This window comes from Lupinus angustifolius, chromosome LG12 (genome assembly GCF_001865875.1).
Source record: "Lupinus angustifolius cultivar Tanjil chromosome LG12, LupAngTanjil_v1.0, whole genome shotgun sequence".
Classification (NCBI taxonomy): domain Eukaryota; kingdom Viridiplantae; phylum Streptophyta; class Magnoliopsida; order Fabales; family Fabaceae; genus Lupinus; species Lupinus angustifolius.
The window spans coordinates 14,474,825-14,605,759 of NC_032020.1; the positions used below are offsets into that span (position 1 = coordinate 14,474,825).

The 130,935-nt window shown below is 33.1% G+C and overlaps 12 protein-coding genes, 1 long non-coding RNA gene, 2 other non-coding genes and 1 pseudogene across 25 annotated transcripts; 4 read left to right on the plus strand and 12 right to left on the minus strand.

Annotated features, from left to right (window-relative positions):
• LOC109362776 (VQ motif-containing protein 31-like) lies at nucleotides 12,952–15,517 on the minus strand. Of its 2 annotated transcripts, none has more exons than XM_019608797.1 (3): nucleotides 15,078–15,517; nucleotides 14,717–14,988; nucleotides 12,952–13,643 (listed from the first exon to the last, which is right to left on the minus strand). In XM_019608797.1, exon 3 carries the CDS (start codon nucleotides 13,625–13,627, stop codon nucleotides 13,055–13,057), a length of 573 nt encoding a protein of 190 aa, XP_019464342.1. In that variant the 5' UTR covers nucleotides 13,628–13,643; nucleotides 14,717–14,988; nucleotides 15,078–15,517; the 3' UTR covers nucleotides 12,952–13,054. The 2 variants fall into 2 exon arrangements, with proteins under 2 accessions (XP_019464342.1, XP_019464341.1); XM_019608796.1 differs by having other exon boundaries at nucleotides 14,717–14,994.
• LOC109362775 lies at nucleotides 16,125–23,432 on the minus strand. Its single transcript, XM_019608794.1, has 12 exons — nucleotides 21,938–23,432; nucleotides 21,694–21,828; nucleotides 21,440–21,584; nucleotides 20,277–20,576; nucleotides 19,685–19,910; nucleotides 19,322–19,488; nucleotides 19,124–19,234; nucleotides 18,827–18,878; nucleotides 18,581–18,687; nucleotides 18,366–18,494; nucleotides 18,109–18,198; nucleotides 16,125–17,675 (listed from the first exon to the last, which is right to left on the minus strand). Exons 1-12 carry the CDS (start codon nucleotides 23,272–23,274, stop codon nucleotides 17,115–17,117), a joined length of 3,360 nt encoding a protein of 1,119 aa, XP_019464339.1. The 5' UTR covers nucleotides 23,275–23,432; the 3' UTR covers nucleotides 16,125–17,114.
• LOC109362548 (respiratory burst oxidase homolog protein C) lies at nucleotides 33,955–40,126 on the plus strand. Of its 2 annotated transcripts, none has more exons than XM_019608402.1 (12): nucleotides 33,955–34,718; nucleotides 34,820–34,982; nucleotides 35,072–35,120; nucleotides 35,298–35,411; nucleotides 35,535–35,957; nucleotides 36,116–36,499; nucleotides 36,595–36,690; nucleotides 36,860–36,975; nucleotides 37,136–37,238; nucleotides 37,380–37,450; nucleotides 38,788–39,332; nucleotides 39,631–40,126. In XM_019608402.1, exons 1-12 carry the CDS (start codon nucleotides 34,205–34,207, stop codon nucleotides 39,738–39,740), a joined length of 2,688 nt encoding a protein of 895 aa, XP_019463947.1. In that variant the 5' UTR covers nucleotides 33,955–34,204; the 3' UTR covers nucleotides 39,741–40,126. The 2 variants fall into 2 exon arrangements, with proteins under 2 accessions (XP_019463947.1, XP_019463948.1); XM_019608403.1 differs by having other exon boundaries at nucleotides 33,956–34,718; nucleotides 38,791–39,332.
• LOC109361783 lies at nucleotides 41,147–47,304 on the minus strand (annotated as a pseudogene).
• Nucleotides 52,462–57,166, plus strand: LOC109362339 (glutamyl-tRNA(Gln) amidotransferase subunit A). 2 transcript variants are annotated; one of them, XM_019608058.1, is made up of 13 exons: nucleotides 52,462–52,715; nucleotides 53,422–53,469; nucleotides 53,908–54,009; nucleotides 54,077–54,301; nucleotides 54,421–54,503; nucleotides 54,643–54,743; nucleotides 55,060–55,183; nucleotides 55,275–55,429; nucleotides 55,531–55,667; nucleotides 55,751–55,921; nucleotides 56,055–56,279; nucleotides 56,531–56,764; nucleotides 56,851–57,166. In XM_019608058.1, the coding sequence occupies exons 1-13, from the start codon at nucleotides 52,521–52,523 to the stop codon at nucleotides 56,986–56,988; spliced, it is 1,938 nt and encodes a 645-aa protein (XP_019463603.1). In that variant the 5' UTR covers nucleotides 52,462–52,520; the 3' UTR covers nucleotides 56,989–57,166. The 2 variants fall into 2 exon arrangements, with proteins under 2 accessions (XP_019463603.1, XP_019463604.1); XM_019608059.1 differs by lacking the exon at nucleotides 53,422–53,469 and having other exon boundaries at nucleotides 52,463–52,715; nucleotides 56,851–57,165.
• Nucleotides 57,515–60,925, minus strand: LOC109362340 (calnexin homolog). The gene is made up of 6 exons (XM_019608061.1): nucleotides 60,812–60,925; nucleotides 60,572–60,641; nucleotides 58,433–59,559; nucleotides 58,251–58,322; nucleotides 57,891–58,007; nucleotides 57,515–57,781 (listed from the first exon to the last, which is right to left on the minus strand). Exons 1-6 carry the CDS (start codon nucleotides 60,908–60,910, stop codon nucleotides 57,653–57,655), a joined length of 1,614 nt encoding a protein of 537 aa, XP_019463606.1. The 5' UTR covers nucleotides 60,911–60,925; the 3' UTR covers nucleotides 57,515–57,652.
• On the minus strand, nucleotides 61,574–62,969 carry LOC109362344. The gene is made up of 2 exons (XM_019608068.1): nucleotides 62,647–62,969; nucleotides 61,574–62,171 (listed from the first exon to the last, which is right to left on the minus strand). The coding sequence occupies exons 1-2, from the start codon at nucleotides 62,662–62,664 to the stop codon at nucleotides 61,665–61,667; spliced, it is 525 nt and encodes a 174-aa protein (XP_019463613.1). The 5' UTR covers nucleotides 62,665–62,969; the 3' UTR covers nucleotides 61,574–61,664.
• On the minus strand, nucleotides 63,814–65,658 carry LOC109362342 (pentatricopeptide repeat-containing protein At5g61800). Its single transcript, XM_019608065.1, has 2 exons — nucleotides 64,560–65,658; nucleotides 63,814–64,288 (listed from the first exon to the last, which is right to left on the minus strand). Exons 1-2 carry the CDS (start codon nucleotides 65,629–65,631, stop codon nucleotides 63,873–63,875), a joined length of 1,488 nt encoding a protein of 495 aa, XP_019463610.1. The 5' UTR covers nucleotides 65,632–65,658; the 3' UTR covers nucleotides 63,814–63,872.
• On the minus strand, nucleotides 65,741–65,822 carry TRNAS-AGA. The gene has a single exon. It is a non-coding gene; the product is annotated as a tRNA-Ser (tRNA).
• Nucleotides 65,913–65,994, minus strand: TRNAS-AGA. Its single transcript has one exon. It is a non-coding gene; the product is annotated as a tRNA-Ser (tRNA).
• Nucleotides 69,752–88,365, minus strand: LOC109362345. The gene is made up of 3 exons (XR_002109396.1): nucleotides 88,353–88,365; nucleotides 70,823–70,828; nucleotides 69,752–69,842 (listed from the first exon to the last, which is right to left on the minus strand). It is a non-coding gene; the product is annotated as an uncharacterized LOC109362345 (long non-coding RNA).
• Nucleotides 72,769–76,237, minus strand: LOC109362341 (calcium-binding mitochondrial carrier protein SCaMC-1). 3 transcript variants are annotated; one of them, XM_019608064.1, is made up of 6 exons: nucleotides 76,082–76,237; nucleotides 75,400–76,001; nucleotides 73,535–74,317; nucleotides 73,302–73,392; nucleotides 72,984–73,192; nucleotides 72,769–72,945 (listed from the first exon to the last, which is right to left on the minus strand). In XM_019608064.1, the coding sequence occupies exons 2-5, from the start codon at nucleotides 75,836–75,838 to the stop codon at nucleotides 73,000–73,002; spliced, it is 1,506 nt and encodes a 501-aa protein (XP_019463609.1). In that variant the 5' UTR covers nucleotides 75,839–76,001; nucleotides 76,082–76,237; the 3' UTR covers nucleotides 72,769–72,945; nucleotides 72,984–72,999. The 3 variants fall into 3 exon arrangements, with proteins under 3 accessions (XP_019463609.1, XP_019463607.1, XP_019463608.1); XM_019608062.1 differs by having other exon boundaries at nucleotides 72,769–73,192; XM_019608063.1 differs by lacking the exon at nucleotides 76,082–76,237 and having other exon boundaries at nucleotides 72,769–73,192; nucleotides 75,400–76,004.
• LOC109362343 (CRAL-TRIO domain-containing protein YKL091C-like) lies at nucleotides 84,429–86,805 on the plus strand. 2 transcript variants are annotated; one of them, XM_019608067.1, is made up of 6 exons: nucleotides 84,429–84,786; nucleotides 85,327–85,582; nucleotides 85,812–85,848; nucleotides 86,009–86,114; nucleotides 86,252–86,362; nucleotides 86,468–86,805. In XM_019608067.1, the coding sequence occupies exons 1-6, from the start codon at nucleotides 84,562–84,564 to the stop codon at nucleotides 86,582–86,584; spliced, it is 852 nt and encodes a 283-aa protein (XP_019463612.1). In that variant the 5' UTR covers nucleotides 84,429–84,561; the 3' UTR covers nucleotides 86,585–86,805. The 2 variants fall into 2 exon arrangements, with proteins under 2 accessions (XP_019463612.1, XP_019463611.1); XM_019608066.1 differs by having other exon boundaries at nucleotides 84,432–84,786; nucleotides 85,324–85,582.
• LOC109361786 (protein UNIFOLIATA-like) lies at nucleotides 89,691–95,311 on the plus strand. Its single transcript, XM_019607325.1, has 3 exons — nucleotides 89,691–90,201; nucleotides 90,849–91,225; nucleotides 94,438–95,311. The coding sequence occupies exons 1-3, from the start codon at nucleotides 89,766–89,768 to the stop codon at nucleotides 94,801–94,803; spliced, it is 1,179 nt and encodes a 392-aa protein (XP_019462870.1). The 5' UTR covers nucleotides 89,691–89,765; the 3' UTR covers nucleotides 94,804–95,311.
• Nucleotides 95,673–103,041, minus strand: LOC109362816 (protein BONZAI 1-like). Of its 2 annotated transcripts, XM_019608847.1 has the most exons (16): nucleotides 102,780–103,038; nucleotides 102,648–102,695; nucleotides 101,808–101,956; nucleotides 101,662–101,710; nucleotides 100,474–100,530; nucleotides 99,969–100,154; nucleotides 99,753–99,887; nucleotides 99,065–99,126; nucleotides 98,876–98,978; nucleotides 98,462–98,576; nucleotides 97,677–97,753; nucleotides 97,464–97,601; nucleotides 97,218–97,382; nucleotides 96,818–96,931; nucleotides 96,307–96,403; nucleotides 95,673–96,216 (listed from the first exon to the last, which is right to left on the minus strand). In XM_019608847.1, exons 1-16 carry the CDS (start codon nucleotides 102,927–102,929, stop codon nucleotides 96,122–96,124), a joined length of 1,740 nt encoding a protein of 579 aa, XP_019464392.1. In that variant the 5' UTR covers nucleotides 102,930–103,038; the 3' UTR covers nucleotides 95,673–96,121. The 2 variants fall into 2 exon arrangements, with proteins under 2 accessions (XP_019464392.1, XP_019464393.1); XM_019608848.1 differs by lacking the exon at nucleotides 96,818–96,931 and having other exon boundaries at nucleotides 102,780–103,041.
• On the minus strand, nucleotides 113,230–121,611 carry LOC109362575 (protein MEI2-like 1). Of its 4 annotated transcripts, XM_019608441.1 has the most exons (16): nucleotides 121,511–121,611; nucleotides 121,160–121,336; nucleotides 120,366–120,467; nucleotides 119,889–119,940; nucleotides 118,680–119,009; nucleotides 117,940–118,343; nucleotides 117,686–117,844; nucleotides 117,391–117,507; nucleotides 117,160–117,296; nucleotides 116,782–116,864; nucleotides 116,296–116,703; nucleotides 115,471–116,098; nucleotides 114,979–115,063; nucleotides 114,833–114,888; nucleotides 114,603–114,795; nucleotides 113,230–113,889 (listed from the first exon to the last, which is right to left on the minus strand). In XM_019608441.1, the coding sequence occupies exons 3-16, from the start codon at nucleotides 120,441–120,443 to the stop codon at nucleotides 113,740–113,742; spliced, it is 2,880 nt and encodes a 959-aa protein (XP_019463986.1). In that variant the 5' UTR covers nucleotides 120,444–120,467; nucleotides 121,160–121,336; nucleotides 121,511–121,611; the 3' UTR covers nucleotides 113,230–113,739. The 4 variants fall into 4 exon arrangements, 1 of the variants encoding a protein (XP_019463986.1); XR_002109421.1 differs by having other exon boundaries at nucleotides 113,247–113,889; nucleotides 114,603–114,888; nucleotides 116,299–116,703; nucleotides 117,148–117,296; XR_002109419.1 differs by having other exon boundaries at nucleotides 113,247–113,889; nucleotides 114,603–114,888; nucleotides 117,148–117,296.

Below are 130,935 nucleotides of genomic sequence, written 5' to 3' on the forward strand. Positions count from 1 at the left end.
TCTCACTGAACCATAATATCCTCAAGTGATACAATACTCATATGCATAATATACTTATAAAAGATCTTAGATAATAAACCTTTAGTGAGAAGATCTGAAACTTGGAGTTTGTGTCAATATGTTCTATAGATATTTGATCACTTTGAACTATTTCCTTAAACAAGATATAACAATTCTAACCTTTTTTCACAATATAACTTTAATGGTATTTCAATATATCCAAATCAGCAACCAAGTGACGGTTGTATAGTCATATTGTACAATTAGATGCCTCATAATAAGCTATAAAAATCACTACCAAAATAGCTCTTCATCCACCTAATAGGCAGATTTAGGCTTGCATGGATTTTTAATTGTATTGACATCTAACAAGACTGAATAACAATACCTAATGAACTCTAATTGAATCACCTTATGTATGTGAGAACATTATTTCTTTGTTCTTTGTAAATAATATATAACTTAATTGACTGCTTTCCAATAATTTGTAACTGAATTACTTAAATATCTGCATTTTCACCAAGTACATAATATCTTGATTTGCATAACTTTATACACATTAGACTCACTTAGCCAACGCATAAGGAGTCTACTATATACCTTTAACTTTAAAATTCCTTTCTAAAACATTGCACACATGATTGTTCTTGGAATTGCATCCCTAATGAACATAGGACTCATGCTTATTTGAACATTTTCATTCCTTATAGTTCCCTTTATCCTTAAATGGAACTTACTTAAAATTAATGAGTTGTTCCTTTCTAAAGTGCAAGGTCTAGATCCATGCATTCGAGAATAAATACAATATTCTTTCCTTAATTCTTAAAGTTAGTGCAATTTAGGAACTCTCTATAATATATACTTGCAGACATTATAAAAGTAGAGAAATCAATAGAACAAAAAACAAAATATATTGTAATTATTCTTGCAATTAAATTCGCAATCAACTTTAAACCTTAGATTCAAATCATGGTGGGGACACACCACGAGTTACCTAGCACAATATTAATATTTAGTCTTTGGACAAAAATATTAACTTGTATGTCGTACACTCAATGTAGTAATCAAATATTAACAATCAGTCATGTCAAATAATAAGCCTTTATTTGGATTGACTTACTATTCACATGGAAAACCATATGATTATCACATATTTATTACCATAAGCATGTTTTTAATTTTGGCCAAATAGTAATCTTCATTTGGGTCAATTACTATTCGCATAAAATGCAAACATACAATTGGCTTGATATTCCATATCAATTTCCAATTAATGGTACTCTTATTGTAATGGTCAAATATCGATCATAATGCATGTCAAATAATAAATCATTATTTGGACTGATTTATCATTCACACATGCAACCTGATAATTATCACATGTGTACCATCACATGTGTGCATATAATTCGGCCAAATATTAATCTTCGTTTGGGTCGATTAATACTCGCATGAATACATATACACACTAACATTCAACATTTATTAGGAACAATCTACATGATAAAAGTTATTTTGATAACTTCTTACTTTAATTTGTTCACTTGAAAATGTCAATTAGTTTTATACTCCAAAAAAGACCGACAACAAACTTGACTTTGATTAAACACTTAATCCAAAATATGTTATATTTATAGTCAGTATATAAATATATATTTTGGACCCAATTCACTATTTTATAGTAATGGCCAAGTGGTAAAGCTTGAATGACCCATGTACCCAGGTTTGAATCCATTCAATGACTTATTATTTTATTTAATTTTTCAAAAAAAAATGTTAAATTGCAACTTTGGATGGATGGGTACAGTACAACTATAGACCAACCAGTTTTATTTTGGCAACTAATATCTATTTAAACTTGTCAAAACTTCAAATTCCAAAACAGTGCAATGGATGGGTATCAAATAAACAAGCCGTTTTAACTGTTCACAAGGTGACAAAATGCAAAATTGATACTTTTGCCATCAAAGCATGTTGAACCCAAGTCCCTTGCTATAGATTACCGAAGCAAGGCAACTAGTTATCAACTATTACTGTTTAAGAATTAATTTTCTTTATAATTATATCAAGTGCAGGAAGTAGTATAATGTAAAGTTTTTGTATTCTGTGGGTATTGAATATACGACCACATACATTCTAAAAGCCAAATACCAACAAGTGCACCCAATAGTTAACTGTTCTATTGTTTCGATAACCAAAATGTATTTGAACATTTCTATACTTCAAATACTAACACAACCACTACACAGAGAGGTGTGATAGCTAAAGCGTAAAGGCAGGATCTATTTGCAAAATGGCCGTGGGTTGTGCAACTCAACAAAACAACTTGAACTACATAGTGATGCCACATGAAAAATTGCCACAAGAGCAAAAAAAATTATTTTGAATCTACATCTCATTGCAAAATTTCACAATTTCATAATATCTGAATTTAGTTCTTGGAGATTATAATTCAACCCATCACATAAAGAATAACAATTCATACCAAATTCACAAAATGAATACATGATAATTCAAAACTTTATTTCCCAATGACTCGACAACAAAGTGGCACTAATACCAATTGATGGAAAAAATCTCTAATATAGACTTTAATGGTGGTGGGAGACTTTATACTTTAAACATATGTAATACATACTAAAGATGATGAATAATACTATCATCATAGTTAGCTAAGATCTTTCATGTCAAATCATCGAAAATATATGTAGAACTAGAGTGGAAGCGTACCTTAATGTATTCATAGAGAATATGTTGAATGTACTTTATACCATCCCTAGTCATGTATCGACCAACTCCATGTATTTTGTCCTTGTATACAAATGCATGTTCATAGTAGAACATGTAGGTTCTTTGGCCTTCCAAATCATTATTCATAATCTTCTTAAAGACTGAAATACCTCATTTCTAATGATGGGATATTAGATTAAGAAATCCATTGATAGATTAGTGGTGGAAATGACTTGGAGACCATAACCCTTATTTATAAGTAGTGCATAAATGTCCATGAAAGGTGATGTTACTTCATTTTTTTATTCGAATTTTGCTCATCATAAAATAGAGATAAGACTTTTGATATCTACACAATAATTTTCATGACAATTATGTCTATATCCATATACCTTACTTGAATTAGATCACTTCAATTTGGCTACCTAAAATAATGACACTAAACACATTTAAACATTACATGTGTGGCCCAAAATTTATTACAAAGACATGAGAAGGCAAGACATGATAAGACATGATAGGATAATATATGATAGGATAGAAAATGACATGGCATGACAAGAGAGGATATGATAGGATATTACATGACAAGAGAGGATATGATAGGACATGATAGGACATGACATGACAAGAGAGGATAAGATAGGACAGTACAGGAGAGGACATGACAGTACAGGAGAGCACATGAGAGGATTGGATAGGTCAATATAAGAAATGAAATGATAGGATTGGATAGGATTGGATAAGAGAACATAGAATAGGATAGGACATGATAGGATAGGACAAGACGAGACATGACAAGACAAGAATGCACATGACAAGAGATGATAGGACATGACAAGATAAGAGAGGATATGACATGATAGGATATGACAAGACAAGACATGATAGGACAAGACAATATAGGACATCATAGGACATGCCAGGACTTAACAAGAGAAGACATTATATGACATGACAAGATATGATATGATAGGATAAAGTAGGATATGATATGATAGGATAATATAGGATAAGATAGAATTGGATAGGATATGATATGATATGATATGATATGATATGATAGGATATGATAGGATAGAATAGGATATGGTAGGATTGGACAAGACAAGAGAGGGCATGACAAGACATGAGAGGACAAGACATAAAAAGACAAGACATGACATGATAGAATAGTATATGATAGGATAGGACATGACATGACATGAGAGGATAGGATAGGATAGGATAGACATGATAGGACAAGACAACACAATACTGGACAAGACATGAAATGAGATGATAAGAAAGGATATGATTGGATAAGAGAAAATAGAATAGGATAGAACATGGTAGGATAGATAAGATATGATAGGATAGGACGAGACATGACAAGACAGGAAAACATAGGACAAGAGAGAATAAGATAGGAGAGGATATGACATGATAGGATAAGACAGGACAAGACATGAGAGGACATGACAATATAGGACATGAGAGGACATGCCAGGACATGACAGGAGAGCACATGATATGAAATGACAAAATAAGATTGGATAGGATATGATACAATATGATATGATATGATAGGATAGGATATGATAGGAAAAGATAGGATAAGATATGATAGGATAGGATAGGGTAGGGTATGGTAGGATAGTATAGGGTAGGATAGGATATGATAGGATAGGATAGGATATGTTATGATAGAATAAGATATGACATGACATGATAGGATAAGATAAGATAAGATATGATAGGATAGGATAGGATATGATAGGATATGATAAGATAAGATATAAGAGGATATGATAGGATATGATTTTATAGGATAATATAAGAATGGATAAGACGACATGATATGACATGACATGCTAGGATAGGATACGATAGGATAGGATATGGATAGGATAAGATAGGATAGGATAAGATAGGATATGATAGGATAGGATATTATAGGATAGGATAACATAGGATAAGATAAGATAGGATAGTATAGGATAAGATATGATAGGATATGATATGAAATGATAAGATAAGATAGGATATGATATGATAATATAGTATAGGTGATATGAACCTCTTTTGAAGGTTCTTATTTTGTGATCGTTCTTGTTTGGTGTGGACTTAGACTCACTATTTTGTATTTGATTTAAGTAAATAAGTATGCAGCGCAATGATTAAATAAGAATAGAAGAACATGGTTAAGGAATGAGGTGGTGTAGGCGCCACAACACTTGAAGTGTTGATAAGTTGAATGTGAGGTTCGTCACAAGAAACTTGGTTTCTTGATAAGTACTTATTATCTTTGTTCAACCATGAAAATTAGGAGAAGATATGTTCTCACAAAGGATAATATCCAATATTATGCAAATTCAAGGTGTTTATTCCATAGCAAAGCTCGACTTACATATAGTTGAGGGCTGGCCAAACTTGGATCCCAAGGAAAGAAAAGAAATTAAAACATTAATGGCCTAATTCATGGTTATCCAACATTGGATACCTTTGAACTATGAATCTATCCTTATACAAGGGTCAATTCGGCCATACACTTAAACACATCCTAAATTCTTACATTGAAGTAAAGTAGTAAAGAAAGAACATAGGTTTCCTTTGGATGCTCATTGCAATGTTAGAAGAACCACGACTTAATGGTGTCATTGAAGGCTAGAAACTTAGGATTCCATTCTCCATTGAATCCCACAACCATGTGAGTAACTCCTTTAAGTACATGGTTAATATATGGCATAACTTCTTCATAAAGTCTTCACGGTTGCAAATGAATGTTGAGCAACATTGGATTCTTCTTCAAGAGTTGATTCCACACGGCTTTGATGGTCTTCACGAAGGCTAGGCAGATCTGGATTCCTTTGTACTTATTCTCCTTCGAACACATGGTGCATAATGTCTAAGAGCCTAAATAACTCGACTATAATGCATTATACACGTTGCGAACAATGTGTTTACTCTCCTTCACTTTCAAACACACACATAATGCTCTCTTAATGCACGAATCCTCCATAAAGTAATACCATGCCACCTTTTAATTTATGGCAATTACACTTTAATGGCATTTTATACAAGCACTCAAGGCATTTTATTTTGAATTCAAACTAAATAAAATGATGTCTGAATAATAAACACACATGCAATGGGAATTAATGACATGGTCCCACTTGCTTATTGAATGCAAAAGATACCCAAAAAATGTGCACATGGCCCTCTGCTAGATTCTACGTCCAACAGTCACCTTCTCCACGCTAGGCGACCCTTGGCCTATGCTCAACACCTAGTCTGGCCTCTCCATGGCTCAATCGGAATGTTGACGCATGATGCAATTTATGAACTTAGCACCAACTTGGCCTAACTTTGGCTCACCATCTTGGATTATCCGTATGAGTTGTCCTAGGGTATTTTGTATCCTTTTGGTCCATGCCCTTGTCATAGGGCCACCTATCCCTTCTAGTCCATTATGGTCCAACTTTGGCTCACTTGGGTTTGCATCATTCCCTCCTTCTTGGAGTGATGTCGTCATCAAAAAGAAATCTCCATCACTTACATCGAAAGGAGACAAATCAGAAACATTGAAAGTAGGACTTATATTACCATATTCACCTAGAAGCTCAAGCTTGTAGGCATTATCATTAACTTTGGTTACCACACAAAAAGAACCATCTCCGATAGGTAGAAGTTTTGATTTCCTTTGTTCAAGAAACTGTTCCTTTCTCATATGGACCCAAACCCAATCCCCAGGTTCAAATACCACAGGCTTTCTTCCCTTGTTTGCTTTCTTAGTATAAGTCTCATTCTTTTTCTCAATTTGAACCTTGACTTGTTCATGCAACCTTTGGATATATTCGACCTTAGCCTTACCATCCCTATGCTTCAAAATAGAATTCTTAGGAAATGGCAACAAATCAAGAGGTGTTAGTGGGTTAAACCCATAAACAATTTCAAAAGGTGAAAATTGAGTAGCGCCATGAGTTGCTCTGTTGTAGGAAAACTCAACATGGGGTAGACATCCCTCCCATGACTTGGTGTTTCTCTTTATCATGGTCCTAAGGAGAGTGGAGAGTGTCCTATTGAGCATCTCGGTTTTCCCATCCATTTGAGGATGGCAATTGGTTGAAAATAGCAGCTTTTTGCCAAGCTTCCCTCATAAGGTCCTCCAAAAGTGAATAGGGAATTTATTGTCCCTATCACTCACTATGCTACATGGTAGACCGTGGAGTCTAACCACTTCCATAAAAAACAAATCCACAACATGGTTAGCATCATCAAATTTCTTATGCGGAATAAAGTATGTCATTTAAGAAAATCGACCAACTACCACAAAGACTGAATCTTTACCTGTTTTTGTCTTAGGCAGCCCTAAAAAAAATCAAGGACAAGTCCATCCAATGTGAATTCAGAATGGGTAATGGGGTGTAAAGGCCATGACGCATGACCTTTGGTTTAGACTTTTTACATGTTATGCATTTGTCACAAAAGTTTTGCACGTCTTGTTTCATACATGACCAATAAAAATGCTCTCTTAACATGTCCAAAGTCTTTTGAACACTAAAGTGTCTCATTAAGCCCTCTTCATGATATTCTCTTACAAGAATCTCGTTGATGTAGCTTTTAGGCACACAATTGTTTTTCCTTGAATAAAAAGTCATTGTGCCTAAAACGCCCATTATGGGCTGAATGCATAAAACAACATAGATTTGTGAAAAATCTTTGTCATGCTCATATTGTTCCGTGATGCATTCTATACAAAACAACATGGTTTCCAAAGTGGAAAGAAATGTGTGCCTCCTAGAAAGGGCATCAGCCACCACATTGGCTTGGCCTTTCCTGTGTTTTACCATATATGGGAATTGTTCCAAGAACTCAATCCATTTAACATGTCTTTTATTCAGCTTACCTTGACCCTTTAGATATTTCAGTGATTCATGGACTATGGATCACAAACTCCTTTGGTAGAAGGTAGTGCTTCCACGTTTGAAGAACCCTCACCAAGACATACGATTCCTTATCATAAGTAGAGCAATTAAGGGCATGACCACTTAATTTCTCTCTAAGTCCTGATAAGACGCCTTCGGCTGAGCCAACTATTCGGTTAGCTGAACATTGTCCCCCGTATTCGTCTCATCACGCTCGTCGACCAACTGCAGCTTCGTCTCCAAATGACGCTTCTCCCCTTTAGCTCGATCAAGGCGGCCACATAGGGCCCCGATTTCCCATTGGGCAGATCACATATCGGTCTGGGCTTGCAGTGCCGCATCCCGAGCTTCTTGAAGTTGGAGGGTCATCGCCGACAGCTGTTCACCAGCATTCAGGTTCTACTCCTCTTGGACTTTAAGCGCCTCGAGGTATTTTTTCTCCAACTCGTGGAGCTCAGCCAAGTGTTGCTCTTGGAGCTTAGCCAAAGCATCCTCCCCGACCCTGGTAGCCAACACTCCCTCACCCTCGAGATATTTGGCCAAGGAAGCAGCCAAAACCCCAGCCTCCCAAACCCTCCTCAAAAGGTCAAGCACGGGTAGGGAGTCCATCTTCTCCACTACCCCGGGGTTGAGTAGCCTGGTCTCCACCACCTTGGGAACCCGATACAGAAAAGAAGACTTGGCGACAATCTTTCCTTTACCACTACTAGGTGTTTTCCCCTTAGTAGGCCCCTCCGAGCAAGGATCGAGGACCCCCTCAAGCACAAATTCGTCCCTAGTAAGGACAACCGGGTGGACATCAGCCGGAGTCAGCATGACCACCGCTTCAGGCTCAGGAGGAGGAGGCACAAAAATCGCCGATACGGATGACTCCCCATGAGAAGATTGGCGGGCGAGTCAAACCTTGCCTTTTTAGTGACCTCCGCACTCTTCCTCTTTAGGGCAGCCCTCCTCAAAAGACCTGATCGGTCGGATTCATCACCCATAGAAGCTGCTGGAAAGAAGAGAAAAAGATGTCAAAACCGGATAAAAAATTCAAAATATCAGATAATATATGCGCACTACATTCGTAAAACCAGATGCTCACCAACTTCAGCCTAAAAAATATGATCCCCCTGGACCAACTTAGAGGAGATGACAATCCGGCCCTCCTTGACCTAGTTGAGCATCTCATCCACAACTTCCCTTTCCCAGCGGTTTAGCTGGTTATATGAGAAACTAAAGGATTTAGCCGGTTTCTGATGGATTCCCATGTTCCAAGAAAAGGGAAACCGGGTCTGCCCATCTGGCCCATATGCCCACGAGTGTTGTTCACCTACAACTTTTATCCGGAAGAACCCAGATTTCCATCCCTTGACCGATCCCTCGAAGGGCTGGAAGAGAGCACACCTATTTGCAGATTGAAGCAAGGTCCACCCGTGCCGGCTTGCGTCACTCTGATCTTTATTAGAACTGTGCCCCACTCGGAACATCTAGAAGAAAAGATGGAGCGTGCACGGATGCTCCATGACCTCACAAAAAATCCCGAAGGCTCGGATAAACCCCAAGGAGTTGGGATGAAGTTGGGAAAGAGCCACTTGAAGATGTTGCAACACCTGGGCAGACCAGTCATCAAATGGAACCTTCACCCCAATACGACGACATAAATACTCGTACATATAAAAATTGTAGTGATCATTATATTCTAGGAAAATATCCTAGCAAATGCGCTCCTTTTTAGCCGGACTGTGCCATGTGATACCCTCGGTCGGATAGGCCATCAAGTCTACCTAAGGTTTCTTATCCGTCGTATAGAAAGAAGGGCTCCCTATGACCTCTCGGTCAACCCACCAATAAGGAGATTATGAGCCCATCATCTCCAGTGGAAGTGTATATTGGTCAGCACACTCTGCGAAATTCCTTCCCATAGATAAAATGTCATCAGAAGAAGTGTCAGACTCTGAGCTGGATATACCATCCAAGACCGGACCCCACTTCTTTCAAAAGGCTGCCTGATCCAAGTCGATAGCCTCGCTCCTGTTACCTCCCACCCTCACGTCACGCAAGAGGGCGGTTAAAGATAACTGTCGAGGTCGCCCCCATGTAGACCAGTGCCTTTGATGACGGAGACCCGGGGACGTAAAGATTGGGGGGACCAGGCAAGATCTTTAAATCATTGGAGCTAGATTCCCTGCCGGTCATAATTAAAAGAAAAAGGAAGAAGAAGGGAAGAGGAATTACCGATTAAAAAAAGATTGAAAGAAAGAAGACTTTTAGATGGAAAAATACGCCCGAATTCAGTAGATGGTTGAAAGGTCGACAAGAAGAGAATGAAGAATATGGGGAGAAAGAACCCATATTTATAGGAAAGAACCCATATTTATAGGAAAGACCCAACTCCAAATCTTCCTAGAAGCCCCATTCGAAACACAAATCCGCCCGTTCAAGATCACTCAAGAACAATCTAACGGTAGCACAAAAACACAGATGATAGAACTGAAATGAGTAGACGCGTCGATTGAACACCCACGTGTCAGCCTAGAAACAGATAGCCCTCATGAATTATCCTTATATACCTAAACCACGTCCGGCCATAACTGGTATATCTACAACCCACCCTTATAGTCCACTAACCCGGTCATCCCTGTCCGACCTAGTAGACTGGGGGCAATTGTTCTATCCCGGTCATAACCGGGCAATTACCCGTCAGACCCGAGCATGCCATTCACTACCCTGCATAATTCATGTTGCCCGCCTAAATTAGACCTACTAGTAAAGGAAGCCATAAATGCTCCTGACACAATAATGACACATGTGACCCACCATTTAATGCACCTATGATTCACCATTTAATGCGTCTCTGACCCACCATTTAATGCGCCTCTGACTCGCCTCCAATGCCAGATAACAGGCCGCCTGCTACGTCGCCTGCACATTCCACCTGCTACGTCGCCTGCACATTCCACCTGCCCCCGAAAAATCGATAAGGACAGATCCACATGTCAAAGTAAGGACAGCCAGAGTACGTTCTTTGTACCCGTTAGATGTTGGCCAATGACCAGATGTCATCTCAATACTTCTCAAGCTTTATAAATAGAAGAGACCATAGAAGGAGTATAATTAATTCTCATTCCTTCATTTATTTCTCTAACTTCTCTCTTATTTACTCCCTTTCTCTCTCTAAGAATATTGTACTGACTTGATCGTCGGAGAACCTTTTCAGGTACCTCCCCCGACGGGTCCAGACGATCATCCGACCAAGTCATCTGCTCTCCTACACTCTTCCGACCATCCATCCTCAACTCCCGACCAACCACTCTTAACAGCAAAGAAAAGATCTCCTTGCTGCTATCTAGCTAAAGGAAAGTAAGAAAGCAAGTAATCAATTCAAAAGGAAAATTAATTAATAAGAAATATAACACAAAAGTTTATCTTTAAAATACGATAGATTACAATTTTATTTGATAGGATGTAGTATGATTACAGTCCACTAAATTCTTAACTATCATTTTAGAACTAAACTCTCGTGTGTATATATATATATATATATAATAAAATATCTTCTCTCACTAGGAAATAACTTATCTCCTTAAATTCCCTCATTGTTTGATATGTGTCTTATTTCTCTTGTCTGTAAAAGTTTTCATTTGAAAATATATTATAAAAAGTAAAAAGTAAGACACATGTCAAACCTTAAATGAATTTAAGGAGATAAGTTATCTTCTGATATGAGAGGAATTATAAGTACTTGAAAGTGCCTCAAAAGTGAACTCACTAAGTTGCATGATCATGAATTATGTGTGCAAGTTCAATTTCTTGAAGTGCATTCCAACCATTCTAATTCTCTCATCCCACGAGAGAGTACATTTTATGTCCCAAAAAATGTGACACTTCATATACTACTTTCATTGATTGGCCAAAAAATAATTTATTATTAAATTTTGAACTTAAATATATGTTTTCCGACCAATGAGAAGAAGTGTCACATGAAGTGACATACTCATGTGGTACAACAGATGTTAACCCCAAGAGGGAGCACATCTTATGTTCTAAAAAGTGTGTCATTCTATGTGTCACTTTCACTGATTGGTCAGAAAAATATTTTATTATTAAATTTTGAACTTAAATATATGTTTTCCAACCAATCAGAGGAAGTGTCACATGAGTGGTACACTCATGTGGTACAGTAGATGATAACCCCAAGAGGGAACACATCTTTTTTCCCAAAAAGTGTGACACTCCATGTATCACTTTCATTGATATGTCAGAAAATACTTTATTATTAAATTTTGAATTTAAATATATGTTTTCCAACTAATCAGAGGAAATGTCACATGGTGTGACACACTCATGTGGTACATCAAATGTTTACCTAAAGAGGGAGCACATCTTCTCCCCAAAAAGTGTAATACTTCATATGTCACTTTCACTTATTGGTTAAAAAAGTACTTAATTATTAAATTTTAAACTTAAATATATGTTTTCCAACCAATTAGATACTCATGCAAAGGTTGAAAACAGAATATATAGTCCTCACATGCAACAGTGAAGGCCCAAGATTGGCGCTGATTTTAATTTTTATATCGGCAAATTGTCGCGATCAAATTAACAACGGGAGACTGTTTTAGTGTATACAACCTTTGATTTCAAGGTAAATGAATATCTTGTGAACAAGGATAGAATTATATATTTATTATGCCTTATATTTTAGTGTTTTTTGTTGGTTAAACAACATGTATCTTTTTATAGGAGCAAATTTTGTTACAGTGAAATAAATCTTGTGGGAGATAAAGTTTTCCCAACCAATATTTAATACAACTACATTTTTATAAACTTGAACCGAAGATCTTTCATTAAACTAAATTATGTTCATGCTTTGTCGAGAGGTCAATACACATGTTTGACTTGCTATTTACTATATTATAAGTTTTAATTTTTTTAGTATGTTAACACTTAATTTTGTCTAGCAAAAAATAAATAAAAAAGACAAAAAAATAACTTTTTTAAAAGTTTCTCTAATAAAAAAGTTGAAATTTTAGAAGTAAATAATACAAAATAATAATTGATATTGAATAATTACTTTTACCATGGTGTTTTTAAATCCAAAATAACAGGGAAAATTGTTAGTATTTATTTCTTTGATAAATAACTAAAGATAATCTTGTTTGAATTAGAAATAGGAAGGTTTCGGGTTTTTATTTGATTTTTTAATCTGAGATAATAATTCTATCANTTATGTGGTAACTCTATATAAATAATTACTCACTTTCTTATGGAATGATATAAACATAATATTAATGTAAAATGTATATATTTTAACAAAGGTAAATTAGCACTAAATTAAGCAAATGATTAGAAGAAGGAAAACGTTGCAAATGTCATTCAATAAATGAGAGTACATGTATAGTTAAAGATAAGAGTGTAGCAGCTTATGATCTTCAAAATGAAACTTTGTCAATCGTATTTGAAGATGCCATGGGAAACAAAGTTAGCAATTGTGGTTGAGAAAATCCTTGTTTAGACCTTGGTGATGGATGCAAATAAAATCTCCTCTCTCTAATAGCTTTCTCTTCTTCTTCAGTGTTTAGTTCAGGTATTGCTGAATCTTCTATCTTTTCATCTTCCACTAGAAGAGTTAATCTTGAGAAAATAGTTGAAGGAGTAGTTGGACTTTGAAGAAGACTTGAACATCCTGATCCTGGACTTGGAGGAAAGCTAGAGTTTTTTGATCCTCCTGGACTTGATCCTGGTTTATATTGAAAATTGGGTTTTACTATCTCAAGTTTTGGCTTCATGCATTTTCTTCTCTCATGTAGTTTGGTTATTGTTCTCTTCACAGTAGGAGTAGGAACCTTTGTTGTTGTTGCTGCATCTGCTTCTTTTGTTGCTGTGGTTTCTGATGGACTTGTTAATCTTTGTACTACTTCCATGAATGCACTTGAGTTTGTGTGAACAAAGGTTGTTATTGGTTTACAATCAGTTGTTGCACCATGGATTGGTGGCTTCTCCATTTTCACCAGTCTTAACCTGCAGCATTCATGATTATAGTTTAGCAAATTGGAAATCAGACATAAGAATGATCCATAACATACTTAATCTTGATTCCTATATATTTGCAATCTACATGCCTTATATACATACTTTAGCAAAGAAGAAAAACCATTCAAGCTAAGAGTTGTGTCAAAAGAAGATAAACAAAACAAGTTATAGTATTGTGGCTGAGGATTCTAAACAAATCAGACTTAATTAATTACATGATGCATGATCACCCCACAATATCAAATTATTTGCTTTAGAATGAAAATGGATTTGTCTTGTCTGAAGCATGTCATGTATTTATAACTACATTACATGAAATTGTAAAATGTCCCTCAATAATGCTCTGGCCATTTGTTGAACCAACCAGTTAAGAACATTAGTAAAACTATGGTGTTTCTTTTAATAGGATGTGGCTGATATTTTACAGCTCTAGACATGTTATGCCCAATTGGATATTATTACCTGGTTTACCTGTTTTTCTTTGACTATTGAGGTCATGAAACTGGACTTGTGTGGTTGTTATTTTGATCTCTCATTTAACTTAACAGAAATTGATAATCACAATTTTTGCTAGGGATACAGGACCAATTGTCATCCTTTTTCACCTCAAAAAATGTTATTTTTCTGTTTGAAATTTTTTTTATGCATACAATGATATTTTAAGCATGCAACGCTAGTTGAGAACGATACAAAATGAATTTCAATCATGATTAGGGTTTCAAATCTTAAAGTCGTCATGAATTCCTTAAATTGCAAAAGCTCTATGAAATCCTATTACAGTTTGAACAAATTCTAATGATGGATACAGAATTTGACCTGAAAAAAAGTTGGTCCTCCATTTCTCTTAATTTTGATAGCATACTTGATGTAAATTTGAGCATTAAATCACAAGGATGAGTTAAGAAGAAACTAACACAAATATGCAATGAGAACCAATATGTAGTCATTCCTTCTTTCTATTATATGTCATTCAAGGGAAATATAAAGATGCAGTATCTTACAATTCAATATAGCATGAACTGAAACCATATGATATAACAAAAAAAGTTATATTTGCCTACCTAAGGTGGTTTGATGGAACTCAAGCAAATGCTGTTGCTTTTTTTGCACCTCAATATCCAAAGGGAAAGGAAGAAAATAAGTTAAGAAAGAAAAGGAAAGGGGAGAATAAAAAGATAGAAAAGGGAAGTAAGTGTAGTTAAGGATTTTCTGGTACAAGGTTAAAAGCCAGTTAGGACAAAGAATCTGTGACCTCAAAAAGCAGTCCTTCCTTTTAGCTTTGACATATCAACTTTCTGTTGTAAAGGGCAAATGGACCATACCACTTTCCATCCTGTTACTGCCAAAAAAAGAGGATTGGGTTAACTAAGATTTTAAGGAAATAAGCTATTCTAAAGAGAGAGACAAGTTGAGGATTATTACCTTTTTTAAGATAATGGTCTTGACTCTTGACCAAAGACCATGAATGAGAATGTGAAGATAAAAGGCCATGATGTAGAAACAAGTCTCAATTGTGTCTGTTTGAGATTTTGAAGGCACAAAAATAAGCACCATCTCTTTGAAGTTTGAACTATTTATTTGGGATATTCTACACTCCAAAATTTACCTTAAACAGATTACAAGGTAATTCAGAACCACAATTATGTGGTAACTCACCTATAGAAATAGTTCATCTAAGTTTACTAGTTTGTCGTAATAATTTTTCATTTTAAGCCTTTTGAAAGATAAGTCATAAGATTAATAGTTTGTTTGGTAAAAAATAATAAACATTAATTTAATTTTTCAAATAGAAGACAAAAATATCAATTTGTCCGTCAAACTATAAAGAGTTGACATTATTCTAATATATCATTCTCAATCATAATAGAAAACTACACCAATTTAGTCTCTCAATCTCATGATTTGTGAACAAATAGACTGTTAATGTCAGCTATTTTATTTTTGGTAAACAATGTCAGCAATCCTTTTTAAAAATCAAACTAATTTCAACTCTATCCCAAAATAATTTACCCACAGAATTATACTATAGGCAAGCAATATGTCATATCAGACGTTGTATCACGTTTTATTTTCTTCATTACAAAAGCATCCCACTATTGAGGTAAGGCTAAAATATCTTCTGTCTGGTTGCGTGAACATCATATTTCATGTTGCTTCATTCGAGAGGAACTTGGCAGCAAATTAAAAAAAAGAAAAAATGAAGGTATACATCATAAAGTAAAATCAATAACAAGCACACATATTTTATCTCTTTAAAAATAATTATACCATTCAAAATTGATCAATATTATTGAATCACAAAAAAAATAGAAGCAACACAACCAGGATTTCACTGATTATCAGATTCTATCAAATACGTCAGTTTTTATATTATTATTACATGATTTTCTTTGCGACAGACCAGTACATACCCAACACACTGGCTGAACTAGGGAAACATGTATGGATGAATTTGGATCCACTCACTTACCATCTTTTTTGGAGAAAAGTTTGGTAACTACACATAAATGTTAAGGGAAAAAAACAAAATATGACCAAGAGGTGATTAGTTTCCACATAGAACAACAAAATTGTGGGGGTTTCTAGTTGACCAAAATGCAAGTATGATTCAGACTTCATAGAATGTCATACAGTGCTGTCATGAAATGAGTCTCCACCGAATACAGCACCAGTAAAGCTATATAAATCAATACCACCTGCTCTAGGATTTGGCAACACCTATAATGAATAATTTGGCAAACCTGGGAAACCTTCTATATATGTGGACAGCCCATATAAATTAGTTATATACTCGTTGATAAAGATTGCCTTCTCATTACAGGCTGCTTCCTCACATGTACCATGCAATTATCGGGGTTCACGATTGCTATTCAGCATTATTTTGACATTGTCTATTACAATGCCCCCTTGATACCCCGAATATGAGCCGGTTATGGTACATGCAGAAAAACCCATAACACATTTGCCAGTCATGTATATTAGATCACCAACTCCTGTCAACACGGGGTTAACAAAGCCCCTGCCTGTTTAGAGGTGGATACCAGGCGACAAGCCACCGGAAGCAACTAGAATTGAGAGCCAAGCAAGAAAGTGATACCAGTAATCAGCCATGCCTAAAAGAGACTGAAACGGGAAGTCGAAAATTTCACTTTCTGCTTCCAATCTAAATTCAACTTGTCAACTTGCCTCAGTCTCAGGCTGGTGTTCTAGGAATTATTTTCTTTAGACATGAGGCCAACAGCTATGCTCCTGAATCCCAATATCTCAGGATAAGCATTCACTTCCTTCCAAGTTGGATAATTGCCATCATTTATGTGAGTTTGAAAGCCACCACTGCATCAATACAGTCAACATGCCTTTCGTAATCTTCATTTGACGTTAACATTGGTGTTTCAGGGACTCCTGTTTACAGCTCCATCATCACTGTTTCCTGCACCAAGTATTGCTTTTTGCAACAGTTCAGCTGCTCTGGGAAGAATCAACCTGACTCCAAAGCATCTCAGCATATGCCTTCTCATCTTCCTTCTCCTCTCCAACATAATTGGTTGCATCTATTTCTTCATCTTCTTTCTCCTCTCCAACATAATTGGCTGATTCCATTTCTTCCTCTTCCTCAAGAAGGTCTTCCATCAATTCTTCTTCTGCAAGTTTCTCCATCTCTCGCTCAGCAAGCTCAGCTATCACTTCCCTCATAGCCTGCATTGTAGCTGGTCTATCTCTAGATCCATATTTAGGAGCAGGCACAACAAATGGCAGAATTATATCATCTAATTTTGTACTTTTAACTTTAGAACAATCGTTTTCTGTAGGAGGAAAAGTAAAAATAATCCCAAGTTCATAATTGCAAATGTGAAGCCCAGAATTCATAGAAGGGTCGATTTTTTGAGGTCCATCGGCTTTTGTACCAAATGGATTTGAAATTTGTCGCCCCCAGGCAGCTGCACTAAAATTATGAGACCCACAGTATACCCAACCGAAGGAATGTGCATCCCTCCTAGACCAGAAGCGTCTCTGTAACACCTGAGCAAGACAATTTCCATAAAAGCACTCAATAAAAATTTGTGGTGTAGAGGAAAGTTAAACACATGTTTAGTAACTGAGAAGCTAAATCACTCATGCCAATCCAAATAAAAAACAGCAAATGGCACACAGGTTATAAAAGTAACATGTGACAGAACCATATGTATGAACTCATCTTGTTGGCGTAAGTATAAAAAACAAGACAAGTTTTGACAATTTCTCAATAAAAGTTAGAGATAGGAAAAGACAAGACACAAAAAGGAGAGAGACACTGACCCTCTCAAACTCAACGACATTCATCAACACAAGGGACCTTATTCATATAGCATGACAAGAATACACACAGAAACTAGCTTTTATGTGATTATATTTTCCATAAACATTAAATCATCAAAAAATAGGAGCACATAAGCATAAATTAGTATATAATTACCTTGGTATGCATTGGATGCCCTATTCTATCCGGGGGATGAGGGATGGCATCATGAAGTATATCTAATGTTTTCAACCTTTGCCAAGTTCTCTGTTCAAAAGTGGAGAATTAGTTTTACATTACCAAGGTCACCAGCGCCATCATAAAAATAAAGGGTACCAGAGGAATCTCCCTTATAGGAAAAAAAATATAAACATAAGTATTCCAAGACACAATCTCCAACTTTATTCATTCACGGCTGATAAGAAATTCATTACCTCTGAGAAGCAAAGAACATGTCTAGAAGGTAAAATCCCATTATATGCGCTCTTCACTCTTTCAATAGTGGGGAAAATGATCCTAACAGACGGATTCTTCAATTCTTCCCTAGCATTCCAGCAGCCCCACTGTCAAAGCATCATTAAAATACTTAATTCATAACAAACAAAATTTCAATGAATAAATCATGGAAAAGCAAAGGCCTTTAAATTACTTCAGGATCAGACTCTTCTGAATCAAAATGTTGCATTGATTTCTTCCCAGCAGCAACCGAAAATGCAGCAAGAAATTTTGAATTGATAGAACCAATAGAAGATGCACCTGATGGATAGGAAAGGTATCAAACAATATAGTCCAAAAGGATGGAAAAAGAATAAGCACAGCTTGCTGGCATTGACTTGTAACAGAACAGGGTCGGCATTGTACTCCAAAATAAATAATATTCAGAAAGTGTGCTTACCATATATAATGTCAGATGATAATGATTCAGGCCATCTATACTGATTTAGAACCTATTACCAAAACAAAACAACAACAAAATGCTGATAAAAATATGGATCATTAAAAAGTTATTTTAGCAGAAACATCATTCATATGCAAGCATGCTTTTTAATAAAACTACAAAAGAGATCAAATAGAATCCCAGTTCCAACATTATAGTCAGTTAACCTATTTCAATTTAACAGATAAAACGCATTAGGAATAGCTGCTGCTGGATGTCAATGCAAAAAGATCTTCCTGGTTTGATGTCATATACCTCTTGCAACCTCCAAAGGCCATAACATCTTCGGATTGAAGCAATGAGTGAGGAAAACGCAACAATGTGTTCGGATTGCATCATCTTTGATATATCTCGAAATTGTTGCCCCTGGATGTGCATAAAATTGCATAAATATAAGTTACATATATGCATCAAAACTAACAGGTAATTCTATAGAATAGACATCCAACAAACCTTTGACACATTTAGAATAAGTAGTACTTTCGTGCAGTTTTCTCCTAAGGCAACTGCAAGGGCTTCTTTTGGACAAACAAATCCAGAAAACATGAAGAATCCAGCATCCCAAAGAGGAGAAACCCATTTTGCGACATTTCTAGGCAGAAAACCAAGTTGAACATAATCTATAGGAAGGAACAAAAAGAAAGAGATATCATTTAGGTAACTGGCAGGTTGAAAAATCTAACTACTACCCATAATTCAAAAAGCATAAAAAAGCCATGAAAATAGAAATTAAATTTGAAAAAACATAAAAAAAATTAGGGGAGGAACCCAATATACACAATGCAAAAAGAATTCCCAAGCAAATGTAGGTTTTACCTCCCTCTGAAGTTCCATCAGGGTTGTGAACAAGAATGCTAACAGCATTTTCATCAGCAGGCACGTTGAAATTTCTTCGTAACGTAATCTCCAACCTCCCAAAAGAATCCGTACTAGACTTTCCAAGGAAAGAAGCCAGTGCTTTTAGTCTTCCATTGTTTGAGTCTGCTGCAGAGCGGAAAAGATGGCTCAAACCAACCACAGATGTCACAACTGAACCAAGAGACTTCACACCAGATGACCAAAATGAACAGCAATTAACCTCAAAAGGAGTATAACTTTGCAGTCAAAGAATCCAAAATAGAAACAACTTTAGGCAAAAGCCACCAAATATTTACATGGTTGACATTATGATTTGTACTGGAATCCATAGAAAAACACAGATATTCTATAGCGCCGCTTTAGCCACAAACAAGTCAGGTTTTAGGGTAAACCTTTTTACCAAGCAAGGTGTGTGTAGTGTTCAAATATTGAAAAGCACTAAAAATATGAAGTTTATATCCAAAAAGAACACTATGGGGGCAGTGGCTAGGGCAGTCAATGAGCACATAAATTAATTGGCAACAAATGAATGACATGTATGAGTACTTACAGGCAAGGCTTGTACAGACTCTGGCATAACAGTTCCATTAAAGTGAACTCCAGGTACTGATGCAACAAGATGTCCTTCTGCACCTCCAAAGTCATATTTTGTCAACTGAGCTATCCAGTGGGCCTGGCTGGGTACATCAATAATGAGAGATGCCATAAACCCAGCCAACTGAGAAGCAAAATCACATTTTGGGTCTTTACGAAAATCACCATCATCAGTTTTTGGGAAAAGTGATGCAAAGTCAGCTGACGTGACGTTAGGGAAATCTTGCCACCATATAGTATTAGTGACACTGTTCCACTACATAGGCATAAGTCAATAGTTTCTGTATGTTAATAAACATAGATATTAACCTTCTATCAGTGTGATAGTAGTATTAAATGTTGCTACTATAAGCTTCAAATTTGTACTCTGGAAAAAAAGGCAATTGTAGCCTGTGTCTTTTATCTATACATTTATAAGAGAAATGCTAAACCATATAAAGGTTATACATGAAATATCATATGAATAAAAACTTATTAACGTGTAGTGGCTCCAATAACTTTTTTCTCTATCTCACTTGATTGGTTCAGTTAAGTTGCATAATATTTTTGGATATACAATTATTGTCAAATGGCATCTCTCTTTATAAAATCATAAATATATCTATAATTCAAGATGATTAATCAAACAGGCTCAGTCAATGTAATACCCTAAATCATTGGATACATGATTAGGGCATGGCTAACAATGTAGAGGACATACTTGAGATGGATATCGCAAAATTGACATGGTAACGACTAGCAATTAGGGTTTTCTTTATAAAGAGGATTTCCTAGAATGTGAGTACTACCAAGCAACTCTTTTTCTGTCAAGTACTTCAATTCAATTATACCAATGGGTTTCCACCCAAGTATATACAGTAATTAATATGACAGAAAATGTGCAATAAACAATATGATGTCAATAATGAAGTTACAGGACAGTCAGTGTAACAAGAACCGCTTTACTTCACTGGAAGTCCTAAACTAGAAGCAAAATCATACCTATGAATACAATAGGCATTGGATGTCTAAATAAACATTGTAATCAATTGTAAATCACGAAAGCAATATTTTGCTCATTGATTTTTAAGATGATTGTTATCCATTAATATTGATAACTGAGTTTGGCTAATAGAATACCTGTTTTTCCACCAAATTTGCAGATGTAATGATAACTCGAATACTATCTCTTCTTTGCACAACAATCAACTTTGGATGATGGCAAGCAATCCCATGTCTCTTGCGGTTATTACTAAATGCTATAGATTCAGGAAATGGAGGATACCTAATAGCCAATGAAGAAGTACATTAACAAAGAGGAGAAATCAAGTAGCATATGGCGATGGCACAAATTAGGTTTCACATATTTCTCCCTCTTAAAAGAAAATACTCACACTACAACAAGGTTAGGGTAATCCTTGTAAGGCACAAATACCCTATCATCAAGTCTTGAACTCCAACATCTCTGAGTGTTATGACAAGCTATTGTAACTGGCAGATGAAAAGGAATCTTGCAATATGTCAAAAACCTAACAACGCACCTCAGTTAGGATCCGGAAAAAAACGCAAGTAATAAGCCAAAAACAACTAGTATTTCAGAAGGAAATTAATACATTGAAAAGATTTAGGTAATCACACCATTTTATGTCAGTTGTAAATGATGCAATAAACATCCTTGAAATGCTTTCAATAGGATAGAGAAGTTCGGGGAGAGATATGGAAGGACGAAGTCCGGAGGAACCATGGTCCATAAATTCAAGGCGATTCAGATAAAAATTCTTCCCAGGAGATGGGTAAAAATCACCTCCGGACTGTTTTTCCTGCTTGTTCCTACCAAAAGGAAGATCATCCTCCCTTACAGAATCTAACAGCAGCAAATCCGGATTCTCATGAAGAACACCATTTCCTTCTCCGCAAAAAACACCCTTGTCGCATTTTGCCTCCAAAGCCATATCTTTATTTTCACAAAACAAGGTTGAACAAGACTGAACCATACCATTACTTACAACAACATCATTCCCACAAACATCTCCCACATTCCCTTCTCCACAAAAATCGCCCTGAACAGCATATTCGGGCTCCAAAAGCATCACTTTATTTTGATGAAGTATGGCCGAACTAGACTGAACTAGACCAGTACGTTTATCTTCAATCAAAGAGCTCTTAACCCTTCGCGGTAACTTAGACTGCACTTCACCGTCAACACAGAATCTACCAGTTTCTATTTCTGAAACAGCACGCATAACACAAGATATAGGATCATCACTAAGCAAAATCTCACGGCACCTATCCAAAAGAAAATTTGTCCTTCCAAAAATTCTCTCGTATCTTGACACAGCAAAAACCCTTTTGTTCCTTTTCCCTTGGGAATGCCCCGATAATGTTAAATCATTCATTTCAAAATCAAAATCAATTCTTTGAACAACAAACCCAATTTTCCGATCCTGGGCACAACACGAACCATCTTCATTTCCACAAACCAGCGAAACCTTATCACCAATTGACACCTCTGAAGCCATTCCCTTTCTTATTTCAACGCCATTCACAAAAACCCCATTGGAAGATTCTCGAAACGCGACACCATGGCCATAACTGCCACGGTTAAACGGCAACATGACCCTTTTCCTGAACTCATAAACGACGCATTCAGCAGAGTCGTTTTGGGGTAACAAAACACCGTTTAGGATGTAGAGTTTGTTGAGGGAAGCGTCAAGGAGAAGCTGACAGTGACGCTTGCTGACGTGGCGATCGGAGAAGACAAAATCGCAGTGGCGGGTTGAGCGTCCGATCGTGTAGGGGTGGTTGGAGTGGAGGATGATAGAGTGGTGGGTTGAAACGGCGTCGTTGGTTGTGGATGACGGAAACAGAGGCAAATCTAAGGGTTTAAGATCGATGGTAACTGTAGTGGTTTTCCTCTGTCTCTTGTTTGGGGGAAAAGTGGAATCGGGTTCGGAATTGGAAAGAGAATGGATCATGGTGGATTGAATTGGATTGAAGAATAGATGAAAGGGAAAATTGAGAGGGAAAATGTTACAACTATGGCGTCAAAAGTTATGGCCGTAACTGTTTGATAAATTGGAATTCAAAATAGTGTTTTCATTTTGGTGATTTTGAATCAAGTTAGAACATAATTGGTTAAAGATTGGCCGATTATATTTTAAATTCGTCCAAACTCAATAAGTTACTAGATGAAGTCCTAAATCGGGAGTGTGAAAAAAAATGCGGTTGCTTCATCATACAACAAAAATTATGGGTGATAAAGTGTAAGATTAGTCTAATGACAATCTATTTAATTCAACATAAATTAAAAGTTAGAATTTTTAATTCCAAATTTAAAGGCTATGTTGACCATGAAATGTAATATCGACAACCTTAATTTTATTTTAGCATGTATATTGTAATTCAGTGATAACAATGATAATGCGATGATAGTGACAATAATGATGACATATGATTGTGCGAATGATAACAGTACTAAATAGGAATAAGGGTGGTAAAGTATGATGGTAGTAATAAACTAATGATAACTTAAGGATGATAATAATAGCGATGATCAAAAAGTGATTATGTAAGTATGATTATGATAACAATAATCACTTGTCGTAGTGATGTTTGTGACATTTCCTAATTATATCACCTACTCATTTTTTAGACTAATAATAGATAATAACTTAACTATACTATATTGTAATTTATTGAAATTAGTTTTTAAATTTTTAATTCTAAATTCAAAATAATATAATTCTAAGCTTAATTTCAATTTCAATCTCCAATTTCATGAACTAAAAGACTAATATTATTTTGGCCCAAATACCAACTAAAAGTACAGTTCATCTCAATGTGAGATTGCACCTGATGGGCTAGATCCGTCTGTTGGCCCACGTTTTATTTTATTCAATTTTCCAAATCAATTTAAATAGGATATTGTCTTAATCAAGTGTGTATAAATATGTGATATTGCCTTCATATGTATTATATTTTTTATTAACTTTGATATGTATCATATTATATTACTTAAGATTGGATAATTTTTGTGATAATTAGCAAATTTATATTACATGGATTTACAAGTTTAAATGAGTGATGTAATTGACAATGAGCGGAAATAAAAATATTTTTAGAGTGAATTACACTCATATTTTCTGAGTTTTAGTAAAATTACACAAACCACCTATTACTTTTTTACACCTACACAAACCCCTAATTTCTATACTTTCATTATACTGACTACCCTTGCATGAAAATTAAGTGTAATATTTTAAACAATTTTTTTAATAAATACAATTAAGTTAAATAAAACATGATATATTGTAGAGACAAATCCAAATAATATATGAGTTGATATCTCTTTATTATTTTTAGTTCGTTACGATATAATATAAGAGCGATTTAAACAATATATCTTTAGAATTGTTGATGCATTTTGTAACAAAAAATAATAAAGATACATTATTTGTATATTATTTAGATTTTTCTCCACAATATATCATGTTTTGTTTAACTTAATTGTATTAATCACATTTTTTTATTTAAAGATTATATTTATTTCTCATGCAAGAGTGATTAGTATAATGAAAATATAAAAATTAAGAGTTTAAGTAGGTGTAAAAAATGATGGGTGGTTTATGTAATTTTACTAAAATTTAGAAGAGGTAGTTAACTCATATTTTTATAATTACTCATTTGTATTTCCTATATCAGATTATCATATCAATTTATATTCTGATATCTAATTATTGGAAGTGAAAGATTTATAATGACCAAGACAATTATACGGGTTAGACAATTCAAAACCTAAAAGTTTCATCATCATATTTTTTCATGGATATGTACCATATCAATAACCCTAAAGCCCTCAAAACCTAAATCGTCTACATAAATTTCATGTAAGCTTAGTATCTTTTATAAATTTCACACACAATTATACCCTTAGTCGATGGCTACAAGGCTTTCTAGAAATCTTTATAGTGGTAGGGAATGTTAGGTGGACTCGGAACAACATCAATTGCAATTTGATTTCTATCTTATGTTACCCAATAATATTCTTAATGGCTTTATTGTTTTAAATACAAGGGACAAACTCAGTGCAAAAATATTCCTCCATTCACATTTCCTTATTTATACGAGGAAAATGATACATTCTCCTACTATATCCTCCTACTCATACAAGAAGATGACATATGTCATAATAAAATACTTTATCTATTAATGATTGGTTTACAAGTAACAATGTCACTTCTTTATATTAACTAAGAATGCAAAGACCCGGTGGTTGTTGGTCGGATTAGTTTGTCTTATTTTCTTGCTACATGTTTCGAACCACGTGAATTAAGAGCTTATTACTATTTATTTAATGTTCTGCTGTGTTGGTTTTGAGTTTTGTGCCTTGTTTTCACATGCTAATTAAACGATTCGAGGTTGACTTCAACTATGACCATTAAAGAAGGTTGGCATATGTATTCGAAGCAAGGGCCAAATCCCATTCACCATTTGTCATTTGCTTCAGTGCCATTTGCCTATCATGCACCCATTTCCACATTAACTGCATTCTCCATGCACATATTTATCAATGAAGTTGCTGGGGTTGTTCTATATATCCCCATAGGATGGGATGATATAATTTTCAATATATTCTTTTTTAATTGATACTTTTAGAATATGTAAGAATTTTTATACTGGGCATATTATCTATCACTCATGTGTATTATTTTTGTCTAAGAGTGAATGATTAATATTTAAGTATGGATGATGTGTTAACTATATAAAAACTATGTCACCCCTACATACAATGTTTTCTCTACTTTTATGCGAGAAAATAAATAATAAGAGAGAAACGTGTGAGAAAGAAAGTGAAAAGATAAAAACAAATGAGAAATACAGTGATTTTTTGAGTTTTTTTTATTAGAAGAAAGATCATCTGTCCAAAAAACCATGTCTCTACATGTCTCTATCCAGTAAATTTACACCAAATAATATACTTTTGTTTTTATGATTTTTCTATTTAATTGAATGACACACTTTAATTGTCTCAGACATAAACAAGGACATAAAACAAGATAGGAAATCTTCATTGGTTTGATTGCATAGAAAAAGAAGAAAAATGAGTTTTTCACCCTCACTATCTCTCTCTTATTTTCTCTTCACATGAGAAGATTATTGGATAACAAAGTCACTATAGAAACAAGACAACAATTATTGACTAGTAAGTGTCAATCGATTAACATAACTGTTAATCGATTATTTGGTTAGAAAATCAAGTGAAGCATTGGTTGAACAATTATTGTAATTGACACATTTTATACGTTTTACACATTTAACACATGTTCAATTGTTTTACAACATGTGTTTATTAGCTTGTTAGAGAGTTAATTAGGTTAGTTGCATTGCTTCCTTTACAAGATATTGTATATAAACAACACTCTCTTGTATCATTTCAATTAAATGAGAAAATTTTACAATATTAATTTTACGCTTTCGCATTATTTTCGGAACATGGTATCAGAGCATTAATTATGCCTTTAATGGCTTCCACTTATGCTTCTATTCCACCATTTTCATCTATTAGTCCAAACTCTTTCACAAAATGTTTGAACTACTATTACAAAGAAAGGAGAAGAATACATGCTTGCGTGTGGAATTCTTGGGTTGTCACGTATGCAAGAAATTGGATCTTCCAGCCATAATCAAGAAGAGCATGGGCATAATGAGCATGGAATAACCCAAGGTGATACATATTTAGCCACTAAACATAAAGGAACACAAGTTCCAAGGCAATGCTTTACTTAAGTGGCCATACAGTTGGACAAAGTCAAGTTGTTGCCCCTAAATCATAGAGAAGGAGCAGATCAATAGGGTGAAAATGAAGGCAGGGATTAAAGGAAAGTGACTCATACTGATTGTAAAGGAAAGCGTACAGATTGATGCAAAAGGATTTTGCTCAATAATTGCAATTGTATACCACAACAGCAACACTTCCTTATATGATCCTAAATAAGACCTGCAAGAAGTTTTGCAACATTCATTTTGTTTGAAGAAGAAGACTGAATGTATTTCCAAGAACATCCAAGAACTCACCAACTTGCATCATTTCAATCCTACTCTACTTCTTACCTCTCTATCACACACAACATAATCATAGTGTGTATTTTACAACCATGAAGCTTCAACAATGTAGAACCATGAGATTCCATGGAAATATGGTCAAGATTTCTAACCAAGAATATAATCAAGTGATTGAGAATCCAATCACATTAGGATCGAGATTTTGGTCCATCACATTGTTATGGCTTCAAATCAAGATTTCAAGTTGAAGTCATTAACATTTACTCTCCAGCTTGAGGGAGGCTATTGAAAGTTTTTTTTGAGATTGTTAGTTATGTTAGTTTTTTGGTTTTCCATGTTAAGCCCTTTCTTCTTTTGATGTATATATAAATCATTGTATTCATCTTTCAAGATAATCAATAATAAGCATTATTGAGTACAACAAAGATTTGTTCTCATTGTTCATTCTTTTTATTTCTTTCCTTTTTCTTCAAGCATTTCTTTATTATCTTTCTTGGATTCTAGAGCATTGTCATGGTTGCTACCTTATGTAACATGGTATCAGATCCTTCATCCCGAAGGCTTTGGTTACCGCTGCGCATTCTCTAAAATTATTATTTTTCTCTTCCAAGATTCAACAAATGTGGTGGATGAGAAGGAGAAGGGGGACAACGGCTACACTTCCAAGAAAGCTAGAGAATTTGCTGATGTTGCTGCTCAGAAGACCAAAGAGAAGGTCCAAGATGTAGCATATGGGCATGACAATACAGTGCAAAGAATGCCAGAGAAATGAAGGATGCAACTATAGAAAAAGATAGTGACATAGCAAATGCATCCAAGAAGAAAATCAAGAATGTAGTAACTGACACTGAGAAGGTCTAAGATGTTGCATATGGGCAGGACAATACAATGCAGAGAAGGCCAAAGAATTGAAGGATGCAGCTATAGAAAAAGATAGTGACATAGCAAATGCAACCAAGAAGAAAATCAAGAATATAGTAACTGACACTAAGAAGGTCCAAGATGTTGCATCTAGGCGGGACAATACAGTGCAGAAAAGGCCAGAGAAATGAAGGATGCAACTACAGAAAAAGATAGTGACATAGCAAACACATCAGGTTCTGCCAAGGACAAGGCTGGTGATGTTTATATAAAAAAAAGGAAAACATAAGAAAGCATCAAGGATGCAAAGGAAACCATAGCCTCTAATCTTGAAGATGCCAAGCAAAAAAAAGGATGAAGAACATGGCAAATGGACACATATCCCTAGTGATATTATGGAAATGATAATGAAGCATTTGAAACTCATAAATTTCCTTGGAACTAATGCGGTGCGTTCATCTTAGAAGGCTACTTTTACTAAAGTCATTACGAACAAGCATATCAAACCATTACCTGAATTGCCTCTTGTGAAGATAAATTAGGAGGGTAACATGCCAAGGTCATGGTGAAAATGCATTAACTTGATGATGGAGCTAAAAGTCCTCGTGAAATGAAGAAAACATCTTATCCAGATTGCGATGCAAGATTCAAATAAGGTATTAGTGTCATGCAATATTGTGATCATGATTTGAAGATTTTTATAACCCATTTTTAAGACCCTATTTGTAAAGGGAAGATTAAATTGTTGTCAAGAAAATGTATGAAATTCACGCCAAGAAAGTGAATATTATGATCAGGAGCAACCAAGGAAGCTTCAACAATGTAAAACCATGGAAAACCCATGGGAATATGGTCAAGATTTCTGACCAGGAAAATAATCAAGTGATTGAGAAAATCCAATCACATCAGGATTGAGATTTCGAGCCATCACATTGTTATCAAATCAAATTATTAAGTTGGAGTTATTAACATTTACCCTTCAGCTTGAGGGGGCTATTAGAGAACAAAGCCACCATAGAAATAAGACAACAACAATAATAGTTAATCGATTAACTGTATAGTTAATCAGTTAACTGATAAGTGTCAATCGATTAACACAACTGTTAATCGATTATTTGGTTAGAAAATCAAGTGAAGCATTGGTTGAACAATTATTATAATTGACACATTTTATACGTTTTACACATTTAACACATATTCAATTGTTTTATAACATGTGTTTATTAGCTTGTGAGAGAGATAGTAAGGTTAATTACATTGCTTACTTTACAAGACATTGTATATAAACAACACTCTCTTGTATCATTTCAATTCAATGAGAAAAATTTACAATATTCATTTTATGCTTTTACAATAAAGATAACTAAATTTGGTGGTTCATTGCATGTATCATTCTCTCTTTCTAAACTCGCTCTTAAACTAAAGGAGAAAAAATGATTTAAACGTTTCTCCTCTTATTCTCTTTTTCCTCTTTTTCTATTCTACCAAAGATTAAGATCTTGTTCATGCAAATCATTAGAAATATTATACTCTTTAGGTTCTGTATCACTTTCTGAATTTTTTACTATACCAATTAAGTTAATTTTATTATCTTTACTATGGGATAATGTTTTTTTATATTCCTATTTTAGTGATTAGAGTATAAAATTTGGGAGGTCTTTGAAAATATTGTTGTAGAAGTATAATCGTTAATATTACTTTAGAGAACTCAATTTTTTTGAAGAATGTTGTCACTCAACTTACCATAAGTTTATCTGCACAACATTATATGATACTGAATATTAAATGATAAAATATCATATAATATAGATAAGAGTATTATATTGGATAAACGAATACACTAAATAAAATATGATTGAACATAAATGTATTAAAGACAAAATGGAACTAATTCCTATTATAGAAACAATGAAAAATCATGTCTTAAGTGATTTGAAGACATGCATGTGAAACTATTAAAATGTTAAAATAGAGATTTAATCAAATAGAGGTTTATCTAATTTCTATGTCAATTAACAAAAGTCACATATAAATAATGAAGAAAATTTATAAATCAATATTTTGTAAAAAAACATTATGTAACCCGGTGTATATTAACTGCCCCTATGTATAATATTTATATTTACCTGTAGATTTTGTTCATGTTAAGAGATGCATACGTAACTCATTAGTCAATGCCATGCGATTTCCATTTTCTTAAGTTTGAAATTCTGATAATAAAAAATTATAGATATTGTTAGTGCATCAATTATTCATATTTATTTATTTATTAATATTCTAAAAAAATAATATGAATGAATAATAAATAATGTAGTGAAGATAAATTTTTGAATTTAATATGTATATATTGACAGTGTAAGTATTTTTAGTTAATAAATCATCCAATATTGATTTCTTAATCACTATTAACTCTTAAACAAAAAGTAACAAAAACCAATGGTTGATCATGCACTAACAATATAAAAAACATAGATTTTAAACTCTAAATTTTTACAATGATATATTAGACTCTTGAATTATTCCATACAAGGCATGCAACTTTTAGATTTGTCCCAAATTATTTTTATGTATGAGAGAATATAAGTCAATATAGACGAATAGATTTTATCTCATTCGAGTCATTCAACAAATTAATTAGTGTTAAATTATACCTACCTCTTGTTAGATAAAAGAAATTGAGATGAAATAGCAGCGATTTCCAATTCGATACAACGTCACTTGTATCATGTATGTCAGCTAGTTCAAAGTTTCAACCTTCAAATGGGAAAAAAAGAGATGAGAAAAAATAATGGGAAGCATCACATTAAATAAATAAATACTCCACATACAATAATCTCTTCAGCTTCCTTGATTATCCAATTTTCTTATCAACCAATGCATTATTGCCATTGAGAGGATAGTTGATTGGTACTACTAAACAACCCCACCAATTCACACATTATTTTGTCCAAATAATATTTTCCCTTCATTCAATAGTTCTGGTTGAGAAATGAAAATTTGTTATCCCAAATTTTATTTCACATGTTGTCTAGTTACAATAAAAGTATATTTTGTCAATTAAAATTTTATTTTTATTTTTATTTTTTTTTATTATGATTGACACATGCAAGCCTTTAGAACAAAATATGATATTAGGTATCTTTGTTCCTTGTTTAGATCGAAAAATAAAACAAATTCAAATTGGATAATTGCAAAGGACAAGGGACACATCACCTCATCATTCCAATATTTCTTCATTCTCTTTTTCTTTCAAACAAGTATAATAAAAGATAATTTATCCTATGCGAAAAAAATTCATGTAAAAATTTCTGTTTGTAAATGTTCTCAATTAAAGTGAAAAAAAACATAAAAATAAGAGTGTAATCTTTATGCATGATTTATATATAGTTAATGTATCATTTATTCTTCATTTCAATTACTTTTTCTAAAATCAATAATAACTAAAAATAAAAGATAAATGATATAATAATACTACAAAAAACTTTTATATTATTGGTGTATACATTTTTTTCTAACAATAATATCTCTTGAGTTTTGTTATATGGATCTGATCATCTTATTTATATACAACTCTTAATCAAATAAGTAAAACTTACTAATGGGTTATATATGTGACATATAGCACTTGTTCTCCATGATGACTCGTTTATTCTCCAAAAACAATAAGATATTGTTACATAAATAAAAAGATTTAAAAAAAATTATATTATTTGTTTAAATTTGATTTCCGTAGGACATAGAATTAGACACCCTGAAAAAATAAGTGATCTATCGGTTATATATGGTTTTGAATCATTAATTAAGTATGCCAACCAGACATATTAATTATTAAGTCCGGGAGACTATTCAATTATGCAGCTATTGCTTGACTACGCAATTACTGGCACATATCTTAACCCTGATATGCATTTTTGTCTCTCAAACAATCTCTAATGTAATAATTTTACAAAGTTCAATGCTCCCACCAAGGACAAATCTAGGACTCGGTAACAAGAGTACAACATATGTGTTGGGTTATTAGTACAGTAAGTCTTTGGGTTTAAGGTAAAAAAATCCATGCACACCCTCACCCCACCAGTGTGTCATCGCCACCCATCATAGAAATTAAAAAGGACCAATCAAAATTCTAGTGCCACCTTCTTGAATTCAAAGCTTGTGTAGTATTTAGTTGTTAAAGAGCTATGACAATTTAAACTATGCCAAACAATTTCTCCGGTACCAATAAAACGTTGGTCTAATAGTGTAAGGTCAATCCATAAATTTACTAAAAGTTTAACGATTCGATTCATAGAAATGATATTTGTTGAAAGAAACAATCACAAACCCCAAAATATTGAATTCTTTATCATAAAAGGTGAATAGCTTTGTAATACAAAAAAACAATTTCTCACATTATTACCGATTTAGTTATGTTGTTGTAGTATTTTGATCTATGGAGACAGTATTTTAATTTAATAGCGTAGCAGCCGTCACGTCGGTCCAAAAGTGATCAGTGAAAAAAGTATGATATTGCATCAGTGATGACATGCGTTGAGATCAAAGTGGTCAGTAACACATGCTATCTTCCTCTCAGTACAGTGTTTCATGATCTTTTCTACATTTGGTAGAAACCAGGGTTGATCCACTGGGACAAATCGAGTTATTAATTTTTGTTGCAAATTGAAAAATCATTTTGATAGCCAATAATGTTTAAAATTTTACATGTATTATTTTGATACTAAAAAAAGTAAAACAATCAAACTAGTATATGTGAATATGACTCAAGATATTCAGGCCATTAAAAATGTTTAAATAGGCTAATTTAACTTACATTTTGATATGTTTAGAATTATTTTAAGTTTTTCATTTTTTAAGAACCAAATTGATATAAGCAAAAATTTCAAATAACCAATATAGGTTTTAAAGAGTGTTAGAAGTATCTATGTGAAAGTATATGTTGTGTTTTAATACCAAAATTCATTGGCATGTATGTCCATTTTACTTTCTTAAAATAAGGGATGTCTAGACTTTAAGATGAGCCTTGCAGCATTGCTAAATCCCTAGATAGTAAAAATAAGCAATTGCAGTAATGAAAGATTGAAAGTTAATAATAATCTGGACCCCATATTTCAAGATACTTTTCATCGTGAATTATTTTTCATGGGGCAACTGGGGTGGTTTTATCCTTAGAAGAGTTATATAATTCTCGGTTACTATTATTACTCTTATGAGTATCATAGGATTCTTCTAACATTTCTTTCCAATCTTACCTCGTTTGTCTCACAATTAAGTGAGCAAATTTTGTTTTTGATAAGAAATAAGTGAGTTACAGTATCTATAAGAGTAAATTTAGCTTTTCACTGTTTTACATTTAAAATTATACTTTCACTTTTTTATTTGGTATAACTAAGGGTTTCATCAAGCACGACCTTATAATTAAGTTATTAATATTTTCGAAATATTATTTCTAAGATTAAATCTTTAACTTTTTTTTAGATCTAATAGGACTTTATTATTATTATTATTGAATAGTAATCTTAACATTGACTTAATTATTATTATTGAATAAAATTTATTATTTGACTAAAGATTAACAATGTGCATACTAAGCTTGTAAGCTACAATGAGAAACAAACACTATTGTTAATTAATAATTAGCATATTTAGGAAGTCTTCTCTTGAGGATACTGTTTTAGATATTAGATCCATTATTGATTATCTACCTAATCTTTTCATCATTATAAAAATGCTTTTAGAAAACCTTTATCATTAATATATTATTACTAACTTTCCCTTTCACAAATCACAATTCCAACTTGTAGTGTGTCTCATCACTACTACAAATAAAGCTACATTCTACAAAAATAAAATGCATCATACACACACAGTGCAAAGACAGTACTGAACACAGATGATAAAGGAGCAAATGTGTTCAACAAAAGAGACCTAAAAGTGCTTTTTTGTTGCAGATTCTGACAAGAAAACTCAAAACAAAGCAGTACAATGGTAGCAGAAGAGGTAGCAGAAGCTTCTCCAGTTGTTCATTATCATGCATCAGATATAGAACTCATAAGTACTGAAAGAGTACTACCTCACAGTGGTTCACTGAAAGCACCTTTGAACAACCAAAAAGCTGAAGATGAAAAGAACTATGTTGAGGTCACTATGGAAATTGAAGGTGGATCTATTGCATTACATAGTGTTAAAACTGTTGCAGGTGATGAGAAAGTGGGTTTGATAGGGAAGAAGCTGGAGAAAAAAGCTTCTTTTGGTGCAAATGCTATGCAAAATGCTACCATTAGGATGAAGCAGCTGAAGCGTTTAGCTTCATTTTCAAAGCCAGTAAAACGCTATGATAGGAATAAAGCTGCAGCAACACATGCTCTTACAGGACTTAAATTTATCAGCAAAACTGGTGATAGTGGTGCTGGTTGGGCTGAAGTTGAGAAAGAGTTTAACAAGCTTACTGCTTCCACTGATGGCTATCTTTCTAGAGATCTATTTGCCCAATGTATAGGTATTAGATACCCTTATGTTATGCCTCATCATCTTGCTTCAAATGAGAGATGTATGAATAAAGAGTAATTTTTCTATGTATGTAATTGGATTTGATTGTAGGAATGAACAAGGGGTTTGATGCATTTGCTGAAAAGCTGTTTGATACTCTTGCTAGGCAGAGAGGTATTCAAGGGGGTTCTATTAACAAGGTCCAGTTGAGGGACTTCTGGGACAATATTTCTGACCAAAGCTTTGATTCTAGGCTCAAAACATTCTTTGACATGTAATGCTTTGGTTTTGTTAGTATAATCATGAAGTATTTGCTGAATGCCCTGAATTATATCATATCTTCAAGCTTAATTTGGAATGCAGGGTTGATAAAGATGCAGATGGAAGAATCACCGAGGAAGAAATTAAGGAGGTACGGCATCATTATTTCTGGATCCAAATATTATCTGAACAGAACTTTACTTTCAAGTTTCATATGCAGACAAAACTTGTAAAGCAGTTTTACCAGAAATTTTTTCTAGTCTGCATCCCTCTTACCCCCTCATCAAATTAAGATCTTTCTTGATTATGTGTTCAATTCTGCTGTCAGATTATATGCTTGAGTGCAACTGCCAACAAACTCTCGAATATTCAGAAACAAGCAGAGGAATATGCAGCTTTGATCATGGAAGAACTAGACCCTGATGAGACAGGATTTATCAATGTAAATGACACAGCCTACCCTCTGACCTCAAAATTGGAAAAATTCCATATTACAGACTTCTCATCTCAATTCAACCTAACCTGTTTAGCCCTGTTGTAATATTTTTTTGACTTTGAAAAACAGATAGACAATCTGGAGACACTCTTATTGCATGGACCAGACCAAACCACAAGAGGAGACAGTAAGTATCTGAGTCAAATGTTAAGCCAAAAACTTACACCAACATTTGCTGAAAATCCTATTAGGAGGTGGTATAGAGATACCAAGTACTTCTTGCAGGACAATTGGCGGAGAGTTTGGGTGTTGGCACTGTGGATTGGTGTGATGTTTGGTCTATTTGCCTACAAATTTGTGCAATATAGGAGAAAAGCTGCCTATGAAGTGATGGGCCATTGTGTATGCATGGCAAAAGGTGCAGCTGAGACACTTAAATTGAACATGGCTCTTATTTTATTACCGGTTTGCCGAAACACCATCACCTGGCTCAGGAATAAGACCAAGCTAGGGGTTGCAGTTCCTTTTGATGACAACCTCAACTTCCACAAGGTAATTTACCATTTTCTGCTTTTGCTTGTTCTTTCAGGAGTGATAAGAAAGGAAAACATATCTACTCTATCCCTCAGTTCTGATTTGTAGCACTTTTCACAAACCAATAAGGCATATAAAACTATAGCTGTATTAAACAAATGGTAATATTTCTGCAGGTGATAGCTGTGGCAATAGCAATTGGTGTTGGTATACATGGTATTTATCATCTTACTTGTGATTTTCCTCGCCTTCTTCATGCAAGCAATGAAAAGTACAAGCTCATGAAACCTTTCTTTGGAGATAAACCATCAAATTATTGGCATTATGTCATATCATGGGAAGGAGTAACAGGGATTATAATGGTTCTGCTAATGGCAATAGCCTTCACTTTGGCCAACCCTCGGTTAAGGAGAGGCCAAAACAACTTACCCAAATCCCTAAAAAAACTCACAGGTTTCAATGCTTTTTGGTATTCTCACCACCTTCTAGTTATTGTCTATGCCCTGTTGGTTGTGCATGGGATCAAACTTTACTTGACCAAGGAATGGTACAAGAGAACGGTTAGCACCTTCAGTTAACCTTTTGTCTCTATATCTAGCTTTTTAAAGCTCATTTATAATCGATTAACATGCACTTAATGTTATGTGTTTCTTAGACCTGGATGTACTTGGCTATTCCAATCACCATTTATGGATTGGAAAGACTGGTTAGAGCACTCAGATCGAGCACTAAGTCTGTGAAAATATTAAAGGTTGGTATCAAATAATAAAAACCCACTTTTCATTTAATACTTTTATATAAACAGCATATAGTTCGACCAACTTTTCTATCGGCTAACCTTAGAATGCATGGTGAAGTAATAAATATCGATATTATCCATATGCATATGCCTCATCACATTTTTATTTCTAATTTTGAAGGTGGCTGTTTATCCTGGAAATGTGTTAGCACTTAATATGTCAAAGCCTCAGGGGTTTACCTACAAGAGTGGACAATATATGTTTGTCAATTGTGCTGCTGTGTCTCCATTTGAATGGTACACATTTGAAGAAACACAAATCACTCATATATTCTATAAGCAAATGTTGCATATAATACCTTTATATTATAATCTTCAAAGGGGCATCTCCCATTTTCTCTTTTTATTTCTCTATATCTAATTTCTACACTGTTATTCATTGTTTATCCTTCCACAGGCATCCATTTTCTATAACCTCAGCCCCTGATGATGATTATCTTAGCGTCCACATTAAAATCGTTGGTGACTGGACTAGAAATCTGAAAACTAAATTCTCACAGGTGACTTCATCATGATTTTTTTTTCCAATGAAGTTATCGACAACATAAGCTTATCTCTATCATGTGCTGAAATTTTTGACAATTGAAATGACATAAACAATTTATTATCATATCATTGAAAATTGGTTTTGTTCCTTTAAGGCGTGCCGGGCACCCCTAAATGGGCAGAGTGGACTTCTAAGAGCTGAATGCAAAGGAGATAACAGTCCAAGGTAAGTCCAATTTGATGAGAGGATAATATAATTAATGTCACACCTTTGGTCATGGATACCTAACATGCCAAAACAGTAGTAGTTTGGTATTTTACAAAGTTGGAGTGAACAATTGTATCAATACCACCATCAGTCAAATTTAAAGTAAATGTTAAATATAATTTCATTTTCTTAAATTATATACCAACTTAATATAATTAATTAAAGTTTCACAATAATATAGTTGTGTGGATAAGTAAGGATTTGAAGACAATTGGAAACACCTATGGTCAGGACCGAACATGACTGGGAATTAAGCCCTTACTCAAACAGTGAGGATTTGTTGGGGAAAAGTGAATAAATTTGTAGAGTACATATTTTGATCAAAGTATGAGATTCTATGCATACATGGTACAACGTGTATAGAAGAAACTTCAAAATATTTTTTGAGGATTATATTAGGAGTCTCAAATTGAGTAGAATAACAAACTTAATGTGATGTTTAAGTTATGAGGCTCCCCACTTAATAGATTTGGGTTAGACTCTCCTCGTGTTCTTAGGTCCTCACAATTGGTGTCTTTCATCGAGAGTTGTGCCATTAAATGACTACATATGAATTGAATTAAGATACATTACTAAGCACTGATAGGTGAGTGAAGCTATGTGAAGGTCTGGCCCTTAAAAGGGGCAGCGCAATATTAGGATCCAACATGTGCTTAGGTCCTATCAGATTAGGGATCCAATAATTGAACCACTGCATGGATAACCCATTAGCCGATTGGTGCGGAATTATTTAACAGAAGGTCACAACTTAGGCGTAACTTTTTTTGTTCTTTTTAGTTTCGGTGTCAATAATTGCTACCTTAGATTCCCAGCTCACTTTCTCATATCAGTCACATGCTTATGATTTATGATTATCAAATAATAAAGTTTACGTGGGGAGGGAAAGAGTGGTTGTTATTCAGACTTGGGAAAAAAAGATATGAAGGAGATAAGGGCAACTATTGACAATTGCTGTATGCAAAGATAAGTGCGGTCAGCTGAAAGAAATACGTAACCAAAAAGACCTCCTTTGGGAAAGTGAAATAAATTTTACTTTTGATTGGAACCAACCATCAAACTTGTAGTTGCAGATCGTTCTTTTCCTCTTCACTACAGTTTTAGTTTTTTTAGTGAACTTGTATGCTTTAATCTGCGATAAGTTAATACATGTTTTAAGAACAACGGTCTCATTATTAATTTGAAATAAACTCCTTTAATCTTAAATCATAAATATGTCATTGATGATGAAGATTTAGTTGAGACACTGGATCAGTCTATATACAAAAAGAAAACTTTATTGTGATTATGATATGATGCAGTAATCTCCCAAAAGTAATGGTTGATGGTCCATATGGAGCGCCAGCACAAGACTATACACAATACGAGGTGGTTTTGCTTGTGGGGTTGGGAATTGGGGCTACCCCAATGATCAGCATACTAAAAGACATGGTGAATAATTTCAAGGCCATGGAAGAGGATGAGTGGGACACAATAGAGGAAGGAGGTTCACCATTATCATCAACCCATCAAAAGAAAGCCAGGTTCAACGATTTCAAGACAAGGAGGGCCTACTTCTACTGGGTGACTAGAGAGCAAAGTTCATTTGACTGGTTTAAAGGGGTAATGAATGAGGTAGCTGAAGAGGACCAGAGGGGAGTGATTGAACTCCACAGCTATTGCACCAGCGTTTATGAAGAGGGTGATGCTCGTTCTGCTCTTATTGCTATGTTGCAGTCTATAAACCATGCAAAGAATGGCGTGGACATAGTCTCTGGAACACGTGTTATGTCTCACTTTGCCAAACCCGATTGGCGCAGTGTCTACAAACGCATTGCTCTTAATCACCCAGATTCTCAAGTTGGTGAGTACACACTTTTGAACTATTATTGCTTTCTTTTCTTTCTTTCCTTCTTTTTAAGCAACTCAAGGGAAAATCCAAAACACTTTAATAATTGCTAATCAATGCATGCTATTACACTTTTTCCAAAGATGCTTATGTGGTGCATATTTGACTATAAGTACTTTTAATAAAAGCTGTCTGTGGAGGTGTCTATTAATATCAGTCATTTATTATTTTCAGTGTTTCATGCAATTTAAAGCTTATCATCTTAATTACGTAATTGCGATAGATTGAGACAGCGTTGTTTATTGTAATCCAGGTGTATTTTACTGTGGACCAGCTGCACTCACCAAACAGCTTCGTCAGTTTGCTTTAGATTTCTCTCACAACACATCCACAAAATTCGATTTCCATAAAGAAAATTTCTGATAAGATGGAAAATTATGAAGGGAACAGCAGAAGTTGCGGCAAGGAGCTACCTTTACCCCACCATAATACCAGATTATTTACAATATGTACATCTAAAGTCCTATTTTTATAACCTACTTTTATGTCTCTACTAATTCGTCGTTTATAGATTGGAATAAAAGGTTAAGTTGTGAGTTGGTCACCTACTAAAGGATGTATAAAAAAACATGATTACGAAGTGTGTCGTCATGCCTCTGTAAATTCCACAATAAATACTACGGGAATGGTTTTTATTATATTTTTATTTGTAAATTGTAATCTAAGGAGAAGCAGCCTTGGATAGAGTAAAACATGACAGTGAATAATTTGTCCAGTCAGAATGCAATAAGTTTTTATTTTAAACCCCAGTTTCTTTCAATTGATTTATCGCAAAATGGATGAGCATTCCTGTAGGTATAGTATGGTTGATCATACTTTTTGTGATAAGAGGCTTGTCTCTCTTTTTGTGGGTTCCATTGGAAAAATATCAGGGACAAATATTTCCTGATGACAATTGACAATTTGACACCACTACCACTAGAGTTGTCTAAGTAAGTTGTGGCGTGATCCATGTTTCTCCCACAGTAATCTACTATACCTATTATTTTAATCTATTTCTGTTGTTACTAATGAAAAATAAACACTTCATTATAAATTCTGTTAACTTCTACTGTTAATGAAAGTTTATTTATTTTTTAACGAGGTATGTGTTTTTTTATTGGAAATAAAAATAATAACAGAATTTTTTGTTCATGTTTCTTACTGGGCCGCTTACAGTCCACCAGCTGATAAGTGTCCAACACTCAAAAACCAACAGAGGGGTTCCGGATTCTGTTACATGTTCCTTCAGGAGTGGTTGGGTTAACTTGCACAATACGTAGTTTATGAAACGCATATTACATTTTTAAGTTATAATATATTTATTTGTGAACCGGTTGAGATTAGTAAACTTCGTCTTCACACGCTGTTATAATATCATGATTCTTATTTTATTACATGATTATTGTATTGGGTAGACTTGTGTTGTAATAATATACTAATATTTCAAACCTTAAGAAGTGAATGACGTTAATTTAAAACAGTAATACTTGACTTTTTAAAGTCTTGAATGCATCACTTAGTTTGCACAGTTTCTATTTTAAATTCCTTAACAAGTACTCTTAGGTACTTTTTAACATTTCCCTAATTAATATTAGAGGATAGAAACAACTCGTTGCCGTGTTTTGTAGTAAAACTGTTTCAATGCCATTATTTTGGTGCGATGGTTATGAATTAGATAAGTAAAAATGATAAAATCTTTAATCTGCTTTGAAATTAGTATGAAGATACTAACTTTTTTAACAGAGATACTAAAATTTTGTTAGCTATTGCTGATATATTCTCTTTTACCTTCCTATATCTTTCACTCATGTCTTCTTTTCTCTGCTCAGTATCTGTGCTTCTACTGTAAGCCTTGGTAAGGTATGTATACACAAATAGAAAGGAATATTTAAGCATCTTCACACTTCTAGCCCCAGTGAAAACATGTTTCAAGATTAGCTGACTCGTTCTGTGTAGAAAAATCAGACGTGACAAAATATTTGAGATTAAAAGGATGGGGAAGTACACTGACCTTATCAAATTTTGAAGAACCATTTTCTGAAATGTGTGGAATTGCCTTCTTTTCATCTGATTTTCCTTCTCTGCCGGTGGAAAGATGGTTTGATTAGTTGGCTGCCAAGAGAGGATTGTTCTGTACCTTGAGTAGCTTGGAATGGTATAAGAGGCTTCTTTGTGGGTAGACTTGTATTTTTCATGCAACTTTCATTGAAAACAGGAGAGGCAGCCTTTGCTTTCAATGACCTTGGAACCTCTAATCTCTCTAAAATCTTTGAAGTTTCCCTGTCTACCTGCCTATTTTCATTTCGTGGTGATACAATTGAAAGAGTCAAGTTGGGTTTGGACATAGAAGATGGAGAGTTTATCTTGTGGTCTTCATTCACAACCAATTGCTTCCATTCTTCTGTAATACAAGCCATGGTTTTCTCATCTTGATCTGTGATATTCAATGGCATAGTTTCCTCATCCACAACTATGACATCCGTGGCTGATCTTGCTTTCCTGATCACCTTTGGCGAAGGTTTTGGACTTGGGCTTAGTTCAGAAAATTCAGTATTCAATTTAGGAGATATTGACCTACAATATATTATATCATTAAAGAACATAGGGAGAACTTTGAACATTCAATTAAGCAACTCCTTTGCAACAATGATAAATTTAGAACCATGAACCATAAAAAAACAGCCTTTAACTTAGATATAAGCTAATCATTTTCTTCAAAAAGAAGTAAATGTAGGAATTCTTCGATGCCATAATAAATGTTCATCCACAAACAAGTATATTTGGCAGCATCTGCTAAAAAGTCTGCTATTTCATTCTTAATATTTTTATTTTCTTAAAAGAAATCTATTGTTAGGCAAAATTTTAAATTCATGCACTGCCACACGTCCAGCTTGGTGGAGAAACTCACCCCAATTGTAAGCTTTCTTTGACCAGCGAATTTATTTTTTGGTGAAAGCCGCATTCATGCAGCAAAGGATCATAATCTGTCAGGTCAATCTGCAAGCAAATATTGGTTTCACGTTTCAACATTCCAAAATACAAGGAACTTTGTCAAGTTTGTAAATATTTATATCGCTCAATTTCAATATCTATAACTGGATAAATCGTTCGAGGTTGTGCAGAAGTTTGTGAAGGACTCATTTTAAAAACAGGCCACTTATCAACCCCATATTTTGAAAATTTTATATAATGAACAACCAAAGTTTTCTCAGAGAAATTCTGACAGTAGAACTCTCAGCATATTTGAGTAGAAACCTGGCATACCATTTCATGTGTGAGGGACATTTTTATTCTCCACAATTATCCTCACAAAATAATGCCAGCAAAAATTGCATTTGTCTCCATCAAACTGTAATTGGAGGGGAAGAAAAGAAAAATATATATCTTCAGGATAATGTTCAAATCAAACCTTTAACAAGCAGGCTTGGACAGAGTTCTCAATTTCCTTACTAACTGATGAATCAACTAAATGATTGTCAGGAACTCGTAGGACTTCTGCCCCTGCAAGCCGCTGCATGTTTATTGGGTTATTGGCTACAGTTAGAATAGCAGGTGACAAACTATCATCAGGATATAGAAGCCAGAATACACACATTCTAGTATTATACCACACACATTACAAAAAAAAACTGGAATGGCACTGACACGATTTACTGTTTTTCTAACTGTGTTGATTGTGCAGAGATTAAGATAGTTAAAGAGCAAGAAGGGTTTGTTCTTCTCACCTTCAGAAGCATTGGCCCATTATCTGATGACTGAAGAATATAATAGCAACGGTAAAGAGCCTTTGCGATTGTTTCTAAATCACAATTTGAAGAGCATATCAAACCTTGGTCCATTGAATGTAGAAGATTAGAAAGGGCTTGAAAAACTGCCAAACTGTAGCCATGAAAAGAGTAATGATAGAAACTTAAACAATTAAAAATTTGAAGAATTTCTAACCAATGTACACTGAAAGGCAATAATTCATGATAATGATGACACTGCTAAAACAAATTTCAAATTGGGAGAGGGGTTTTCAACGCACGTTGAGAATTCACATCTGACTGGTCAACATCATCTGAAGTGGATTGGATAACATGATTAGGTGAAGGAATCACAATAAAGGGAGCACCCATTATAAGACCTGCATAAAAATTTAAAATGCAGATATTGGATATCTTAAAGGTGTAACCGGAGAGAGGAATTTTGAACAAGATACAATGTACGCCGAAGTTGCTTATTCAGTCACTCTAATGACATAAAAGATTAATAAATTTGGTGTGAAATACACTTTAAAATTAAGTTGAAAGAAGAGAAAGAGGGGATGTGAAAGAACGAAGAAGAATTTTTCTTCCTCTGCGGTAGGTCATTTCTTTAAATGCTAGACTCATCAATTTCATTTTGCAATCACTCAATCAAGCAGGAGTTACTGCAATTTTCATTAAACTCCCTATGTGCATAATTTGAGAAGTGAAAATATATTCAGCACATAAAAAAATACCAAATCTCTCCCCAATAGTGAATGGGATAGAGAACATATGGATAGAGCATTAGCTCTTTGATGGAGTTGGTACTTATACCACTGTAATTACCATCGGTAATGAATACAGATTTCCTTTATTTTGTTCAGTTGTTCTTATTGTTTCTAGATCTTTAACATGGGTTCGTATCAAATTCCAATGTACCTTAAGGTCATTAATAACATTAAAACAGATACTAGCACTATTAAGACTTGAGAAATTACACCGTTCCTAGCTTTCGAAATTGTGTAAACTGTTGCATAGAACTTAGGTCACATTTTGTAGATTGGTTTTGCAATCTAATTAAAATGATAAATAATAATGTTGCTGCGTAATGACATGAAGTGAAGATATAAATGAAATGCCATAAGCAAAATACTTACCTTCATCAAGAGATGCCAAGTTTATCCTTGCAGTAACAGTCATGTCAATTGGTGAAGCAACTTTCAAAGGCTTCAGGGATTTATGGGCTGAGGAAAGAAACAGAACTGTCTTTTCCTCAAGTCTGACAGAATTTTCAATAACATCACGCGCTTCCAGGTTGCAGCCAGTGGCTGGACAAGAAACTCTGTTGAAATTCTTGTCAACATCCCTCAAAGGCATGCCATGACATCTGCATGTCTATATAATCTCAATAATTAATGTTATTCCTTTTATATTGTCTTATTTCTACATTATGAAAGTCATCTGATTTTAAAGCTTGTTTTCATATTTCTAACTTCTAATTTAATTCCTCTATCGAGTCTCCAACTATGATAATATTATAAGCAAAAAGCATACATTATGGCACCAGATTAGATATGCTCATTAAGCGCATCCAATAACAATGTAAATAGGTAGAAACTCAATGTTGACTTTTGGTGTAGTTTTATAGCAATAGGGAAATATTCTGAAACATCATCTTATGTCCCCACACCAGTTTTGACCACATTATACATATTTTTCAATGCTTGAATGTAGGCAATCCGAACTCCTTTCTTCTCTAGAGCTTTCCACACTATCTCTTTACGCAGATTTTCATGTCTTCTCCAAATAAATGAAAACCAAATGTAATTGTGAACCTCTTCTTTACTATTTAGCCTATCTAAATGTAAAGGATCATGTCATCAATGAACAGTTTTAGAAAATAGTTCTCCTATCTTTCTTTGATATTTTTGACAATTACCATAACTTTTCATCTTCGTCTTTAATGCATTTCACTTTGTCCAAGTCTCTTGTCTTTCTTCCCCTACCCTTCGCAAGCCTATAGACGCTTATTTCTCTTCCCACAATACCTAGAGATTTATATAACTCATCTTATTGTCTATCTCTTGTTTTGCTCACCTTTGCATCTTTTTTAGTTATCTTATATTTTTCTACTCTACTATTTGGGCTTCTAACTGTCTTCTCACATGCCTAAACCACTTAAAGTGTATTTCTACCATTTCTCTACAATAGGAGCTATCCAACTTTCTTCCTAATGGATTGATTCCTATTGCTATCTTCTCTAGTGTACTCATTCATCTAACGCAAAATTATCAATTTTGCTATGTTGAGTAATTGAGTTTATTCTCTTGTTAACTTGATGGACGTTATATATAGTATGTCCTAAATCCAAATAAATTGTGATAGTTGATTGTTACCTTCAGCATAAACCTATCAAAATCTCTAAAACTAATTAAATTATTTACATACATAGATAGTGTCCCCACTCCCCAGTTTAGTGCTGGATTTATGGAAGCCAAAATCAAAGTGAAGGAGCTGATTGCTCCAATAATACGTGTAGCTGTGTACAAATGGTTTAGTACAATATAGTGAATGACATGTTATCTTGACTCTGCGTTGTATTGCAACGATGTTACAACCTTAACATTTTTGCTGAATCTAAAAGATCACACGACATTCAAATTTGACATAAAAGCGCGCTCTTTAGAATGTACCCTGTGACTATAATCCTTTTAACATACTAGAATAAGGAGCAATCAACAACCTAGAAGTGATTTCCATGAGCCAACAATAAATTTTCTTATCCTTAGAAAAGGAAATAGGTTAAACTGTTTAAAACGGGAAATCCATTCAGGCTCATTCCTTTAGAGCATATACTAGTTATCTGTGATAATGTTACATAGTTTGGGGCATTTAATAACTTAGTACATGACTGCTTGTGATTCTAGTGTGAACAACTAAGAAACATTTTACTTCTAAATTAAAAAGCAAAATTATACGTCTACCGAAATTGGTTAAGTCATTAGTCAATATGGATTCAGAGTACTTTTACCTGACAATGACTGAAGCTGTTGGTTATTGGATTGACTAATGCAAACAGGTTGCAGAATATATGGTCCACAGAGTCCAAAAGATTGTCCTTCAAAGTGAAACGAGCTAGTAGTGGCTCCTCCATGTCATCTTTCAAAACCTGCAGCCATCTTCTAACCAGGCTGTGGAACACTTTGAAGTTTGCAATTTTTTAGATGCTTTGCCTAAACTCCTTATGTAATTTTGTAAAATCAAAATACTATTCAGCATGAACCACTTTTGTACAAACACACATGAATACAAATGCCACTTTGAATTCTATTATTTTCTTTGTTTGGTGTTTTAAATGTGATGAAGAACTGAGTGGATAAACACATGACACTTCATTCGTGAATATGCTTAGGAAATGAATTTTGTAAGTATAAAATCCATGCCATGAATGCACTACAGACTCACCATGAGGGTTTTTGTCATTATAGAATCTACATCTTCAGGCAAATTCGAAGTTATGAATATTACTCTCTTCTCAATATCTTTACCTTGCCACGAATACAATACCTGATCACTCAAAACATTTGAAATCATCGCATCTGAAGATTATTCATCAAATCAATTAATTAAATAATAGTGTATGTTTTCTAACAGAAAAAAAGAAAATACATATATCTACAGAGAGATTGCACCAGAGCTGTTATCAGTATGAGGCAGAAATGCATCTGAAGGCAAGTTGTTAACAGCGTGATGGAAATCGCGTAGATTGAAGCTTGCGGTGGGAGTGTACGCGATCTTCAACTACATTACAAAAAGATTCAGTACCAAAGTATACCGTGCATTTCTAAGTTTGTCAATTCAATCGGAAATGGTTCGGTGCAGTAAAACAGTTACCTCGTCGGAAGAAGATAACCGATTCTTGAAGATGTAGCACAAACCGATTTTATCAGCGAGAGCGGCGGATTTTCCGTCCGATAAGGTCGAAGTTGAAACGGCGTAGAAATTAGCGAGTTGAAACAGTGACTGATATGGACACGCAAAATTTCAAAAATCATAATTGGAGTTTATTTGAAATGAAAAGTTTGAAGGTCTTTACCTTCTTCAAGTCTCTTAGCAATGGAGGTGCCAAGCTTCGAAGATCAAGAACGAAACACACCTGAACCATTTCGCTTCAGTCACACGCTCCGTCTGTAAGAGGTTTGGCGCCAAATGTGGATTGGAAGCAATGTTATTAAAACCGGACCGGTCATCAAAGTGGTGAGGGTACTGATTTAGTGGTTTAGTGGTTCAACCAGTGGTTCAGTAATTAAACCGCATGGGATTAAACCGGTTAAACCGGACATACATGCTTATATATATATATATATATATCTGTGTAAAGTGTAAACCTGTAACAAAAATTATCTAATATGTAGATACTAAAATTTATAATCCATATTTATAGTCAAAGTAAGAATTCTCATAAACAAACAACTTTAATAAATCGAAAATCTAAATTACAAATCCAAAGTCTATATGCCTTAACTTTGTCATTTCTATATGCCTTAACTTGGCATTTCATCGAGCATAATGTAAGCGTAAAGGAAAAAAGATGATAGCAATATCTACACACCTAACTTAACAAATGTTCCTAACTCACTTTACAACCGCAAAATATAAATAAATGACAGAAGTTCCTAACTCACTTTGTAAAACAAATAAATTTGGAGTTTTAACATTTAATATCAATGAGTCAAAGTTGTCTTATATCGATATTATATTTTTGCACCAAATCTTATCTTCAAACAGTACTTCATGTTAGGAACCAAAATGTGTAATCTAAGTATGCATTGGTAGCATGTGTCTTGAAGTGTTGAAGAAAGATTGAAAAAATGGGTCACCTTGTAATGAGTTTTTAAGTTTTGAAGGTTTTTTTTCAAAAAAAAAAATATATATGTATAAACCGGCCGGTTTCATCAAATACCGGCCGGTTCAACATCTGTACCGTACCGGTTAGGAGACCGGTTCACCGGTTTTCCGGTTGAACCGGCCGGTCCGATCCGATTATTATAACATTGATTGGAAGTTTCTTTAAGGATTTTGAGATTTAAATCAAAATATATTGGTGAAAGTTTCCTTACATTATCTTAATGGTTTATTAATCGTAAGAATGTTATTATCTTAATGGTTTATTAATAGTAAGATTATTATCTATATCTATACTATATATAAAGCTAAAACATAGTATAACCATCACCATGGTATAATTTATATATTCCTATTTTGCCATTCAATTTTTAATTAAAAAAACCATATAATCCTATATAATCACATGAAACATATTAATTATAAGTTGCATATTTTATAATAAAGACAAAAAAATATAATATAAAGTAATACAAAAAAGACATTTTAATTCTACAAAATGAAGTGTATAAAAATTAATTACTTAGTACTTTAAGATAAGAACGTGACCGGCAGACGTTCGACGGACACGAATGTGTCGTACACTAGTTATCTTAATGATAAAACTTAAAATAACCTCTCTCATGCTATAATTTTTATTTCATGTTTTGCTCTTAATATTATTTAATTTTTACAAAAAAAATTATATAACAACCACCACCAACACATTAATTAATCACATGTCTCACCTTAAATTAAATATTATAATTAACACAAAAATATATATAAAGTATAGTCTAAAAATAAAATATATAAAAATTGAATATGTAGTATCATGCAATATTTATTGGCAGACATGAAATGCTTGTACACACTAATATATATAATTTTAATATAAAGATATCTGCACAAAATTAAATTAATGTAAAGGATATATGAAACTAATTAAAAATATATTTGTTAGCTTATTTATATGTTTGTATAATTTAAGACCTTGTAATATAATAAACATTTAAATACTAATAAGTGTTAATTTAGTATCGTAAGGTTTCGCTAGATTTTTATGATGATCAAAATGTCAGGAATTCAATTTTTTGAAACAACACTTATTAGAAGGGACAACCACAAACCGCGATAGAGAATAATTTCATACAAAAGGTAATGAGATACAATTAGTACCCAAAAAATAATAAACCTTTGAATAATCTAACAAGTACCTATGATTTAAAAAAATAAACAGATAAAGAGGTGAGACTCAAACTCATTATGATATATAGACTTCGTTTATTTAAAGTTTTCACTCTTAGTAACTAGTAATTACGACCAGCACTGTCCACAAGTGGGCTTTATTAATTTTGCTCTAATTTATAATTAGGTTTTTTAAATTATATATACCCGATGCCTAAAAAGAATGTGTAAGTTAGAGTGTGTTTTGCAATGTATGTGAGTGGGTTATATAAGGATTTGCAGATTAAAAGTATTTGACTAGTTAGTTTCATTGTTTAACAATGGTGAAGTAGTTATGAAAATACATTCAGCTCATCATATTTCGAACATTCAGCTCATCATATTTCGAACATTCAGCTCAATAGATATATACTCCTATTATATGTCATTGACACTTGGTACAAAACAACAACAACATTAATTTCTTGGTTTATGGCTATAAGGACAAAAATCATCTGTCTTCATGTCCCAAATGAATCTAACTTCGTAAAATAATATTAAAATATTAATTTTTATTTTTTATAATTTTTTTGTTTAAATAAATGAAACTTTCTCATTGTTTTGGACACAAAATGGGACATGTGATCTACATCCCACACCTAGGATGAGGATCATCTGTCCCTAACGGTGTCTCATTCCATATCTCAAGCCAATCAATCATATATTAATGTGGATAAAATCAAAATTTTTAAAAAAGTAATAAAACGAAACATTCTGATTGACTTGAGACATGGAGTATGAGACACCATTTGAGACAGTTGATCTTCATCCCACACCTAAGCCGTATTGTCTTTTAATTAAATATCTACAACTTGGATATCAATGCAGATGGTGCACCTTACAAACCAGTGATGCATGAAAATATTCGTCTATGACTCCTAAACCTCACAAGTTCCTTTTAATAGAGAGAAGCAGCAGGACGGTTTCTCCGCTGAGTCGATGATGAGAACCCCTTAGATAAATCTCCAACGATAATTCGTCGATAACGAATTTTATCAGCATGATAATTAGCCACGTTTTCCGATGAAGAATTCTGATAGCCACGACTCTGAGTTTGAGCTGTAAGAAATGTGTATTGTGACAAAAAAGTTTTCAATGAAATGATAGAACTCTTAGGAAAGACCTGTATATAGTGTTTGATGGAAGTACTACACTAATTAGAAAATGAATTGAAACATTGTCTATATCTGCTTAAAAAGTTTGTCTTTATTAACAATTAATAAAGGAAGAACATAAAAAGGAAGAAAAAGAGATAAACAAATTTATCTATTGACAAAAAAAATACACAATAAAGAAAAAAGGTGTCTCATGGGTAGATATAATCCATAACCATTCTTATATTTTTATCTCAAAACTATGAATTCTTAAAACCCATTTATATATGGTTTCCATCATAAAAGTTTACATCAGTCTCCATCATCTCACCCATGCTCATGTTATAACCTTTTGCAGATTCTGAGGAAAGACACTCATAATTCATGTCAGTTCTGTATTTCTTTATTGCTTTGTCAACCATAGGCAGAAGACCCTCCATTATAATGTTTATTGATTCCTTTGTTCATACAAGTTAGAGAGAAACATGAGAAGGGCCTTAAAATGGAGGAATTTAACCTTGGAGCGAAACTAAACTTTGCTTCAGCTAGCTAATTTAAATATCATGATTTGGATGGGCTTAAGTTAATAAAATAACATCGATTAAACATACGTTACGTTAGTACCGACCTCAAATTAAAAAGATTTAATATGTATATACCAATCGTGTAAATGTTCTTTACATTATTAATATATCATTCATTATTCATTTGTTAATAATTATTCACTCTTAAATACAAATAAAAGTAGTACTAATGATGAATGATATGTTAAATTTTTTACCCTGCATAGATATTAAATTAATTATCTGTCACAATGTCAACACAAGGTTGACATTAATTTATTTGTTTCTGTCATAGCGGAGTTAGGTATGTTTTGATTTTATTATTTTCTAAATTCTAACATGACTAATTTTATTATATATATGACTTGTTCTTCTTCCTAGCAGCACATGCCATATGAAGTGAACCACCCTAGGTAATGTTTGTAACGTCTGGGAAGAAGTATACGCAGTTTGACTTTTTGCACTACATATGTGGAAATGACAAATTAATGATGTGGACATAGGGGTGCTAATGAAAACGGACTACCCATCTCAATCTAACAAGAATTTAATGGAGAAACGTGATGCGACTAGGATTGGATTTAGATTCGAATTTCACCTTCAAGTCAAGTTTAATATAAGTTGATATCCGACCCCAAATCCAATTGATATAAATTAAACTATTAAATTACGGCATAATATCTTTTATTTTGCAAGAGTTATTATTTATTGTATGATTTTCAGTTATTCAAATTTCTAAATATATACAATGATCTTTTAAAGAGATTAAAAGTAATTAATGAAGACTTTGCTCATAAAAAGGAACATAATATTAGTTATGAATAAGTAGTATTGAAAACACATTATGGTTAACATAACTATAGACGTTACTAATGGAGGCAAACACATCATGGTAGTAGGCTATTGCAAGATGGAACTAGTAATATTCCTTTTCTCCAAGATGGAACTATTCATACGATCATCTTATTGCTATAGTTTATTTTTATAATTGCAGAATTGGCTAAGGGAGCAATGCATCATGCTTGGAGCATGAAGTTGAGCAGGAAAGGTGTGCAACAAAACAAGGCATCAACCCGAACAAAAAAGACGTAAATGGTGCACCAACCTCAGTCACCCTTGTATGTGCATCTTGTGGAAGGCTATTGAACAATTCACAATTCAAGTCCCTTAGTTCCATTTTGAATGATGGATATAGTAGAGCTTTTAGTAAGCACAATTAGCAAATACTTATTATTTTTAGCATTTGTCTTTTAGTTTGTTTAAAAGTTAGTTAAGTTACTTACTTTACTTACATTTGCAAGATATTGTGTATATAAGTAACTCTTATTTGTATTCTCAATACACATCAATCAATACAATTTTTCCTTACTTTTCTACATCTCTTATCTTCTCTAAAAACAATATTATAGCTTGCATCTGGTCTAGTTTTGGGTTACCCGAAACCCAACAAATTAAAAATTATAATATTACTTTTATTCCTTGCCGCAAGCAACCAAGGGCAAACCTCCAGCATAGAATCATGTGGGCTCATAAGTCGTTTGAATACCAAAATATTCCTTCCATTAATTATATTTTATTCTCAAACTATAATAATACTAAAGACATCGAGTTGACTTATTAATTGAGGAAAATAAACGAATCCATGTTCCTATATATGGAGAGTGTATGAGAGACCAAGAGAGGATGGAGAAGGCAAAAGAGGAGGCCATGACTAACAACAAGTGCTGTCTACAAGCACTTCTATACTTGACACGTAGTGTTAGCGGTGCCACTCACTTTTCAGCACCTATTATACTAATTTCCTTCCATCTTCTGCTTCTCATTTTTCCTCATTCTTCAAACGGAGACTGCACATACATGGTATCAATATTTTACTCTACTTTTCAATCCAAACATCATAGGAAAATTACTTTAGAACTTTTGCATACTTGCATGGTGAAAAATACTATGATCTGTTTATTTAGTTAGTAAATAAGAGTGTGTTTGTGGTAAATTATATAGTAGTTTGAGATGTCTCTAGATACCAGACTTTATGATATCAACTTGATATAAACTCAGTTGCCCACTTTAAAAATAATCTTGTTTTAAAGGGATCTAAACTTAGATACAGTATCTCATTTATTGAATATTGAGTTATTCACCAGAAATTAATTGAACTCAGTGCAGATTTACAGATTTAGCCCTTCTCTGTTAAGTGCACCATCTTTTTGTAAAACTTATTTCTTTTAATTTTTCTATTATAAAGCTTTTCATTATTAATGTTGATTATTATGATAACATATATCAGCTTTTGTTCATTCAGATGAGATTTTTTTCTTTAAAGTCATTATTCACGTTCTAGGTAGTTGACTTGGTCGGTATTCATAAGTGGAAGTTCATTTTTGTTGTTGAAAATAATTGCACGCTTTTAACTTCTTACATGTTTTATTAGATGATTGTATATATTAATATATGTACAATAGGTGAGTAAAACCCAGATAGAGATAATCTGATTCCAAATCCCTTTATACTTTTGTATGAAAAGAAAGACTATGCATTTTTGTCCTCCTGACAAATGTAACAACAGGCGAGAATCATAAAAAGAATAGGGAAAATCTTCTGTGAGAAATTGCAGGTTAGTTCTGACTTAGATTATAGTCAAGTTTTCCATTTCATTTGTACCGTGCCAAGATTGCATAACAAGTACCAAATCCATGTTACATTTGGTCATGGATGTTAACTAAGGAAGCATGGATACAACACACAAGACATGGATACAATATGATATGAACACGGGGCACGACAAAAAATGTATAAAATGTTTTAGAATAAGTTTGAGTGTCCAAATGTGTATAATACGGATACATGGCTGTTGGAGTGTCGGATACGACAACTATTGTGAAGTGTCTGTGCTTTCAGTGTTAACCAACAATGTTTTTGACTTCTTTAACAATATAATCTTTAGTGTGATAAACTGTAGCATGGGTTTAGTGCACTAGGTTCAGGCACGGGTATTGTAAGCATTCCCTTATAATGTGGTACTTTCATGATTTTGTTTTTGGCAATCAATCAGGGAAGTAAGAACCGATCTCAATTTTCAGAGAAGAATGATGAAATTTCCTGCCAAAGACGTGTGCTACGTTTACTTGATGCCAACTTCTTCAATGATAGCCAGGTAGTTTTATTAACTAGTGATGATTTAGTGTTACTGTGATGGTGGTGACTAATTGTGTTCCACGTAGATCGAGGAGATTGATAAGGGTGCAAGTGAGCTCAATATTCCAATTATAAGAACCAATCGAAAACTTGTAGCTTCTGAGAATGGAGGCTTGCATTATCCGTCTCCTTTAGTTTTCAATGCTAACTGGGACTATCGACTGGATCATACTGCAAACAAAAGGTTCAACTATCCTTCCATCTCTGGGATACAGAGACCTGAATCTGAAGAAGACATTGCCTTTATGAGTGTAGGTGAACCATTGTTGACAGACCACTAATTTGATTTTTATTATATTTGATATACTACATTTTATCATATTTTAGTGTTACTATTTCGTGAACGTCTTTCCCCTTTGTTTCAAACCAGGTTCTTGAATTAGGTGAACTCATCAAAACAAAACAAATTACTTCTCAGGAGCTCACACAGATATTCTTGAGGAGATTAAAAAAGTAGTATTTCAATGTTAATTATGCTAGTGTTTCTTGTAATTTGTATAGTATTTATGTAGTGTGCTTTTTATAAGGAGAACTCCAGTAATATTTGAAATGTATCTTCCTTCCTAACTATGTCATGTGGAATGGACACCAGGTATAATCCGATTCTTGAAGCTGTGATCACTTATACTGATGAGTTGGCACACAAGCAAGCCAAGGAAGCCGATGACTTGCTTAGCCAAGGAGTGTATCTAGGTAGTTTTTGTACTAGCATGAGAACATTCATAAGCGACGATTTATTCTAGTTTATTTACGTGAGACTTAATATACTTCTAGTTTTAGAAAGATCAACATAAAATACCCACGCATCCTTAGCAAAATCACTTAATTACGAGATTGACTAGAATTTAGGTCTATCTATCCCGTAACTCTTAACATAATTATGAGATTGTGGAATATGAAGTTTTTAAGTTTAGAAAGTTCTCACTTTCTACTTAAGAAATGACTATATAAGCACTGAAACATTGGAAGATTTTTTCATTTTTAAATTAAATCCTGGCTTTCGTTGAAGGACCCCTTCATGGAATTCCTTATGGATTGAAGGACATAATAGCAGTGCCTGAATATAAAACAACTTGGGGTTCAAGATCATTCAAAAATCAAGTAATTGATCAGGAAGCTTGGGTCTATAAGAGGTAATGTCTACGTAAACATGTAAATCTGCAGTGAGAAATTATATTCATAGCTAAGATTTTGTGTTAGTTGATGATACTGTGGTGAATACAGGTTGAAGTCTGCAGGGGCTGTTCTTGTTGCAAAGCTTGTTTCTGGATCATTGGCATATGATGATATCTGGTTTGGTGGCAGAACCAGGAATCCATGGAATATAGAGGAATTTTCTACAGGGTCATCTGCTGGACCTGCAGCTAGCACCTCAGCAGGTACTTTTCAAAGGTTCCATTAATGTTTGTACTGTTGTATGCTTATTTCTTCCTTTTTCTTAATCCGCATATGATATGTGATTTTGTGTATTGCATTACAGGTATGGTTCCATTTGCAATTGGTTCAGAAACAGCTGGATCCATAACTTATCCTGCTTCTCGCTGTGGAGTGACAGCACTGCGCCCAACTTTCGGCACTATTGGTCGAACTGGTGTGATGAGCCTATCAGAAAGCTTGGTAAAACTCAAATTGTTATGATTCTATTGTTTTACTTTTAGGATGCTGTAAATGCTGAAACTGACATGTAATCCTTCTACCAGGATAAGCTTGGTCCTTTTTGTAGATCTGCAACTGATTGTGCTGTTGTTCTGGATGCTATTCGGGGAAGAGATCCCGACGACCTCTCTTCTAAAGATAGCTCCATTGATGATCCATTCCAGGTTGACATTACTAAATTGACAGTTGGATATCTTGATGATGCTGAAATGGAGGTTAGTTGTTAAAATGATTTTGCAATGACATATGATTCAACCTGAATGTTTCTATCCCACGAAGAGTCTACATTCGCCGAATTCTGTTGGGATAATACATGAAAGTAAGCATCTTTTGTTATGACAAATTTAGGTTGTTCATGTTCTTGCATCAAAGGGTGTCAAGATGGTCCCTTTCAAACTGAATTACACCGTTGATTCTGTTCAAGGTATCTTAAATTTCACAATGGATGTTGATATGCTGGCTCACTTTGATGAGTGGCAACGCTCAGGCCAGGATAATGTGTATGAAGCTCAAGAGCAGTGGCCCACTGAAGTACGCCGTGCTCGCATAATTCCGGCAGTGGACTATATACAGGTGTTTTATATGCTCCATTAACTCATAGCATTTTTACATATTTATTTGGCTCCATAAAAACTAATGAAATAATGTCGCGAATAGACATAAACTTGAGTGATTGCATATCTTCATATTAAACTTGACGACCTGTAATATTATGTTGCTCAAGGTGACAGAAAAATCAGGTATTCAAGTTAATGTTTGCATATCACAGTCATATATCAATAGCAGTCTCTTATTTTTTTGCTATAATGTGTTGTTGCATGCAGGCACAAAGAGCACGTGGAAGGTTAATAAAAGAAATAAGAGAGAGTTTCACTGTTGATGCATTCATTGGCAATGCAACTGACTGGGAAAAAGTTTGCATTGGTAACCTTGTTGGTTTACCAATCATAGTAGTTCCAGCAGGGTTTACCAATATCACCAACCCACCACCTGGTGGCACCAGAAGAAGAACCACTGTACCCGCCGGCATTTATGCTCCTCCTAACCGTGATCACATTGTATGCTTGTGACTGCATTCTATGTTTAGTAGCATAATCTACAACTTTATTCTTATTTGCCTTTCTTTTCTCTCCTTTGTTTCCAGGCTTTGGCATTGGCAATGGCTTACCAAGAAGTCACTGATCACCACAAAAAGCGCCCACCTATCAATGATACTGGTCCAAATGATAAGATTCCTGATCCACATACTGTTATTTACCCTCCCAGGGTTTTGCATCTTTGAGCAACTGGAAGACAGGTTCCAGACATCAAACCGGAAGAGTTCAGGGTTTAATCACAAGCCGGAATATAATTGATAATTATATATAAATGTAAAATTATATATTAAAAATTGTTACTTCATTAATGTTGTGTATTTGTGTCACTTGGGGTCAATTTGGTGAACCATTGTGAAAGGAGTTCTGTTGGCTGGGGAGTCATTTTAAAAAAATACAAAAATGGGCATTATGTGACTTTTACGTAATCATATCCAAATTTATCACAAGATAATCCAAGACATTGAGATAAGGAAACAACATAAAAGAATTTGTCCCGCAATTGGTTTAGTTCAAAATTGATTGGTCAACATTATTGAAAATTGATCAATTGGAAAAAAAGATTGTTTAATGGTGGTGAATAATTTGTTTCATGATTGATCATCTGGGCACAATATTTGCATTGCAAGCAAAATCCATTACTAAGAGAAAATAATTGTACAAACTCAATTAGCTTAGAATATTAAGTCTCCAAAATGTCAAGCACCAGCAATATCTGGTTTACACTCCTCATTTCAGAAGGAGGTGAAAGAGAATAATGAAACAAAGTGCTATATCACCTATAATCCAACTAAGCTCAAAATTTATCTGTGGTAATGATGTTCTTGTTCGGCCACCCCTTCAAGTTTCAATTCAATTCTCTGGCCTTGTCCTCCGTCGTGCAGGGCCGGATGTTTCCTCCTTCTCTTTGTTTTCTTCATTCTCTCCGCCTTGGTTAGTGGAAGTTTCTGCAGGTTCTGTTTTTGTCTTCTCCACTCGTGCCTGTAAAACAAGATACATGACCCACAGATGAATATACATTCTCAAACAAAAACTCCAGAAAAGAAAGTGTGCTAAAGTTTACAGGGGAAATAAGAGTTTCACTACTCACCGGCTTCTTCTTGCTCCCAAATATGATCCTGAAGAAAATTGAAAATAAGACAACCACAACGGCTACAAGAATTCCAATAGTCAGATTTGGTTGCTTCTCACCCTTTTCAATGACATCCTGCAGAGAAGCAGAGTTAATTTCAGTCAATAATAAGAGAAACATGACATGTGGTAAGGTTGTTACTACAAAGGTTTTAAATAGCAGTTGAGAGTCACGGTTTTGGAAACTCTAAAAACCTTACGTTTCGGCCACAATTGCAGCCCTGGTATAGTTTTGGCAAGTCCTAAAAACCTGAATGGTCGCAAACTAAAATTTAAAACATTGGTTACTACAATAGAAGACATTAGTTTGGCTACTTACAAGTATTTTTAGCTTGTACGCACTCAGGAAGGGCATATCTGCGATCTGGTATAATAAACCAAATATCTTCTTCTGCAAAGTCAAGAAGTAAAATCATATGCATAAGAAGGAGAAGGTGGGTGAGTTAAAAGCTCTTAGAGAAGGGAGGTAAGAGAAAGAAAGGAACTGCAAAACCAGCTTACCTGGAAGCCTGCAAGACCAACTGAACCAGTTTCCAATTCTTCTTCCTTCTGTTTCTCTTTCTCAATGGTAAATTTGGGTTTCCAGGTAGTCTCCCGGTAAGACGCTGCAATCTTGTCATCTTTAGCTATCAAAATGTTGTCAAACAATATGCCATTCTGCATTGTCCAAATCTCGATACCGATAGCAGCTATAGGCTCAAAATTAGGTTTTTCAAGTTCAAAGTAGTCAGGGTTTGCAATTTCCTGAGGCTTCCAGATACCCTTATAGTCAGGGTTATCAATAAGCGGGGTATGCCATTTTCCCTTATAAGCAGGATTCTTCTTCATTGGCCTCTTCCACTCCCCGCAACCAGGGGCTGCTTCACACTTCGGGTTATCAATCTTTGGGGCTTCCCATTCACCATCCTCCTCATCATCCCAATCTTCTGGTTTTGTTGCATCTGGGTCATCTATCTCCTCAGGCTCGTCATCTAACCATCCTTCAGGTTTCTCAGCTTCTTCGTCAACAATTTCCAAGGGTGCATCCTCGTCCCAGTCTTCTGGTTTTGTTGCAGATGGGTCTGGAATTTTTGCCCTTTCATCCCAGTCTTCAGGTTTCTTATCCTCAGGGTCTGGGATTGTCTTGGGAGGGATAAGAGCTGGCTCAAAATCCTCAGAAGTTAAGAAATTTGCCTTTTTCCTCTCTTCACCATCAATCAAAATTTGCAACTCATTGTCAGGCTTCAAAATAGCAGTGTACACATGAGATAGTTTGTCAGATGGGGCAACTGGGGGAAACTTGAGATGGTGTTCAACATACTCCCCACTCTTTGGATTCTTATGCTTGAAAATGAAGTGCACCTTGTTTATAGCCCCACACTTGTCAGGCCCGAACATGATAGAATATGGAGATTCATTATCAAACTCCTTAGGTTTCCATCCAGCCTCTTGTGGTCTAAGATATTTAAGATATGCACCACCACACTCAAGGCCTTCCTGAAGGCGAGTCTCAAACTGAAGAACAACTGATTCGTCCCTAAGAATCACAGGCTCATCAAGTACTTTCACAATAGCATATTTCCTTGCCTTCTCGCTGACAAGAAGTCCATAATCATCATGACCCTCACTCTTAGCATGCTTCCAGACACCTAGAATTTAATGGGCTAATCAAATGCCATACTAAATTTTGGAAGAAGAGAATACAATCTAGCCACTATGAACAGAGTGGGATTTAGATAGTATGCAAAAGGTAATAAAATACAAAACTGTATAAAAGTGCATGTACTTCACTCGATTGCTTCATATACGCACCCATCCAGGGAACAAATGAACTGAAGTATAAAGGGGAAATTTATCAAAACGCAGATTATAGTACTATCTAATCACTAATCATATAAGCACATAGAATAATAGTAAGTGAAGCACATTCTGACATACCTTATTTATAGAAGTACTAGACACTTTTCAATTTTCATGATTTATCATTATCCCTTCCTCAGTTCCTCTATATTGGACTGTCACATTAGGTTGTGTGGAGTCAATTCTTATTTTTTATAAGCAATAAACAACTCATTCAACTACTGTTTGCATAACAGATTTGATTATTATTTGTAAAAGCTTCAGAATGGACTCAACAACTTTCCCTATACAATCTCATTGTTTTAATTAGAGGCAGCAGAGGGGAGCCTTAACACAACTATAAGGTTACTTGCTTCTAACATAAAGGACATAGGTAGGTTCAAATCTTAGAAACAACCTCTTCACTTACGAAAATAATGTTGCATACTTCTAACCCTCCCCGAGCTCCATTACGTGCAAACCCTCGTGCACACTGTGAGTCTGGCACAACATCTTTTTAAGCTAACATCCATTATGGTCACCCATAAATACAAGTGTTGTACATGGTCTCAAAAAATGACATCCAAGGAAGGATAGTACTTTTATTATCTTTGGAGAGCAATTATTCACTATTATATCCACCACCAGTGTAAAATTACAAATTAAGAAAGCTTATTATTCTATTTCGTCCAATTATGTATGAAATTCGTTTAAAAGCATTTTCACACACACTTCAACAAACAAACAATTTGTAAACAAACAGCATCTAACATTAGAGACAAAAGCATAACAAACACGTTTAAAATTAAAGAATTTAGTTACCATTGTACTCTTCCTTCTGTGATACGATCCAACGGCCTTCAAAACTCTCATCAAATGACTCATAGAAGATCTGCACAACAATTCCTCAACCAATCAGATACAGATCCAACACAAAAATACCATAAAAGTAGCATGAATGGTAAATTATGAAGTGACAATATATACAATTCATATACTATACGATGCATACATTTTTTCTCTCTAATAAAATAGAAATTTAGAAAGAATGAACAGAATTACCGCATGATCATGAGAAGCGTGGAGAAATTGAAAGGAAGATGCGGAAATCAAAAGGAACACCGCTAAGATCCCCACAGAGATCCGCTTTCTCTCCCCCATACCTCTCTCTATATATATATGTGTATTTTACAGTCACAGTGAAAAGCTTAACTTAGAATGGTGTGAAGAAATTTGAAATTTTGATCTGAAGTTGTAAATGAATCTCACTCTTTTTATGAGGTGACTACACTCGCGGTTTGTTCTACTTCACTCCATGTGACATTTTCGCATCCACCTCTTTCAACAAATGATTTTATGCGTCACGTGATTCTACACATTTATATCTTACCACGTTGCACCCCTACACCATTCCATTACCAAATTTAAATGCACATTGAAGGTTTTTTTACACCTGATATACATTTTTACACAGTTTTAGTCCAATGGAGCCCAATATGTGCTATACAAAATTCCTACCAGATTAAGTGCTGAAGTAATATGCTAAGTATTGCACTTCTGTTTTTGACATATATATCATCAAATCCTGAAAATAAAATGTTTATTCAGAGATCGAAGTTGTTTTTCAAAATGGTGTTGTCCTTTTCAGTCGTTCTACTGGTTCTGTTGCATTGCAACATAGTGAAATTAGATTCATTATGTGACATTAAACACTTTTTGGTCTAGTAATATACACGTTCACATTTGTTTGCATCCTTTATGCACCAAAGTCACAGATATATATATATATATACATAAAGCATTAAATTTTAAATGAATCTATAATAAAAGTCACAAGCAAGTTATACTCATTTTATTTTCCCACTAACACAAAAGCAGTAGTAGCTAGTAATTAAAAAAAAAGAAGCTAAAATTACTAATCATGATCTAGAGTTGCAGGATCAACACCAACAGACTTAAGAGTCTCGACACGAGGTTGATGAGCATAAACATCTTTACGAATAGGATCTGGAATAATATCCTTATCAGGGTAGCTCTGATCCTGAACATGTGCCACTTTTCTGAAAAACGATTTATTAATGAAATTCTCAGCTTCCTCAGCCACATGTTCAGGTTCAACAACCTCAGGAAGTGTCTCCCTTTTCTCCTTCTTAACTCTCACAGTTGGAGAGTTTCTGAGTTGCTGCCATGCAGTGTGGAGGCCTAGCCCTGTGGCCATGGCTATCATACCAATGGCTACATAGATTGGTACGAAGTTTGCTGGCTTTGCATTATTTCGTTGTTGGTATTGGTTGTGACTATGGTTGTAATCACCTGTAGCAGTAGGTGATGCTTTCATCTTTGGTGCTGTTGAGGTTGTCAATGTACAAGTGTTGCTTCCACCTTTGAATCCTTTGTTTAGGAGTGCTACCCATTGACCCATCTGTAACAATTACCAAGTATTCAACAACATTAGTTGAAGGTAATATCAATTATGAAATATATCATATTTGAGATCTATCTGTATATATATACATGCATCTAAACATAGATTACAAAGACCATAGTAACAACAATATTGTCTTATATTTGATGTTCAAGACCATCATGTTTCAATTATTTAATTTTTAAAAAATACCATATTTGATCTCTTTGAACATCCATACTTCAAGAATACAAGATCATCCATATCTACCTATTTCATTCCATATTCTAATAAATATTATCCTACTTCAGTATAAAAACAAAAAAACTCGTATTATGTACTTATATTATTTCATATTTCAGTATAAAAATGTAAACATAGACTAATGTTATGGTGCACATACATTTTTTCAAGCCTAAAATATTCTTAGAAAACAGAAAGTAAAATTGAAGGCTTATGAATCTCGTAGAAGAGACATAAAAGAAAACCGTACCGTTGGCCTGAAAGCCATAATTGCGAGCAAATAACTCAAAGGAGGAATAGGTTTGTGTGTAAAAATGTAGAGTAGTTAAAGAAACTATTGCAAAAGCAAATAATAGTTCGTTGCTTGGTGCAGATGCTATTCCAGGTTGTCTAATACTGCGCTTATATGTAGTTTAATGGTTAAGTCTTTTGTACTTGTGTTACTGAAAGCGAAGTTAGTCTCAACACAGAGAAAGTTCTGGAGACACGTAGCAGAATGCTGAAGACTTGTGACACTTGTCTCTGTATTCGTCCGACACGACAACAAGAGAAGCCTCTGGAATTGCCACGACTTGTTTGTGTTTTTTACAAAGGCAGTAACTAAGGGAAAGGTTAAGAAATGTCATAAAAGGCATTAACGATTCACAATTACATCGTAAAGTTATATTTTTTTTTGTTTTCCACTAGTATTCTCACACCGTAGGCAATTATTTCCGAGCTAAAAATATACAGAGATTAACTTTTCTAGCAGATATTTTTTCATCTACAAGACTTAAACCTAAGACCTTGTTTAAGGTATATTTAAGATGAGAGAACATTTTTATGTTTGTATTTTATACTTTTATTAGTAACTATAACAGCAACAACGTGTTTCATGTTTTTAAATAGCTGTAGTGAAAATAATTTTTTATTATTTTCACTATTTCTTGTAAAAAATCATCGAAAACATAAAAAGAAATAAAAACTTAGAATCATAATCATATTAATTTATTTGTGACTTTAATCATCGAAAACAAACTCAAAATAAAAACAAATGATAATGTGACTTAATCTAGTTTCTTTGTTTCCTTCCCGAAAAAACAAAATATATTTATTTATTTAGCCTTATCCTATCCCTCATGGGTTACCTTAGAATTTGTAGACATATCAATGCAGGAAGAATTGGCGCTGCCTAAAACACCAGGACTAGTGAGGGAGGAAAACTCGTTGGCTTGTAGTAGTTTTATTTTATATTATATAGTTATAATGGTGATAATGAAATTTGAACCTATAGCATGCAAATCACCTAAACACCTTTCTATAAACTCAATCCTAATAGCTTTTGTTGGCATGTAATTGTGGGATTATCCTCTCATACGCGTAACACCTCAAGTATTTAGAAAATTAATCTCTTATAGTGTAAGAATAATATTTGTAATAGTATAACAAATGAAATTGCAGAATTGAATAACAAGGAGAATTCAATTGTAGTTTACCCTAACAAGTTCTCATGTGATTCGATCTAATTAAACTACGTCCAGTAATCTTGTTAGCTCTCTTATTAGCACTCAAAGATCTTCTGACCTTAACTAAATCATCCCATTGCTCATTGTGAGCATAAATATTAGCCATGACAGAATAAACCCCACCATCCTCAGGCTTTATCTGCATCACTTGCTCTGCAGCTTTCTTTGCAATTGCAACATTCCCATGTATCCTACAACCACCTAATAACCCACCCCAAGCACCCACATTACCCCCACTTGGCATCCCTCTTATCATTTCAACTGCTTCTTCAATCAACCCAGCCCTCCCCAACATATCTGCCATGCACCCATAATGCTTGCTCTCCTTAGGAACCCCATATAATGTTTCCATCTCGTTGAAAAACTTTCGTGCCTCGTGAACTAGACCTGCATGTAGGAATGGATTCAGAAAACATCAGATGCATTGGCTTGTGTACACATGTAACAAATAATTTTACTTGACTATTGTTTTATAAAAGTATATATATGTATACATGATCAAGGTTTTAAATCATGGTCGTCATCGCAACAATGTAGTTTTGATAGTTTCTGTAACCGCAATGAGGCTGCAATTGTGATCAAATTGTCCACAATCACAGTAAATATTACAATCAAAACGGCGATCTCGAACCTTAGGGAGGGGTCAGAGCGTCCTTACCTGCATGACTACACCCTGCCAGAACTCCCAAGAAGGTGATTCCGTCAGGTTGAACTCCCTCTTGAATCATTCTAGAGAAATATTCTACCAAAACTGAACCTTTCCCATGAATTGCAAGAGCAACAAGCATGGCATTCCACGTAAACACATTCTTGTCTTTGCATGATTCAAAAACATCTCTTGCAGTCTCCAAATAACCACACTTTGCATACAAGTCCACCAACCCAGTAGCCAAATACGAATCAACTCTAATACCATTCCGTCTAATATAATCATGAACAACGAAACCTTGCTCTACTTCCCCCAACTTAGCACAGGCAGAAAGAACAGACACCAGCGCTATGTTATCAGGCTTAACCATTTCTAACCCAAGCATCTCGTTAAATAGCTGAATTGCTTCACTACACAGATTGGCTTGGCTATACCCAGCTATCATGGTGCCCCACGATACAGAATCTCGTTCAGGCATTTCATCGAACAGTTTACGTGCAAGACAAATCTGACTTGTTTTAACAAACCCATCAACCATAGCGTTGTAGGAAACAACATCCTTATGGGGAGACTCAGAAAAAAGCTTATGGGCATGATGGGTATTTCGGTGAAAGGAGTAAACGCGTATGAAAGAGTTGAGAGTAAAGAAATGAGATAAGAAACCAAACTTGAAGGCTTGGGAATGAAGAGAGAGAGTTAAAGAGAGAGGGAATTGGGGACATGCTTTGAGGATGAAAGGGAAGGTGTGGAAGTCAGGGGGGAGAGAGTGGCGGCGGAGGGAGGAGAAGAGGTGAAGAGCAGAGAGAGGTGAAAAGAGGAAGGTGTGGATTCGGATGAGATTGTTGTAAGAGAATGTGGTTGGGTTATGGATAGAGTGGAAGAGGGAGAGTGAGTAGGATAATAATGAAGTTGAAGAAGTTACATTAGAATTGGAATGGTGTGAGGTGAGTAAGTTGGTGAATGTGGAGAGAATGTTGTTTAAGATAGGGAAGGTGTGGTGTCCTATGGTAATGGTGTGGGCATGAATTTGGTGTAGTTGTGTGATGGATTTGCACTGTTTTATTAGATATAAGGTACACATGCATGCAATGAGATTTGTGTTGTGCACAAACCTGCTTGGTAATCGTGGTTCTATATGATTGATTTGATTTGAAGGAAGTTTGAAGGAAGAAAGAATAAAAACAAAAAAACGTGGACGGCAGGATTCGAACCTGCGCGGGCAGAGCCCACATGATTTCTAGTCATGCCCGATAACCACTCCGGCACGTCCACATTGATGTGATAAAAGCTTATGACTTTTTGGCTTAATAACGTTGCAATATTGATAGTAAGGCAGAACATTGTAGAATGAAAAAACAAAAACGTGGACGGCAGGATTCGAACCTGCGCGGGCAAAGCCCACATGATTTCTAGTCATGCCCGATAACCACTCCGGCACGTCCACCATTTGTTGTTCTTTTCGTAATAACATTTGTATTTGACATTAAATTATGTATACAATAGAGCATAAAATGAGTGAAAATTAAAAGTTAGTTAAATCACTAGAAAATTTTATCCATATGTATCTTGTACTCTTGATCATTCATATAAGGTATGATATTTTATATTAATTATTTTTGTTTCTTTGCTATTGAGTCACTTCCTATGCAATAGTTGATGTATATAAATAAGTGCATCAAAATCTTTCTGTAACTTTCTTAAGCTTTTAAGTTGCTTATTTTTTTTTTTACATAACATTTCTTTAGTATAATCATTACATTCAATTTGTTCTCTCACGTTTTTTTGGCACCACTCTTGAGAGCACCATTTTAGTTAACGAATTTGTATAAATAATTTTTCTTAGCCGCAAATTGGTTCCTGAAACCCATTTGACCCATGATTGCAACAACAAACTAGTTTCAGCTGAACTTGAACATGCACTGGAGATTGTAGTAGAATGGAACAAAAACGTAATAAAAAGGCAGTTTCTATGGCTTTCTCAAGGAATTAAACTTTTGGTGATGTTGGTGGATGGATGTGAAAAGTATTAGCAAAGGTAGGGGAAGACTTAGATAATGTTGATTAGAGGGTAGAATGAAAAGTGTATTAGAGGATCACTGGTTTAACTAAGAAGTAGTGTCTCAACCTAACTTGCAAATAATTTGTTATTGGTTTCCTGTAATATAATGAAGATCACATGTTTTAAAAACATGTTGTCAATCAATTCAATAAAATTTTGACATATAATAAAGATTAACATGTATATTTCCTACTGTTGAATTTTTTTAATATATATCACAATTTTATTAGATTAAAACATGGTTTGGGACAAGGTATCTGTGCCAAAAAATAATGCATTATTTATCATCATCAAAAGGCAACAAGTTTTTATTAATTCTTTTGTCAGATTCTTTTAAACGATAATGTTGTTGCTATTCAAAATTATAGAAGTGTAGTGGAGGAAGTTATACCAAAGAGGCAATGACCAGGCGAGTAAGCCTGATTTTTGCAAGGCAAAGTGCCAATGATTTCATTATTCTTTGGTTCAAACTAGCAAAACCATGTAGTTTCTTAAAGGCACTTTATAAAAGCTTGCCTCATTTGTGATAATATAATCATAAATGCAAACTAAATGCTCAAGGCTCAATCATATGATATAGAATGTACCCAAAAAAATCACATGATATAATGTACCAAACAAAGTAAACTTTCCAAGCAGAAGGTGACGAACTAAGGTGAATCATTTTATTACGAGGAGCACAAATAATTGCTCTTCCTCTTAGTATGGAAAGGAAATGATTCCCGGACACAGTTACTATTAGGGGTGGCAATGTGGGCCCAGCCCGGCCCGCCATTGGCCCGCCAAAATAAGGGCTGCCCGGCCCGGCCCGTATTGTTAAAAAGGCTCAAAATGCCAGCCCGGCCCATATTTTGCAGGGCTGACGGTCTGGCCCGTTTTCCATCCAAAATATACATAATTAAAACTTTTAGACAAAAAATAATCAACAAACTTGATAGATGTCTTTTAAAACAAAAAATCACAAACATAAGTCTACAATATTACCTATGAAGCACGGATTCGCCAAATACCCTCACGTATCGGTGTCCGACACGTATCCGACACGGATACGCTCAGATTCGCGAAGGATACGTGTCCAAAGAGTATCCAAAAATAAAAAAAATAAAAAAATAAAAATAAATATCAAGACACGTATTGGATTCGTTTTCAATAGAATATAGGATATATAGATTCGTTTTCAATAAAATATAGGATATATAGATTCGTTTCTATGATAAGATAGATTTGTTTTCAATAAACACTCACTTATTTAAATAGCTGGTACTTTCCGATCCATAACGTCGCCGGCCGGTGCTTAGTGTTACTGCCTCTACCGCCATAGGTATGTTGTGAAGAGCAAACAGAAAAAGGCTTACCTTTCTTACTTCTTAGTTTCTTTTCGCTTAGTATGTTTATAAAGAGAGGAGGATGTGTGAGTATTTACAGAGAAGATAAATAAATGGCTTACCTTTATTTCTTAATAGAGAAGAGAAGAAAGAGGGTAGGAGAGAATATTTTAATTTACACTTATAATTTTATCATATTTTATGTATTTTTTATTAATTTATACGCGTATCCCTAAACGTATCGTATCCTACATTTTAGAAAAAATGTGTGTCGACGTATCGGATACGTATCGTATCCGATACACGTATTCGTATATGTGCTTCATAGAATATTACAATAACAACATAATATCTTAGCTTAAAACTTGTAAATTCTAAAGAAGAAATCAGTTGTCACGCCCCTCGCACAGCACAGTGTCACACACTTTACTTTTTTTATTTTTTAACAATGGTCCGTCGGGCCAGCCCGGCCCGTCTTGACCCGTCTAAAAAACGGGCTACTAAAACAGGCTGAATATGGGTTTTGAGCTAAAATCCTCAGTCCGGCCCGCTAAAAATAGCCATCCGAACGGGCTGGCCCGTCGGACCAAGCCCATATTACTACCCCTAGTTACTATATTCACTTAACATCATATGAATTCATCATAAAAGAGTCTTGTATAAAGTAATGAGTCATGCATGTAACTATACCAGTACAGTACATTCTCATCTATAACATTTTTTGGTAACTATATGTATATTCTTCAACAGGTTAAGTTAAGCTATATCTTTTAATCCTTATGTTGTTCTACTAAGTAGCTATCCTAAAGACAAAAAAAGTTAGGTTTGGTTACTCTTTGATTATCCTATCCTGCAATTACATTCTGGATTTAGTAGTCCCACTAAGAATTAGTACCTTTAGGGTTTGGACACATTTGGTCCCCCACCATTCCCATAATTTTTTATATTACTAAAGGTATTTCCTTACCCTATTAATAAGGAATTAAAATGCATCTTCCAATAAATGTCGCCCTCAATAATCAAACTTTTGACTTTTTAGTCATCCTAAGAATTTAGCGGGATCTTATACCACTAGACTAACACTTTGTTGGTCCACTATCCCCATATAGGTACTAATTGGACGGTGCCAACCCATTGTGCCCTATATATAAAAATGCAAGTGATTATCTTTATCTGCTTCCTTTTTCTCTTTACAGTTGGCTGTTTTTGACCCTTTATTGCTATGACTATTTTTCTCATCATGTCACCATTTTATTAACTTCTTTAAACCTGTTGTTCAATCCTGTCCACTCTTCTTCTCCCTCTTGATTCTTTTAATATCCATTTCTTATCATCTTTTTCCACATGGTATGTGTAGCTCAATGGCTCTCTCTTTCTTCCTCTTATGTAAAATATTGATAGCATCAGTATAAAGCAGAAGAACAATAATATTGTTTATACTTCTCATAGAGATTGGAGATAAGCATTTGTCCATAGCAGAATAATTAGAGGGACCTTTTTAAAATTGAAAAATGTGAATCTTGTCTTTTTTGTCCTGGTTGTGCTTATCTGTCCTCTTTTGTCTGCTTATTCAACCCCCAATATATTGGAGAATGAAGGCTTTGCTTCCAAGTGTCTTTGCCCTTTGGAGAGGATATATATATAAATGCTTGAATAGTGTGAGGCAAGTAAGAAACCCTTCTCTAATTGTCCTTTCATTCCTAGTTCAATCTTATCTACAAGCTAAGCCAGTTAACAACAAGGATATGGAGAAAGAGGATACTGAAGAGGATGATGATAACAAAGTTCAGTTTATGAATACTAGGCCACTCTCTTTTTGAAGAGAGAAGCGTGAAAAAAGGCAAGTCTTAGTGGCATAGGGAAGGCAAAGCCTTTCTTCCGGGTTCAGTTCATGAAGGTGCACTTGTGCTCAGCTTGGTGTGCTAGACATAGTCAGCAGTTTCATCTTAATTTTAATTTAGTGTTCTCTTTGTTTTTCTTTTCACCCATTATTTTGTCTAATTACTTTCAATGCTTGACTTAGAAACCACTACAATAGATCATAGATGCATGATAAGGCAAGCTGCAGAAACTGAGGTAGTGAGTGACTTGAGAAATATAGATTGTAATGTTTTCTTTGTTTGGAAGTATTGAATAAAGTGGTAAACTGTTTGTTGGAATCCAATCTAGAAAAGTCATTATTGTCAAGATTTACTTTGAGATGTCAGGATAGATATTTCATTATGGATTTTTCTACCCAATGACGACACAAGACAGTGACAACTTTGGGCACATGCAAATCTTCCAACTTTAAATCCACATGGCTAAACAAGAGATTTTTTCTTACCTTTACAATAATAGAGCAGACAAAACCCACAATTTTAGAGTGTCATATATTACTTTATTCGCCCAACAGGAATTCCAAACATTGTTGTCATTGTTTCCTCAACCTCAAAAGGATGCTATCCATCACTTTTATTCATTCAAAATCCACAAGTCAATTTGTATGTTAGTGGTACTACTCATTGCATGAAAATAGAGGGGAGAACATTTAGTATTTTTACTGTTCACTCTAGAATATAGCACACAAAGTACACATATTCATGAGGGTAACAACTATACCTTGGTATATGATAGGGTAGGCATAGGGTAGTAGAAAAGAGGTTGTTGTTTGGAGTTGTTTGAATTAAATAAAGAGAGAATTCCTAGAATATCCTTACTAGTTAGTTAGATTAGTGTATTAGTTGTATAAATAGAGGAAGGAAAGCTTGTAAGAAGTAGTTTTTGGAGAAGTTGTAATTGGGAACTGATTTAAGAAATCAGTTAAGGAAGTTACTCTTTTGTGGAAGGAGTTCTTCATCATTGTATACACATTTTCTGCAATAATACAATTTACTGGTCAAGATCACGTTGATCTTGCATCTATTCTTCTTTTATTTTCTGTTTCTATATTCTCATTTGATACCACTTCTAACACTAGTTTTAGAGCACCAATCTTGGTGCCTGAGGGAAGTGAGATCCACCAATTCTGCTGCTAGGGTTACGAATCGCACTTGTGGAAGAATAATACGGGAAATCGCAGAAGTAGAAATTGATTGAAGAGGAAACATAAATCTGAATTTTGCGACATAGAGAAGACACAAGCAAATTCGTGAGGCTAGGGTTTGTGCGAAGAAGAAGACGATCGAGTTGTGACGCAGAGAGGACGAAGTCAGAATCTAAATGCTAAGGTTTGGATGTTGGAAATTGCTGAATTACACTAGGAGAAGAAGACGAAGCATTCCAAGAATTTCATATTCGAAATTCAGAAATCTAGATTAGGAAATTCAGAAATTAGGAATTCATTAATTTTTGTCAGAAATCCAAAAAATTCAGATCGGGATTTGTGTGAATTCTTGTTGAGAATTCGAGGATTGGTTGTTAGTTAATGGTGTCTACACGAAATATGGCACGAGACAGTAATAGTTGGAAACAAGAACGTGATGAGGATGCGCACCGGCGGGAGAAATGGTGGAAGTGGGAGATTCCGATTTTTGCTGGCAATGATGCATTCAACCGGACTCACCGATTGGAAAGGTACTTTCAGTTGAAAGAATTGTCGAAAGATGAGAAGATGCAAGCGACCATTATGGCACTTGAGGGGAAGGCATTGAGTTAGTACCAATGGTGGGAGAAGTGTACTCCGAGACCCAATTGGGAAGGGTTCAAGATCGCAGTGATTCGCTGATTTCAACCATATATGATTCAGAATTCATTCGAACAGTTGTTATCTCTCAAACAAATAGGTTCAGTAGAGGAGTTTGTGGAGGAATTCGAGAAGTACGGTGGGACCTTGAGGGTTATAGGTCAAGAAATTGTGAAAGGAGGATTCTTGAATGGGCTCAAGGAGGAACTACAAGCAGAGGTAAAATTGTATGATTTACATTCCTTATCTGAAATTATACAAAAAGTTCTGTTGATCGAACAAAAAAATCAAATGGAGAATAAGAGTTTGGAAGAAGCTACGAATCAGAGCATCCCTTTGAAATTATCATCTGAAAATCAATGCTCAAGTGTTAACTCTCCTTTTGTTGATGCAAAGGAGGAGGAAAGTCTTTCAATTGCTGTTACTTGTGTACAATCTGTCACTTCATCAACAACGAGGTATAATGAGATTTCGAAAGCTAAATACCTTTATGGAGTCACGATGAATGGAGAAGTTAGGCCTCACAACTAGGGGTGGTGGCTAATAAGCTTGGAGGAAGACATAGTTCTATCAATATTGGTACTAAATCATTTGCTTTTGGACTAAGAGGTCAAGATAATGGTTTTGTCAAGACAATGAAGTTACCGCATCATGTGGAAGGAAATAAGCTGAACAGATTTAGTGACCCTCCAAGAGATGCCTACTTAGATGATTTATTTAATCCATTAGATAAACAATTTGGGTACGAAACTCTCTAGGAATCAACAACCTGGATTCAGGAGAACTTTTCCAATTTTCCCCTTGAGGACAAGGTGGTTCTTTTAGGGTGGTATTGATAGGGTAGGCATAGGATAGTAGAAAAGAGGTTTGTTGTTAGGAGTTGTTTAAATTAAATAAAGAGAGAATTCCTAGAATACCCTTACTAGTTAGTTAGATTAGTGGATTAGTTGTATAAATAGAGGAAGGAAAGCTTGTAAGAAGTAGTTTTTGGAGAAGTTGTAACTGAGAACTGATTTAGGAAATCAGTTAGGGAAGTTACTCTCTTGTGGAAGGAGTTTTTCATCATTGTATACACATTTTCTGCAATAATACAATTTACTGGTCAAGATCACGTTGATATTGTATCTATTCTTCTTCTATTTTCTGTTTCTATATTCTTCTAATAGTATATCTAAGAATAATAATAATAATAGTATAATACAACCCTACTTCCTCAACATTTAGTGTAGATAAACATGGGAAAAACTTTCTGACTACAGATTTTATCCTCAGAAGAATGACTATTTGCAATAATGCCTACATGACTAGTTAACTCCTTTCTTTTTCATCATCATCAACAATTAAAGACTTCCTATAATATTTGATATCAGTTCAGTTGTCTAGGCAAAAACTATAAGAAATCTAATCTAGATCTAGATTCTTCTTCATACTTTCATAGACCATATAAGTAATGCTTGCAGCAGGCACAACTTTGAGGAGATTTGGAACAAGTCCCTTGTAGAAACCTCTGAATCCTTCATCCTTAAGAGTTTTCCAAAACACATCAGACATTCCCTTGTAAGCAGTGGAAGAGTTGCAGGGCTGTGCCTGCAGTCTGAGAAGCACAATATTGTAACTTCAGCAAAAATGCATCGAAAGAAATTACAAGAAAACTAGCTTAGAAGAACAAAACTGATATCATCCCTACTGATACTACACTGTACCTTGTACGAATAACCTGCAGCGGATAGACACAGGTAGCTCCAACAGCTCCTGAGATTGTCCCGCATCCCAGTTGTACTAGAGGACCGGGTTCTACAAAGGGCAAAAAAGAAAAAAGTTTGGGTCATAAAAGATTATCATTTTGAAGTGCCAATTTATCATTAAAAATCAAAACTGTTAGAACAAAATAAAATCAGTAGGTTCTAGAGATAGTGTGGTTGTAGTAATATCATACCGCTGTCAAGAAGATATCTCTTTGACATATCTTTCAAGGTGTCATAAGCAGTGAGATCAATGCCTGCATAAGGAATCATACCGAGAAGAGATGGAACAAGCCCTCTGTAGAAAGCACGTGGTCCCTCGTGAACCCATATATCCTTTGCAAGTCTGCTCAGCTTGGGAACCCTTCCATCGTCAGAAGCACAAGTCTGTAACCTAGTTTTAATAAGATCCATCGGATATATAGCCATCTGTGCAACCGCACCAGCCATACCACCTGCAAATAGTCTCCCAGCAGTACCAATATCTGCTGAATTGTTCCCTTGAGCCTCTCCAATTACATTTTTCAGCATTTCATAAGCATAAAACTTGATAGCACTTTCTGGTGCTACCTTCACAACATTTAATCCATTACCACGGAAAAACCCTAATAAACCATCTTGCTTCCATATCTTCATTACAGCTGACATAATAGAAGCGTTTCCAGTCTGAACTTGTAAAACTACCTTGAGACGGTCAAGAGGAGCAGTTGCTGTGCGAGAAGCAGCTCCGGCTATCGCGCCAGCAATAAAGTATCTGCTCCTGTGAACATGCTTGCTAATCCCTTCAGGAATGACTGCTTGTTCCCCAATGTCTACAAGGCACACCCTCTCCCAATGATGATATATATTTTCAATAGTTGCTTCATGAGGATAAAGTAGCAGAAAATCTCTCCATTCTTCAAAGGTAATGATCCCATTATTATCCTTATCAACATGCTCTACAAAGCGGGCAAGCTCCTCCTCATCCATTTCAATCCCTGCAGCACAGAAGCTGCATATGCTTATGATAAAACTATGGGAAAAACTGGAACTTGAGAATGAGAAAAGCTTCCAGAAATGGCACAAGAGAATCTGAATACCATCTTGAGTACCTATCTATATAATTTATAAAAGGACTAACAATAATACAATAGAATCCACCATCAAAGATTTAAGTTGAAACAGAATACACAAATACCAAGCACCATGCAGGTCCATAGAATTATTGCCATTTTTTTAGAACTCTACAACCAACACAGGAGTATATCTCTATATCCTAGAAGGAGACACATATTCACAAGGGTAAACCAAAGATATGAAAGAATCTAAAACCTCCAAGCCACCAAAACATTTTTAACACAATTGTTATTATTGCTATGGCAACAAATGTGCTGTTCTTAAAAAATAAAACCTTCTAGTCAATTATAGAGTACAGTGATCCTAAACTACAAGCTTGCTCTATAGTTTCTGAGAGCAAGGTTGTTATAGCCACAACCACAGTCAATGCATGGAATATCATAATATGTCTTTACTTGGGGTAAACAATATAGCCAACAACATGTTCATGTCACTTGAAAAGTAATAATATTATAGAAGGGTGAAGAGCATAGTAACTTAGCAATCAACAACGAAGATCTTTTTCCACTAAGTGGAGTCGGCTATATTTATCAACAAATACTAATGTGTTTGATTATAAACAAGGCTTAAGAAAGGCTACTCAGTTCCATTTTGGTTTTTCTAGAAAATCTCTCACCAAATAGGTTAGACCATTAGAGACTAATCTCTTGGATAGTTCAAGTGCATAAGCAAGGACCCCTCCCAATGTTTTCTTCCATACACATAATCATGGGATCAAACCCAGGACCACATGCTAGAGGGGCCTAAACATCTTCCACTTGGACCTACACATATTGGTAAGTTGTTAAGTTGTAAGTTATTTTAATAGGACTTACAACCTATAAATAAAAAATATATAAAATATATAAATCCTAGGCAACAATTACAAGGCATAACATAAACCATTAAACATCAAAATGAACATGTCATTAAGTAACATGAAAGGTGATAAAAGAATACTAACCAGCCTTAACAAGTGCATCCCAAAGCTCTTCAGGTAGAATGCAGCCACTGTGTTCGACATCAATAGCCTGAAAAATTCGGTAAAGTTCCAACTCCTTATCATCCATATATCGTCGAAAATCACCATAATCGATCCTCCCATCTCTGTCAGCATCACACACCTTGAACAGTTCCTTAGCATACTTATACTCAGGAGGTATCTGCAGTGCAGATAACCCTGCTTCAATTTGAGCATAGTCCAAGTACCCATTATTTGCAGCATCAAAGAAATTGAACAAACTACGGATTCGAAGATCCCTCTCTTCTTTCGTCTCGCGCAATGCAAGTAGCACGTGATCCATTGAAACCGGGGCCGTTTTCTTGCCGTGACCGGCGGCCGGAGCCGCCGTGGATTTGGCTTTTGAAAACCCCACATGGTCCATGTCTATGGCACCAGACATGTTTGGCCTTTTTGAAACTTGGGTTTTAAAAATCACAACAAAAAATGATTTTGATTATGACCCAATGAAGCATTTGAAGGAAAGTATCTAACTTTGAGTTCAGATCTGAGCTTTAACGTTGTGGGGTTTGAAGGGTCAAAATTTGGAAGCCATTAAAGACCAACTGAAAAGACAAATAGCAATTGAATTGAATTGAGTGCAGTGCGAAAAAGAACGTGAAGAATAAGACGGAGAAGAAGGTACCTGAAATTGAGAAGGGAATTGAGTAACTTGTAATTGGTGTTGAGGACGGTTTCAACTTTCGCATGGATTCAATATTTCTCTGTATAATCTATAAATAAATGTAAACAAGTAAATAAAAATAAAACCGAATCGCAGTAATTAAGTTGTAATATACAATAAATAAATAAAAACTTAGATTGTGAATGAGTGATAAGAAAATAAGGAAACAAATAAGGAAAATTAAATTGGTGAGTATTGATGTTACGTGTCCCTTGAACTAGAGAAGAAGGGACATATTATTGAATATTCTATCTTCATAACCTGCACCCTTCTATTCTACTCCAAGTTTGTTCCTTGTAATTTCTTTATAAATTATTTTGAAATTTATATATCCTTCAAAATTCAATATCATTCATTCTTCAACCTAACAAAGTTTAAATATATACAATATAATAGTGTGAAATAACTTGATTTTATGATTTGGAAGACTAAAAATTGTAAAGGAGTTTAAAACTTGATGAGTTAATAAGTTGAATGTTTGACCCTTATTAACATTACACATATCACTATAATCATAATCAGAACTGTTGTATTCTTTTTTATCATCATATTTAATGCTCTCAATTCCTTATAATTATGGGAAATGAAGCATTTGAGAACTATCAACTTTTCTTCTAATTAATATACATTATATGTGATAAATAGAATAAGTATATATTATGAGTAATATCAACTATTAAAGTAAAGGGAAAAAAGATAAAACAAATAGAGTGTTGAATTGTACATTATGAGTGATAAATAGAATACTATCTCTTTTGAATTGAAAGTTAAAAAAGAAATTATTGTTAGGTATCAATGGCAGAATACACCTAGAAGGGGTTGAATAGGTATGTTGGAGCTCAAGTTCCACTTTTCTGATTTTTACACACTTGCTGAAAAATATCCAGTTAATCGATTATCACAAAATTTAATCGATTAAGATGATTTGTTTCAAAAAGTTTTAGCTACTGGAACTCATTTAATCGATTATACTGAGGATTAGTCGATTAATGACAGAAAGTTGACAGTTTTAAGCAAAATTTTGAGCTTACTAAAAAATAATTTTGTAACCTTGTTAATATAATTACCTTACTTACCCTTTGGTGATAGGTCAAGATTACCACTTGTTTGATAAAATGTTTGATGATATGATCCAAGTTGTATATTTGACATTCAAAGTGCACTGCTCCCATTTCATTGTCCTTCCCTTTATCTTCTCCCCCTTTATTACTTGGAGAAGTACTCTTGGTAGGTAGCATAATACAGAAGCTCATTTAATAACCTTTCTCAATAGCTTTTCTTCTTAATAACCTTGATCTACTCACCAACCTTGTGCCTAGAATATCTTTTGTTGATTTATCCATTGATGCTCAAATGTCTTTTGACACACCTGCAAACACAATTTACTTGTCTCTTTCGAGTACCCAAGTTATTTTGGGTCCCTTCTTGTTAGCAACTAAGATCTTGCCCCTTCTTTACCCAAACATATTTACCACTTGTCACACCAAATTTTCTAATAAAGCATGTAGTGCATGTGTGACCATGTGTACCACAATAGAAATAAGTATGCATGTTATTATTTGACTTCTTATGCATATGAACTACTGGATTTCTACATGGTCTTTTCTTAGGTTCAGGTTTATATCCAATTCCAGATCGGTTACCAACTTTCTTGTATTAGCAAACAATGTGTTAAGGTTTTCTTGACTATATGTGAGCTTTGAAAGTTTTTGTTTCAAAACAGAATTTTCAGCATTTAAATTCTCACAAGTATCACATATAGAGGGTTGACATAATTTAGAAGTAGAGCAATCACATGAGGCACATGCATAGATAAGATCAAGAGTTTCATTTTCAAGTTTAAATTCATCTAATTCCTTTTGCATTTCAATTATTTTCTTTTCATGCAAGGAGATAACTCTTTTTCTATCTATATTTATTTTAACAATTTTCTTTAACTCCTCATGCATTTCGATAAGCTGCATATAATTCATCGAACGGAGGAGAGTCATTAGAGCATGATCAAGTATAGGAATGTACCTCAATAGAATCATCTTCATCACTAGATGTGCACTTCTCATGCACTTGTGCCATAAGGCATACATTTGAACTTTTCTCCTCATCGGATGAGCTTGAAGTCGAATATTTCTTGGAATCATCCCAAACAATGTATGCTCCTTTTGACTTGGACATTCAAGAGTTGCTCTTCTTGTTATTGACTTTCTTGAGGTGGCTCGGGCATTGATGCTTCATGTGGCCCGATTTTCCATACTCATATGATGGTTGAGATTAGGGGTGGCAGATGGACGAAGTTGGATGTTAATGCATGCATGGAAAGTCATTCATCATTCCATATAAATTTATTTAAACTATATTTTAAGTTATTCAATTCATTCATATCTAATGAATTCCAATCTATTCAATTCATTCATATCCAATGAATTCCAATCTATCCAATTCATCCATTACTTTATTTTCATTGATTTGAATGTATATCTAATCCATTTGATTTTTATTATTGGAACTAAAAATCTAATTGAAGAAAATCACTATTTTAAAAATTATTATCTCAAGTAAATATTTTTTTAAATTATCTTTTAGAAAAACATTTATAAAGCACTTTTAAAAATCAATTTTTTAAAAAATTGATTTTTTGAACTTTTATAGAAAAATGTTTTTCAATATTTTACATGTATGTGATGTTTATGGTTCTATGTGTAAAAAAATTTATGAATACTTATAGATTGTAATATATATGCATTGTGAATTTACAAATTTATACATAACCACTACATCATTTACCATTCATTTGAATTACTTTTTTTGAATAGTTAATTATGATTAAATATAAATGGTAAATGATACAGTCATAATGTACAAAACTTATGCACTTTTATTGTATATATTTTTTCTCATATTTATATATATATACGTTATATACTTATGAATAAAATTTTAATATTAACTATATACAAATGTCATATAATTGACATCAATTTAATAAAATATTAAAAGTGAGAGTGAGAATCATAGATGAATTTATTTGAATTTAGCTTTCTTAAATATTAAATAAAATTCCAAAGCAAAGAAAATCATTTTTGAATTTTGGTTTTTTTGGATGGATTGGATATCCATTCAAATGTATATCCATTATATATAATGGACGGATCTGAATTTATTCATTATCAATATTATTCATTGGATTATATCCATTTAAATTCATTAGCTCTAATGGATAGATATTGATAAATTAATTTGGATAGATTTTGATAGAGTGTGGACAATGAATAATTTTATCATCTCTAGTTGAGATGCCAAAAGGGAAAGTAGTTGTAAAAGGTTTCTTACTAATGATGCATTTTTAAGAGTTCTTCGCAGCAATAGAGAGATGCAGAGAGGACCAACAAACACCTACACTGAATAAGATGGAATTCCAAAGTATTTTTCTCTTTAGAAGAGTGTTATGTGGAACTATATCCTCTCCGAAAGAGGGGAAGTTCTTTTGTTGGTAGACTTTAGAACAAAAGATGAGAATCATTTCATTTTTGTTTTTTGTTTCTTTTCCAACGCTACTTTCTTCTCATCCACTAGAAGATTATTATTGGTGACATGTGTTAAGTACCAAAATATCATATGTTAATTAACAATTTTATGACACTTTGACTATTTACTTAATCCAAGTTGTTGACTAATTACTCCTAAAAGCTCAATATGTTAAATTGTCAAATATCACCCTTAAATAAAACCGGAAGAATGATGGAGAAAGGCTAAATTTTCGGACAAAAACAACGCAGGCTTAGCACAAAAGTCACGCTTACCGAATTAGACAGGAGGGTCATGCTTAGCGCCAAATTCACGTCCAACGAACGAAGCAGTTTGCAGACGTGCACTTAGCGCTTCCTGACGTCCAACAAAAATCAAAACAAAATTTTACTAAACAAAATGATACTTGCGCTTAGCACAATTTAATTAGCTAAAAGGTGAAACCTAACTATGCAAAACGATGTGCTTAGCAAAAACTGGGTTTCTTAGAGACATATTGGGAGTAATATATGTTCATTGGAGTGATAATTTATTCCGTCCCAAATTACCATTTAATACCAAAAATGTATTTGTTATTCTTATTAATCAATAATATCTTTATAATTTATCATACCTTTTTTATAATTTATAAAATTATGATGAATCTGAAGGTGCAATTTTTTATAATTTATAAAACTATGATGAATCTGAAGGTGCAATTCTAGCATAATTTGGTCTAGTAGATAGATCTTTTCACGAGAACAAAATTCTCTCCCAACCTCATATTTATTTACTAGACTCATAACTTTAAAATTCAGGGGTCTGGAAACATGTTTGATGAGGCTTCAACTGCCCTTAGGAGTATTTTAGTATGCCGTTTAACAAAACCCACCAACCTTCCGTTTTTTAATACTTAAAGGTGTGATTTTATTATACAAGATTGATCAATTTAACAAAAATATATACTTAAAAGCTCTATTTTCCCCCCCATAAATTAGCCATACTAAGAACTTTGATTTTATTATACAAGATTGATCATTTTATAGGGTGTAAGTCGAGTCTATTAGAGTTGATCTTCTAACAATGTATCATGGAGAAAAGAAGCAAGGGCAGTAACTAGGAGCAATTTTATCTTATTTTATTTCATAGACATCAACATTAGTTAGCAAGAGTTTAATTTCTTTGCCAATTCGATTACATAAAAGTCAACATTTCGTTGCAATAGATTAAGCCAAGTTAGGAGGAAACATGTGCGGTGCAGTATTAATTATGCCTGATAGCAAGAGCTACCTGTTTGTGGATGACCACATTAACCATACTAATCATTTTTATATCACTAAATTAAATAAGATTATTAATTTATTAATAACTCGACGTTGTCTTCACTATGACAGGATTGATATTTAACAACACTCATTCGACAATGTTTAATTATGTGTTGAACGTTTTTAAATGTAAGGTGGAAGATAATTAACAGGGTTTATCAAAGAAAACGTTGTTAAAGATGTTATATTTTGTTATCTTTAACCGTGCTTATTGAAGCAAGCTCTGTTAAAGATCATACTTCATATATTTAACCACGTTTCTTCAGTAAGCGTTGTTAAATGTGTTATATTTAACAATGCTTATTTGAAGAAACTGTTGTTAAATGTGTTATCTTTAACAGCGTTTATTGAAACAAATACTATTAAAGATCATACTTTTTATATTCAACAACACTTCTTCAATAAACGCTGTTAAAAGTGTTATCTTTAACCGCTCTTATTGAAGAAAGCGTTGTTAAAGGTCTTCATATATTTAACATCACTTTTTCAATAAGCGATGTTAAACACTTGCTTTAGTCAGCGTTAATCTTTTCAAATTCAAAAATAGAACCTCACGTACTAATATATATATCACCCAGTTTATTATTTCTCTTACTTTTCTTCTTCTCCATAAGTTAAATTTTTTCTCTTTTGTTTTTAGTTTCTCTCCCAAGTTATCGATTTTTTGGTTTTTCTCTTCAAACATAAGGTAAATTGTTATCTTATTTTAGCTCATTTATTTCTATCTTCATTAATAATATGATCTTTATTTATTGTGAAGCTATGCAACTATGATGAAGTTATCGATTTTTGGTTTGTCTTTTCAAGCATAAGCATAAGGTAAATCATTATCTTATTTTAGCTCATTTATTCTCTCTTTACTAATAGTGTGATCTTTATTTGTTATGAAGTTATGCAGCTATGATGTTCTAGGTTTTTGACTATGGTGAACATTGAAAGAGAAAGAATGAACAATTTGCGTAAGATCTCATTACTCATATATTATTTTATAATATTGCAATATGTTAAGGTTGAATGTAGTTGAAGTCGTTGGTGATTTAACAAATTTATTGTAAATGTAGTAGAGTTGGACATGCTTGTCATGTGTTTGATAGAATGTCTGAGAGATATATTGTCTTATTTAGAAAATATACATTTAACAACGCTTGCTTCAGTGAGCGTGGTTAAATGTCTACTTTTTACAGCGTTACAAAAAACGTTAAATATAACCTTACGTACCACTGCGCTCACGTAAGAAACACTATTAAATAACAATTTTAAGCATTATTGTTTAGCTATTCTGGCATAATGGTTTTAAGATTGCCCTTTGTTAATGGACTTGTTCCTTTTTATTTCCACTCAAATAATTAGTGATTCTCTCTTGCAAATACATATATTAGTAATGAAATTAATTAATAATTTTTGTACTATCCTATTAATAAAAAATTAATCTATTTCAAAGTATGTAATTGTATCTCTCAACAAATAACGTTCACAGAAATCGAACTATTGATAATTTTGATCTTTCTAAATATTTAGTAAAGTTTTATATTACTAAATCAACTAATTGTTATAAAAATAATTATTATATATAAATTTAAAAAAAAAACTAAACTAAAAACACAAAATATTATATAGAAAACCATAATAGCATGAAGCGGTTCAACCACCAAAACATTAATGTAAATTACAGAATTTAACGTAATAGAATTGAAGCGTAACATGCGTATAATCTATATCTATACTATATATAAAGCCAAAACTTGAAATAACTTCTCTTATGGTGTAATTTTCATTTCCTATATTGCCCTTAACATTATTTAGTTTTTACAAAAACACTATATAATCTTAAGCAACTACCACCAATACATTAATTAATCACATATCTCACATTTAATTAAACATTATCATAATCACACAAAAATATAATACAAAGTACACCGAACACAACAAATACATTTTAATTTACAAAATGAAATATATAAAAATTGAATATGTAGTATCAAACAATATTTATGGACAGACACGAAGTATATACACTAGTACAGTATAAAGATTTATACATAATCATTATATCAATTATTATTTATCTATATTATTTTTTTTAAAAATAAATAATAATTGGTTCAATGTTACAAGACTGCATTGAGTCTTAAGATATATGTTGAGTACATTTCATTTTCACTACTAAAAAGTCCATTACTTGAAGATGATGACGAAGTTTTTATTTTATTAAAAAATAATTTAAAATTATATTCGTTGAAACTTGATTTGTGATAAGTGTCGTAGTCCTCATCCCATACTATAGAGAATCTGAATTCTATGATATTGTACCAAGTCAAATCAATATGATCCTTGAAAATAACACTTGTTGAGAAATATAATTACACATTTTCTTTTCTTATCCATAAGTAAAGGGAAATCCTCTATCTATATGAATAAATATGTTGGTCAATTATGTACAAAATTACTCTTCTCGAGTAAATTACATGGTAGTGTTTTTTAGCATGCCATAATACACATGATAAGATGTCATTTAAAACATTTTCTCATGATAAAAATGTATACATAGTTGTGTTTTCTATTTTCATTTTCTTAAAAAATAGAAAATGTAAAAGAGACATTTCCAATTTTTATAAAATGAATGGCATATTTCAAAATATTGCAAACATGATGACATCATTTTCAATGTGTACATCAAAATAACAATGAGAAATAGACGTAAAAGCGAATGCAAATTTAAGTTTAAAACTCATAACTCCGAGCCAAACCTAAAAATTAAGTTTCATGAATTTATTTTTCCTACAACCATTTACTATGATTTGGATGACGATTGTACACTTTCTGAATTCTTGTGAAACAAATCAATTACCCAATTTACATTACATGTGACGTGAACAAGGCCCCAACATTCTCAAAACACTCCTCATCATAGCACAACACGTTCCCACGGCAAGTTCACAATAATATATGGGATTAGTCCTATAAGTTTATCACAAAACTTCTTTCAGACAATTCCTAATTAGCATGTCTTCCTTCTTTTTAAGGAAACCACCAAAACCAAAATTACAATGGAAGAAACTGACTCCATATCCAACTGAACACGAAGCTGAAGGTCTTAACACTCTAAGTATCTCAATGGTTAATAACTACTCCTTTGAGCATTGCTTAAGAATTTCGTTCCCCATCTCACGGCCATATGATTCTTTTTATTTGTATTCTAAGAGTGTTATGTTATTTCCATTTTCCTTAACCCCATTCTATATTTGTTGTGATTTTTATTTAAAATGGTGCATTTTTTACATTATTTAAAAAAATGAACCGAACTATACATATTAAAAAGCAACATAAACCAAACCGAATCACTTTCTATTGTGTTCTGCTCTTAAAGTACACTAAAAACCAAACTAGAACGTTACACCTTATTAATATTCCTTCTTCCTGCCGACTGAACATCCCTCCCACAACCACATTACCATTGACAGTGTCATTTGCCCGTTTGTCATTAACTGATTGAATAGTGCTGAAAACGAAAAGAGATGGCAAAATAAGTAGTTGAACGTCCATTACATGGCCCATCATTTAGAAATAGAAGCAGAAGAAGCATTTAATTTGTATTGAAATTACGTATACTCAATGTACTATATATGTTGGCATGTTGTACTACTCCCCAAGTTGGAGTGTCTAAAGGGAAAGTGCAGAACTCAAAGACAAGTTGGTTGGAGTGTAATGGCTAATCATGGAGTAATAGAGCAAGTGGTTGTAGATGATGAAGGAGTAGAGAAAGATAGCAGTGAGAGTGAGATCACTAAAATCCAACTTATGAGAGACTTTGTTGAAACACGGGATCCTTCTTCTAAGGTAATTACCAATTACCATCACGTTCATGCTATATTTTGAGTATGTCAAAAGCTAGTAAGGATCTCTATATTAATGGAGAGTTGTCATTAGAAATATGAAGAAAAATAACCACTTATCTCTTTATTAATATTTTTTCGCTAAAAGCACTCTTTGCGGTTTTTAGTTTTTTATCCCGCATTTCCTAATAGTAGACTAAATTTACCTATCAAATCATATTTTAAATTATCAAATTTATCTATATATAAACTTGATATGAATTCACTTTAATAAATTAGATGAATTAATTTATAATCTATTTGATTTTTTTAATTAGAATTAAAATCACTTTAAAAAGTCATTCTTTTGGATAAAGACTTGTTAGAAAATTTTACCTTTCTTTCAACAAATCATTTTAAAGAGCATTTTTTAAAGAAAAATACTGTTAGTGGAGGATTAGGTCTAACAATTGGCCATCTATGATAACCAAATATTGCACACCACTATTTAGCTATTTCAATTATTGATAGCCAAATTTATATGAATCTTTGTTGCTTGCAGAAAGAGGATGATTTGATGTTAAGAAGATTTCTGCGTGCCCGTGGTTTAGATATTGAGAAGGCTTCAACTATGTTTCTTAAGTACTTGAAATGGAGACATTCATTTGTTCCCAATGGTTCTATATCTACGCAAGAGATTCCTAATGAACTAGCAGATGATAAGGTATTTGCACAAGGACATGATAAGAGTGGTCGACCTATAGGTATTATCTGTGGTGCAAAACATTTTCAGAACAAAAATGGTCTGGAAGAATTCAAACGTATGTTTTCACTCAAGTACCTTTATACACTACGACTATGCTTGATGCCACTACAATTTATTTTGGTATTTTTGTCCCCGAAAATTGCACATTTTATATTTTGGTTCCCACAAAATTATATTTTTGATATTAGCCCCTCATATTATAAATTATATGATATTAGTTTGTTTCATAAGTTTAATCATTAGATATATATGTTCAATGACAAGCATCTTTTTCCTTGTCACAGGGTTTGTAGTATATGCTTTTGATAAATTATGTGCAAGGTAATAGTCTCTTTCCAATGTTAATTCCTTCCTAAATCCATCAACACAAGAGAAAATAAGATATGCTGAACCAGGTGTTGTTAGAATTGTGCGTTGAGTTAGAACTTAGAACCATGAAATAATAGGGATAACATACCCTTATTTGTTTTTGATGTGCCAGCATGCCACCAGGGCAAGAAAAGTTCTTTGGTATAGCAGATCTTAAGGGATGGAAATATTCAAACTGTGACGTGCGAGGATACATTAGTGGTCTAAACATTTTGCAGGTATAATTCTCCATTCTTCACAATTTCTTATCTGTTTAAGTTAGAAACTTATGCTCATGCATAATATTTGTGTGAAGTAAGAAATCTGAAACAGTAACGCATTAACCATGAATTCATGATCATTTTTTTGGGTGCAGGATTATTACCCCGAAAGATTTGGGAAGTTTCTTATTGTCCATGCACCTTACATTTTTATGAAAGTGTGGAAAATGATTTACCCCGTTCTTGATGACAAAACCAAGAAAAAGGTGACATCTTAAAATTGTAACTCAATTCATATATACTATACTATATTATCTATGCATGTGTGATGTTCAGGAAGAATGTTTATAAAAAAATGGATTTCCATGCAGATAATACTCGTAGAGAAAAATAAGCTGAAGTCAACACTGATGGAAGATATAGATGAAAGTCAACTCCCAGAGATATATGGAGGTCCTCTGCCATTAGTCCCTATCCAACATATCTAATAAATTAATATAATTAAGGAGAGACAATCACAAAATAAAACAAATGATGTCTGTCTTTCCAATTTATGTGTTTGTTTACCCAATAAGTTAGAAAAAAGAAGGAAAAACCATCTTTCTACCAATAATCTTGTCCAATATGGATTAAATTTCAGTTATTGTGTATTTGCACTGTACAATATTATGCAATCATGTGTTGTTAGACTATTTGAAATATTATTACGACCACATATAATAACAATATCTAAAATTTCAGGTACATAATTCTATTTGTTCTTTGCCTATAGTGAAAAAATGACAAATAAAAACTTGAAATGTGAAAGAATCATCATGAAAACTAATGGTTACATGAAAGTAGGTTAAAATTAAACTTCTACAAGTTTAACACAATTTTATGGTAGTCTTGGCTGATGATGTACATGTTTTTGTTGGAAATGGATCCTCTCCAGTACTGAAGAGTTCAATGCTGAATAGGATGATGACATGTGGCCAAATTTTTTTTTGACGACTATAATTACATGTTATTTTCTATTAAAAATAAATAAAAACTCTTTAAAATATTCTTAACCACACATTCCAGTAGTGGTTTCTCCGGTACTGGAGAGGAGTTGAACTCCTTTTTGTTAACCTTGCATTCTTTCAACAACCACTGTGTACATCAGGCATCAACCCATTGTGAATTGTGATAATGACATCATTTCTTGCTCTCTGAGACGCTACTTAGTGGCCCATAAAGCCCAAGAAAAGTTAGCTTTTTAAAAGTAATTTAATTGTTTGAATAGAATTTTCTTTTAACATGTCAATACTATTAAAAAGGAAGATCGTTACACCTCTAGTTTTTCCAATAATATTAAAACATATTTTTTACTAAACCGAATCAATGATACACCAATAGTTTGGTCTTCAATGAGATTTTTTTAATAAAAAAATCCATAATCAAGTAAGTAGTTTTTGTTAAGAATTTTTCTTCTTCTTGAAATTGGAATTATAATTACTAGTGGGTATATACAACCCTCATTCCTATTATATCTGATTGACTGTATAGTCTTTATATGATAATTTATTACAAAGAGAATTATCTTTTTAAAAAGAGTAAGCTAACAATCTTTGATCCGATTATTTTTTTGCATCCTCTTCAAAATGGGAAGTTTCTCAACTGAAGCCTTTTTTCATTTCAAAAACAAAGATACAAAACTAACTCACAAAAACAAAGAGAATCAACTAAGACTAATGAAAAAACAATTGAATCAATAAAACTAAAAAAGGCCACCTTATAATGTCCATAAGTGCATAAGATCTTAGAATGAAAAAAAAAGTAGAATTTTAACAATTTCAGTCAATTAGTAGGGAATTAAGAGCTAAAGAAAATGTAAAGAGAGAGAGGTTGTGGGTAGAAGAGAAAAATAAAGAAGGTGAAAGTTTGATTTTTGTGGACATGTTCTTGTCTTACTTTTAATTTTAACAACAAAAATTTTAATGTTAGCAAAATATTTAAAGTGAGATACATCCTATTTTTTTCCTTTGTTTTTGCACAGTAATTGTCTCTACAATACAATTCACTCCTATAATTAAATGGGGAGTAGTGGCATTCCCTGAAAGTACACAAAATAGGCTTTTTCACAGAGCTTTAGGGCAACTCAAACAGCCTGAACCTTTCTGTACTTTCAATGTATCACTTTTTCCTCAAGTAACAGGAAGAACATAACTTTCTTATTCTCACGCTAGCTACTTCTTTTGTGTGAAAAATCCTTCTAACCATATTTCTATATACATTTTAATTTGTATCCAATAACATTTTAATTTATGAAAGATGACACATGCTTTGTTAAAAGCAAAGAACCTGAGTGAGATTTTCTATGATTCTGCAACACTGTAAATTAATCAATGTTTCATGGAAGCTCTGCTGCAACCTACCTTACCCCCATAAGTCCTTCATAGTCTATATAGCTTTTGTTGTCCTTTTCACTGAAAATATGCATATTTTAATTTTAATATCTCCGGGACTCTATTTTGTTCTATAGGAATTGAAGTGTATCTATCCTCGTATAAATTGAGAACTTTTCTTATAGCTAAGCTAGTTTGAATTTTTTGGGGCTTCTCATGTATCCTCATACAATTTTTACCCAACTGCAATGTGGAGAGAAAACCTTAGATTACTATGCAAGGCTTTGTGGCTTTGTGACCTAGTAACTACTATGTGCACTAACCTAAGAATCCAGTGACATTTAGTATTTTATTGCAAGTAATATTCCATTACGTCCTCTAAATTGAAGGTGGGATTTTTTTATTTATTTAGAAGGGAGAGTTGTATTCCATTCCATTAAGCAACTTGTCATTACACTTAAATTTTCATTCCATAACTTATCTCATCCATCCAAACATACCATCAAACAATGACTTAGATTCAAGTCTTGAATATGGAAAAAAAAAACTGTTAAAAAAGTTAGCCTTGCTATATTTGAGATAGTCCTCAAAATACTTATGACGAAAAAGAAAAAACCATTAGCCAAAATTATGGGGAAGGTGAGATTAGAGGGGATGACTTCTACTCTACCATCATTCTTTGAATCAAGTATTTCCAAAATTATAAAGTGACCTAAAATTGTAGTACAGTATATGTAGCCCCAGAGTGGATATGGCAATTCAGGCTACTTAGTCAGGTTCAGGCTCAAGCCATAGTCACGGTCAAGCTCAAGCCATGGTCAGCCAAAAAATCATGCACATTATTCGAGACCAAAATCACTTGCTTAAGCCCCATTTTTGACAATTTTAACTAGTTAATATTATATGCTCTTTATGCTATCTATTAATAAAGAGATAGATACTTAATTTTATATATATTTTTAATAATAAAAGTGTTATTTCATTATATAAAATAATAAAAATGTATTATCAAATTATGTTTTTTTTATTTTTTGTAATATTTATCTCTTCATTAATGGAGATGATTTTACTCCTCTGATGATTCCCTTTGAAGAGCATGATTTCAATAACCACCTATTTTAACTTTTAAATTTACAATATTAAATGTTAATTGATAGGTTGAAATGATTTAATTTATTATAAAAGAAATAGTTGAATTTAGGTTGTTCAAATAATAATGGTTTTTTATATATCTCCACCCAAATAGTGTCTCACCGGTCACAAGTTACGACTCATTCATTCTCACTTTCCAAACTGAGAAATGGAACCGGACGCATTCAACTCCACCCTATTCAAGTGGGACCCACGAACCCTCCTTCCAACAGCTCCACCCTCCCATCGCCCCCAGCTTCTGGACTACACGGTGGCTCCGCCGGTGGCTCATCCAGCGAGAGCGCTGCTGGGTGGACTAGAGGAGCTGTTCCACGATTACGGCGTCAGATATTACACGGCGGCAAAGGTGGCGGAGCTGGGGTTCACGGCGAGCACCCTTTTGGACATGAAGGACGAGGAGCTTGACGACATGATGAACAGTCTGTCACAAATTTTTCGTTGGGATCTCCTCGTTGGAGAGCGTTATGGCATCAAAGCTGCCGTTAGGGCCGAGCGAAGACGCATTGACGACCATGAACTCAAGCGGCCCAACCTTCTCTCCGCCGACACCACCACCAACACACTTGATGCTCTCTCTCAAGAAGGTACTCATATTTATATACATTATATAATATTTTCCATATTTATAGTTTAATTTTCCCATTTCTTCAAGTAAGCTTCACTCCTTTTGTATATTTGGTTTGTTCTAATTCATCTACTAATAAAACGGGTTTCTTTTCAAAATATAGAAAACGTTGAAGTGTGTTTAATTTCTTCCCCATACAAAAAAACCCTTTTCATGTAGCTGATTTTAGCACAAACATTGTCAGCTACTTATTTTCAAAGTTTGGTATCTATATATTGAGTAATAATCAAAGGATGTAGCCTGTGTAGTGTTCACTGTTTATTGCACTAAATTTAAGAAGACCTTGACTACTATGTATTCCTAGCTAGCTGTGTAGCAAGGGGAAAATCACATGCAGTGAAATTTTCAAAACAAGGTTGGACTAATTTATGGCACTGTTTTAGTAAGCTACTGTTCTTAAAGTCATCTCGTAACCGATTTTTGGCTGAACACTGTTTTATTTTATTAATGAGGCTATAGCTATGTATAGATCAAATCTCATATACTTCAAAAACTTTTCCTTTCATATTTTAAAATTGTGTGGTAAAGGGAAAACAATAGCTAAGTAGCATATTAAGAAAATTGTTAAATTCTGGTCTACATAACAAGCAGAAACTATTAATATAGGGTTGTCGGAAGAGCCGGTAGTGCAACAAGAAAAAGAAGTGGTTGCTGCGGTGGAGAGGAGGAAGCAACCACAGCAAAGGAGGAGAACTAGAACGAAGGTGAATCATCATCATCATCATCATCATTTTCATCATAATGAGAATGAAGATCCTGAAGATGAAGAAGGAGAAGAAGATGATGAAGGGAACAATAACGGTGGTGGAGGTTATAGTGAGAGACAAAGAGAACACCCTTTCATAGTGACAGAACCTGGGGAAGTTGCACGTGGAAAAAAGAACGGTCTGGATTATCTCTTTGATCTATATGAACAATGCCGTGAGTTCTTGATCCAGGTTCAGCACATCGCCAAGGACCGTGGTGAAAAATGCCCTACCAAGGTATGACATTTTTGTCCAAAAATATCATAAAATAAATCAAATATATTTTCATTAAATGTTGTTTGTTTTCTTTCTTGCCTGGCTTTGCACTACTGAAGTACTGAGTCACTGATAAGTTATGGTCATGGAATCCAAATTCTCTGTCCAAAGTTTTCAATTAACTAGATAGTTTATGGAGAAATACTTGTATAGAGACAAAATTATATAGCGATAGTTAATAAAATCTTGATAACATATTAATATTTTAATTTTAATTAAATTTAAATGATAACATCTACTAAAACCATAAAATGCATTTATTTTTAAATGTGATATATTACATACATCTCCATATAAGTTTTTTTCTAATTTGCCTAGTAATAAATATCATACTTCATTACTAATTCATTAAGGGATTTACCAAAAATATCATTAGATTACTACAGACATATAAAAACATTTTGTATAAAAGATTTGGATTAATGTTGATGACCCATTTGCACCAGCCAACACTCACTCTGAGGCTATGACGCTAGCTCATGAATGCTAGCTCTTTTTGGTACATTGAATGCTAGCTAGTATGACTCCATTTCTTCCCTAAAGGCAATGGTAATCCGTTTTTTTAGGTTAAATTACATTGAAAAAATCCTCCACTTTTAGTTTTAGTGAAATTATATGTATTATCTCTCACTTTTTTCCAACCTATGTAAACTTCTTAAATTTTATACTTTTATTATATTGATCATTCCCATATGAGAAATAAGTGATAAGTGTATTCTCTAAAAAAAATGTGATAAATGCAATTAAGTTAAACAAAACATGATATATTGTAGAGACAAGTCCAAATAATATACAAATCAATGTATCTTTATTACTTTTGGCTACAAAATGCAGCAATAATTCTAAAAAATATTGTTTAAATCGATTTTATAATATATCGTAACGAACCAAAAATAATAATGTATTGACTCATATATTATATAGATTTGTCATCACAATATACCATGTTTTGTTTAACCAAATTGCCTTTATCACATTTTTTGTTTAAAATATTACATTTATTTTGCATGCAGAAATGGACAGTGTAATAAAAGTATAAAAATTAGATGTTTGTGTAAGTATAAAAAGTTAGATGTAGTTTGTGTAGTTTCGCTAAACCTCAGGGGTCTCAGTGTAATTTACTCTTTTTTAAATCAACATCATGCATATAGATTAAGAAACAATTGAATGATATAATTAATTGAATAAGTTTTTACTATAGAATCTTATTAAATATTATTTATTTACTTCTCATGACTAAGAGGGCAATGAATAACAGATAGAAAATAGATGTAGTAAATAGTGATATAATTGTAAAAAAATACATAAATAATATATGTCTAACAAAAGAGAATGTCATAAACGTTAATCTTTAAAGAACAAAGTAAATATTAATCTAGTGAGTACATAGTGTAAAACATATAAGCAGAACTATTATATTGGTCTATAAATTACCTTTTGTTTTTAATTTAGGCCAGTAATTTCTTTCCATTCTAGTCATAATGCTAAAATATAAATAGCTTCAAAAAAAATTATTTAAAAATAAATAAAAAACTTGAAGAATCTACTTAAAATAACTTTTTTATAAATGAAGTTGAAAAAAAAAACAACTTAGAACCAATCTAATATAGTAATTTTCCAAACATATTAAAAATATTATATAGGAGTCAAACTAAAATATCACACATAAAATAGAAATAAATATAATTGGTAAATGTAAATACAGATATGATGTAATACATGTTTAGGCTTTAAATTATAGTGATTATTTTTATTTTTTATTATAATGTGTAATCGTCCAAAAATATCTTGAACTTTCATCTCATATTAATACTTAAAATTAATGATGAAAAATGTGTAATAAATATCCCATGAGACACACAGTGAGTGATGCAAGATGGTGGAAGTAACAAGTGACAAGTCAGGGACCATCTTTTTAAGTTGGAATTTTGTGTCCGTACAGTACGGCGGAACTGTCCAGTCAACAATATGAAACCAGATAGAGTTTGATACCAAAGTCCTAACTAAGCTCCACGAGTCAAAGGTATGCATGTTCCCAATTGCACCTTACACCCATTGAATTCTTACGTGTCCTTCCCAATTTCATCCACCTCTAAATCTTACAAATCACTCTTAAGGAATGATTATAAATAAATCTCATTTCAAAGGAAAAATATGATTAATAGATGAGAAAGATAATTTGTGAAGAAACTCTCTCAAATAGGTTACAAACCCCGAACAAACCCACATGAAAACCGCAAATCACCATTAGGATTAAATCCTAATTTTATACCCAGAATCCGGAACTACCAAAAGAAATCCCACGACAAATGTCACTCTAATTTTATACAGGTTAGGCCGAACTTTTCTTTCTTAAACTTAAGTTTTTTTTAACTTTAGGAATATGTGAGACTTTAGGTTATTTAAAATATTTATTAGGTTTAACAAGTAAACCTAATTAATTATATTATATAATAATATTCATAATATATATTATTATATGTGTGACTTAAATATAAAAAGAATATAATATATGTAGTGACAATGTAAAGATTTATACATAGTCAATGTATTATTAATAATTCGTTTGAATTAGGATTATTCAAAAAAATAAATGGTGAATGATACAATGACACTATAAAAAAACTCTTATACCATTAAGGTATACATCATTTTCTCTTTAAATATAAGCATGTTTGTCTATTTCACTACCTTATAGTATAACATTTTATACCAGGCTTTTAAACAGGATAAATCTATATTATATTATAATATTTTTTAAATTGATAAATAGTCGCATATTTTTTAAATTTATATGCTATATAAATTGTTTGAGGCAAAGTTGGCTCTGTTTCCACCGTTAGTAAAAGCACAATACAATTTTTTTGAGTACAAAAAGCACAATATAATTGATATATGAACGAGTTTTTCAATTTAATGTCTGGAGTTGGATTTGAATAGAATTTTTGTTGTTGATAAAGATAAAAATTGTTCCAGTGATCATTAGATCTCGAAAAATTAGTCTTCATCTCTTCAACTATCCACTTGAACAATCATGAAATTAAAATATTAATCTATTCCTTTATGCATGTTATTAGCTAATTATTTATTCATTGATCACTAGTATAATAAAAAGGAAAGATTGGTATAAACATGAACTGTGAATCGGTACTGACATGTCCAAAAAAGTGCAGGTGACAAACCAAGTGTTTAGGTACGCGAAGAAAGCAGGAGCAAGCTACATTAACAAGCCAAAAATGCGGCACTACGTGCATTGTTACGCATTGCATTGTCTTGACGAGGAAGTATCAAATGAACTGAGAAGGGAATTTAAGGAGAGAGGGGAGAACGTAGGGGCTTGGAGACAAGCATGTTACAAGCCCCTTGTGACAATAGCAGGTCTTCAAGGTTGGGACATTGATTCCATCTTCAATGCGCATCCTCGTCTTTCCATATGGTATGTCCCTACCAAGCTCCGTCAACTTTGTCATGCTGAAAGGAACACCGATGTTGTTTCTACCTCTGTTTCTGTCGGCACTACCCATCTTCCCAATTTCTAAACTTGCACTTTTTATGTTTAAGCTTTAGGACTTGCTGACTAATTATAGAACATTTGATAATCATGGGGTCTATTTAGTTGGCTTAAATTTTTTTAATGTGCCGTATGAGTCACCCAGTTATTTAGCTGTACTTTTGTTGTGTTCAGCATTTATCAGTTTGGAGACAATTTCTATCGTTAAGATGTTAGTGTTATAATATGTTATAGAATGCGACAACTTATGTTTAAAAGTTTCTTTTTTATGTCTGCAATATTGGACTTAACTTCATTTGCGGGTTTGCTTTTTTTGACAAAATGGAGGGACATGCATTTCATGGTTCTAACCATTTCCCTTCATTTCGTGTCCCTTTGGATGAATCTAGAAATCTGTCCCAAAATGATGGAACAAATAGAAGGGTTGGGATCATTTAGAATAATAAAATGTTAGTTCGGTTATGCAGCCATTCTTCAAACCATGGGTCAGGAAATTTATAACCATTGTCATTAGTCTTTTTACTAACCCCGCCTCAGTTCTGTTATACAGCCAAATAACCAAAATTCCAATAATAAGCAAAAATAAAGCTGTCGTTAAAAGCTTTGAAGAGTAATAAAAGACTGTCAATTTAATTAGTTATCTCAGTTGACTATACTACTTGGTGGTGTATTTTCTATTGAATTTTTCAGGATGAATCATGCAAATAAGTTTATAAATAATTATTACCAAGCAATTTTTAGCCATGTGATATGAACGACAGCACGAACTGATTTTCAATCAAATCTAGGTATCAAATCAAGAACGTGGTTCGTTAATACGTAAGCGTACCACACATCCATATAAAAGATACTTCTTCCAAGGAGATGAATTAACCAAATACTAGTCTCTAGTAATGCTGATATGATAAACAGCTACGGCTTGAATTTTCCATGTAAAGACATTCATAAATTATCGACTTGCATTTGAACTTGTAAATAAAATCATAAACGTGCAGTTATTATATAGGATTTACAGCGTTGTTGTATACAGTTGGCCTAAAATTTTGCCCTCTCAGCTTAGGAGAAAACATAAATTTCACTCTGTAGTATAATGTTCTTCAGGCCGACCTAAACACTCAGTAAAACTAAAAATGAAAAAGATAAGGAAATTCTAACCATAAAACATGATCGGATAGATCCCAAAAGCTGGCTGGTGTTCCATTATTGGAATTAGCATTTAGCAAAACCATCAGCTTTCAGCTCTTCCGCCAAATTTAACGATTTAAGATACTGAGAATGAAAAGGGGCAAGGAAATTACGCTATGATCAATGAATTGAAGATTTTTATACGTACATTCTTCACATGATTAGAGACTCGGTTGGATATTTCTGATCCGCATGTAAGTTAAAAATTGAGTAGGTAATTCTGCTAGAAGTGCTTGAACTACTGAAATTTCTCCACCTGCAATAGGAACAAATTTATAATGCTGGATAAGTTAGACCAGAATGATAGGTTGGATATTTCATTCATAATTTGCAGACTAATACCCACTTTGAACATCCTGAAATGGAACAAACTGGACTATATCACGCGAAGCAACACGCCCTGATGAACTTTCTAGCTTCTCTCCCTTGTCTCCATCCAAAACCTACATAATTGAGTAACAAAAAAACTACATGAAGCCCTCTGGTGGTATGGTATACCTAGTCACAGAGCTAAGTGCCTCAGATGCCAAACACTTAGTACCTCTATCTCATAGTATTTGTTCTATTAGATTTTTGCACAAGAATTAAAAAAAATGTATCAAATACCCTTAATTTAGCATTAATTTTCTTTCATTCCATTTGGTTTGAGATACCAATAGACAAGGATTATAAAAAAAAGGCAAACCAATACATGAGGCTCCCACCTAATGGGGTTGAGGGGAAAATATAATATAAGTATTGCCTTGGTGTTTTAAAAGTGACAAATACAATAAAACAAACTCACTTGTCTAAATTTATATAGCATATTATGCCGTGGAATATAACTTTGTAAAGAGAAGACACGTTGGACTTAATACCTCCATTTCTTTGAAATCAGCTCCTCCTACACCAACAATAAGGATGGATAATGGTAAGTCAGATGCTTTAACAATAGCATCTCTTGTTTCTTGCAGATCTGTCACTACTCCATCCTAGGAAGATATCAGTTAAACTTCAGCAGCAGCAGTGGAAAAATACAAAGATAAATACGAATATGGAGTGTTGTGCTTAAAATGTACTCAGGATTCTGGATGAATGATTATTTTCATATGAAAAGATAAATTTAGAGTGTTGTGCTTTGGGATGCATAATATGAATACATTGAGACACATTACAAAGAAAAATACAAAGACAACTAAAGAAACACCAAGTTATAACCAACATACTTTCATAGATAAATTAGTAGCGACGTTAAAAACTGCATCTTTTAATTCTTACTGTGATTATTAACAAAACAAAGTAATTTCTTCTGCCAGCTGCTACAGATTGGCTGGCAACCAGTGCAGCATTGCTTATGACAGGTCCAAAAAGAGTTGGTCCTGCAAGAGAAACGTTAAGTAAGGCACTTGTGTATGCCATCATAATTCCTTGGATCCCTTCCACCTGCAAAGTACAAAACTTACCATTATTAAAGAAATATTTCAATATGACAACAAAAGTGATATCAGACTTCAAAATTTCTACCTCACAGTAATTACTGCTTCCATTCAAGTTGAAACAATGAGATACAGGACCATCAATTGGTCGTGCACCAAAACCCCACATCGGAAATCGTTTGTCTGAATCATAAAACTGTATCACTTCCCCAACCTCAACAATCGCCTAGAAAGGCAATTCATAGAACGTGGATCAGTAACAAATGAAGTTGTGAAACTCAAACCAAGAATCATTTCTCACCCTCTGATATGCATTTGGCCGTCCTGAATGATCAATATAATGCAAAGAATCTGGGAGGCGTGGATTTCCATTTGATGCTGGTAAACAATAGGAGGTTAATCCATAAGAACACATTGCATCCCTGTCATCAGTTAACCCTACATAACTAGCATGTTGGACGAAAGTGTGAAACATGTATTATTAAGTTTATATTCTTTCATAATCCTAACGAATAGGTGCTGTGGGGTTTGGGAAAGGAAAATGGAGAAGATGAAGCGGGGGAATATCGACCTCATTAGCTGTAGACATGGACAACTGGGCCTCAGGGTCAACATTTTAGGGGAATCACAATTTGTCCCTTAAGGAAGGCTGAACACAGACTGATTCCTCCACACTACCTAGCACACCAGTTGAAACTGGAACCCTAAGCGAAAAACTTTTAGACGAATTAGATAATGAGACCATAGAGTGTATTAGCTAAATAATAATGAATTTGAGTTGCACTACAGACTCATAGCAACATTGTAAACCTATTTAACTCTTCCATAATAAACAACTATTGTAAGCTTCATAATGTCAAAATAATAACTTCCCAAGGCCAATCCTTGTAATTGAAGGACTAAAGTTATTGGAAAAACTAATAAAATAAAAAATAGATTCCAATGACTTTATACTATGATAATCATCAATTATCACATCCCCCATCACTAGTTATTTATATACCTATATCTACAGAACACAAATATAGATATCCATTGCAATCCAGAAAAAAAATAGGTAAAATAAGTTTGAGGGTAGTGGTATACCTGTAAAATCTATTGCCGCCATGAAATTCAATTCAAAACCCCCAGCCAAGTAATCCAGGAAAGTATATTGGACACTTTCAGAAAATTTGTCCACAAATAGCTGGCTCATTAACACCTGTATTATAGTTAAATATTTAAAGAATTCATCAATGAATAATCTTATTTTAATATAGAGAATAAAGTATCTCCTCATACCAGGAAATAACTTATCTCCTTAAACCCATATAGTGTTTGACATATGTCTTGTTTTTTCTTTTATAATATATTTTAAAATGAAAACTACTTGAAGGAAGAGAAAGAAGACATATGTCAAACACTATATAGATTTAAGGAGATAAGTAATGTCCTAGTATAAGGAGATACTTTATTCTCATATAGAGAATAAAACTTTGTTCACCAACAAAAAAGAAAAACCTTGTTATGAGAATTATGACCCACAGCAGTCGACAAAAATAAATTTTCTCCCTGGCCACCAGAATGAATCTTCTCCAAGTCCACTAAAGATTTTTGCACTTTTCTGATCAAACAACCCAAATATGGATTTCAGCCAGAAATAGATTTAGAACAAATGAACAGACACATGAAAAAGAAACATCTGATTACCCCATCAAGTCATGTTTCCCATTGCTATTGAAGTTATAGCACTCTATTATCAAGGGGTTATCCTGTATATAATAAAAATGAAAATGAGATAGCTTCCCGTTTCCACCATGTATACACAATAAAGTCCAAAAGAAGATAAAGTAATGTAAATAAAATATGGGCAAATTTTTATATTTATAGTAACAATAAATGAGGAGGGTAATCCTTGATGCAACACAAAGGTTGCTGCATGTGTTGTTGGTTATCAAAGCATTGTACATCAACCTTCCCAGGCCCCATGGTGATTGCAGACTTGCAGCCTCATGCAGAAGTCCACTACCAGGAGTTTCACAACCCTCCAGTCAACCAAACCCTAAATGACGTCTCCACTAGGGCCAAAAAGCACCACCGCAAGCATCTGATGCATTTCCATCTTCCCAAAAATGATGGGTTTTGATGGATTTGGGTGAGTTTAGTGTATTTATTTGTAACAACCTAAGAGCTTAACGAGCTTCAGATGGAGTGTTAGAATACTAGAAATAATTATTCTGAGGAATGTTACAAGGCTAGTAGTATTTTATTTAAGTATAAATAGGAATATAAGTATTTCAAAATTACTTGGAGTTCTATTAGTAAATGGTTCTCTCTTTTATCTTTCCATCTACTCCTTAAATTTCAACAGACATGTAATTGTATGTGAGCTTTATACCTTGCTTCCTACTTGTTGGATATTCAAGAACACTGGCTTCCATGCTGGGTTGAGATCATTCTTTATAACTTCTGTTTTGCAAATTGGAATATGGGCACCACCCTCCACAACTTTCGATATCAATAAAAAGGGATCCTGCAAGACAAACAAAATACATTTTATATAATAATCGGTACTCCTCATAATTCCTAACAAAAATAGAAAATAAAGACATACACTTCTGGAGAAAAGATCCCTATATTCCAAATCTGAACACCTAAATATCATCTCTATTGTAGTTTTTGAGGTAACACATTCCTCAGCATGTACAGAGAGCTTTCCATAGTTTTGAGAGTTCGTAGGTCTCATAGAATCTTCTCTGTGTAGATCTAATGTCAATGATCGATCAGACTTTGTAATTATCTGCACAAGCCAAATTGTTACTTCTGTTGGGCACAATTGTTGTGATGCTAATTTATTTTCGGTAATGTGTAGTGCACTGCAGCATATTTGAGTATGCAATTCTTGGATTAAAAAACTTCCAACATGCTTGGTAGTTACCTAATAAACTATCAACCCTAAAGACTTAATTGATACAAATTCAAGCACCATACATTGAGAAAAATAAAATTAGAGTGAGATAGTGATGAGTCACGAAGATACTGCTTGACTGGAGATATATTGAACTTTCTTTTAGTTGTCAAATATCAGTCAGCAAAAAATTGAACAGTCTCTACATTACCTCAGATAATGCACAGGTCGCCTCACCTAGAAATTGCTGCTCTTCTAGCTTAAGCATCTGCATTAGTTAACCAAATATTTACAATCTACACTTTTATCACGTCTAATGAACAAACAAAATAAAGTCCACATAGCAAATTAATATCTTGTCATTGAAAGAACTTGAGAATGACCATTGCACAAATATTATGAGCAGAATGTGCAGAGTCTGAACCGCTTTCGAAAAACTTAGGTGGGGGTTTAGTTGTTATCTAAAGAATTACAAAGAAGGATATGGGGAGACTGGAGACTGAAAAACATGGAAATGACAAGTGGACAAACTTCATAAGGAGACTGTGCAGAATCTTGAACCTTTTCAACAACAAAAAAAAAAGTGGGGGTTCAGTTGTTATATAGTGAATGACAAAGAAGGCTATGAGGAGAGTGTGAGGATTCTGAATGTCTAAATAATATTACTCAAAAAGTATCAATCAGTGATCCATGTTCATCAAGCATGCAAAAACTTTTGATTATTTCCTAATATCCTGCAAAAATAGTAAAATTTCCAGGCACACAAACAAAGGGTAGCACTGCAGGATATAACCATAAGTTATCTTCACCTAAATACAATCTTGAACTAAATGCAAAGTGAAGGTAAGAATCTCTGAGATCAGAAAATGAAACATTGACTATCATACATTGACGTATGTTGAGGATTATAATGATTTTGTTGGTTGTTGTTTCATTGGTACTAACATTTGAACCTGAACAAGGTAGATAGAAACTACCAACAAGACCAGGGAGGCTTATAATGATTTTGGATATAAAAATACTTTGTTTCTATAAACACTCCAAGCATAAAAATGTTGACAGAGAAATTTGTCATTTAGCAACAAACATTTAATCATTTAATACATAGATTTGAACATGTATCCAAAATTCACAGAAATGGGACTTGGTAGACTATTATCTAATTTGATAATAAAATAAATATTAGAACTACATGTGTGTGTGCCGATCCGTGGCCATGGTTGCCACCACGCCCCAACCATGGATACTTTTGGAAGTTTGCTTCCTGAGGGGTCTTCGAGAACACAATCATGATGCCCACACGACCGGATCGTGTTTCAATTCCACACTTATGAGCCATCATACACAACAATATCTTATTAAGAGAATTTAAGCATGCATGGCTTCATAAACACTATACCTTTACATTTGCATTGTGAAACTGAGTATCAACATCATAGACACGAAACCTGTGATGAAAAAAAAATTACAGAACAATTCCTAGTGAAACAACAAAAATTCTCATCTGTACTGTTAGAAATATAAAATATCAACTTTTAAACTTACACTAAAACCTGAACAACCTCGAAATGATAAATGATGGCATGTTTCGTAATCCATGCAGGATTCAACGAATTAAGAATTACTTCTGTGCGTCCAAGTTCTTCGAGCACACCATTTTTTCCTCTGGCATAAAGAATCATAATTGGATCGCTCTACGACAAGGAACAATTACACAATAATCACGATAACAATATTAGCTAATACAAGCATATCTAACATTCTACTTTTAGAAAGGACAAAAACCATATAAACCAAGGAATATAACAGTATATTTCCTATGATTTTGTTAACTCAGCCATAGGCTTGAAGATAAAGAAACAAAAGAGGATATGTTTTTTTTGGGATACTAAGTATATAAATCTATTGGATCCTTCAATGCATCATTCACAATAAAGCATATCCTCTCTCTTTTTAACAAAACCCTATTCATATTGTTCCTCTATTAACTTTATGGATTTCCCCCCAATATTATCAAATCTTTGGGTTTGAGATAGTAAACTATAGGCAATTAAGCTGGAATAAAATTGAGAATAACTTCAGATTTTAGTTTGAGATGTTTGGTATCCGAAAATCACTTTAGACTCCAATTAATCCTAGTCCAGCTAACAAGGCACAATTAAAGGGGCAAAGCTCTACCACTTCCATTGAGAAGACCCGAATTCGAGACCTTGCAACTCGGACCAACACTGTTGGTTAACATAAATTAACTAAACAAAAAATGAAACCAGAATTATTGAATTTGAAATTAAGGAGCTGGACTTTTTTTGTACTAAATAGTAAATAAACAAGTATAGAATGCAATGAGTGAGGTTCAAATTGATTGAAATGGTTAAAACGAGAAACCTTGGATAGCACATCGCGATCACGCAAACCAGAAGCAGAAAACGACAACTGCAACAGAAAAGACAAAGAACAGTTAATTGAAGTGGAATCCAGTGAAAGAAGTTGGAAGAGAATGTAGAAAGTGAGAAGAACCTCGATCTGAGAGTAGAGGCCGTTGTGGCCGCGAGACCTGAGGAAGTAATCGACGGCATCGTTGGCAGCGTCCCCTGGGTTACGGTGATTGATGGCGGTGCCGCCGATAGCTGTACGGCCGTCGGCGACATAGGAGAAGCAGCTACCCATTTGAGGAAAACTGAATTGACTTGAGAGCAAAAGAAGGAAATTGCTGAGAAGAAAATGAATGGAAAGAGTAAATAAGACAAATAAAATGCATCGTGAAGACCAGACATTGAATATCCTATTCTTATTTTTATCACTTCCCCTCCACTGTTACTGTTTACATGGAGTTAATAATTATATCAATTTCTTTACTTTTTGGTCATTTAAGTCTTATACTATTTAACTATCATCTTATTGGGGACGAGTTAATATTTTGAAATCATGTACCAAAAATATTTTTATCCTTAAATATAAGAGAATATTGTATCTCCTCATATGTAAAAATGCGACGTGCTATTTTGTTTATTTTTTAAAATATTTTTATAGAAAATGATGAAATATGACACATGTTATGATTTCACTGGCAGAAGGAGATAATTTATCTCCTTATACCAGAAGATACTACATTCCCCAAATATAATACACTTTAGCTTAAATGTAAAAGGAAAGGTAAAAACTTGGATTTTTTTCTTTCCAGAGTCAAATGTAATTTTATCCTTAATAGGTCTTGCTAGTTGCTACTTATAAATTTTTATTTGTTCAAAGTATCTCATGGAATAATTTCTTATGTTGTTTTTAATTGATAAGACAAAGCTGATAATTGGTCTTATTTATGAACATGTTGAAATCCAGGAACCATACAACATTACCCTTTCAGTCATGAATAAGAACATTCATATATTACGAAAGATGCTATTGGGCTTCAACAAACCCGTTTAGGCAATTTGATAATAGTAATCTTATAATTTATAAAAAAAAACATTTTGTTATTTATTGCGGTTTATTTGGTATGGGGATTTATTTTAATAAGTAATAAGCTTATAAATTTATATTTGATAAGCTATTTTAAGTAGTTTAATTGTATATCTTAAAAACTTAATTCAAATTATATTTATTAACTAATAACATGCCAAATATTTTTATAAAACAATTTTAATTCAATCCACTCTCCCTGTTCAACTCGTAACTAATGACAAAAACATAAAATAAGGATAGTGGGCCACTTGCCTTACTAAGATTAATTATATTTTCTGTTATAACAAGAAATACTCGTTCCGGGTGTTTGATAATATTATATGCATTACTTATTTTTTATATCATTTTGATTCTTATTATTTGTATTTAGTAATATTATTTGAACAACTTAAATTTAACATTTATTCTTATAATAAATCAAAATATTTGTATCTCTTAAATTTTATCTTCCATTTCCATATAAATCACTAAAAACTCATCCAAAAACTAAAGGACAACTAAAAGTTATCATACATGCATCATTTATCAAAACAACATTCTTGGTTTGTCTCGTACCTTATTACTTCAAATCTTAAATATTTATAATGAACAGAATACGATAATTTTAATTATATAATTTTGAGTAAATATCGTTTTTATTAATGGAGAGACAAATAACACACAAAATACACAATATAATGATATATTTATCATTTTATTTATTATGAAATCATTTTTTTGTTATTGAAAATATAAGCAAAAACAATCACTTAACTTTCTATTAATGGAGATGATCCTTATTCTATAATTTTATACTCAATTTGATTAATTCTGTTATTGATCACAAGTATTTGGTCTTAGAGTGACAAACTTTGGAGCATGTGATATAATTACATCCTACCCAACTAACATTAAGGTTAATATATGAAAGTTTTTTTTTTTAATTTACTTTTATGGCAAGATTGAAGTATATTAATGAAGTTGACACTATAATTATTTTGTTCAAGTTTCAGAGGTAAGGGTTCAATAATGTATTCACATAATTAGATAATATATTTATTTATAACAAATATATTATTTTTTAATGTTATAGATCCATGTTGCCTTTTGTTTCCACAACTTAAATATTCAGGGTTAGTCATTCTAACTTCTAAATTTCGAGTAAGTTAGTGCAAACATGTGTATATATGTTGTCTCATAATGAGTATTATTTCATGTATTATAATTTTATGATTGGTTGAGAAAAATAAATTTAAATTTTAAGTATTTTAGAAACTATTGATAATTTATGGCACATGAAATGATACTCATTATAAGACAGACAGAAGATATACTTACTTGCAAAAACATCCTATAAATACATTAATTGTTTAATATGCACTTAATTCTATCAAAACTACAGATAAAGATTCGATCATTTAATAGGCTTTGACATTTTTAGTAATTATATCCATTATTTTTTAAATTGTAAATAATTATATTCGGGGATGACAAACTTTAATTTGTATTTCTTTTCTTTTGATAAATAAGTTTTGTCAGTGTCATAAAAAATGAATGAATGCATAAAAAACTTAGTTTCAGTGGCTACGAAGTTTGATGCAAGCTTGAAAAATAAACAAACTCAATAAAAATCTGTATCCAATGAAATCCAAATCCCAGTCCACCATCATGTGTATTGATAATCAAAGTCCATTTTTCGTTAAAGAAATGATGTTGTAACATTATATTACGTGCATTGCACGACTTCGCCAGATATATTTTTTAGTAATGCCCCATTGGATTACATGGATTGTTATAATCAATGGTGTTGGGTCTGGCACTAATTACTAATATTGTAATCTAAATTCAGATATTCTATATATTACTACAAACATAAAGTTGGAGTATTAGGATGGGTTTTCCTGTTACAGCTTACTAGTTAAAAATACAGGACTATTTATTTGTTTAAGAAGGTGAATGATTTTTTTCATGTAGTGAGCTAGTTGAGAAGGAATGAGGATCATTTATCTCACATTTTGTATTTTATTGTATCTCAATCTAATGGAAAGTTGTCACATATTTGAAAAAAAAATAAAAAACATAAAATAACATTTTTATATTATTTGGTGAGATATGATTGTTTTGAGACATGATGATAGGAAATTCTGGAGACATAGGATCCTGGTATGTTGAGCACGAGTTAGGATTCTCTCTAGTACGGAAGAGGAAAATGCATGAAAAAACTAAGGAAATATATGTGACATTTTTGTCATTTAAATATAATGTAATGAGATTCTTATCTTTAAATACAAAAATAAAACCAGTAATTTATATCTCCTACTTGATAATATTGTTTCTAGCAGGAAACAACAAGTAGTAAAATGCTAAAAGTACCTCACTCAAGCGTCTTTGATCCCAAATTAATGTAGGATGACAATATGGGCTTGGCTCGACGGGTCAGCTATTTGGATTGATATTTTTAACAAATCAGATTTGGAATTTGAGTTCTTTTAGTAATTAGGGTTGGCCTGACCAACCCATATTTTGGCTGGTCAAAGGTGGGTCGAGCTGACCCATATTGCAACCCGTAACCTTAGATCTCCACGTTTATCTAAGAATTTATGTAAAAGAGAAATACATGTTTGTGATCACTAGATAAAGTATGTACTTTTGCTCAACTACACCAATTGTTGTTAAGGGTTGAGATGCATTATCATTACTTTTGTTATGGACATTTTTAAATATTAGATGGGCCACATATTAAGTACTATGTTTAGTAAATTTCAATCCGACTTTCATAAATGTGTATCTTTTTGATGTGCCACATAGTATTAGAACTTCAATCTGACTTTCATAAATGTGTCTCTTTTTTGTCAAATAGGAACATCGTACTAGAGAGATAGATCATGTTTCATCTCACGCAGTTGTTTCCATTAAAGTTCCATTTCTAACAAGGCATGTGGATCCATCAAGCTGGAGATGATTATCTGTGGTACCTCTTCATGGCAACCCATGATCAAATTATTTATTCTAATGATTTTCATTTTGTTATGAAACGTAACCAATGATGAAGAATGTAAGTATTATTTAAATACATTAAATTTCATCAACAAGAATGTACATATGAAAATTTCATCAACCCATGATCAAGAATGTAATTATAATTTATTTGTTCTAATGATAATGTAGATGATGATGAAGAAGATTTGAAAAATGTTGATGGTGGTAGTAATAAAAAAGTGGAGGCATCTTCTTCCAACAACATCTAATGTTTAAAACTGAGTAGTTAGAAGTTTTATTGTGAACCAATAGTCTGAAAATGTAAGACTGTGTTGGCTTGTTGTCTAGAAGTAATAAGTTTTAAACTAAGATGATATGTTATTATTGTGAGATTGTGAACTTTTGTTTTTGATTTTTTATTTTAAAAGACATATATAAAGCGTGATGACTATAAATGTGTATTTTGAAAGAAAAAACATATAAGCTCGTCTGCCTACCAACCCTGCCAAATATAAGTTGAGTTGACATTTTGAGCTCTTTTAATAATAAAAACCAAATTGGTTCACCCCATATTTTGACGGGACAAAGACGAATTGAATTAGGTCGGGCCAGCCTGCACCCCTACATCAATGTACTACTAATTTAGGCATCATTATTGATCATAGTATGTTATTAATGTTCACGGGATAGAGTCATATAGCAAAGTAATTATTCTAAAAGGAAGAACATTTCAGTCTTGGGATTTGTGACATAGCGAAGTGTGATGATCAAAGGGCCATGCATGTCTAAAGCTAAGGAGCATGTATAAGCTGCAATGCTTGACTTGCTTTTTGTTGACCCCCTAAAAGTACAACAGCATGCATGACTATACATGAACGTGTTCGATTATTTTTTATATTTTTATGGTTTTCCACGTTCATGAACTTATTCTATTACCCAAATTAGACATTCTGAACAATATCTAATTATTGCACAAACTGATTAAAATATTACTTTTTGTTTTAGAATTTTTTTTATTCATATAACAATATTTGATTGATCTAAGATAAAAAATAAGATATTATTTAGGACAAATGATTTTTGTCTCGTGTCTCATCCTTTTCTTCCACGGTCCTACTCACCCACCTTCCCTTACTTTACACGTTCACCATTCCTTATTGCCACTAATGTTATTAAAAAGCAAAAACAACAACACAAAAGTATTAGTATCTCTAAATATTTTATCCAAGCAGTAAAATCTAGTGGAAGGGATTCAAAATATGGTTGGTCGCATTATAAATGCAATACATCCTTAGGTGATTTTTACTAGCAAGAGATTTCAATTTGAATTTTGAAGTTACCACTTTATTTGATATTTTGTCATAGTTATGCGCATGGGTATCAATGCCATACTCATCTTATTAGAAAATGGTGACTTATTTATTACTCGGCAGATTTAATTAGAAAAGTTTGAATGGTTTTCTATATCAAGTTCTACTCTTATACGAGCCCTCATTTGGATTAAAAGCTAATTAACCCTACATAGAGTGATGTTTCCTACTAGAATTATGGTAAAATTAGATCAAACTCAGGTATGGTAAAATTATGTTTTTGTTCATCACACCCAATATATGCTGAATAAAGAGCATGTTGAGTGTTGACATATACAATGGATCACGCTAGTGATTACTGATTAGCATACCAAAATGTCACCTATTCAACATCCAAAACATGGTCAATGTATGATGGTAACGGCCAAATTGCTTTATTTGACTTGAGATTTTCAAAATTCAATTTTATTATTTAACGTGCCACATAAAACTTGAATATTATATTATAACTTAAAGAAATTATGTAATGTAATTGCTTAAAAATGCAAAATAAATTTTAATAGTTTTGCATGGTACATGCTAAAAGCTAGTATAGTTATAACGATAACGGGTTACTAATTTTTTCATTCAACAACTATAAAATAATTCGCTTCAAAATAAACCAATATACAGCTCCATAAATAATAAAGTTGTGAAAGCCTTTCACAAGTTGAATTTGGGACATGATAATCTGTTTTCTTGTATTACGTTTCCATTTCCACCGTTAACTCTTGTTCCTCTTATTAGTGATTACTATTGGGTGTTGCTTTTCCCATTGTAGTTACATAAAGTAAAATGATGAGATTGCAATGTTTATGCCTTTTTGTGAGTAGATCCTGTGAACGCTTAACAAGGGGATCATCATGTAGAGAATTGGAATTGAACTCATCACTTTTATTATTCATTATGTATGTATTTGAAATTAAGTACAAATATTTTTCATAATCAAAATAGAGATCAAGTTACCATCTTTAATTATATGAGTTGAATAATAATTATAATTGTAAAGTGTTGAGTTCTCAAGTAGTTCTGAACTAGATAAACAAAATGTAAATACCTATATTATTATTAATGATAAATAGTTAATAAAATTTACATGAGAAAGTGATGACAACCTCTAGGGGATACATTTGATTGTAGGATCGTTTTAGCTTGAAATTAAGAGTTTTATAAATCGGAAATCGGTTTTGGTATTGATAGAGATTTTTAGGCAAATTTTAGGATAGATTTGTGGGAGGAAATGAAAAAGATATGAAGATGGAGATGCCACAAGCTTAAGAGCTTGATAAGTCAATGATATTCACCACAATGAAGGATCATTATAAGAATTTAGTCATCACATCAAGAGGGTGATGAGTCTTAGAGCGCCACAAGAATAAGGATCTTGATAAGTTCGAATTAAGGAGCTTTGGCTTAACTTTAGGAATCCAATCCAATTTTTTTCAAAAACAAACTTAACTTTTATTAATGATTAAGAAAAATTATAAATAGACAGATTTGCCTTGCTGAAAAGATAAAAATAAGATCTAATTTAACAAATTGAAATCTGAAGATAAAATCCTAATTAACATAATCCTAACAAGCCTAATCTAATTTGATTTGATCAATTTCGGTTGGATTGAGTTGTTGAATGGTTGAAGATTTAGATTTGAATTAACCTTGAAAATTCCTCTAACTAATACGGTCAAATTTAACCATAATATTTCCTTGCTTGAGTAAACTTGATCATCTTATCTTCATCTCTTAAGTATAACTATAAGTTGATTCTGAAATTGAAAGCCAAGTAGAGCCTTGACTTGTTCCAATCAGCCTCTTATCATCTCCTTAATTTGTGTCTTGTCTTATCCCAAGGAGTAACATATGTTGATTAAACCAATTTGATTTGACCAAGGAAATTGAATAGATATCCCTATTTATCTTTTAAGTGTTGCATATTTGTAGATGTGTCATCTTGTGCTCTTACATCCTTCTTATTTTCATGCCACCGTGTTTATGCTATACCACTTAGCCACTACTAGGCCAAATTACAAGAAAATAAATGATTTCTCAATCCTCAAAATACATCAAATTAAATACTAAAATACTTGAATGAAAAATAAACATAAATCCTAAGACTACATGAGAATTAAATTCTCATTTATTAATAATAATGCAAATAAAATAAACCAAGCTATGCTATGAATTCTTTGCAAGAACATGACCTCCAAGAGTCATAGGTCGCCCTTCTTGAAAAAGAAATTGTCCTCAAATTTGAGGTACCATCACCTCCTGGATCAAAGACCACCTTCTTGAATTGTTTGAACCAATTCTCCATATATTCATCATTGGTTATACCTTTGATGAATAGTCTAACAATAAGACATGCACTAAAAATTAATTTTTTGAGGAAACGTTCATCCTTAGAAAATTTCGTAAGAGTTGAGTCATCAAGGCTTGTCCTAATCACATCCATATGAACAACTTGCCCAATGTAAAAGTCAGCCTCTAAAAAGTATGAATGAATAGGTGCTTCTTCTTTAATAAGGATCACTCCAAAGTCTTGCAAAATCTTGTGAATAAAACTAGGCAAAAACTTGTCAGTAGTAGAAAAAAATTCTTTACCCTGGAGTGGGGGTAGGAGCTCTTTTGGAACCATAATACACCTAATTCCCTCTTCTTCAATTTCCTTTTTACACACAATTTTCTTTTTCTCCTCCTCAATTTTTTTCTTCAAAGTCTTCTGATTCTCAATCACTTGTGCAGGAGATAAGAGACATAACATTATCTTTCGGTTTTGGTAAAAAAAAGTGTATTTGTTTGAGAATCCATCATGGATGATCCTCTTATCCATTTGTCATGGACGACCCAAACGTATATGGTTGGTCTCCATGTGAACCACATCACAAAGAACTACATCTTCATATTTCTCTATTGAAAAGGGAACATCCATTTGTTGGTTCACAATAATCTCCATAATCTCACTTAACCATTGTAATTGGTAAGGAGTGGGATGTGGTTTAGTCGCAATGTTTAGTTTTGAAACTAACCTTGAACTAACCATGTTGGTACAACCACCATCAATACTTAATAAGCAGACATTTCCTTGGATTAAACACCTAGAATGAATGGAAGATGTTTGTCCTTTGGTTGGCCTCATCGGCCATGACTTGGGTTTCAAGCTAAAACTAGCTCTCATGACCACTTGATGACAACCTCTAGGGGATGCCTTTGATTATAAGATCGTTTTAGCTTGAAATTAAGAGTTTTATAAATTAGAATTCGGTTTTGGTATTGATAGAGATTTTTAGGCCAATTTTAGGATGTGGGGGGGAAATGGAAAATATACGAAGATAGAGACGCCACAAGCTTAAGAGCTTGATAAGTCAATGATATTCACGACAAGGAAGGATCCTTGATAAGAATTTAGATGTCACACCGAGAGAGTGATAAGTCTTAGAACGTCACAAGAATAAGGATCTTGATAAGTTCGAATTAAGGAGCTTTGGCTCAACTTTAGAAATTCAATCCAATTTTTCTCAAAAACAAACTTAACTTTTATTAATGATTAAGAAAAATTATAAATAGACAGATTTGTCTTGCTGAAAAGATAAAGATAAGATCTAATTTAACAAATTGAAATCTGAAGATAAAATCCTAACTATCATAATCCTAACAAGTCTAATCTAATTTGATTTGATCATTTTCCATAGGATTGAATTGTTGAATGATTGAAGATTTAGATTTAAATTAGCCTTGAAAATTCCTCTAATTAATATGGCTGAATTTAATCATAGAATTTCCTTGCTTGAGTAGACTTGATCATCTTATCTTCGTCCCTACAAGTTGGTTTTGAAATTGAAAGCCAAGCAGAGCCTTGACTTGTTCTAATCAGCCTTTTATCATCTTCTTAATTTGTGTCTTGCCTTACCCCAAGGAGTAACCATATGTTGATTAAACCAATTTGTTTTGGCCAAGGAAATTTAACAAATCTCCCTATTTATCTTTTAAGTGTTGCATATTTGTAGTTGTGTCTTCTTATGCTCTTACATTCTTCCTATTTTCATGTCACCTTGTTTATGCTACACCACTTAGCCACTACTGGGCCAAATTACAAGGAAATAAATAATTTCCCAATCACCAAAATACTTCAAATTAAATCCTAAAATATTTGAATGAAAAATAAACATAAATCCTAAGACTATATGAGAATTAAATTCTCATTTATTAATAATAATACAAATAAAATAAACCAAACTATGCTATGAATTCTTTGCAAGAACATGACTTCCAAGAATCATAGGTTGCCCCCTTAGTTTACATCACAAAACATGTTATATATTAGGGGTAAAAGAGGAAGCACGACTCTATAAAAAAGAGGATAGAAAGCATTTTACTTGATTCACATGAATACCAGCAAGACCAGATCTATGAAGCAAAAGGAGAATCATGGAGGGTGATATACAATAGCTCCTTTGTAAATAACAGTTAGCACCAACTGGAAAATTTGTACAAGTTTATAAGTTACAATCAAAGATTTGTTTAGGAGAGAATCAATTGCATGTAATGCCAATTCAAGTTGATTCATAATCAAAATGATTATCTTTCACCATTAGGTCTGTAGCAAAAAACAATGGCATTTACATGGTTGTTGAGACAGTAATGGTGATAATGGTGTTTGGATTCAGGAGCATGAGGGGCAAACAAAAACTACATTATCATATCATGTTAGCTAATTTTAAATGTAATTAGTAAACAATATATATGATAGAATAACCCTATTCTCTCATGTTAGCTCATCAAAATATGAATTACAAGGAGAAAGAAATCATTTTTCTCCTTACCATGTCCAAAAAAGTTGTTATTTCTACATCTTTATTAACATTAAAATCCACATCAAATTTAGATAAATGAATATTAGACCAAATCTAATCTTTTGTCAAGAAATAATATCATATGAATATACAAAATAACTAGTACAGCATGGGTATTCTGCTAGTTTTGCATTTAAGGCAAGCATAGTTGCAAGCAAATAGGTTCAAGCCTAAGAAAACTGATTGCAAAAGAAATGACAAAATCTGTAGTGAAGTAACATAACTTAATGAGGTAATTAAATCTCTTTCCTTACATTAACTTTCTTATAGTAAAAACATATCCCAGAAGGCCACAAATGCCAAGAATTTAATATTAAAAGGAGGAGAAATTAAACATGAACAAGACAATAATGAAAACAAAATCAGCAAAGTCCTCATGAACCCTGCAATGATGTGAACTATTTATTATATGGAACTTCTGAAAATTGTGATATCATTCACAGTTAGCCAAAATTGAGCTTTAGTTAAGCCACATACTCCAAAATTGATAGATGCATCAGGATTTCAAGCAAAAATTTAGGAAAACAAAGAAAGTACTAGAACCAGCAACTTCATTCTCCTTATGTACTTCAGCCTCCGAAAACTTTGTGAGGCTCCTCTATAGGCAAAAATTGTGAACCCTTTGCCTCCTGGCTCCACCTGGAAAAAATCGCTTGTGAGGGTAAGGCTGCATACATCTAACCTTCCACATGCTCTAATAGGTAGGAGCCTCATGCATAGGCCACCTTTTTTCATACTGACTTCAACTCATCTCTCAACAAAAAGAAAATGTTGATGTACAATAGACCTGGGGTTGAAATAACATTAAAGCATAACATTGAAGTATAACAGTTAGTGCCCCAGGCTTAATCAGACAGTTTTTTAAGAGCTGATTGAAGAGTCTATTCCATTAGCAGACTCTTCTCCACTTGCTAAAGTTGAAGAACTTCCTTGGCTGCGGTTATCCTCATTACTGCCGGTGCGCGATTTTCTAGGTCTCACTCTAATATTGGCACCTACAGGGAAAGGCTCCTGCAGATACAGAATAGGTCAATTTCGTCCCAGTGTAAGATATAACCAAAAGAATCTGATATCAAAGGAGCTTGATTAATTGAAAATTATGGTATCCCTCTAATAGGAAATTGGAATCATAGCCTTTTAATGTAAAGCTCACACTGTTAATACACATTATGTAATAAAAAGGTTTAAACCACCAAAAGCGGATAGCATCTTATACAAAACCAGCTTCAAGTTAGAAGAAACAAAACCATTAATGCTTACTTATTAAGTTCAAGACCTAATCATCTTAAACCCATTTCCTGCAAAAAGTTGTTTCTAGCAGAGACGAGTGATAATAAATATAGCAGGAATTGGTTTCGGGCTTTCGGCCAATCATTTTGTAAAAAATGTCTTCCCTATTAGATACTACCACTCTACATGCTTGAAAACTAGGCACTTAATTTAATATGTTAACATTAAATATCTGCACTTAATTTAATGGTGAAAAGATTTTGGATATAAATAAGAAATCATATACTTTATTGAGGGAAAGACAACATGTGACGTGTTAATTGCATTTTACTTGTATGAGCCCAACAGGTTCACATAAATACCAGCAAAACCAGATCTATTCAGCAAAACTGAAGGGAATCAGAGAGGCTACTTTAACTGCTTTGTAAATAGCAGTTGACACTTAGAAACTGGAAATGATAAAAAGTTTACAATCAAAGAGCAAGCTGGTTTACCATATCACCAGCATTTGGGCCATCTGTATGGAAGAGAATAGGGCGGCAGCGTTTATCTTCATTCATCAAGCTTGAGTTCTGGAAATGAGCAATAAGAGAAGTTTTTCCTTGAATTCGAGCATATGTAAGTGAGGCTACTTTTTCACTGTTAAACTTCTCCCACTTTTTCCCATTAAAAGCCTGCAGTGTTGCATATCTATTAGTTTCATCAGTTCATGAAGAAACAGAAGAAAATTTGAGCAGGATCGATCATATTTATGAATGCATAGCCAACATTACATTTGTTCTGCAAACATTTAAATAATTACTTTAGAAACATTTATGAATTATTTCTCTTGGGGAAAGAATCAAACAGCCAAAAAAAGTAAATACTTGCCTTGAAGTCAATTGGTAGATACAGAAAATCGTAAGTTCCCCGACAGTGCTCATCTATGGCAACAAGAAGCATCTTTGAAGTATACCTGCAATGAAAAAAAGAATGGACAATCAAAAGACCAGTGATAGAGTTTGAATTCTTTGCTCCCTATAAAATCAAATTGATATAAAAACAATGTTATAGATGTGCGTAGGCAAGCAAGCATAAGTGTGTCCAAGAGTGTTTTAGCAAGTGAGAGAGATATAACATTTTATATAATTATATTTGACAGTTAAATGAAAAAACGAGCCAAAACTCAGCTGCCGACCTGGATAGAATCACTAAATGCAAAAAATTTAATATTTGCCACGCCTTAAAATAATGTATAAATATATGATAACTTCTTTAAGATAACCAGCAACCTTATCAATAAAACATTCAGTTGTAAACAGAAAATGATAAGGTAACAAAGCAGCAAAATGGATCCAGAAACCTGGGAAGAAAATGACATACTTGTTGGGAATGTTTTTTATCATAAGCGTTGTTCGGCTGTCTTTCCCACGCAATATGCTACCTAGGTCGAGTTCATATTGTTTTTTATCAGCATTGTTAGTGTTTGCTTCACTTTTATGATGATAAATATTTCTCATCCGTTCATTGGTAGAATCAAATTTTGACAATGAAGTAGGATGACTCCCTGGGAAAACATGTGACAATTGCTTAGGAGAGCTATGTGCAGCATTTGACACCAGTTCGGTATTTTTCCCACCAACATGAGAAAACATGTGAGAAGATAAATCTGGTGAATGCAATTGCCAGGAACCATGAAAACCTCCACTTCCTAAAGAACCCAAGCGAAAACCAGAAGCTTCAGGGGACTCTCCCAAGAAAGAATGTTGCCTTTCCCAGGGTGAGGCTGTAACAACTGGTGCTGATCCAACGTGATGGTCTATATGTTGTGTTCTCAGCATCTGAGGCGATGCTTTGGCAAAGCCTGGCATCTGAGGAAGGCCTGGAGCAGAAGCACCATTAACAAATGATGGTGTTTTCTGCCAGAGCACAGAACCTGATGAAGGTTGCTGATGCAAGCTGGAGTTGTTCCACATATCATAAAGCCCATTATTTGGGGGGATTCCATTTCCTGATGGCCCAAATAAAACAGATTTCATATCAGGATTTCAAATTTCAAGGATGTTATTCAAGTAAACAATTTTATCCTTTGTAATAATATTGCCCTTCCTATCATAATTATCTATAAACAGTAATCATTTCAAAACTGTTGCACAAAAGGAAAGGTTATGCATGAAGCTTCCTTAACACAAACATTTTTTCACTCACCTCCTGCATTAAACTCTGCTACCTTCCTATTTGAGACCATTCCCTGGATGTGCCTGCCGTCAGAGGCTTCTGTTGTTGCAGTACCAATATTGCTAGCCATGTTGCTAACGGTGCTTGAAAAGTTATAACGACTACCATTAGGTAAACTACCAAGATACTCAGGTAAAGAATGAGGATGAAATCTCGGACTAGATGCAAATTTCATTGCATCAGCAATGTTACTGGACTCACGAACGCCAGACACTTTTGCAGCAGATGCCCCTCCCACTGTGTGGTGAATGCTAGAGTTCGCTTGAAAGAAAGCATTATCAACAAATGCATTCAAAGGTTGCCGCATTGCAGATTGAAATCCCTGGTTATATCCATTTCCCAAGCAGCCAGATCCAAGTGCTCCATAAGATACTTTTGCTGTAAATGATGTCTAGTGAGACCAAAAAGAGCATTCGTTCCTGGGTAAGAAATAAGTTAGGGCGGACAAAACCTTACCCTTCTGTGTTAATGATAAGTTGTCAATAATACTTTGACCAAGACCTGGTTCTTCTTGCCCCTTATGAGACTGCTGCATCAGACTACAGAAGCAAAGATTTTGTGATGTTAACAGAAGAAAATAATTTCATGAAAGTGCTATTATTTTTCCATTAAGGTTATCCATAACAACTTTGCACTCCATTAACAACTGAAAGGGAAATAACTATTAAAGGTAGAAAGAATTAATATGCATATCCAAAATAAATTTTCTTCCACAACATCTTTTAGAAAGCCACATATAAAATATAGAAAACAGTAAAAATAGCTATTATAAAGTAGAAAAGACAATAAATATAAAATTAGAAAGCAGTGGGAATTAGCCACCATTTTGCAAACCTAGGATGACCAGGTTCAAGCTTGATCTGCTTCCCAGCAATGCCAATCCTGTTCAGTGCACGAAGAGCAGCTTCTGCGGCTCGCACATCATAAAACTCTATAAATGTGTGATGATTCATTTCTGGATACTCGTATATCTGCAATTAAAAACATAACATTTAATGAAGCTTGTATCATCTTCATAAAACACAAGCAACGGAAAATGGATGAAAAGCAACAATTAAAACTTACGTCTTTAATTTCTCCATAAAAGCCAAAAATCCGCTTAAGCTCGTCATTTAAAGCAGATGAATCAAGACCAGATAGCATCAGTGTACCGTGGCCAATATCCTTCTCTGGAGCATTGGCCTAATATGTCATCAAGTTTTGGAAAATTTTATAAGAAAAACATAAGGAGTAGGAACGTGAAGCAATAGAAAAAGCAAAGCACATAGCAATAATACTACGATGATAAGAAGAAAATTACAACCAACTTTATCCAAATGATACCAAATCAAGCATACAGCATAAGTTATTAGAAACATACCTTTGGAATTGAATAATGTATATCAAGTTTCCTTGACCTCAATGGCCTGTTTTGAAGTGCTTGCATTGCATTTTGTGCTGCTCTTAGGTCATAATAAGAAATCATAACAAAACCGCGATGCTTACAGGCTGTATAAATGGTTCGGATATCTCCATATTGCTGCCAGAACAAACATAATAGTACATTTTCATTTTAAGGTTACTTTCAGAGAGATCTAAGATAACATGAAGCAGCAAAGAAGCATAAAGATGTACCTCAAAGACAGACTTTAGCTCAGAGTCTTCTACATTACTATTAATATTTCGCACAAAAAGTGTTCGAGAAGGTTGTTCACCAAGAGGAAGTTTTCCTTTAGAACCTCCATAGAAAACAGAATTTCCATCCTGACCATTTGTTCTCTTTCCTGAATTTAGATGTTCACCTCCTTCCAGCTCCATGCCCCCACCACTGCTAAACAAATCAAAATCTTCAAAGTCATCATTTGTTCTGGCATGAGTGTTGTATCCTAACTCATTAGTGACACCAGAAAACAAATCATCTTCATCAGGAAGGATATTCCCTATAATGTCTTCTTCAATAGATTTATAAGGTTCTTCCTTGGGAAGGGAACCAACAGTAATGCGCTGATCAGACAGAACATCCTTCCCCATTAACCTCACTGCACCAAGATATTCACATAAAGACACAGAGTAAGGATATCACTTCAACTAAAGTAAAATCAGAAAACATTAAACAAATAAAATATAACTTTTATGAGTTTATTCTTTTAGGTGGGTTAGGTGTGGATTGGGATGAGGTGCCTTTCTTTTCCCTACTACATTAGGCAAGATAGAAAACATTTAACTGATATCCAATGATGATAGACAAACAAACTAATGCAACGAATAATTGATTCCAAATATTAGAAAGATAACAGGGTGTCAGTACTGATCACTTATTATGCTGTAATACCCTTTATACATGCATGCTAAGTATGCATGAAACAAATACTTACACTTTTGGCTAAATATCTCAGACAAAGAGCTTGAGAATAGACTACTTTCACAAGGGACCGCGTTGGTGACAATCTTGCTCCCAATTAAACCATATGAGGTACGTGCTGGCTGCATATATGGATCAGACCATGATCTGGGATGATAATATGATGATTCCTTGGAATCTTTCAACACATCAACAATGCCTTCTTCTCCACCCAAATGTAGATTTTCCATACTTTCTCTGGGTAGACTAGTCTGTGACAATTGTAAACCAGATTTTGCATTTCTACCAAGGGGTGATGAATCACTAAAAATGCTGCCAGGTGAAGCCACCCTTCCGTTCTTTCCTGAACAAATCATTATAGCACAACTTATTTATCCAACAGTAAGATACTTTTAGTGCCGTTAAATTTGTCATTGATACACATGAATGAACAAACACAGAAATGGATACACATGCAAAAGTTGAAGGGGGTATTACGTGTTCAAAATTAGCATGGTAAAATGTTCAAAGCCATGAAACAAATAACATCTATACCACAAAGGAACAAACACATTCATGATATTAAATCCAGCAGAGTGCAGCATCTATACTCACGAAGACACCATCATTACCCAGCCATACCACATCACCACAATTAAAAAGTTGTGAGAACATAGCAAACACTTACGGATGCATTATCAAAGCATTATTTCAGTAAAATTTGTAGCAACTAGGTATTTACAAGACTGAAAAGGAAGTATTAGTCTTTGGCTTGACATCAATCGCTCATTCAAAATATTTATGACATTGATAAGCAATAATTTTCATTCAAGTAGCAACAAAACATTTATATGTTGTTGAAAGCAGAAAGTGAGAAGAGCAATGACTAAAAATTCCAAAGATAGTCAAGTACGAAATATTATCACCACAAATACTTTGGTAGTCATTTATTGCAGGTTTCTCCAACATTTGCATGAAATTGGGAACAGAAGGTGAATATTGGCTGACAAGGCCCAAAATGGAATACAAAGTATGTAGAAAGAAATACAAAAGAACATCAAAAAAATTACAGTGTCAAAACAAAAGTCACTTGTCAACTTCTAAACTGAAGTGTCAGAAGATCACTCAATGTTTTCTCTATATGTTGGATAAAAAACTTGAGGATTTAATGATGGAACCAGCAAGCAAACCAACACAACATATAGTACCATTTTGGATAAATAAAGGGTTGATTAGACCTCACCTTGTGGGTATCGATCATGAAAGGATTTTTGCTTCTGTAATCCAACATTCCTCTGCCCAAAAAAGTTCAAGACAGGTTTAGAAAACCCAGAGGTCATAAAGACAATGAATAACATTCCGAATAAAGAAGACTCTGTGTCTAAAGCAACAAAGGGTGATGCTAAGGAACATGCTCAAGCGTTCAAAGACATGGTGTTAGCATTGGTGATCACTAAAAATCATGAGGGTCCAAATTTCTTTTATATCCAATCAAGAAAAGTTTTGTGAACATTCAACAGTTCACTCATTTTCATTGAATAACCAAATGAGAATCAATGCATATGCATTGATCATTCAATAGATCGAGCATTTAAAGTGTGACCACACAACAAGTCAAGCATTTACCAACAAACAAACACACGGGCTTTCTATACCAATTTCATTGTGCATTATTACAGAAGTTGACGAAACTAAGCTATATAGGATAGATAACAAATACCTCAGAATGAAAGGAAATGTCATCAAAGAAGAGGGATGGAGCAGAAACACCCCTCTGATCCATTACTTGAAAAGGCATCCTGCAGCTCAGACTCCGGAATATCTGGAAAAGAAATATATCAATGAAAAATTGTTACTTGCTACCTTCCTTGGGCTTACTAACCATCATCTGTAAGAAATATATGGTCATTTGCTTGACAAAGTAAAGTGGAGATCACAATGAACATGGAAATCACATATCAAAACTGCTATTGGCAATAGGGTTTTAAAAACTTGAGGCTGTCATTTATCTGAAGTTCAGAACTATTAAAACTCTGTTAGATTCTAGTGAAACTCTGCTACCTATATTCTAATTGCAAAAGTGATATGTACAGAAGCTAACCCAAAAAGTAGTTGCATCTTCAACAAAACACCAAATGGTACCTAATAAATTGGACCAAATGGTACCTAAGAAAAATAATACTTAGGAAATTGAAACACAACCATCCATATAAATATAAATTAGGATATTCCTATTAAACTGTACACAAAGAGCATCCAAATTTTGCAACGAAAAACAAAAAAAAAGGGCATCTGAGCTTAAGTTTACAATAATACCCCCACCTTGGTTTTGTCATGAACCAATTGAATTTTACAGGAAAAGCCTTAAACATCAATAGATCAAGTGGAAAATTGCAAATTTTCATAGGAGTAGGAAAAAATTATCAACATAAACAATCTCTAAAACTCAAAAATCAGCACGAAAAAGGAGACTTTAAACAAAAACATGAACTAGCCATAACAAAATTATCTAACCTTAATTCAAAACCCCAAAACTCTTTCTTCTTCAGCTTCTACTCTCACAGGAAACACAAGAGAAAGAGAAGGAAAAAAATTGAATTTTGTTGGAGAATTACAATATCAATAATTCAGAAATGAAAAGATCTCATAAAATTTAGCAAATATCTCGCCTCTTATCTCTGCATTTGTTTCCTGAAAATATCACCAAACGAAAAAGCAAAAGAGTAATGTATACATGAAAAAAGAGAATATTACTTTTTAAAATTATTGAATTTCCTTCTTTTGTTAGAAAAAACAAGGAATCGAAGGTGAAATTAAATAAAAAAATAAAGGAAATGAGATTCCGGCGAGGAAAAAGCGAATTACCGGCGAGGGAGAAAGCTCGCCGGAGTTAAGGAGAGAGAGAACAGACAAAACAACGCAACAGTTAAACTATTGTGACAGAGAAAGAGAGAAACCTACGTATATATTAGGTCTTTTTTTAATTAAAATTATACAAACATATTTTTTTCAAAATTAATGAGAGTATATAGGTAGTTGTCTATGTTTTGACTTTTGAATTATATTTTTGCTGATTACTAAAAACATGTTTATAATTTTTATTTTTTATAAACATGATAATTCAATAAGTCAATAAAGATAGGGTAATTAATATTTTAGAATCACAAAAATATGGTACTTATCTTATATTTAATAATTAACATAATTATATTAGAAAAAAAGGTAATAATCGTTAATAAGATATGTTTTACCTATTTTCTTAAAGAAACTTTACTTAACTATTACCATGAGAGTAAAATATATTATCACATAAGGAGATAATTTAGTTACTAAAATCATTTATTTGACATTTTTTTATAAAAAATTTCTAAAAACTAAAAAAAAGGAGACATATCATAATTTTAATGATCGAAAAAAACACTTTATCTCATAATTTTAAGAGATATTTTATTTTCATATTTCCATATTATTACTAAATAATTAAGTATAAAGGTATTTGACATTTTTTTATAAAAAATTTCTAAAAACTAAAAAAAAAGGAAACATATCATAATTTTAATGATCAAAAGAAACACTTTATCTCATAATTTTAAGAGATATTTTATTTTCATATTTCCATATTATTACTAAGTAATTAAGTATAAAGGTATTCATCAATTTTCTATTAAATTTATACTTTAATAAAGATAATAAGTCTCATTGTAATGATAAGGTTATTCTTAATAACTAATGAATCATAAATTCAAATCCTTAAAATAGTTTTTATCGGTAAAGCTTTTTACATTTCCATTTCTCAAACTTCACATCACTTTATTATAGCATCATGCCTGGAGTGATTTTAGTCGACCTTTTTAAACTTTATTAGAACAAGCATTAATAAAATATAAATTAGTTCATATATTATGAGGAAAATATATGTAATTTTATCTTATTTAATCATTATTATAAATCAATATATTACATAAAAAATTGGTAAGACTAACATTTAGCAACCCTTTTATATAACCTTTAATATATTATCAATAATAAGTTTAGAAAATATTAAATTAATTTTATTATTATGGTAATTAGATAATTAAATTGTAGAACACACTAAATAGAAAAAGGAAATAGGTTACTTTATAAATTTTAGAAGGAAAATGTCATTCTACTAAATTTGGATGACCACCAACTCTGTTTCTCAAATATTATATACTGTGAATGTCTCAAGGAGTATGTTGCCAATTTGATTTTTCAGGAATTGAGATTATGGATAAAAATATTTGAGAATGAGGTTTTAATCAACAATTAATACAAATGTTACAAATTGCACACTTATGAATTAGAGTGTCAACATGCACTTCATTACATTTTTATTTTATTTTATTCAACTTTTGTATATTTTATTTTGTGTAATTATAATAGTTTTTTTTTTATATTTTGTGTATTTTATACTATATTTTTATTACTGGATATACTTTAAATTATATTTTTTTTGTTTTATTAGATTCTTCAATTTAAGATGAGAGAGATAGTTTTAATTTGAAATTAGTATTTTAGTGGTGATTACCTATAATTATATGGTTTATTGTAGAATTTAAAAAATATTAAAAACAAAATAGGAAATAAAAATTATAATATGGTAGTAGTTATACCTCATTTTGACTCTCTCTATATATATAGTATAAATAAATCGTGATAGGACGAGTGATTTTAAGCTTTTCTTTATTATTTTGATAAATGCATTCTGTCATCATTTTATTAAAGTTTTTCAATGTTCATAAAAATAACCATAAAATCGTTTGGCACATGGATTTGGAGGATTATAATTTAATTTGGTTGTTGACATTTTAATTATTGTGTGCAAAAATCCACTTGGAATCAGAATCATGAATTCTTATTAATCTCATGAAATCATATTGTTAAATGTATCTATTAATAGTGTAAATTTACATAATATAAGTTTATCATTTACCATTTATTTTCAAAAATCATTGAATAATAAAAAAAAGTAATACATATAAATATGAGTGTAAAATCTATATACTAACATTGTAAATATTTATACACATGTACCATATCATTCACCATTGATTTGAGTTACATTTTTGAGAAGTCAATCATAATTAAATATTAATGGTGGATAATACAATGACAATGTATAAAACTCATTCATTGTCTGTATATATATATTTTTCTATTAATATTAAATGATATAATGATTATGTATAAATCCTTAGACCGATAATGTAACAATATTGCATTCAATTACATTATTACAACTAAAATTTCTCACCTCCCAACACTTAAAACTTACCATATGTTATTTTTATTATAATTAAGCATATTCCCTTAAGGGATCTAATCCGCAACGTCTAACCTCCCAAAATATGTTGCTTACAATAATTGAATTCTGCACTTTGGGTATTGAATTGCAATTTCAAATTGTCAATAAAATCACCTTGCCTCTCCTTCGTATAAGTCCAACATGTTCTTTACGAATGTATGTTCATCTTCCTATCTTCTCCTCCCCCTAATGTTTCTTTGCAGTTGTTCTCCTCCATCTGCATTCAAAAGGCAAAACTCTCCAATCTTATACATTTTCATTCATAAACATGTTTTTCAATGGATTTCGATTGAAAACCTCCCATTGCATTAGCGACACAGACACAAGATCAATGGCGGTGGAAAATTCCGATGACTCACACCCGTCCACATTAGTGGCGGAGCAAAAGTTCTCATGTGCTTGTTATTGTTAGAAATAATGTAATTTTAGCACTAATAACAAAAAATGAAGAGACTTGTGGGTTATTTTAGTCTTTTGTATATTTTCCTAGCATAAAAAATTAGTTAGAGTTAGTTGGAATTTGGAAGCTATAAATAACACTTAGTATTTTAACCATTGTAATCGATACTCAATATTTTTTTTAATACAACTTAGTTAATTCTTCTTTATTATTTTTGATAGTACACATTTCTCTCAAACATAACTTCTTTTCATTTTCCTCTATTTTTTGCTACTACACTTAATGTACATATTGTTTCTCTTTTACTGGATGCTTAATGGATTGTGTATATATATAAGAGTGGTCTTGGTTTAACTATGTAACAATGTTCTCTTTTGTTTCTCATAACTATTCTCACCCTTAAAATTCATTCACAACTTTCTAAAACAGATGTAGGATGCAAGTCTCTCCGTAATTGTTTTTTTTTATACTATTAACTGTATTTTTTATTTTTTTTGATAAGAAATTAATCATTTGTTGTGCTATTGATTTTGACCTTCCCAATAAGTGTCGCTTCCAGGAATCGAATTATCAACTTTGGAGATTCAGTAAAGTCTTACACAACTAAATCAACGCCTTATTAGTAAAAAATATGAAATCTTTGCATAGTTGTTGTTCTTCATCTCTAACTATTCTACAGAAAAATCATTTTCTTTTTTTACAAAAATACATTTTTATCTCTTTAACTTAATTATTTTTTTCTCAATTTGGCATCTCATCTTTTTTCTTTCAACTTAGTCCTCCAATTTTGTTTCCACTTTCACATTATCCTCCTTGTATACCTTTTACTAAAAAAAATATGGGACACGACAAAAAAAATACATAACAAAAATCTAGACTAACATGCTAACAAAAGTTAAGGAAGAGATCAAGTGAGAGAAAAAGCCATAAGCAAATTGAAAGAAAAAAACTTACCAGGCTGAATAACAATTCATCTTTTTATTATTCTTATGCATCTTATTTTTTATGATAAATAATTTAAAATAAATATTTTTACTATGAGTGTAATATTTTTTTTATTTAATTAATAGTTGAATAATTAAATATTTATTTTAATATATATATATATATACATAATTTTTATTGAGGTAAGTAAATTTTGTTATGTAAGTGCAACTTCAAATAAATAAACTTTAATGAAGAATTCAAATTATGGATCTTATTCCAAGCAATAGAGTGAAATAATGCTTCGAAGTCCAATTTCACATTCAAATTCAAATTTGTATCCGATTTAAACGTATAATTACAAGTTCAAGTGAATTCAAATTTTGTTTGAATTGGAGTTGGAATTACAATGTAAACAGATAATTCCATGGCTAAAGTTTTTTTTTCAAACGCCTTTCATTTGGTAAATACATGGTTGTTTTGAGTGACTATTTTCTTCATTTAAAATCTTCCTCAACTTCTTTAACTGGATATGACACAAATTGGTTTGATGTTTATATTGTATTTTTTGGTTTTTGGATAACGTTTGTCAACGTTGCGTGATTTCTCATTTTCTGTTTTTATTACAATTGTTGTTTTGATGAGTCCTACTCGAATCCATGTGTCTATCTCTACTCATGTGAGCTTGTTGGTATCATAAATCATTTATATTACCGAAGATGCATACTTCAATCAACACATAAAATAATTAATAATTACTTTTAATTAGTATAGTTAAGATTATCCTTTACCATTTCACTAAGGAATGAATTCATCTAGGAGTGCGTGATTATATCTCTAAATAAGCGTTAGTCTCAAAAATCAAATCTTTAACCTAGTACGACACATGATAATCTAATGACGTCATAGTTCAATCAATGAATTTACTTAAACCCTATAAATTAATAATAATAATATATATATATACAATGTAAAGATTATATACAAATACTATACCATACACCATTTATATATGTCACTTGTATTTAAAAGATAATTATAATTGAATATGAATGATATACAAATCAATTTTGTGAAATCCAAGTCAGACGTCAAACCGGGAGAGATCTTGTATTAGGTTTAAACGGTTAAACTGTTTGGTTTGATCGGTTGATTCCATACATAATTAATATTTTTATTTATAAATATATAGTTATATCAATGTAAAACTTTATATAATTAAAAATTATATATAATTATATATTAAAGTAATACATCTTTATTGTTTTTGGACAGTATGAAAATAAAATATTATAGTAGATTTGCTTCCCAGGTTTATCCGGTTTCAGCGGGTTTATTACGATTAGACCAGGTTTTCTCCGGTTCAAAATGGTCAACTCTCATTCAGTTAAGACTGCAAACCAGGACCATTTTTAAGTCCGATCAATGGTCAAACTGTCCAGTCCAGTCCGGTCGGTTCTTACGACACTTATACAAACAATATACATTATAAAAACTTTACAATAGTGCACGTGTCTTTCCCTCCTGAATGAAAACCATTGATGAAACATTTAAAGATATTATTTAAAGCCCATTAATTTTTTTTGACATATAGTGTCTACTCCTACATTTTTTCTTTAGAAAATGTTATATTCTACTACTAAATTTTTATATTAATCCTCTTATGGTCCTACCCATAATAAAATGACATATGTCAAAATATGATATTTATTTATTAATGATTGGTTTGCAAGTGACATAGGTCACTTTTTTATGACTAGGATAATTAGTATGAGAATATAGTATGATGATATATTATTACTCTTTTGTTTACATAAAACCTATTTAGGTATATCCATTTTTATAGAAAACAAAATTAATATATAGATATTCTAATTTCTAAAACTTCAAATCATTAATTGTTTCTTTCCTATATATTAATTTTGTAGTCTACAAAAAAAAAATGAAGTACAAAAACAAGTGCCAAGAAAAGAGTGCTAGATACATTGTATAATTTACATATGATAAAGTTTATCAGATAAAGTATTATCTATATTAATATAAGTGCTAAAAAGGATACCAAAAATTATTTTTTTATTTCTACATATTATATGTTTGTAAAAGTGAACAATAAATATGGACCATCTCTACTATTAGATATGCTAAAACTTGTTATAAAAAAATTATGGTCCAACTGACAGTGCAGACGGGTTCGAGATTGAGACCTCGTGCCCAGACCTCAGAGCCATTCCTTTTCCCGAGGTTACATATTCATTTTGCAAACTTCCCTTGCGTACATTGTTCCATTGACCATATGTTGTTCATCAGAGAGACCTGATGGGGTTATGAGTATGATCGGGCTAAAGAGAAAAGATAACTCTTCTCGTGGGTCCTATTGATTATGGGTGTCCAATCCAGACCGGTCCAAAACAAAAATCGCAAACCGATCCAAAGTAGACCGAAACCGTAAAAACTGATTGTATTTGGATCGTATTGAATTTATTTTTTAAGGACCAATCGGTCCGGTCCGGTCTTCGGTTTCACGTCTGGGATCCAGACCGGACCGATATTATTAAGTTAACTAAAATATATCACATAAGCATTAAGCAGTAAGCTAAACACAACAAAAACGCATATAAACTGTCGTAACAATATGAATATTGATGCTTCTAATCTTGCTATTAAAATAATCAAAATTTTCTTCATTGTTCTAGTTATTACATTGTTGGTGTTGTAGGCTAAAATTGAAGGAATTTATATGTTTATATCTAAAAAATAGACCGATCCAAACCGGAACAAAACCGCATATAATATTTGGACTGGATTGGATCGGACATCTTAATATAAATGGATCGGATCGGACCGGACCGCATACTAGTTACGTGTTTGGATCGGGTGATTTTTTGCTTAAAAACCGATCCAAATGGACTGCGAACACCCCTACTATTGATGTCTCTGGACTCCCTAACGTTGCCATTAGCCGTCACGTCCCAGTTCAGAAATTTTAACCCGATTCCCTTTCGAAGCTTGTTAATTATTTTTTCAATAAAATAATATTAAAAACTACTTTACTTGGCATCTGAAGAGGACCCCAAAAGGACACTGTTGGCTTTATCAAGAAAATTCTTTTATCAACCCCAACCAAAATGATGATTATGAAAAGTACTTGAAAACATTTTAAAAATGAAAAAAAAAATGAATTGTGGTTCATACTGTTATTTTCTTTAAAAATTCTTACATTTGGGAGAGAGAAAAGGAAAAAATATATTATTTATACATCGCAAGTGTAAAGATTCATACATAGTCAATACATCAATTGGCATTCATTTGTATTATTTTTTGAAAGGGCAATGATGATTCAAAATGAATAATAAATGATCGGATGACATGAATAGAACTCGTACACTATTAGAACAAATCTATTAACTATGTAATAAAAAACTCATTCTAGTCACATGATACCCCTCCTTGCTTTTTTCTCTTCTAAGATTCTATGCTATTGTCATGTATCTTTCCTTCTTTTCACACTACATCCTTACCTATTATACATCTTATATTTTAATAATTTAATACTAATTACTGATTGACTTCCATGTTTGTTATGTTAAAAAATAATAATTATTAAACATTACACGGGATTGAAATCTTTTTTCACATTCAAACTATTTCTCTTTCCCTTTTCAGTTTCATTTCATTTCTATTACTACATCTTCGTCTTTCATATACCTATTCATCTTTCACATAGGGGTGCAAGTGTGTAACTTCATATAAATCTTGGTGGATGAGCAGTCAGATAAGCAATCATATAAATATTATGAATTTACTTTTGATAATAAAACCTTAATATAATCCATTCACCTTCTATTATGTTTAATTTAAATTGAAAAAACTACATAGTTTAACCCCATTCAATATTTGTATCAATCTATACGTTTACTATTACTCCTAAGAATTATTGTACTTTTCATCTAATCAAAGTTTTGTGATATTTTCCCCATTGCATTTTAATATCACAATTCAGATTCATTGGGTTTTAATTTTTATCTATTATAATTAAAAAATCAAATTGGAAATTAATTTTTTTTTATAAATTTTAAATATTTTTTAATAATAAAGATTGTATCACAATTTAATTTCCAAATTTTTATTAAAAAAATCATTTCATTTTCTATAACTTTTAAAATATTTATTTTCAAAAAATATCACATAGTATCATGTTTCGGTTTTCTATTTTCATTAGAAAATTCAAATTCGAAATTGTCATTTATTTTCTTTACATGTTTGAACATACTAATACACGGGTAATACAGTACGAGTAACATCTTAGTAATGCAAATGTATGAGCAACATGTATGTTTTAACCATGCGAATGCACGGGTCACACGTGTGTTTTTACCAATACGAATACGCAATTGATATGCGTGTTTTTAATCATGAGAATGAACGAGTAACATGTGTATTCTTGACGATGCGAATGTACATATAAATATGTGTTATTATTCACGTGACAAAAATATCGCCTCATGTGAATACACGATAAGTTGCTGGTATTTAAAAAAAGGGAATCGTCATATCATTTGTAGTGGTTAGCATAATAATCACCATTAGATGTATATTTTTAGTAATGACAATAATTTTGTTTAGCATAAAATTAACAGGCCTTGAGTACGAAAATGATCGATCTCATACAAAATTGACCCATATAAAAATATATGTAAATATTTATTAGATATGTATATTTTTTTCCTAACCTTATAAGAAACTACAATTCTCACTCCTCCATTGTTTGTTTATCTATATAATGCATTGGTTATAATAGCTAGAACAATGACAACTCTAAACGAATATATATATAGGAAAGACCAGTTTGTATATAAGTTAAGTTATATTAGTTATACTCAATTTCAATTATTTATTTTATTAAATTCTACGAACCAAATGGATGAGTGTAATAAATGATCAGAGAGAAAAATATAAATCTTAAATAATTTATTGCATTCATCCATTTGATTAATTGAATTTAAGAAAATGAATCACCAAGATTGAATATAACTAATGTAACTTAATTTGGGTGTAAATAGATCTATCCTCATATATATATATATATGAAAAGACAAGTTTTATAATCTATTTAATGTAATTCACATGTCATCTGTAACACCGCAAATTTTACGATTTTGAATTATAAGATTTTATTAATATTTTTATTAATTATATTTTGGAAAATGAATTCTGGGAATTTTCGGTAAAGAATTAGACGAAACTCTAGTTGAGTTTTAGTCTTGTAATTCTATTTCCTATTTTTTGGTAAATCTTGGTAATTTTCAGAGACAGTAGGTTCTGAACCACTGTCGGGGCCGAAATCCACTCAGTACGGCTCAAAAAGTGGTTTTTGAGTTCCATAACTCGGAATCGAATTTCGATCATGCCATTGGCTTCGTAATTTCATTTCGAGTCAAGATAGACCCTGAGTTGGTCCATAACTATTTTCTAAAATATTTTCACTCGGAATGCCAAAATTCGAAGTTCCAACCGTAAAGTAAAATCGGGCGATCATTTTTGGCTACTCGAATATTGGCCGACAATACTCGAGCATGATTTTAATCGCACGCGTTTCGTCGAAGTCGTCGCGTCGCATGAGTTACTTCACAAAATCTACCT

Excerpts from the sequence above, each read along its gene's own strand:
- LOC109362776 (XM_019608797.1), bottom strand. The coding sequence starts at position 13,627 with ATGGAGAAGCCACCAATCCATGGTGCAACAACTGATTGTAAACCAATA.
- LOC109362775 (XM_019608794.1), bottom strand. The coding sequence starts at position 23,274 with ATGATCCATTCTCTTTCCAATTCCGAACCCGATTCCACTTTTCCCCCA. Across the intron at positions 21,585-21,693 it reads TACCCTAACCTTGTTGTAGT|GTATCCTCCATTTCCTGAAT; the intron begins GTGAGTATTTTC and ends ATTGGCTATTAG. Across the intron at positions 18,495-18,580 it reads CAGAAGAGTCTGATCCTGAA|TGGGGCTGCTGGAATGCTAG; the intron begins GTAATTTAAAGG and ends ATGCTTTGACAG.
- LOC109362548 (XM_019608402.1), top strand. The coding sequence starts at position 34,205 with ATGGTAGCAGAAGAGGTAGCAGAAGCTTCTCCAGTTGTTCATTATCAT. Across the intron at positions 34,719-34,819 it reads TCTATTTGCCCAATGTATAG|GAATGAACAAGGGGTTTGAT; the intron begins GTATTAGATACC and ends ATTTGATTGTAG. Across the intron at positions 36,500-36,594 it reads AGGAATGGTACAAGAGAACG|ACCTGGATGTACTTGGCTAT; the intron begins GTTAGCACCTTC and ends TGTGTTTCTTAG.
- LOC109362339 (XM_019608058.1), top strand. The coding sequence starts at position 52,521 with ATGAGAGACCAAGAGAGGATGGAGAAGGCAAAAGAGGAGGCCATGACT. Across the intron at positions 54,010-54,076 it reads ACTTCTTCAATGATAGCCAG|ATCGAGGAGATTGATAAGGG; the intron begins GTAGTTTTATTA and ends TGTTCCACGTAG. Across the intron at positions 54,504-54,642 it reads TTCTTGAGGAGATTAAAAAA|GTATAATCCGATTCTTGAAG; the intron begins GTAGTATTTCAA and ends AATGGACACCAG.
- LOC109362340 (XM_019608061.1), bottom strand. The coding sequence starts at position 60,910 with ATGGGGGAGAGAAAGCGGATCTCTGTGGGGATCTTAGCGGTGTTCCTT. Across the intron at positions 59,560-60,571 it reads ACAGAAGGAAGAGTACAATG|GTGTCTGGAAGCATGCTAAG; the intron begins GTAACTAAATTC and ends ATTAAATTCTAG. Across the intron at positions 57,782-57,890 it reads TTGGGAGCAAGAAGAAGCCG|GCACGAGTGGAGAAGACAAA; the intron begins GTGAGTAGTGAA and ends CTTGTTTTACAG.
- LOC109362342 (XM_019608065.1), bottom strand. The coding sequence starts at position 65,631 with ATGTGTACCTTATATCTAATAAAACAGTGCAAATCCATCACACAACTA. Across the intron at positions 64,289-64,559 it reads GGCAGGGTGTAGTCATGCAG|GTCTAGTTCACGAGGCACGA; the intron begins GTAAGGACGCTC and ends TCCTACATGCAG.
- LOC109362341 (XM_019608064.1), bottom strand. The coding sequence starts at position 75,838 with ATGTCTGGTGCCATAGACATGGACCATGTGGGGTTTTCAAAAGCCAAA. Across the intron at positions 74,318-75,399 it reads GGATGCACTTGTTAAGGCTG|GGATTGAAATGGATGAGGAG; the intron begins GTTAGTATTCTT and ends TCTGTGCTGCAG. Across the intron at positions 73,393-73,534 it reads GAGATATCTTCTTGACAGCG|AACCCGGTCCTCTAGTACAA; the intron begins GTATGATATTAC and ends TGCCCTTTGTAG.
- LOC109362343 (XM_019608066.1), top strand. The coding sequence starts at position 84,562 with ATGTACTATATATGTTGGCATGTTGTACTACTCCCCAAGTTGGAGTGT. Across the intron at positions 84,787-85,323 it reads CACGGGATCCTTCTTCTAAG|AAAGAGGATGATTTGATGTT; the intron begins GTAATTACCAAT and ends TGTTGCTTGCAG. Across the intron at positions 86,115-86,251 it reads GTGGTCTAAACATTTTGCAG|GATTATTACCCCGAAAGATT; the intron begins GTATAATTCTCC and ends TTTTGGGTGCAG.
- LOC109361786 (XM_019607325.1), top strand. The coding sequence starts at position 89,766 with ATGGAACCGGACGCATTCAACTCCACCCTATTCAAGTGGGACCCACGA. Across the intron at positions 90,202-90,848 it reads TGATGCTCTCTCTCAAGAAG|GGTTGTCGGAAGAGCCGGTA; the intron begins GTACTCATATTT and ends CTATTAATATAG. Across the intron at positions 91,226-94,437 it reads GTGAAAAATGCCCTACCAAG|GTGACAAACCAAGTGTTTAG; the intron begins GTATGACATTTT and ends AAAAAAGTGCAG.
- LOC109362816 (XM_019608847.1), bottom strand. The coding sequence starts at position 102,929 with ATGGGTAGCTGCTTCTCCTATGTCGCCGACGGCCGTACAGCTATCGGC. Across the intron at positions 97,754-98,461 it reads GGCGGCAATAGATTTTACAG|CATCAAATGGAAATCCACGC; the intron begins GTATACCACTAC and ends ATTGTTTACCAG. Across the intron at positions 96,404-96,817 it reads CTGATTTCAAAGAAATGGAG|GTTTTGGATGGAGACAAGGG; the intron begins GTATTAAGTCCA and ends TCAATTATGTAG.
- LOC109362575 (XM_019608441.1), bottom strand. The coding sequence starts at position 120,443 with ATGCCTTTTCAAGTAATGGATCAGAGGGGTGTTTCTGCTCCATCCCTC. Across the intron at positions 117,845-117,939 it reads AGCTAAAGTCTGTCTTTGAG|CAATATGGAGATATCCGAAC; the intron begins GTACATCTTTAT and ends TTGTTCTGGCAG. Across the intron at positions 114,796-114,832 it reads ATCGATCCTGCTCAAATTTT|TGCAACACTGCAGGCTTTTA; the intron begins CTTCTGTTTCTT and ends AACTAATAGATA.